Source organism: Symphodus melops (genome assembly GCF_947650265.1).
Source record: "Symphodus melops genome assembly, chromosome: 3".
NCBI lineage: Eukaryota > Metazoa > Chordata > Actinopteri > Labriformes > Labridae > Symphodus > Symphodus melops.
In genome coordinates, this window is record NC_136693.1 from 22,523,097 (window position 1) to 22,667,275 (window position 144,179).

The following is a 144,179-nucleotide window of genomic DNA, read 5'->3' on the forward strand; positions in this document are numbered from 1 at the left end:
TCTATAGAAAAGTTAAATTATTTCCTCTAGTCCATGTGAATGTCGCGGCCAAAGATGCTCGCCTGTGTGTGTGAAGAGCGAGCGAGAGAGAACAACATTATGCAGTTAGTTATAATGAGTTATAATACTCAGTAACTGAATTTGTGGTAAGTTAATAACTTTATTTGAAGTTTAATGTAAGTTGTAAATTAGATTGCTTGTAGTAAGCATTTGCTGAAGTCATGTTGTGTGCATGTTTTGTATCTGCCTTTACACATCAGTTATGCGTTTCTTAATTTCTAAATTATGTCATTTTAATAAAGCATTTCAGACTTTAAGTAGCCTGACTTTTAACACTTTATTAAAACAAAGTTTTAAATTATGATTCACCACAACTGGTGGCCCCCACCCCACTTTCAGGCCAGTGGTGATTGGGCCCTGCTACTGTATGTAGCGTCCTGCTGCTTTATTTTTCTGCTTGGAAGGTCGCAACTCTAAAAGTGATGGTTGGTGAGTTTGATTACAATTTTTCTAAATAGGGTTGCTTTCCCCGCCTCCCCCCTTTCTTTTTTTTCTTTTTTTTTACAGCAAAAACAAGTAGATGCAGGAGCCGAGTCAAATTGACTTAAATCGTCATTCAGAGTAATGATGAACACGATCCTGTCTGTGAGTTACAGGATATGTTTCTGTTCTGCTCTTTGTCTGGTGGCCTGCTGAGTGCTAGCTTACACGTTGCTGCATGGCTCTGGTGTTTCTGTCATTTCCAGCTGCTGTCTCTATCAGCTGTCACCACTTCCACAACCCACCACCACCAATTAATTTGTTGCATCGCCTTGCTACTATTCCAGAGCTGCAACGGCTCCATGTTTTTGTTTGTACTATTCTTGGGAGCTACATCAGCGGTGCTCAAGGCTGTGACGTCATCTAAGAGGCAGCTGTTTTTATTCTAATGTCCTCCTCACATCCACTCACAGGGGCTGGCAGAGTGCTGAGTAATAGCTGTGTTCAGGAAGTTGTCCTCCTAAAAGGCAAATTGTCTGATGAGACTTTATACCCTCCATTTTCCATTTTGACTTGTTTGAGATAGCTTAGACTTTTTATTTATTCATTTCACCTTTATTTAATCTCGAGGAAGACAAAACTCATTGAGGACATCATGTTCAATGAAAACAAGAGTAGATTAAAAACAGAATCAAAAATAAAGAATGGCAACAACACAGTTAAAACCATTAAATTCAAAGGCATATCAGTTTGTCATCAAAGTTTTAAAGTGAACCAGTGGAACAAGTGTGTGTTTTATTGTGTTGTAAAGAGCATCTTTTCAGTGCAGCAGAGAAGCTAAAAGCATGTTTTCCAAATATAGTGTTTGGGATTTCCAGCATCAGCCAATTAGGCTGGAATGTGTTGACCATTGAATATGAGAAATGAGAAATGTTACAGGCATCATTCTTTTGTGATTTAAAAAGTGAGTAAATTAGTTTAATATAGCAGTTCACTGATGTCTCTCGGCTACCACATTCAAACAATTCTGAAAAATATCAAGGCAGAACCTTGAACCTGTATGCAAGTAAGGAGATATAAGTTAGAGGTGTGTTTAGGTTTTTTTGTTTTTTTTTGCTGAAGTCACAGGGTGGGGGTGGGGGGTGTAATGAACCCTGGGGTAAGTAATGGCCCAGTTTTTTTTTATCATCCTACGACTTCCTGTTGCTTCCTCTCCTGGGAAGGCCTGCTGGAGCTCTGCTGGAATCCCTCTGATAAAAAAACCCTGGCTTATGTTCACATGCTACTGGGAACAAGAGAGAGAAAGAGAAAGACAGAGAAACAGGAAGGAAGAATTTGCCATGCTGTTGGTTAAACTTCTCAATATGGCCAAAATGATACAGTAACAGAAAGTGGTGTCTAGAGGGTCACACTGGTGAGACCTGCTCATGATTTGTCACGTGGGTAAAGAGTTGAGCATGACAGTGAAAAAGAGACCAGAGTGAACAGATGAGGGGAGGACAGATTGTTATTTTGGTGTTTTTTGGCCCCAGATGAGAGTGAGTCCAGTCAGAGGATAGGCATGCTGGTCACCAGGCATGTAAAAGCATGGGAGCAAGAGCGATGATGATAATCACACAGCCTTAGATCATCCCTGGGCACCACACGGCTTCCTGTGTTGGGAAACTGGCAGGGAAATGTAGAAATGGGTAAGAGGTGAAGGAAAGGTACAGTAATGTTGGAAAACTCTGCAGACACTAAAGTGCACAATGAAGAAAGTGGAAAAACACTGATAAAGAATCATGTTGGATATCCAGAACTTTCTATACTGTAATGTAATGTAATGTAATGTAAATATAATGTAAATGTGAGTTACAAGTGCCCTTACTAACAGAGGTTGAGAGAGTCACCAGCATGTCACAGCAACACAAATAAATCTCGAGGGACAATCTCAGTTTGTGATTGTGACATTTCTTCACGTCAGATAAGTGTCTGTTTTTCTTTAGGACGGACTGCTCTCATTATTTATCTTACAGTTTTACTTAAAGAACAATCAGTTACTCAGAACTCATTTTAGTTCACCCTTTTTGCCTTCTCTTATTATCTGAGCAGCTTAAGAAAAACATCGAGAGCATATGCTTCACATATATCAAATTATTATTTGCTACAGTGAAACAGCTAATGATTAGTAACCTAAACTTGCTGCCCTTCATTTTCTGTCTTGCTAACATTTTGTAATTTTGTAAATAAGACATATTTTACACAGTGCAAACTTTTAATGTTAGTTAGGAACTGGAACTCTGTGGATATTGTCTGATGAAGATATACCATCTGAGAGCAATGCACAACTTTTTGGGGCTTCCAGTGGTGTAGCCAGTGGTTACTAATAAAGTGCACAATGCTTTACCTGAGTACAATTTATCAAGAACAGCAGAAAAGTTAGTAAACAATACCACAATTAAGTGACACCAGAACATTTCAGATACACAAAACTGTGTCATGTGTCGACACATTCTGAAATCCAGTATCTGTTCGTGAGAAAAAAATCTCTCTAAAATAGAAACACAATAACATTAACTATGAGTACCATACCCACAAGAGTTTATAAAACTTACCGAAGATGGAGTTGATCCCAAATGGAAAAAACATATCTTATTTAACACTTTTAACTTTCAACACTTTTATCTTTATTTGAAGCTTTTTATCTTCTTCATAATGTGTAGAGAAGCTACAATGTTGCTGAGAACACATCAGTAAGAACAGTAAGACTGATGAAAGTAACAGTTCATTTGATAAAACATTTTCTTAAAGCTGTTAGTGAGGGGCTAAAGTGTGGTGAGGGCGATCTACGTTTCATCATGTAGAATGATACTGCATTTTATTTCATTACAGATAAAAGGCATTCTTGATGTCCGAGACAGGAAGGGCAGTCTGTCTGCACTGCGGACTGGGTGGGGCTGATGCACAATGTTGAATGAATTCCATTAGGGTCTAAATTACCTTTAATAATAAAACAACAGGTAATTACTGGGGCGCCATTAGCATGGCATTGAGGTGTTTGCTGGTGCGTGTGGCGCGGGCCGAACATATGGTTCGGCTCACAGCAGGCTCAGCGCTATAAAGCTAACATTGTCATGACTGATGTATGGCGGCGCAGTAGTGGGCTCTGAAAGATCCATTTGTCTTCTCAATTAAAGCTGAGAGGGAAGAGAGGAAAGGGATATGGGGGCAGGGAGGTTAGAGGGATACCCTGTGCGGTCCTCACTCAAGAACATGAGGTGGGGGCAAAGCTGTGTATGTTTGTGTGTTTGTAAGAGAGAACAAGTGTGTATCAGACAGTTGGATGCAGGCCAGACGAAGCCTGGGAGTTGTTTTGCCAGCTACTTTTCACCTAAATGCCCCCACCCTCCCACTTTACTCCCTTCTCCCATATCTCGCTGTTTCCCAACCCCTCTCTCCATTCTGCCGTGCAGTCAGGAATCTCTTCCCTGGGGCTGAAGCCACTTTAATGTGGGAAGCCCGGCAAAGGCAATCAGAGACCCAGACTCTTCTACGCCATACACACTCTCTTAGACACACACACAGATGTAAACTTGCACTTAAGCTAAGACACACACTCTGAGTAGCCCCTTATCTGACTTGACGACATGGCATGCATGTTCTCTATTTGCCTCTATGATCTAACACTGTCTAACCATCAAACACTACAACACAGATAAGACCAGCCAAGGGGGAGGGGACCATTAGATGTAGTTTAAAGCATTACAAATCAGTTTTAATCCATCGGGGTACAGTTTTCTAAAACTAGTTAAATAATCTGACTCTCTACAAAAACATTCTGTGATCCTCGTCTACCTGTCTGATGCCAGCATGAAAGTTGTCTTTTTTTTTTTATCAGAAAAATTAACTAAACACTGTTTAAAAAATGACTTTATACTTAAATTTTAGGTGCACAACCTAAGAGTTTCAAAGGACTTTATGCCAATCTTGTGAGTTTATTGCAGAACTGAGCTTCTCTGGCTCACGATGTCAGATATACTGGAAATGCAAAGTAAAAAAAATGATAATAAAGAGATACAATCATCAAACCTTGCTTCGACTACATTATTTGTTGAGCAATGGTCCATGTTTCTTACTGTAAGACACAAATGAGATTAATAATAAATACTAAGACAAACCATCATCAGACTAATTCAAATGACAATTTTGATTGCAACCACAGGGGACCATAACACGCAGAAGAAAACATTCACTTAAATCAGTTCTCTCTGTGTGTCTGTCATTTAGGGCCTGAGGTGGTCTACACTAAACAACCACTGAGACTAAACAACGCTCTGTAATGTCTCATTTGTTCTGTGAGGTAGCCTTTCATTTGCATTTCAGCTCGAAAAAGCTAAAAAGTCCCCGTACTTCTGTGTACCTTTGAATTGCCCCTCAGGGACAAATAAAGTTTTTTGAATTGAATTGAGTATAATTCCTGTGAATCTCTACTTCAAAATACACACAAAAAAAAAAAAACATATTAATGTTTACATGCCGGAAAAATCATTCACTTACCATAAAGTATGATCAAAGCACACTAACACTGTGTATGTATGTTTGTGTGTGGGTTTTATTGGGAGAGAGAGTGACTGAGACAAAGAGAACACTTACATGCCGTGCCTGTGTATATCTTATAGTGTATTTACTTATTTACTTACAAAGATTTATTTTTTACATTTGTGTATTCTTTCATAATGTTGTTGTTGATTTTGTTGTGTCCTCAACTAATCACAAACATGCTCAGGTGCTATGATAAAGAGATAAGAAAATCAGTATTAATCCCCAATTTTAAGTGTTACAACAGTAAATAATCCATTAAATAAAATGTACAAAAAATAGCAAAGGTATAAAGAGCAAAAAGTAACAGCATAGTTTTTTATGAGCAGCATTTTAATGGTGTACTGGTGATGGTGTATTTGAAAGTTTTATGCCAGAATACATCTCATCCGCTGAGTGTTCACACGTCATATCATTCATATAATATTTTAATCTGAAAGTATGTGACAACTATGGTTTTTGAAGTTCAGAATTTTCTTTGAACTGTGTAAAGAAAGTCAAAGGTATCACATCTAAACTTATTTTTAAAAACGAAGGTGGATGTGCAGAGGACACACCGCACTGTGCTCTACATGCTATGTTAGCACATACAACTTAACAACAGTTTATAGTATAGTATAGTGATAGTGCTATACTGTATACTGTTTATACAGACTTACATCTTTAAGTTACTGGCATTTCAACTGTTCCTTTCTGAGGCATGTTTTTTTAATAGCTCTTTAATTGATGCACATTTGTTTTTCATACTAGCTCTTGATTACTGTTTTTGATGCCTGTTTTTTTCTACACTTATATTTTATCTATTTTAATTTTTTTGCACTGTGTGATTTTCTTCTGCTATCCTGCTTTGCTGCTGTAACACTGTAAATTTCTCAGCTCGTGAGATGAATAAAGGATTATCTTATACTTGAAAAAAAACCTATAAAAATGGATCACCATTGATCTTGAATTATATTTCTTCTCCTTTTACTTCTGTTGACAAATACTACACCCAGAATGATTTTAGCTGTGACTCCATTTTTATAAAAAAAAAAAAAAAAGTCTGAGCTGATGCTGGTGAGAAATCACAATAAAGGCTGGCTGTTCGAAAGGTCTCATCCCTTCCAACAGTTCCTAATTGGTTCTAATCATTACCCGTCCTCAGTGGAGCTTTCTTGGTGGTATGCAGTGAAATGGAATAGCACTTCTAAGGGGCACAGGGGAAGTGCTCTACATGCTCTGTGTGTGATGCTTTTTAATTCAAGGTCTCATCCAATTCCCTGCTGCAGCCTGCACTTGAACATCTGGAGTAGGCGTTAGCTCTCTGTGTGTTGAGAACAACTGCTGGCAACTTAGAGAATGCAGCCAAAATGTATCCTACTGGCTGCACATGAGGTTGTACCCCTTCAAGCAGGTTGGTGATCTTGCACTTACCTGTTACAGTCAGCACAGACATTCACCTTATTTCAACTCACACAGCTGCCAAAGACCTGACACTGTTGATAGATGTACTAAAAGGGTGTTTTTTTTTCATCATAAAGTCGACACATGACATTTGAACACCGTGTTGGTCGATGTGGCTTTGCAGCTAACCTCCTCTAACGGGACGGCTGCCGCATTTCCCTTCTTATTTATTGTAAAAATTTATAATAACATAAAGCGAGTGGTTTTGGGCGGAAATGGTTTGAGCTGGGTCCTCTTGTGTGAAACTGTATCCTTTGCTGCATTATGGAAATGTGAGGCTGGGAGAGAGTGCAAAGCAAACTGAGGCAGCTCTAATAGTGTGGTGCACTCTAATGAAATCAGCAACCCCAGGCCTCAGAAATGAGATCCATGCAAGGCCTTTTTTGTTCCCTACATCTTCACCCAGGACGTCTTTTCAATTGGGCGTTCCAGTGCTGTTTTTTTTTAGGGAGAAGAGGCCGCTTGTCTCATCTGGCTAAAAGGATGGATGACTATCTTGGAATCAGCAGTTCTTGAGTGTTTTTTAGAACGTTCCCTGCCAGGGTCAGATTGAGAATAGAAAGAGAGAAGTTGTGTAATGCTACTGTATAATGTATAAACACACACAGACAAACACACAAAGACAAAGTCATAATTTGAACATTATATGGATTGTCTGAGTAGAAACAGGACAGAATGAAAAAATAAAGGACTGTGGTAGTTTGTATGGTCATCTCACCACAGTGACAACACTCTTTAAATATAGGGTTTTAAACTTTGAAGAAGCTACACATCTAAATGTCCTTTCCCTGCGGCGAGTTTAATAATTTCATATTTATATCAAAACTCAAAGTTTTTTCAAGCAATTTCCTGAGCTGGATTGTAGAGCCACAACACCTCTCAAGCCAATTTTAGATTGTCAGACGAATTTATAAAAATAAACTATAAAAGCGATCACATAGAAAGAAGAAATAATCAGTAGCTCACCTCAACTCAAGACTTGAGTAACTGTCTGATCCATCGAGGTTTGAGTGGCTTAAATGAGGAGTCAGACCCTTTTAGGGAGTCGAATTGGCGATGTAAGAGACACCAACGCAGCCCTGCAGACGGAGTAGCCCGGAGGAAGTTGTGGGTTAATTAAATTTGTCCTACAACGCAGTGCAGCCCCTTCCACTTCAAATATTTATAGATCACACGTCAGGAAAACAGACATTTAAAACTTCTCTGAGAGCTGACAAACATGAGTTCTCCTCATGCTGTACTGCTACCCCCAACCCACTGCACACACATACGCACGCATGCACACACACATACACACACACACACACACACACACACACACACACGCACACCCACCAACACAACCTCACATGCTATGGAGGTACAAAACACTCAGCAGACTAAAATGATAGCTCTTAAATACTAACTCACAAATGCATTGATCCCTTTTCAGTCCATCATGACTTCAAAGAAAGTCCAATGAAATGGGTAAGATTGATATTTGACTAACTCCTCAGCTTATGCAAAGTTGATGTGGAAACTCTGAAGTGTTAACTGTTTACTTTGATATTAAAGTTATGGGGCACACATTTATACCTTGATTTATGTTAATCTTGTTGATTGGATGTTGTCACTCCATAATTAATGATGTGTTTGTATGCATACCTATGCCTGTGTTTATATCTTATCAAAAGGGAAAAGTGGGTGTTTAACAAATAAAGTTTGGATTGCGTTTTTGTTCAACTGAAAATGCATGTGGTGCCAACAGCTGCTTACTGTATATAGACACTCAGGAGCAACATTTTGCTGTGTGTGTGTGTGTGTGTGTGTGTGTGTGTGTGTGTGTGTGTGTGTGTGTGTGTGTGAGAGAGAGAGAGAGAGAGAGAGAGAGAGAGAGAGAGAGAGAGAGAGAGAGAGAGAGAGAGAGAGAGAGAGAGAGAGAGAGAGAGAGAGAGAGAGAGAGAGAGAGAGCGAGAGATACGCCATTGATTTGTGAGTGACAGTGCTGTTTGATAAGAAGTCCCTGTCGACGGCTCCGGTCTGTGATGGGTCATAGAAGACCCCAGATTCTCTGTGACCCCTTCTGACACTTCAGGGACACTCTCTCTGGTTACTGTTTCCCAAGACTTCTCCCTTACCCCCCCCCCCCCCCCCCCCCCCCCCCCCAAGTACACACAAAAACACAATTACATGCAGGAATTCCCTTAAACAGGCATGTCAGGTCTTAAGCTAGAGGTTTTACATGACCACAAACAATAGGCAAAAAGAGACATGGAGAAGCAACACTGAAATAGATTTGGCTGAAAAAAAGAGAAACACCACAGACTACAGAAAAAGAAAGACAAAGTGAGAAAAAGAACCAGAACTCTGAGAATGAGATGGAGAGAGACAGAACTGTCTTGAAGGCAACCAGATGCCTGAGAACAGGCCTGTCCGACTATCTCTCTTTGTCCTTTAAAGCTCTACAAGGCCTGGGAGACGTTTTATAGTAGCAATCACTCAGATCCCTTCTGGCTTTTATTCCATCTCTGGATGCCTCAGGATCGTATTCCATTTCTGTTTCTATAAATAGATGAAGGAAAAACTTAGACACATGTGAAACAATGTTGATTAACAAATTGCAAAAAAATTTAACAGGGAAAAATAAAAATAGGAATCCTTTCTTTTTCATTCATTTTCAAAAATTCTAATTCAGCTATTAAAAGATTAATTGTACTATAAAACCTGAGTAAAATCCTTTATTTAGGAGGACGTGTTTAATTGGTGTTGACCTTGGAAACTGTCTCAATGCTCGTCTCTGTCTGATATTGAGTGACACAACACCTCTTTTGTGCTGTAGTGAGATCTGATGTCGGCAGGAGTGTTATGCTGCCATTTGATCCACAAGGATGAATGTTGTTTCTGTCCCAGAGGGGGGCTGCTTTTCACTGAGTCTGCTGTGTCTGTTCTGGACCACACAGCCGTGCAGCCCGGGACCCCAAATCATTAGGGGTCTGTTAGACTCTGCTGCATGCACCCCCCTCCTTACAGGACTGTTTTAGCCCAATCATGGCCGCCAGCTGACCGACAGATGCATCAATTATGAGCATTTAGTGCAGCAGATATGTGAAAATATGTGAAAGGGCAACAGGCACGCCGAAGTGTCTCTAAAGGATGACCCTGTTTTTTTTCATGTGTATGCCTGGAAGTGTGTGGGTATATGTCTTATGTGTGCAAGAGAGAATGTTCTTAGATGTTGTCAGTTATTTTTTTAAAAATCATTATAGATTGTTAACAGATGGAGGGTCAGTCATGTTTTATCTCACCTTTTACCTGCTTTACTTTTCTCCTGCTTTTTTTTTTTTCTTACTAAATTGCAATTGTGCACACTTTTGTCCACTTATCAGCTGCTATCTGAGCCAAATGCAAACCACGTTCTGTGCATATCACTGACATGAAGGAATGAAATTAAGATAATCGGATTCTCTAGAGAACTTTGATATGAAATGTTAATGTGATTTTCTTTTATTTTGGTGGAGTGTATGTTTCAAGATCACACAAGGCCCTGAAGCATGTTTTAACGCCATCTAGAGGGGTCACAGTAAAATATACACTTAGGCATGAATTTGTGTGTAGGTGTGTGTGTTTGTGAATTTGCATCACAAGCATCAGTTTAATTGTCTAATACTTTCTATCAAAGAGGTACAACTTGCTTTGCACAAAAGAATGAGTGAGATGTGTTGTGTGTAATTTAATGATAAAGGAAAAAACTGACCGAGAAATCCAACAGACTATTGAGGAAAAGGCCGTCAGAGTGCCAAAGCTATGAAAATGTGATCAATTTCAAAGAGAAGAGAACTGTCATTGTTTGTGTGCAGTGAAACAAATATGAGTGGGTTTTTTTCGTGTGCTAAATTAACTCAAAGTTCAATTCTAAATCTATTTTCATGCAGAATAAATTCAGGTATGATTTTCATTTTCTTTACATTTTACATGAAAAGAAATGAAAATATCAATGGTCTAAATGGCTTCAATGTTCAAATGTACATCATTTACATTAATAATCATGTTAATAGATAAATATTGCTTGAGACACAATGAAGGAGCTGAAATGAGTTGTTGGGCAGGTGTTATATAAGATCTGTCCTCCACTCAATGTTTCATGCGTAATGTGCTGGTTATAACCCGTGCAGAGCTCGTTCTATCTGGACATGTTAGACAGCAATAATAACGGAATAGAAGAAGAAAGCGATCATGTGGAAAGCAGTGAAAGCTGGACATGTTCCACATCTCAGTGCCAAACTCAGCTTTCACTTTGAGTCCAACTTTAACAGTGCAAACATGGACTTGACAACGAAGAATGATTTCAGTGTCACAGAGAAGGGCTGTCACCTTGCAAATAACATGTTCATGCATAATAAATTAATATGTTTCACATTAAAAACAATTACATAACAATAATAATGCTTTTTTGTCTTTAAATGTCTTTAACAATATATTTTCCAATTTGTAAGTTTTATAGTTGATTTATGCTCTTGAGATAAGAATAATAACAACAATGCTACTACTAGGCCTACTAAAAAGAATATCACTTTTACTACTTATAATAATGCTAATAGCCTAACAATAATAAATATTACTATTATAATTGCAATAATATAATTTTTTTCAAGCTCCGTAAGTCACCCCACCCCCCTTACTTGTCAAACAATGAATTGAGAAAACAAACAAAAACCCCTTTAATTTCTTGCAGCAAAATTTAAATAATTTGATCATAATTACGGTTTATTAAGACTTTTCCATTAAGTCAGTTTGGTCACTGTGTCACTGATACAGCCTGCACAGCTGACGCAGGAGAGGTTTTTTTTTACATTTAAACAGGGAAAAAAATGAGTTAGCTCTCTCTTTTTACTTCTCTCTCTCTCTTTCCATCCTGTGCTACAGCTCTAATCCCTCTGCTCCCTCTGGAAGGTTTCCTCGGTAGCTGATCCTCCTTTTCCGAGGAGGAACCTCGGACGGGCTCGGGGATGTCGGGGGTCAGAGGGAAGTGGCCTACGTGCACGTCTCATTAAGGACCAATTTAGAGCTGAGGACTTCAACTGTCAGATCAAACAATGGAGGAAACTGAGCCAAACTCTTTCAACTCTTTGTCAGACGGAGTCTCTATTTTATTAATGTCTAGTCCTTTGAAGTGTTTGGCACATGGCCTCTACAATTTTCAATTATAAAATGGTAAATAAATATAAATAATACATTGGTTAATTTCACTTTTTATATTGCTGAATACACAGGTGAAAATATTACCATTTGAATTTGATTTATTAAGGCCAGTTCAAAAATAGACTCAGCAGAGAAGATGATCCCTTAGTAATTAAATATGAAGGTTAATAATATACCATTATTAATAAAGATAATATTAATATCAAATAAAGACTTTAAAAATCATCAAACAGCAATTTTCTCTGAATTACATTTTACTACTTCTTGGCCTTTAGATTATAAAAAAACAACTTTTTATGCTTTTAATCCAATATATTTATTTATGTATTTATTGCCAGTGAACGTCCATCTTACATGTGTGTGTGAATTGTTCATCTCAGCCCTTGAACAGAGCGTGACCCTGCAGTGTCACCCGGTGGGGGCCGAGACCTTCTCAGCAGGGCAGGAAGGACAGGGTCTGTGTTACACTTCCCCTCTTTACCTGACAGAAAACAATCTCTCTCTGCTCCATGACCTTCACCATCTCCTTACCCAGCACACGTGTCCAGCTCCCTCTGAAACTCTCTGCCTCCACTCCTGAGAGTTAAAGACCCCCAGTCTCCCCTCATGACCCTGACCTCACCATCACAACGTCAAATCCTCTGCCATCACAGCTTTGTCTACCTTTAAAGACTGCTTTCAATCCTTTTCCTCGATGCATCCATGACCTCAAAGCAGCCTTTTCTTTCCCAAGTGACCCCAGAATCCTGTCCAGACACTGAACCTTACTGTGTCCTTGTCAAGCTTGACCTCTAGACACAAACTGTCGACTTAAACATCCAAAGACAAGCTAATGTCAGAACACACTTTATGTCAATCAGACTTCCTCCAGGAGCACTTCCTTTTCACTCACATAGACCTTGAATCTTTAGTGTGAAAGGGGTCCAGCAGTCAGTCAGTGGTGATGCTAACAGAAAGTCAGTGTTATGAATTGACATCACACTTGGCACACAATATTTTCAGTGTCTGCGTTCAAATTCTTACTCTAATCTGAAAACATTAACAGCGAATCAGACGGACGAGAAAATATTCAACACTCCAACAGATGACCAACTTGACCACATGTCGATGCAGCAAAAGCAAAACAACCCTGATGTCGGCGATGAACACAACACGTGTGGAGAAGCTCATCAGTTTATGATGAACGCAGTGAGAAAACTGTCCTGCTGATTCTTTGAGCCATCCCCTACACTCTGAATTGTGGGATCTTTAACTTCTGATGAAGCTTCATCGGACACTAAGCCTCCAGGAGTGAAAGTCACCTCTTCCTCCTCATAATTAGAGATGGCGGAGAACTGTGCAGCTGAGTCATGGCTTTCAAAGACGTCAAAGTCAAATATCTCCAGAATCAAACCATGTCAATGAGTTGTTTCTACATGGAGAGCAAAGCCAGAGTTCCTTGAATGCAAAACCAAAAAAAAAACTCATGTATGTACATAATTGTTTTTATTATATGAGGTTTTGGGGTTGCAACACCCTCATCACCCCAATCTTCTGTGCCTATGTTAGATCATGCATGATCAGTATGCATGGCCATGCATTCAGCCAAGTTGACATCCTATGTCAGTACAGTAATGCTACTGGCTATGCCTCCTTTATTCACTTGCACGTTCACACCTACCTTACTAACACTAAATGTAATTTGCAGCAAACCTCTTATTTCTCTTCTGCCTATTTTACAGCCAGAAACACTTTTAGTGAGAAGTAAGCCCACCATGTGATCAGGATTTATCAGGGCTAGCAGGGCTCTGTGTAACAGGGAAGAATGCAGCTCGTACCACTAGAGATAAAGGCTGAGCTACCTGTCGTGTGTTATCATAAATGTGGAATTAAATGTGCTGATAAGCGATGAAAGCAGAGGGAGGCAGGGTGTGGAGGATTACTGATACACTGCGGTGTGTGTTGTAAGCAGCCTTGCATGATCCCTCTGACAGCTGCACTTGCTCCGCAGTGAAGGTGATGCTGAAAATCCACCTGGACCTACTGCCCAACGCAGAGAACATCCAGTCTTTCATGTGGACATGCTGACCTAGTGATTCGTGTGTGTGTGTGTGTGTGTGTGTGTGTGTGTGTGTGTGTGTGAGGCATGCGGCATGACTGGTGGCAGTGGGGAGTAATTGTGATTGAGAGCATTACTCCTCTCCCCACCCTATGTCAGACAGATATACACACACACACACGCACACATACAGACACAAGCTCTCTCATGGGTCATTCTGACACTGTCCAGATAAAGAAAGAGACTGATGGTTGTGTGGTTTTGTGAAAAGAGAGATAGAGGGAGGGAGAGAGAGAGAGAGAGTGTGTGTGTGTGTTTATTTTTGTTTAGCAGTCACGTGATAATGACTTTGCCAAATTCCTGTGTGTGTGTGTGTGTGTGTGTGTGTGTGTGTGTGTGTGTGTGTGTGTGTGTGTGTGTGTGTGTGTGTGTGTGTGTGTGTGTGTGTGTGTGTGTGTGTGTGTGTTAGTTAGTTAAAGAGAGAGTTTAGTGGGTTGTGATAAAGTTTATTTTCTAGGTTGTTGTTGGTTATAAAAGTAGGAGGGGATGTAAAACAAAACTGTCTGGCTTTAATGTTAAATGACTGTATTGAATGTGTCCTTGTTCACATGTTTCTTAACATGAACAACATTTTCCATATTTGTATCCCGGATAGTAGGACAGATTTTCTTGAAACTCAATTTCAGTATAGCAAATATATCACATCATCAACGTTAGAAAATTACTATTAGATGTAATGATGCATTCAGAACCTTAATTCATATCTTATCTTCTAAGATTTTACAAGTCTGAAATTACTCCTATGATGTGAAACATTTTAATGTTAAATGTTTTTTCCAGTTTTATAACTTTTAAAGAAAAGAAGATTGTTTGTCTGCGCTTTCCATTACATTAAACACTGAACAAAAGCACACCTGACATTACTACATACCTGTACTACGAGGTACTTATTATGATTTAAAAATGTACTTCAAGGATCTAACTGTACGGATATTTGATCAACAACAAAAAAAATTATGGATAATGTCAAAACGTTGTTAGGTCTATTTTTACAAGTCACACAAAAACAAATCTGCATGGTGGAAAAAACTGGATAGAAACACTTTGTTTGGCAGAAGGACAGATGGGTATTTATGAATCTCTTCCTGTTTGTGTTTACTCTCTCACAGCTCTTATAAAAGAGCATAATGTCTCCGATCACATGGTCAGACCTGCCAGTTTCTCAATCTTGAGGTTCATCTGAGCACTCTGTGCCAGCCTGCGGTTCCTCCGTGCTCTTTTGTTGCTCCGCCCTGACCTGTAGCGTGCTTTCCCCCACAGGGGAGCCCAGCCGATGGGGCGTGTGCTTGCGTGCGTAGGCCCCTGAGCCCTGGCCCCTGTGTGGTCTGACTGCAAGTGTATGTGTGTGGTCTTCCCGGCCCCCTGCTCATCTGTCCTGAGCCTGCTAACGGCCTGCCCAGTGACCACGGCTGTTTACTTTACTTCTGTCTGCACCAACTGAACTCTGATCGCCCGCTTCCTCCAGCTGGGCCAAATCAGGCCCCAGCTCTCAGCGGTCCACAGAGAGGCCCCGAAGTCTGGGACAAGACAGGACATTTGTGTCCTGGTGGATTAAGACACCTTCAAGACCCACCCCTGTGTGCTGGCTCTGCTGTCCTCTTGTCTCCTGTTCCTGACTGCTGCTGGGTGACTGGTAGCCATACCTGGGTATATGGTTGCTGTAAGGCAGGGCTGTCTGTAATTATGCTGTCAGAGGCCTGTCCTCATTGGTTGGGATAATTGGTCCCCCTGTAAGAGTCACTATCAGACCCAGCTCAGTCTCTCAGTTCAGTACGAACAGACAGACTGGCAACTCACTCACATGCAGAAAGTTAGACTTTTTGCCTGCTTCCCTCAATCGTTTTCATACAATTCAATATGTTGGTCATTAAAATAATAAAATGGAGCTCAGGTTTACTTTAATAACAGCTATGCCTGCTGCTTTAACCTTTCTAAGTTTCTCTGATCCACCTCTATCCCCAGACATCCTACTTTTGTATTTATTAATTTACTTATTTACAGTGGAGGTCAAGGAGTTAAGCGCCCAAGTACGCCACTACACACAAGGCATATGATCCTACATAAATCCACTGAGTAATGAGGCGGAGAAGGCGGCATACCTGCTACCCCCTCCCCTTTCTCTTACCCCTTCCTGGGGTAATTCCACTTATTAAGGATGGATTGGTGTTGAGGTTGTGTGTGTGTTAGATTACAGGTTCTGGTTTTGGGACATGGGGAGTCAAGGGGAGACAGGGGAATCAGGGGGAGGCTGGTAGTGTTTAAGACCTGTGTTTTGGCCAGGGAAGCCGGCAGAGGCCCTCTGGGGTCACCCTGTGCTGCTTTACAAATTGAGGGCTGTGCCGGCAGGCGCCAGGAGAGAGCCCAATGAGCGAGCCTTCTGACCTGTGACCCCATCCCAGCCAGTGTGCAGGAGCCCCTGCAACCCAGGAGAGGGGGACCACTGACCTCTGGGGGTCACATTCCTATTCTTCCTCCTCCGAGGCTGCAGGGGATGCCTGAGTCTCCCAGCACCCATCCTGCACAGATTAAATTTAACGCAGACCTTTACAAAAATAAATAGCTGGCTTTTGCCTTAATTTACCCTGAAGGATAAAATAATGAACTTAAAAAGGAGAGTGAAATAGATTTATTGTAAGGGGAAATAATATAGCAAAAGGCTGCCTTCAAAATGATTAGGGAAAAAGTAACTCTCCTTTAAAAGGGTTACTTAAATTAAGCAAAATGATCTGCTCACAAAGAAAAAAACTCTAATTTTATATTAAACTAAGAATAATATATGGTGTCAAATGACCCACAAGAATATTAACACTGGTGTTGTCTGACTGCAATATTAATAATATTATCTTAATTAACAAATATTGTCTTTGTGAAATTAGGTTGGAATCAGCCCAGAAACGTTTCTTTGGTCTTCTCCGATGATTTTTTAGAATCTTCCTTTTTTAAGCTTGCTTACTACGTCATTGAATGAGGAAATCCCCACTATTCACTCACCATTACTTCTTCATCACTTTTTGTTTCCTTTATTTCTGTATACAGTGTGAAACCTGACCTCCATGTGGGTAACTCCTACGAGCCTGCAAAAAAACAATTGTAGGCCCCTTGGCCCCCCAACACCCCTCACAACTCATAAACTCTCTTTCTGCCAGCCTCTGGATGCTTCTGGTGTGTGTGTCACCAGACTCCTCGCTTTGCTCCCGCCTCTGTAGCACTCTGGACACCGCTGCTTAATAGTAATTGCTTCAGGAAGTGTGATCACCATGGTTCAAGAACTCACTAATTCTATCAGAGGACAAGAAAGAAGCATTCAGGGCCAGGGAGGAGAGTCAGCATGGGTTAAAAGAGAAGGCTGGGGAAATAAGCAACAGAGAAAGAGGAGAATAAATGGATGGGGAGATCTTGTGATTGAAAAAGTGTGGCCTTGTTAGACTTAGACTTAGACTGAACTTTATTGATCCTTTTGGGATGACTCCCTCAAGGAAATGTAGGTTCCAGCAGCATACACAATAAAATGTAGCAGGTAACAAAAAAGTAACAATATAAAGAATAAGATAGAATAAATAATAGAACACTCTTCCGTTGGAAAAAAACCCGTAAAAAATATACAAAAAATATGCATGGAGGAAGCAAAAAATAGATATATATACATAAAAGGCTATAGACAATGATTATCATTGCGATTATTGCACTTGGTTGAGATTATTCAAGGTTCAAGGTAGGCTTTATTGTCAAATATGCTCCATGTTAAGCATACAGCACAGATGAAATTGCAATCCCCTCAACCCGCAGTGCAAACCTGCAGTGCATAAAAAGAGCACTAAAGAGTAACAATAAACATGACAAATTTAAATAAAAAATAGCAATAAAAATAGCAATAAAAAAAGCAATACTATAAAACAAATTCTTAGCAGCAAAACTTAACTAAAGACATTTGGGACAACAAATCACGAACGACAGACAATCAACAGACAATCAACAGACAAGGGCACTTGTGAATATTGCACCATGGAAGCAGAATTAAAAGATTAACAATATAAACAGAATACAGATTAAGTTAAAAGTGAGGTAGTGCGTTGTAGTGTAGTGCAAATAGCAGAGACAATAAACGGCTGTGCAGTACCAGAGTTTTTTAGAGTGTGTGAATTAGTGGAGCACGCAGGGGGTGGAGGTGGAGGAGGGTGATGACAGATGCTGTAGGGCCAGACTGTGGCAGGAGGCAGAGGGGGGAAGGAGGGCAGAGGGGAGGAGTGGGGGGAGAGCAGGGAGGGAGTTGAGTCTCCTGACTGCCTGGTGGAATAGACCAGCAGGTTCTTGAGCCTGATGGTTCTAGCATGGAGACTCTGTAGTCTTCTCCCGGATGGCAGCAGGCTGAAGAGGCTGTGAGACGGGTGGGTGGGGTCACCTGCAATCCTGGTGGCTTTGCGGGTGAGACGTGAGTTGTTAATGTCCAGAAGGGGGGAAGAGAGACACCAATGATCTTCTCAGCTGCTCTCTAGGCGCTGTGTGGTACAGCGCCTACACCTTACGGAAGAACATGGTGCAGGCGCCGTACCACACAGTGATGCAGCTGGACAGGATGCTCTCAATGGTGCCTCTGTAGAATGAGTGCATGATGGAGGGTGGGGCTCTTGCTCTCCTCAGTTTGCGGAGGAAGTAAAGGCGCTGATGAGCTTTTTTGGCCAGTGATGCAGAGTTGTGGCTCCAGGACAGGTCTTCGGAGTGAAGGATAAAAGTTTGCTATTTAATCCTTTTCCTAAATATTGTTAATAGAAATCTGACTCCTCTAAATCCTCACCTCAAATCTCTGCGCGCATTCTTTTGATGGGATGAGAGGAATGAACTCTTTCAGGTTAACAGAGTTTATTAACCTGATAAATCAAGAATACAAGTTACAGAGTCTCTGGGTTCAACACTACGTGCCCCTGACGACAGACAGATACCTGGTCAGTTCGCGAAGTCTGAGCCCGACTATCTTTCCCTGAACCCTTTTATACACTAGACAGAGAATATCTAACCAAATTATGCATTTGAGAATGTGCGGTTTCCTTCCTCCAATTGGGACATCTTTCCAAATGTGTCTCTTGATATTTGGTTCCGCTTCTCTCATTGGTGTATCATACTCCCTCATCATCCTTTGTCCAATCTGTAGGGGAAGACACTTCCTACCTGGCCTGTTTCTTATCACAAGCTGACATCTAGTGTAGATTGTCTCGTCGTTGTTGTTGATGAGACCCACCACAGTCGTGTCGTCCGCAAACTTAACAAAGAGGTTGGAGCTGGAAGATGGGATGCAGTCATGGGTGAGCAGAGTGAAGAGGAGGGGGCTCAGTACACATCCTTGGGGGGCCCCCTGTGTTCATCGTGATGGTGCTGGAGGTGTTGCTGCCGACCCGAACTGCCTGTGGTCTCCCTGTCAGGAAGTCCAGCAGCCAGTTGCACAGGGAGGTGTCTAGGCCCAGGTTGTCCAGTTTGTGGATGAGCTGCTGCGGGATGATAGTGTTGAATACTGAGCTGAAGTCGAAGAACAGCATTCTGACGTGGGAGTCCTTGGTCTCCAGGTGGGTGAGGGCTAAGTGGAGGGCAGTGGAGATGGCGTCGTCGGTCGATTGGTTAGGCCGATATGCAAACTGGTAGGGGTCCAGGGTGGAGGGGAGGGCAGACTTGATGTGCTGCATGACTAGCCGCTTGAAGCACTTCATGAGGATGGGGGTTAGTGCGACCGGGCGGTAGTCATTGTAGCAGGATGGAGACGACTTCTTTGGGACCGGGATGATGGTGGTGGCTTTGAGGTATGTGGGGACAACAGCTTGGCTCAGTGAAGTGTTGAAGATGTCGGTGAGGACATCTGTGAGCTCCTCAGCACAGTCTCTCAGGACACGACCTGGGATGTTGTCAGGACCTGGCGCTTTCTGTGCATTTGTCCTCTTGAGAGATCGCTTCACGCTATCCCGGGAAAGCGTCAGCACCTGGTCGCCAGGAGAAGGTGGCGTCTTCTGTGCTGGGGTGTTGTTGTGTGCCTCAAAATGTGCAAAGAAGTTGTTGAGGTTGTTTAGCAGAGAGGTGGAGCTGTCACAGGTCTGCAGAGAGGGCTTGTAGTCTGTGATGGTCTGGATCCCCCGCCACAGGTTCCTGGTGTCTCTGCTGTCGGTGAAACGGTCTGCGATCCTCCTGGAGTATTGTCTCTTGGCCAATCTGATGCCTCGTGACAGGTTGGCCCTGGCAGTCCTTAGGCCCACCACATCCCCAGCTCTGAAGGCAGCATCCTGGCCCTCAGGAGCCTGTGGACTTCACCTGTCAGCCATGGCTTCTGATTGGCCCGAATGGTGATGGTCTTGGTGACCATGACATCGTCCATGCACTTTTCCATGTAGGACGTGACGGTCTCAGTGTAGTCCTGGAGGCTGGTGATGTTGTTGTTGGTGGCTGCTTGTTTAAACATACTCCAGTCAGTGGTGGAGAAGCAGTCCTGGAGTGCTTCTGTGAACCCCTCAGGCCACACCCGTACCTGCTTTGTAACTGGTTTGGTGACTTTAACCAGTGGGATGTATGCTTGCATTAGCATAACAGTGGTGTGGTGTGAGGCCCCGAGGTGGGGGAGGGGGAGGGCTTTATAGGCCCCTTTGTTTACAGTGTAAACATTGTCCAGAATATTGTTACCTCTAGTGGGAAACTTGATGTGACCATGAAGTTGTGGAAGCACGCTCTTGGGGTTTGCATGGTTGAAATCCCCAGCCAAGATGAGAAAGGCATCAGGGTGTGCTGTCTGCTGCTCATTGATGTGCTTGTGGAGTTCATACAGAGCCTCACTCCTGCTGTTGGTGGAGCCAGAGGGGATGTATATTGCTACCAGCAATATGGCACTAAATTTCCTCGGTAGGGTGAATGGCCGGCATTTAATAACCATAAACTCCACAAGTGGTGAGCAGTGCTTACACACCACAACAGCATCACGGCACCAGGCATCACTGATGTAAACACACAGTCCCCGCCGTGGGTCTTCCCCCCCCTTGACGAGCTCTCTGTCTGCCCGATAGTACGTTAGCCTGGCTAGCTGAATGGCATGGTCCGGGATGCTGTCATTAAGCCATGTCTCCACAAAAACAAAGACACAACACTCACTCACAGTCCTGGAAGTTGTGTGGAGTAAGCGAATATTGTCCAGTTTGTTGTCCAGCGAGCATATGTTGGTTAGAATGATGGTCGGGATAGCCGGCCGGTGAGGGCTAGCCGCTAGCCTAGCCCGGATACTTTCGTGCTTCCCCCTCTTCTGCTTCCTTGTATTCCGACAGTGGCGCTTCCACTGTGGGCTGTTTGCAGGAGTGGGAGTCGGTGATCGAGCAGGCCTCCGGAGCAGACCGCAGTCATGTATCTCTTCCGCTACCACTGGATTAATCTCTGTATTTATGGTTTTTCCGATGGTGAGCAGAACCTCACGGGTGAATGTGCGCCTTGGGATTAATGGATTCGACGGACAAATGCACAAAGATACACAACACAAAAATCATAAAAAGGCAGGTTTGCAGGGAGGAGCCGCTGCGTGCACCCGCGCCGCCATCTTGGATCAATCATGATTGCACATACACAGAAAGTGTCCATGTGTTATTGCACAGTGAGGGTAGAAGGAAAGATGCTCCTACTCCTACCCCTCTGTCCCATGTACTCTAGTCCTCCTCCCCCCAAGTGAGGAGTTGTAGAGTGTGATGGCATGATGGACAAAGGAATTCTTAAGTCTGTTGGTCCTACACTTGGGAAGGAGCAGTCTTTCACTGAACCGGCTCCTTTGGTTACTGATGACTGTGTGCAGAGGGTGGCTGGCATTGTCCATAATATCCAGCAGTTTGTCCAGTGTCCTCCTCTCTGCCACCGTCACCAGAGAGTCCAGTTTCATGCTGACCACAGAGCCGGCCTGCCTGATCAGTTTGTCCAGTCTGGATGTGTTCTGTTTGGATATGCTGCCCCCCAGCATACCACGGTGTAAAAAAGGACGCTGGAAACCACGGACTGGTAAAACATCCCCAGCAATTTGCTGCAGATGTTAAAGGACCACAGTCTCCTTAGGAAGTACATCCTGCTTTGTGTCTTCCCGTACAAGTGGTTGGTGTGTGTTGTCCAGTCCAGTTTATTGTCTAGCCACAGCCCGAGAAATTTGTAGGAGTCCACAGCCTCCACTTCAGCTCCCTCTAACAGAACAGGTTGCATCCTCTGTCTGGACCTCCCAAAGTCAATGACCAGCTCCTTGGTCTTAGAGGTGTTGAGCTGTAGCTGGTTCGTGTGGCACCATGCAGCATAGTCCCCCACCAGTGTCCGATTCTCCTCCTCCCTGCCATCCCTGATACACCCGACGATGGCTGTGTCATCGGCATACTTCTGTATGTGTGTGGTGTTGTAACAGTCTCTGAGGGCACTTTCCATCTCTGGGGACCACCTCCTGATGGATCGAGTTGTAACCGGCAGCTTTTGGACCAGGGGGGTGTAAGATGGCTGTAGGTGAACCAAATTGTGATCAGACTTCCCTAATGGGGGGAGGGGAGTCACTCTGTATGCATCCTTCACATTAACATACAGGAGATCTATTGTCCTGTTGTTTCGTGTAGGACAGTCCACAACTTGATTAAAAACAGCCAAACTTGAGTCCCGAGTTGCATGGTTAAAATTCCCAGAAATGATCATGAGTGCCTCAGGGTGCTGTGTCTGCAGCCGAGCAGTGACAGAGTGGATTTTCTCACAAGCAATGGCTGCATCCGCACTCGGAGGAATGTAAACATAAATGGCGATAGAGTTGTGAGACTCTAAAGGATTGTCACACTGCATTAAGCACAGAAACAGTTCATACTCTTGTCAGCATATGAACATAGTGTGAATGTGTGGTGCAACAGGAACAATTTAAATTCCACTTTGATTTTGAAGGGCAATGGCTGATGCTTTATCACTGGCTTGGTTGTAAGAAAGCATTGGGAAGCAGCATAACTTCCATTGTAACGCTGGGTGAATCACTCCAGAGAGTCTTATAAAGTCACCATATGCATATGGTCAGCAAGGGGCCTTGGACAACTCGTCAGGACTTTCAGAAAGTGTATTTAACCTTTAAAAAAAGTATCATATAGCATAGAGGATTCCAGGTGAACTATCCCTGTATACGGCTAGAACCGGAAATGAAATGACATACACAGTATAGCAGCAAAAGTTTTTTGTAGTGTGTGTGTAGGTGTGTGTGTGTGTGTGTGTGTGTGTGTGTGTGTGTGTGTGTGTGTGTGTGTGTGTATGTGTGGCCAGCTGGGGCACACCACACTCCAAACCCCCTAACACACACACACACACACACACACACACACACACACACACACACACACACACACGACAGAGAGGCCAAGGGGTGCTGAGAATTTCCTCCACAGGTCCCTGAGCAGGTCCACATGGATGGTTGAACCTCACCACTGGAAACACATCCTGCCCATCACGTCACCCTCTGGCTGGAGCTCTACTGGGCGGCTGCAGCGTTTCCCATCACTGACAGCGACTCAGACAGTGAGAGGTGTCGGACCACAACCTTCGACTGACATTCCCGACAGTTATACCCCCGGACCCCTCAGCAACATTCATGTACGTGTACATCCATTTCAGGCATTTGTGTGACTTGTGTATATGTGAGTATGTGCATGCCAAGTGTGTGTGAGTGTGAAAAGACAAATCTCTCGCCAGCACGGCTCCCATAAGAGCTGCGTTCCAAAAGGCCTTGTGACATATATAGAATAGCAGGAAGAGAGGACATCCCGAGTGTGGATGCTGGAATTTTGCCATAACATGCGACTCTGGATACTCCTGCTCTCCCACATGGTGAAAAAGGACGGCGAAAAGAAAGGCGATGGAAAACCATTTGATTGTTGTCATCAACTCACTCTGAAAACTGCTCGAAGTGAAGTAGAAAGATGGCAAAATGTGGTTTTGAAGAAACAGAAAACGATATGAGACAAGGAAAGTAACAGTAAAAAAATCCGAAAAATATTTTTTTAACTTCAGCACTTTCATCTTCAACTAGTCCTTGTAGCCCTTTATATTGACACATGTAACTGTACTTAATATGCTTTACATTTGACTTACAGACACCTCACTTTAGCTTTAATGCAATTGAGGGAACTCATTGAGTATTTTTATTATCGCAAGCACTTCCAATCAAGACAGATTTTAACTTAATGGGATGGATAAAAATGTGCAGATGATGATTCTGTAACATTTAATCATATAGACATCTCCTGGAATAGGTGAGTTGAGTTCCTGGTCTAGTTCGTCCTTGTACTTATTTTGCTTTCTTATACTTATGTAACATCCTTTTGTGTGACATAAGCTGATAACCAAGAAATACAGTAGTCAGGCAAGCCTTACAATACTGTTTCTCTAATAAACATTTATTGATGATCAATTAATGCCCGGATAATCATGAATTTATGTATGACTCATTAAAGCCTGGCACACACTGGAGGATATCGTTGCACTATACTTGTATATGTGTAATGACAATAAAGTTGAATCTCATCTCATCTCATCTCATATCGAGGTGTTGATTTGAGGTCCGATTCTTCCATCTCGAAAATCGTGAGGTCGCTCCTTACTCTCAGCTGGTCTGATACAATTATCTGCCCAGGTGATCTTGTCGTGCGAGTATTACAAAGATCCAATCTTAACGTCCCCGATCTGCGAGCGTTTGATGTTTGGGATTTCAAATCTCGTCCATGACGTCATGAAAGGGATCTGGCAGAAACGGGCACAAGTTGTGTATGACATCATGTTTAAAATGTGTTTAAGAGAAGCAAGAAAGAAAACAAAAGGTCAAGTTCATTATTTTTGGTGCATTTATTTTTTGTATTTGAAGTTTAAGTTTACAGTTTTCCAAATATTACATGATGTTCACTTACCTTTGCACGGAAACCACCTGAAGAATTGTCCATCAGAGGACAACTGCTTACATTGACCCTATGAGTACATTTCAAAAATGCTTCACTGAGTAAAGAAGCTGAATATGTACTTCATCTTTAAACCGTCTTTCAAGTTTTTTTTCACACAAGCCTTTGTACATTTTCTCCTCCAGCACATTACCTTCTCTCACATTAAGGAAGCTGACAGTGTGGCTAAAGATGACTGTGTGAGTGGCACATTAAGAGTCATGAAGAGAAAGAGCAGTCCGCTGTGTCATGTGTAGTGAACTGTGAGTGGCCTGCTGGTAGGTAGACCATAAGACCTGTTTTGCTCCATATCTATTTACAGCCCCCTAGGATCTCACCGAGGCTCCCAACATCATCGCTGCAACTATTTACACTCTGAAAAACCACACATATGCCCTCATACACATGTTCACTCATTTACAAACACTCACAACTAAATCCATATGCTGTGAGTTAAGCATAGCAGGACAACTCTCTATATTCTGATAGCTAAAGGAAAATCGAACATTTTGTTAATACAGAGTTCACTAGATGATGTGACAAAACAGATACTAGCGTCCCTCCCATGCTTCCACTTGTGCTCATGTTGTCCTCTAATACCCTGTTTTGGGTCCCAGGGTGCACATGTATTGGCACTGTGTTAGTGCTGATGGTGTTCATGGTGGTGAGATCCAGATGTGACATACTCTCTTTTGCTCATGTAGACTAAACCTGTGGAGAGGACAGCTCCAGACCTCCATAGGATCAGCCCTTTGCAAGGCTGCAGCCCACATGTGGACCATCCAGCCTGGGCGGCCACTCTGCGTTACACACTCCATTTCCAACTGAAATGTGTCAATACGGCTGATGTGCTGCATCACATATGGTGATCCAAAGTCTTGTAGAGGCAAGGCAATCTGGTTTAGTGAGTACCTCCATGTATGCATGAGTAGTATTGCCAAGTTCGAAGGTGTAGACTCCAGCTGTACAACAGTAAATCCTTTAGAGTACTGTATTCAAGCATAATTGACTTATCTCTGCTGATGTTAAATATTTAATTGTACAGTAATAAATCTATTCTCCCTTGAGTTTGGTGATATTGAGAGGAAGGAAGAAATGATAAGCGATGGGCCCTGGATTTTAGAGACACAGTAGTTACAGATGTTTCATTTTTCTGGAGACATCTTGGGGAGATTTAATGGATATCAGCATGGGGGAAAACTTACTAATTAATGATTAATACCATGAATTACACAAAGTCAAAGTAAGTTTCTTTCTTCTTTTATTATGTTGCATATCTACCTGAGTTAGGGCCTGATATACTACGATCTCAATTAAAGAGTACTAAATTGCGTGTTCATTGCAAACGTTTGCACGTTTGGCTTGTGGGCGTTTTGCGGGTGATTTAATAAGAACATTTACTAAGAACATGACGTCAGGTGCAAACCTTTTGGAGGCGGTAGTATTTCTGTCAGGCTTTTGCGTGTTCTACTGGTTTACGTCACAGAGAGTTTGGACAGAAAGCTGGCTGACTGCAAGCGCAAATAGGTATTAGTGAGAGGCAAATGAACGCTGGCACTCGTGCCATCGTTGCGCACCAGAAGCTGGTCAGCGCTGTGTCTGATCGGACATAAATCCCATGGCAACAGGTACTGAAGTTGGGGGTACAAGCATGATGAGCCCCCCATTCAAGCGTCCCACAGCGCAGCAGCAGGGGAGAGGGATAGAGTGAAGAGACGAGCGCGCTCTGGAGCGCACCAGAGACACGCAACCCGAGAAAAGGAAATGCCCAGTTTAAAATGTAATGTTGGCGAGAAGAGGGAAATAGGACGACAGTGTCAATGTTGAAATTCTTTAGAATGCAGACGCTGGGAATGTTCAGTTACAGTTCAATCATGGCATTTCTTTTAAACTATTATTGAAGCAAGATAAAAAATAAATGCATACTATTTATTTTTTTGTCATTTAAACATGTTATAAACATGTCTTTTATTGTGCCTATGTCTCCTCCTAAGTGCAACCTGCAGTGTGTAACACTGGGGCTCTTGGATTAGCACGTTCTTTTCAAAGGTGTTAAATTCAGACACCGTCACAATCACCGCAATTTTTGACTGGCTTGGTAAATCACATTGTGTATACTAACTTAACTTCTTTACATTTTCTCTAGTATTTTGCACGCTGAGGCAGAAATGCCTCGTTTTGCATATTCATTAAGGCAAACGTACTATTTGGACAATACGTGTTGTTTTGCTCATATGAAAGACGCAATCCTCACTGTAAGCTGTTCAGATAGCAAATTTTTTTGCTGGTGGTATCAAGTTTGCACACGTTTTAATATACGTAAACGTTTAGTAAATCAAGCCCTTAAAGTTTTTGTTGTTTTTGTGGATGACTGTATGTGTGCACTTTAAGGTGAAGCAAAGACACTCTATTCTATATATTTTGTGTGTTTGTCTGGGGGTACTGTTAGTTTGGAATCTATTCGTGACTCCACTGTAACGGTAGGGGTTTCCGTATCTGTGTTAAATGAATAATTAGGACATTATCAAACAGACTTGTGGATCATCTTAGATTTATTTATCCATGGTCAAAAAACATAATAACATAACAAACAATAGCTCAGACATGCTTCATGACCAGAACCTTGCAGTTATTGGCATGCTGCTCACAATCTCACATGCTATTGAACCAGGACTCTGCAGTCACTGGACCCGTGCTGACCAGGATCTCACGATCACTGGCATCGTGCTTGACCAGGATCTCATCAATCACTGGCAAAGTATCCTTCTTCACAGTGTTCCTTATATTCTACTAGAAAGACAGCCCATAAATACTCCACTCTGTATAAGGCATGAAGAACTCATCTCCTTGACTCAAATGTCAAACATCTATGTTAAGCTAAATCTCTCAGACAACAACAGACACTTGGCTCCAAACCAAATATAACTCTGCTACTACTGTAATATGATCTCTTACACATGTAGTACATCTTCACAAACATAAATGAATTACTCTCACATGGTTGACACAATTAAAAGATATATCCACAAATGTATCAAGATGAATGAATATATGAAAATACGTACTATCAGGTACCATAGACTGTAAATATTAATGGCCATCTGTTATGGCAGGGGGCTGTGGAGGTTCATCGTTGGCAGCCGCCATGATGAAAATCTTGTCTCAGCCTAACTTTCAGTCAACCTAACAGCAGGCTTAGAGCAGAAGCTGAGGCGCTGAGTATTCAGTATTGTACTAATGTTCTCATTAATGTTTTTGTCTTAGTTGCCAAACCTGAAAATAAGGCTTGACTTTTACATTTGCATAGAGCAGTATTGCACAGAATTAGGAGTCTGAAAGTGCAAGCAGATTTGTTGAAACAACATAGCTTTTCCCTATGTGTTACATCAATGCCTGCCTGATGTTCATTGTGGGTTTTTTTTCCACAATAGAAATGTGCACCATGCCATCTTTCTGAAGCCTTTTCTGTACCGGTTCATGAGGATATCCCAAATAATCCGAAACAATGCAGGTCAGATTCATTTCGCAGACATCTAGTTGATGTTTTTTGCCTTGAGTTTCTACAGTCCAATTAGTTTAGTTCAGACTACTTATTATATAATTGTTTCCGAGTAGTGGACATCATTTTGAATAACTTTAGTCACATGCAAAGTGATTGCTTCAGTAACTTATCTCAATAAGAAGTCATTGTTCCAAGCCTGCCTGCATTAAATACTCAAAGTCAGTGTAGATGACCAACTGATATTATTAGAAATCCTAAATGTAGAGGTATTAATAAAGATAACAGTGAAATGGATTAGTCTTTAAATATTCTTCATCCAGAAGACAAAAAAAAGCAAATCTGGTTCAGTTCTGAGTTTTAAAACGGTCCTGAGAGGTATGTTATCAGAATCAGCAGCTATCATCATCCACTGGACTTAAACATTTCCTTCCTCTTAACAATTTGTTCCTATCGCTAACTTCCTGCTCAGCCTCTGCCTTCATGCCAGCGATACATGATATCATATCTCAATTATGACTCCGCAATTTAGATTATTATGCTACAGGAGAAAAATACTGTCTCCAGAGGGGAAGCTGTATGTCAAATATTCAACTCGAGGTCACAGGCTCCTCTTATTAGATAGTTAAAAGAGAAGTCTGGTCAAAAGGGGTGATTTTCTACATTCCAGTCAGAAGTAGGATAAAGGCAGAACAATTGTGAAAATAGACCTCTCCACTCTTGTACCAATTGGGTGTGCTCATCACCCACGCAGTGTGGTAAAGTCCTTCCTGTTGCCTCCCCATTCTTCCATCGGACCTGCCATTGTACTGTAACTCTAAAGTCTCTCCCTCTTTCCTGTCTGTACCCTTCTGGGGGGGTTGGACACCACAAGCTATACAGGAAAACTTCATGTCTTTGGTTTGTGTTCAGAGTCAGGGGGCTCTGTCAGCACTGTGTGAAAGCCTCTGTTGTATTACTGCCCTTCTTCCTCTGGGGTTATTGGATTGCATTTGTGTGCTGCAGCGGCCTTCACAGCTGAAAGGCAGCCAGCGGAATTTCAGGGAGGTCTTTAGTGTAACAGGTAGAGAGCAGAATTCTCTTCTGATCTGCCTCCCACCAGAGAGAATCATGTTGCCTTAGCAGCCCCTGGACATTTGACGTTATAGAAAATATTTTCATAACTGATTGTGTGTGAGAAGTTGGGAGAAAGAAAGAACCAGGTGACATGTTCTCTGAATTGCCATGGAAAAAATGTAGCGGCCAGATAACCCCCACCCTGCATCTCTACTGTGCTTCTCTCCCTCATCTAATCTAAGAGTATTTGTATTTCATACCAGAGATATGGCGAGAAGGACTGGAATGCACCGCGCTGTAGTTCCTGAGTGAAAGGCGTTTTATTGCTTCTGACACTAATCATAGAGCTCACATATTGGTTTGATTTCTGCAGATCAGGCTCTAATGGCCAAACACTCTCAGGGTTAATCAATGTGTGACGAGACAAGGTAGAACAGGGCCTCAACCACATCCGTAGCAAATTGTGTGTGCGTGTATGAGTTTTCTAGAAAGGAACACACCCATATAACTTGTTGATCCTTCTTTACTACCTCTCTCTGACTTTGTGGTAGATCTTCATGTGAGCAGAAGAAAGGGCTGGCAATATGTTGTGCACAGAGACTCTGCTGGATGTGCAGAGGGCTAATGAGCTGAGACTGAAGAGACACCAGCTGGCTCCTCAGGAGAAGTAAAAGACATCAAAAAGGGGGGACATCATGCACAAATGAAGAAATGATGTGAACTGATTAGCTTAATGTTGCAAACAAAAGCAGTGCCACAGCTTAATAAAGCAGACCAAGCACACAAACTATGAAAATTTATCCCATAAATATACACAAGGAAATTCTGTTTTTTCCACAGCAATGCTGTAATATTTTTCCTAGACTATACAATGGATCCAGAAATGGAGATTTAAAGTCACAGTCTTTAAAAAATGTTAAGTATTGCAGATATGAGAGAGAGATTGTGTAAACTGGAATGAAAGAGGCAATGAGCCTGCTGTGTGGCCTGACTGCACCGAGAGTTTAAACAGATAATGTATTTTTCTTTTGACTGTCTCACACACACACACACACACACACACACACACACACACACACACACCTTGTGGCTTGCTGACTGTGTTTACCTCAGTCCAGGCTCTGTGTAATAAAGCATGCTTGTTTTCAGCACACAGGCCAGCCATGTACACGTTTGCCCGACAGACAGACAGACACACACACACACACACACACAACCTTTGTAGAGATGCTGGATCAAGGGCCCCCTCCTCTAGAGAGCCTGGAAAGCCTTTGCTGATGGTCTGATGTGTAACAGCTTTTGTTTACTTAGTGCAGAGATGACTCTATCCTATGTGACACTGAGGATGATCCATTATGGTTGAGTCCAAGTCCTGCAGAGATAAATACTCTGATGGCCAGGTTCCATAAGACCAATTTAAAGTGCCTCTTTTGAAAAAAAGAAAAGAAAGAAAAAGAGAGCATTCAGTAGTGACGTGTGCCCCTCTTTTTGTCAGTATGTGGTTGCAAGTCTGTGCAAGAGAGCTATGCCTAAAACAAACTGTGTGGCGCATTTTCACATTTTGTCTAGGACTAAAGTGCCCAATAAATCAATGAATACAGCTATGTGAAACAATCTGTTTTTTTCTTCTATTTTTATGAGAAATGTCTAAAATAACTTTACTTTGCTGATCATTTGTTGTCTTATTGTGTCAATGTATTTTTGGCATTGTCATCATGTACTTTTTATTTGTCTTGGAAAAGTATGTGGCTTGGTGTGAATTACTGCATTGTAAGTAATCACAATTATCAATCATACAGAGTTAATCAAGTTATGTATTATCCCCAGTAGTCTGCAGTGAGTAACCACGTTGCGTGCCCAGTGAGAATCAGCATGGTTTGTTACTTTCCTTTTACAATAATGCACAATGAAGCTGACTTGACTGGAGTATAAAAAACCCACATATAGCAGCACTTCGTAAGCAGACATTCATATGTTTAAAGTGTCCAGAACACAACTCAAACATGCTCTTTATGTCATGTTTTATAATAGGTTAGTTGAAGACGTACATGACCTGAACAATGAAGAGATAATAAAAGCATTTTAATTGTTTAAAAAGATAGTGGCTCTTAGCTGTTTTTTTTTTGTGATTAGATGTTTAAAGTATTATTTATAGGTGACCACCTGTTCTTCACTGCAAATGTGTCTATGCTGTGAAACACTGCCTTGTTGCCATCTTAAAGTCATGTTAGAATGGTGTTTTTATATCAGCCTCTTTTAACTTGCTCTGTCAGTATCGTGTCCTCCCCTTACTAACCAGGGGGTAAAGTCAGACTGAATAATGATGTGGGAATGAAATGGCCTTTTAAGATGTTCTGACCTGCATCTTATTTGGCTCTCTTTCAAAAAGGAATAGCATGGATGCTCTTCATAATTGCATTAAATCATCACGTGTGGCTCCCTGCTACAACATGTACAGAACATGTCCCCACACATCAAGATACAGTCTGTGAGGATTTGCACATGCTCGCATGAGGGTTTGAGTGCAACTGTGTTTATCTTGAGCTGTGATTAACACCATCCAGGTGCTCCTGTTGGCAGAGCTGCTGGTTTAGACACTCACACATTTTCCCTTCTGGCTTTGTCCAACTGTCCTTATTTACAGAGCTGGATGAGCCAACATGTTGAACTGCTGACCACCATTTATTCTGGGACTGTCTCATAAACGTCTCTCCATGAAGAGAGGGAGCGCATGCGTAAGAGCAAAACAGCCATGTGTGGGTGGGGGAGAAGGGATCCCACAGTGACAGAGAGTGTATGTTAGAGGTTGTGGATGGAGGAGGAGGAGGAGGCGGGATAAAAGTGTATGCTATGAGGTGTGATGGTCCACTTCAAGTTGAAAGATGGATGCCGAAGCAAATGTTCAGGAAGGTTTCAGACAGCGTTGAGTGTTTCAATAACCCCATCTCTACTGGTCTAGACAGGAAGGTTGGGCTCAGGCTGCACACAACCACAGCCCTATGAGTCTATCGGAGGCCTGGACCCTCTTTAACCGGCTTCCCATATAGGAGCAGGAGCCTGTTTATATAGCGCTGGTATGGCCGGTCTGTGTGTATCAACAGACTGTTCTGTGAAATGATCAGTGTGTTTTTTTTTTAGATGCACAGGACATCTCTCTGCTGCACTGGCTAAATTCAAAACCAAGAAAATGTCAGGAGATGAGGAGAAGCAGGGAGGCAGTAGGGGTTCAAGAGGGAGCCAGTGTACCATACACAGCAGAGCGAGGAAAGAAGGAGAAGACAGGCATTGTTGAAAGTTCATTTGTTAACTGGAAGGTGCAGCACAGAGATGTGGGGGGTGAAACTATCAGTGGTTATGTTTTTGAGAGAAAAAGGATGGAACAGATGAAGTAGCAGAGCCTGAAGGAATACGGCGAAAACATTGTGTAAGTGTTGGCTAAAGGACAGAGCACTGGTGTAATCACTGGCATTGAACATGATGACTTGCTCCTGCTCCGTATCAGCACTAACACGCACCTGTGTGTCAGACACCAAGTGGAAAACAAACTAGCTTAGCATACTTCATCTTTACTTTTTAAAAAAAAACATTTAATAATGATCATTTACATGAAGCAAAATCTGTATTTCAGTGGGTTTTGTTTTAAAAATACATCCATATACTTTCAAACATGCAGCTTTTGTAATAGATGCTCTTTTAACTTCTAATAATGCTCAGAAAATGTTACATGTAAATCATTAAGTAAATGGACCTGTGCTTGGTTATCGTTTTCTAGTCTTCTGACTACTCAAAGTGCTTTGGGTTAGGGTTAGGGTTAGGGTTAGACAGCAGCCACACACTGATGACAGAGGCTGAAAGTATCCATCTGTTACGTATCTATTGATGGACATTTACATTCTGACGATATAGCAGTGGGAGCCCCTTGGGGTAAATATCTTGGGGAAAAGTGTTTGCATTATTCAAATGTAATTCTTTTATAATATGATTATTCAGTACACACGGATGTTAAACAATGATAAATACTTTTATAAACAATTAAACATGTTTTTTTATCTGCAGATTTTTACTTAGTTCTAGTGTTATTTATTTAACAATCTGTGGTTGAAAAAATTACAAATAAGAAGCTCAACAAATCAACATTTGCAATAAGGTGCCTTATGCCTTATAAATATCATCAATATCATTCAGGACAATCCGATTGTGTGTGTCAGCAGATACAATTTTCCAGATCACTCTAATTCTGCGTGTTATATAATATATATATAGGGTTAGGGTTAGTGTGTGTCAATTTCAACTTCAAAACTGCGAGTTAATGTTGTTTTACTGGTGAAATAAATGTACCCTAAACAGAAAAGTCACAGATTGGTTCTTAATGCATTGGAGAGAAGAGGCCAAACAAGAGGTGGAGACTTTGTCGTTGTGAAATCATTGTGATGTCAGACAGATGCTGCTGGTCATTAGTGCTTTGTATTTGATTGCAGGGCAGGAGATATGTTTAAAGAATGACGAGCTGGGCTTTAATAAACATCTGCAATGATTAAACAATAACATGAATTGTTATGATTTATCTCAACTTTAACTTTTGATTCAATCTAAACCTCAGTAAAATACATTGTCTGTAGTTTTTACCATAGTTTTTTGGATTTGCCTATTTTAGGTCATGTTCCCTCGGTTGCAGAGTAAGCCCCCTGTCCTGAGTTCTCCACATTCCCACTTGATGTTCTAAAAAGCCTACAGTCAAACCTGTGTTCATCCCTCCCATAACCCCGCCGCTCTGACAAGTCAGAGGAGAGCATGCACTTTTGATTAAACTACCACAGGCCTGTGTTTACTTCTAGTTAAGTGGAGGTCACAAGCATTTTTTCTCTCATTCCCCCTCTCCCCAATAAATCTCTTTCTGGCCGAGGGAGACGAGTCTTAGAGCAGAAGGAGACGGAGACCCCACGCTCGGAGGTCCTCTGTTGCCAGCACTGGGGAGAGCAGGAGCTGAAAAAATAAACTATCCCTTCTGACACTGAGGGTGGGCGATGCCACTCGGCGACAGGGGACAGCAGGCTCTGGTGAGTGTTACTAACCTGTCACTGACCCCACCCCTCACCTCCCCCCATCCCAACCTGAACCCCAGGCAAGCACCCCCATCACTCCCCATTTGCGTCATTTGGCGTGGGTGTGGCAAGGAGGGCAAAGGGTGTGGTCTGAGTCAGAAGTGTTCCCAACCTGCAGTGATGCAGCAGTTACATGCACATACATAATTTTACACACAAATGCAAATACAGTCACAGACAGACAGACAGACAGACAGACAGACAGACAGACAGACACGAACACACAAATACAAGCAAACACTCACACTGCTGTTATAGTGCAGGCCACCGGGGCACACATCACTGTTGTCAGATTGAACACGACGCAGAGCTAATCCAAACCAGCTCCAAGCTTCACCTCAAACACTCACTCAAACGCACGCACGTACGCCTTCACAAATGTACACTCTGCAGCAAAAATACTTTTATGCATCCCAAATAACGACGAGGGAGCAGCTGCTTAATGTTTAGCAGGAGCAGCTCTTAGTGGACTTGGCGTGCCCTGACAAAATCCATTTTGAGATGGAGTAGTGATTACTCTGATAGTCCAGGAATTATGATTTTGGCTCCTGCAGGGCCCCGGTTTGTTCACAGCTGTAGAGAGTACAGACCCATATGCTCTCATCCTCTCTCATTTTAATCACTTTCTCTCTGCAACTAACTACGGTGTGAAGTCATTTGTTGTAACTGTTTATGAATCCCACACACTGACAAGGGTTGGATTTAAATAGTATTTGACTTTGTTTTCTAAAGAATGCTGTCGTACACGTGTCTACAGACTGTAATTAAGGGTTAGGGCAGGGTTAGAGGTGGCCCCTGCCACTGTGATGTATTGGTTTGTGAAGTCCAGTGAGAAGCATCAACTTCATTATTTTGGCAGTTGTCACCTTGTTTTCTGGGGGATAAGATGGATACATATCACTGCTTTTCTGTCCTGGTTTAAAGGTTGCTGTGGTAGCGACTTGTCAATCAGAGGTACCTTTAAAGTTAATCCAGATTTATCATTCCTCATACATAAACTGCATTAAATAGGACATGAAACTACAGTAGCCGGTGAAACAAGAAACTTACTTGGGAAATGTTTTCAGAGGTTATTGTTGTTATGTTGTTGTTGCAGCTTATTTTTCATTCTGGTTTTATTATAATCAGACTGAATACTGCAACCAGCAAAGTCTCCCCCTACTGGCCATTAAGAGATTGAATGTTTAAGATGCTTCGACATTGGCTTCAATTGTTTAACCTGAGGCTTTGTCCATTTATACTATGGTCAAGTACGGAAACAAAAAGCGCAAGCAAAAGTGCTATCATATTTCAAACTGATTCAGGCTGAGGCTTTAATTTATATAGCCCTTCACTCAAAAGACAAACGCTAAAATAACCATCTGGATTCGATTTCTAATGCTTGATGAAACCTCATCTTATTAGCAGTGATCAGTGAGATGAGGATGACCTCCTGAACTCCAAAAACAGAACACAAACCAAATGTGCATTTAGCACAAAGCTCCTCGAGCATGAATTCATTTGAGATACTTGGAGAAATCAAACCTCAGCGTGCGGAGATGCTGAGATAAGTTTTTCCATTCCCCTTTATTCATCCAATTCAGATCTAATCTCCTCTGACTTCTCTCACATTCACTTCAGAACGGTAAATACGTGAAGGCAGCACACGCTAACACTTAACTCTTAACACACACAAACACACTGAGTACTGGTTAGAAGTTGGTCCTGAAGAATTCTGCAGTTGATGCGGCTGTGGTTCACTTCGCCATGCTGCTACTATAAACACCCCTGTGTGGCAATCCTATTGTGACTGTATCAGTCCTTCTTGCACCCTTCACTTATAAGTGTACGTTTTGTAAAAGTTTGTGTGTCAGCATTGGAGTACAGAAGGAGGTTGCTGGATTAGCACATTTTCAGAACGGTAGAGTTGTTTTTCATGATGACACATGTACACAAAGCCAATACAGTCCTGTCCCCTACTGTCCCCTTGTACAAGACTCTGGACGTTCCACTGCACAACCCTCTCTCTCCTCCTGTCAGCCATCCCCTGCACATTAAATGTTTTCCTTTGGGCTCCTAATTGCCTGTAATTTGGTCAATGAAAGAATCCCCTGCTTGTCTGGACCAGTGACGCGTGGTAACCTGAGAAGCCCTGAGGGGGAGGCAGGGGAGGAAGAGTGGAGGAATGAGAGAGGACATAACCGGCAATGGGGAAGTGGGCAGATTAAGTGGGTGAGGACGAAGTGTTGAGGAGGGGATAGGAATTGAAAAATCTAGGTTTGACGGTCATCATCCACACAAAAGTTAACATCATGTAGAACATGAAAGTGTTCAAATGCTACTGATTAAGATTCTTAATAGCAGATTTTATTCCCTGTTTTTGCACAATAAAAAATGTTCAATGCTCTTTTTGCATTATTACAGGGCATGTTTCCTCAGATCAGCAAAATCAGACTTTATTCTTGTAGTTTCTAACCATGCCAAAAGCAGAATTTCCTAGTTGGTAAAAAAAACATTTCTGAAATGAGCCATTCTAAAAAGAAGTTTACACCATACAATGTGTATTTATCTGGACAAGGGGGACTAAAACATTACATTACTCTTCAATATTTTATTTTGAAGTAGTTCTAGTGAAAGTTCAGTCAGGAGGACTATATTCTACATCCTCGTTTTATTGTTTATTCTCATACTGTGTCGAATCGTGACTCCACTAATGCATATTTTCTCTTAATCATCAGTTGTTCACATCACCTGGTCACATCTATACAATAGCCCTGTTGAACTCCCTCACTGTTAGCCTATCACATTGATGCTGTCTTTTTAAAAAATGGCTCATCCACTAGTTCATTCATGCCATCGTGAGGTGCAACCCTCCACCTCACCAACACCACCAAGCTTTCCCAAGTTTATCACATTCTTTAAGGAAACATCCTCAGATCACGACATCAGCCGTCGTCCAGTCAATCCCAGTCTAAGCAGTTTGGTCAACCTGTTCATCCCTTCCTCTTCATCAGATATATTCAGCCTTTCCCGTCAACACAATTCTTCAGTTAGATTACATTTTAGTAATCTAGATTAGTTAGTTACATCTTCACACTTCAATCAGATTCTTCATCGCACACAAATATTCTCTGACAATTATTCAATATCACACAACGTTAAATAAACATTTATCTTTGAATCATTTACTTGTCTGTCCTGATTGAAAAAAATACATATTATAATGTTTCTGTCGTTTGAATTAATTTCATACCGAAAAATATTTTCACGACACATTGTACTGTGAAATTGCGACACATTGCGTATGTGAAAAATAAACATGACATTGAATGGAAAAACAACTTTCAAATATATATGTATATATATACATATTTTGTATGACATCATAAACCCAACCCTATAATTTCAGGATGCTTTCCATTGTGTTGAATCATATCAAGTTCTCTTCTGACTGCACAATGAAAGGAATTTATTAAATGTTATTCATAAAAAAGTAACTTTGAAAAATGTATTAAAGAACTAAATCTATTCTTGGATGTGCACCTGAAGCAAATGATAATGTTAATAAAAATATATATGATTACATAATCACTATGTATTTAAATAAACTCATTTACAACACCGAAATATGTCCAAAAGATGAAAATACAGAATGGATTTTCTTCTATTTTTTGTGTTCATTTGCTCCCCCACAGGACTCTTATCTAGAAATGACAGCAGGGCAGACAAACATATAGGTGAGCACGCACACACACACACACACACACACACACACACACACACACACACACACAAACTATTCACATCAGTCCCAAAGTTTTCTGATTGAAACACATTGTGATCTCATGGACAGGATGTGGGGTCTTGATTGTTTACTTTAATTTCCTGTGGCGAGCAATGATGTGGGCCTGCCTCTCCTAGTTTATTCAACATGTCCACTTCGGGCTGTACTACCGACCCCGGTCTGCCAGCTCCCCACACTTGCAGCGATGTGCTGCATGGACTGAGGGATAAGCTGGTGGCTCCGTTTAAATGTACAGTTGATTGCTTGAACATTACACTGCTCTCTTTTAGCTGGGGTCAACGTCCTCATGTTTGACAGTTGGAATCACAAGCAAATTGTGTAATTTCCTACTTGTTACAGCTCCCCTTACATGTGTGTATGTACTTGCATGCGTGTGTGTATTTTGTATAGCTACCTGATTTTTTTAGTCAGGCAAAAGTGTGCAAGGTAAATTATATATGGCCTGTGTACCTTTAGTTTACATGAATAGAAACGGTACTTTGACCTTTCCCAACTAGCCTCGCCTGACTCACGCATTTATAATATTTTTCTGCTTTTTTTGCTGCTTAGATATTTTTTCTATCATGGTCACTGTGTCTTTCCCTAAATCTCAGAGCAGAGGTTTCATGTTGCATCTGTGGCCGGTTCCAACAGCATTCTGGCCCAATGTAGAGCTGAGCTGGTTTACAGTTTACATCTGCCTGTTTGCCTGTCCTCTCTATTCTCCTCCTAACTGGGACCACCCAGGAGAAATCTCTCTCTCTCTCTCTCTCTCTCTCTCTCTCTCTCTCTCTCTCTCCACCTCTCTTTCGTGCTCACACCATTTTTCCGTATTTCTAACTTTTTTTCCTTTTATAGGATTTTATAAAACTTTCATTTCTGGAACAGTGAAGTGACCTAAGGCTCCTTTTCTCTTTTGTTCACTTGCTTTTGCTACTTCAACACCTAAGTTATATCACAAAATAAGACATTTCATGACAATATAAACTTGTGTGATTCCTAAACAATGCAACCCTATAGATTTATAGAACAACATAACAGTGTTTTTAGCACACTCTGCATGCAGGAGATCTCTCTCAGACTATTCAGCCTACCATCATTTGTGTGATGGGGATTTCTGGAAATATGATACCTGCTTGCTTTCTGAATTGTTTTCTTAATTTGGTGTAATTGGTGCTTTCAGTTAGACAGTGGAGCTCTGGAGCAGCAGTTAAACACAGTCATTTCTTTCTCTTGCTAAACAGTCTTTGTCTTTGCTCTGAGTCTGTATATCGTCAAAAAAAATTTGGACTGTTATAATACGCCATTGTCTGCCCGATTTGAGGAGACTTATGTGTACATTTTGCTCATATCAATACTGAGAGTATTTTATGGAGGTGACCATAAATTGAATCAAGAATGTTTTATCTGTTTTATCCCCCCCCCCCAACACTCACTATGACTGTAGGATATGAAATAGCAGATTCAGAGTGGCTGGTGGGAGAATTTTGGCTGGAGCGTGAGCCCTGTCCCGTTCTCTCCTCTTCTGTCTTAACACACAAGCCAAATGTTTACACTCTGGGGTCATGGACTCTGTAAGTGAAGATACCACTCATATCTCTCCGTGATGTCCTGTTCCCTCGAGATGTACCGCAATAGCCCGCCTTGACACTGCCATAGCGACTCCATACATGGCACGACAAGAACGACTCGTCACAGTCAGGAATTGGTGTCTGTTTTCCAATGAAGTTTGTTTTACTTTGAGTGTGGCATGTGAAATCCCCAGGGGTGACTTTCAGATTTGTTGGGACTCTAGGCAAAAACTCATTGGGGGCCGCTACAACTAGCGTTTATTATTATTTCCCAGACAGATAAATCCTCTTCATTTTCCTTCACTGGTATACTTTGGTTTTCACAGGAATAATGCTGCAACACTGACCAGGACATTAAGAGTGTGTACAGTCAGATGGGGTCGGATTAGGGAGGTTTCTTTCTGTCATTGCAAAATTTAAACATTTTGAGGCAATGCTTTGATTTGTCAGCCATTGGGGGGCCCCCTACTGGCCTGAGGCCCCAAGCCTTTTCCTGTCTTGCCTGTTGCCAAAAGCAGCGCCTCTGGAAATCCCTGAAAGACTTTAGATTTTACTTTAAGCAACAAGCTGATCAGAGGAATAAAACACATGTAGCTTCATGACTTTTTGAGGCTGAGTTTCTGATTTTGAACGAATTGGACGAAATGCCCACTCAATTTCATTCTACTTTAGCACAATTTGCCACCCGATTGCAAAATATTGCATCACAAGAGGTTGTATTCTCTTTGAATAAAAATACTGAATTGCCACAGTGACACACAGACAACTAAACACATTTACACTGTGTCAGATATAATGTTTACAGTATGGCCAAGTTTTACGAATCAGAGCTGATGCCAGGGATTAAAGAGACATTTTTTCAATGTCCAACTGCAATAAGGGCCAGATGGGTGAGAGGAAGTGCAGGTGGATACTAGATACAGATTGAAATGGCATCTGATTTGTCTGGAAAAAATAATAACATAATATTTAGTTTATAAAACCCTTTCTTGCCTAAACGACTCATTATCTTTTTACATTACAATAGGATGTACATTATAATAGCAAAACTCTTAAAGGGTCATTAAGCTAACATTTGTGAAATAACCAAATTACAGATATTACTTTTTTCAGCCCAAGTCTTTATAAAATAAATGCACAACCTGAGAAGAGGCAACAGAGGAAGATGGAAGACAGGCTTCCCTGAAAGCTCCCCTGAATGTAAGGATGTCACAGCCAATCTAATCAGCCTCCTCGGACAAAAAGAAGGGTACAGAGGAGCTGCCTAATTTCTACTTTGTTCTGTATCTCCCACCACTCAGCAGCGCTAACCGGCCCCTGTCTCAGCCCCAAGCTTCCTGAGCTCTGACTAAATGAAGGCACACACGCACATGCCCACACAGTAGATGTTTACTTGTAATCATGGCATTTAGTTACAATAATTTATTTCCTCGTGTACATGACATGGAAAATACAAATCACTGCCAACCAGGGAACTCTGAGCTGAGTGGAATGATGTTATTATAGAGTTACAAATATGAGGCGAGCTGACACTGCAAAAGTCAAGAGAGCATGAAGCGTATGTAGCCTGATTTTTTTTTTAAAAACAGCAAAAGCTAAGCTCCACACAAAGACCACTGTCGGAGTTGTTGAAGTCAAGAGCAGACTGAACTGGATCTGTTGAACGGCAGAACAGTAACAGAGCTTCAGCACGTAAGGAGAACTGATGCAGCCACCAGGCACAAAACACAATTGTCACACAACTGACATGTCAACAACCAATTTTTTTTATTTTTTTTATCTTGCTTTCTTATTTGCTGAATCATTGTGTTTACAGGTCAGGCACCAACTTTTTTATAGTTACTAAAATAAGCCATATAATGTTATGAGCATTGTAAAGTCGCATTAATGTATGCATGCATTTAGTACAGGTGAGTTGTACATAGCTGCAAGAAAAACTAAAAATGTAACATCTGATAAATAAAGAATGCATAACATTAGACAAGGTTTTATTAAAGGAAGTTACCTTTTCCCATATTATCACAGTACATAAAGTTGTTTCAATAAATACATATCAATACTGTCTACTCAAAAATCAGTGGAAACCTACTAAGAAAAAAATTGAATTAGCCACAAGGGAAAGAAGACAGAAGACAACAAAACCATGATGATATGACAACAGCATGACGATTGTTTGTTGACAAATAATTCAAAAGCTCATTAATATATTTCCTCAACTAAAGACATCTTACTCAAAAATGTTTTCCTGAATGTCACTAAATACAGATAAATTATTTTGCGCTTGTAAAAAAAAGTCTTCTGTTACACACATGCACACGCACACACACACACACACACACACACACACACAGGGCCTGCAGTCATTGGGTCACGGGGTTAACACAAGCCAATTACCAAAACAGTTAAGGAAGAGGCAGGAAACACAATATTTACCACACAAGTGCCACAGTGATGTACTACACACAAAACCACACTGCCTAACTCTATGTATTTGCCTTCTGGTTTCTATAGAAAATAAAATCTATGAAGGCTTATTACCTTGAAATCTTCTTGGAAGTGACACTGGACGAATTGATCCATACCACTACTGAAAGGTGAAATGAAATGATATAATAAATATTATAAGTGCAAAAATGATGTCTGTACAAGTAAAACACAAACATCTTCAGACTGAAGATTTATCTTCAAAATACGGGCTGCTTTTTAACTAAGAACGGTACATAAAATAAAACATTTTGTCATCCTGCTGTTGTGAGGAATTTTGCAGCTGTTCGTAATTCAGACTCATATCAAAATATCAATTTTTGTATGCACAAAGAAGGCGTTCATGCTTTTCTTTGAAGTTTTGACAAGTCCGATAACTATAAATGTCTGTGTATCAGACGTGTTTATATTGAGGATGTCTGGTTTGACCCTGGCGTGTGGCTGTTGGACACTGCGGGGGGTCTCACTGCTTCCTGTTTATCACATCTTCCACATGAATGTCAAACAGTTTACCTAACAAGGCACTCTCTCTATGTCTCATATCTGTCTCCTCTCTGCGTCACACTCCTGCGCACACACACACAGTCACACTCCTGCGCGCACACACACACACACACACACACACACACACACAAACACACACACACACACAAATACCAAGATTGCATTGTGGTACTCTCACTACTCTCCCAGTGAAAAGTAAAACATGTACACAGAGTGGAAACACCTTAGAGCTTAATAAAGCTCTCACAAATCTGTGTGTGTGGAGAAAAACCCATGCTCTGTGTTTCTATCCCCAGCACACACTCAGGCACACTTAGTCAGGGAGTTTAAGTGAGGCAGGAAGTGAATAGTTGAACATCATTTAACATAAGTGGAGTCATCAGGAGGCCAGGGCTTTTTTTTAAATTATTTTCACATATCTCAGTTTTGCTTTTTAACAATTTACACACATTAACTCTGCTGTCAAAAGGAATTTAAAAGGCAAACGGTAAATGGTCATGAAAATAACTGATGTAAGCAGTGGCTATAAAATTTGCATTCTTTTATTCAGATGTTGAAAGTGCAGCATCAGTTTTGAATTAATCTTCATTTATAATTGCATTGCAATAATATTCTGTGTAAGTAGTCGAGAATAATGTTGTCCTTATTAACAGACTTAGCTAGGAGCAGCCATCAATTACAACATTAATACGTTTGATTATTAGTACAAGTTCTATTATGTACAATTTAGATAGTCAACGGGGTGCATCTTTTTCAGAGGATCAAGAATGTGAATAAAGTTCCATGTTCAATCATGGTTTTTTTGTTCAGTCGCTCTGCTCCATCACGTTTTACAGAGTCTGAGATCAAGAAGACTGCACAATGTTTCTTAAAATAAATCTTCTTGGTTGAAAACATTCAACATTTCGGGTCGCTATTTCACAATAGAGTTGGTGGTGGGTCCTGAGGTTGAGAAGCACTGATATAGACGACGGATAGATGCATACATACGCAACAAATCAATAAGAAGAGTACACAAATCAATAAGAAGAGAAAAAAACAATATATACTTGATTGGAATACTTGATAAACATGTAGAAGAGGAAATACATGGGACAGGCTGTATCAGCAGAAGTTTAATCTACGAGTTTCTCAGAATGACTCTGGTCTTCCTGTTTCTATTACAGGGCTTTCTCCGACTTAACTGTCTTGTAAACCATGCTAAAGCTACACAGAGTAACCTGAGAGCGTGTGTGTGTGTGTGTGTGTGTGTGTGTGTGTGTGTGTGTGTGTGTGTGTGTGCTTGTGTGTCTATCTGTCTGTCTGAGGGGGAGAGAGAGAGAGGATAGAACTAAGTATAGGTAAGTATATGAAAGGCTGGAGGAGGTAGGGGTGATTTGCAAGCTCGGTTTTTAGAGCTTTAGAGGATTTGACATCAATCTGATGTGAAAGCCATGGTGGGTGGCTGAAGGTGTGTGCGCACGGTAATTCTCCTACAATAAAATCACATTTGAGTGTGTTATGTATAAAGAGCTAAGTAAATACTGAAAACATTATGACATTTTTTAATCTGAAATGTTTATCCTAACAAGCAATTTGCTGAAATAATAAGGGGTTTATAGGAACATTTCTTCTGTAGAAATACAAACCAAACTAATTAACTACCGCTGTAGGTGAGCTAAATAATGATTTTTGTCTGCTTGATATGGATGAATCGGGTGGTCTTCTTAGGACAGGCACCCCACAGCTTATGCTTCATTATATCCTGGCCCTCAATGATGCTTGTTCTGGCCTGACTTACTTAAGTTTGGGGACAGATATTTAAACAGGTAAGAGATTGAGTTCCCAAAATGGTCTTGTAAGATGGTCACACACAGACAGAAAACATATCTATTGTATAATTTGGGAAGAAAAGCCCACAAGCCAGTGTTGTCAACACACCTTTCCATTTCCCCCTTTTCATTTGTATTCCCATTGGTTTGTTTCTCTTTCATTATGTCATCATCATGTAAAAGAGACAGAGGAAAAGAGCGAATGAAATGGCAGATAAATGTGTGTGTGGGTGGTCTTGTGAAATGAGTTGGCACAGGAATGAAGGCTGTGCACTGTGAGTGGTAGTGAACTGTTAAATGTCGCTGGAGCAGCCTCAATGAAATCACAATATAGAAAAATGAAAAAAAATATGTATGAAAAAACAACAATGTCCCATTTAGACCCAGTGAGGAACTGTGGACAGGCCCGGCTTCTCTCCTCTACAAAGCTGCTCTTTCATGGAGGCCAACATACACGGGTCGGCTGCCTCGCCTAATAAAGTTTCCATAGATTTAAACAGTTGAACAACCAAAGGCAGGCCAGAGAGGAGAAAGGCAGAAGGTCTTAGTCACATGAGCCAGTCACTTTTAGCCACTCTCAATACAGCCTCCTCAAACCACACCCACATAAGCAACGCATCCAAAAAAAAAAGCAAATATTATTATGCTTGTACAAATCCCTGTTCTCTATATTGTTCTTTTATTTCAAGGATGACACATTACTCCGTCAGGAGAAAATGCCATGACACGTGAAATATCTTTATAGCCTGGTCCAAAAAACGCAGTTGGTCTGAAATCGACACACACTGATGGGGGATTTTATAACTTAATGTTTTAGATTTTATGAAGGATAAGAGTTACCATAATAAGGTGCATGGCTAACCGAACTGGCAGGCGGGTTGTCAGAAGGCTAACATTTTTTTAAAGGTTTGGCCTGACCCTGTCCCTCACAGCCTGCTGCCTCTCCCTGACAGGCTTCACTCTCTCAGTCTGTCTGTCTCTGTGGATTTCCTGTTGCCTCAGGGCTCCTATATGTCCACCTAGTTCTCTCTCTCTCTCACACACACACACACACACACACACACACACACACACACACACACACACACACACACACACACACACACACACACACACACACACACACATAGTGTCTCTAGAGCCATGATGATAGAGATCTGCAGTCTACCACTTCCCACTGGGGTCAGAATGGAAGAGATGCTGCCAATAACAGGGAAGTTAGCATGTGTTTTCATGTCTCTGTGTATGTCTGTCTGTGTGTCATGTCAGTCACTTTGTGTTTGCTTGCATGTGTCTTTCTAAAAGTTTGTCTATTTTAAAGAGAGACAAATAGAGACAGAAAAAACAAGGGAGATGGTGTGTGTGTGTGTGTGTGTGCATGTGAGTGTGTGTGTGCATGTATGTGTGTGTGTGTGTGTGTGTGTGGGGGGGGGGGGGGGGGGGGGGGGGGGGGCGTGAGGAGAGTTGAATATAAGGAGGGCAGAAGATCTAGCTTCAGGGCTTCAGCCTCTGCCAATGCTTTCCAGATGGGTCTCATTTGCCCTGCACTGCTGCAATATATGTACCACTGTCCTCCAGAAAGATGTACATCATACTCTTTAGAGACAAACACTACAAAAGAGACCTAATTCAAAAGGTTTACAGGAAAACAGATTACAAATTCCATAAAATATATTGGAACTCTGATGTTTAGCTGATATGCTGCAGGGAAATTTCAGGATAATAAAATTTTAAATAAGATTAACATTTAGCAGACACCTATAGGACAGGGTTGAATCCACTAAATATGAAATACGATTGTTTAAGTATATTTAATATAAAGAATGCAGTACTACTATGTTAAAAAGGTCTCTATTAATCGTTCACTCACTGCACCTAAAAGAAGGCAAAAAAAAGAAAGAGTTGAATCATTGATGTAGCAGAATGTTAAAAGCATTTCTTTTATTAAATTAATTTCTAATCAACCACAGAAGGTTGAGTCCCCTGCCTCTTTGGGAAAGATTGTGTGTCCTTAATTAAAAAAAAATGCTTTTGATGCTTTCACAATTGAAACAATTTTGACTCTCTCAAGTCTCAGTCTTTGGAAGTTATCTGGCCATTAAAATTTTTTTTTTAATGGCATTTAGTCTATCACATCAGACCCATTTGTACACTTCGGTAACCTGTACGATGAAACCAGTACACACATATGAGCACATGTTGTCTGTACACTTTATTAAGGAATATATAGCTTTATCTGTGAGGAATAAAGGGGCGTTTGTGGATTTATGGGTGATCTCAAAAAATGTGAAAAGAAAGAATTTTTTATTTTGTTGTAATCAGTTCCTTGATACAAATAGAAATGAGATTACATATTAAGGATTGGCTTTAAGTCATGTCAGATAAACGTATGGATGGTATAAAGAGGACATTAGGAGTTAATGTTAGTGTAAATGAGGTTAATATGCACCCCTGAAACATTCAAAGGTGATGACAGAGATGTACGTATACACAGATGAACATGGGAGGTGTGTCAAAGGTTCTTCCCACGCAAGGCTGTGGGTGCACAAAGAGTGAGTGTTCAGAGGCGTTGGGTGTGGCGATGCGTAACACTGCAGTGAGAAGCAGCCTGTAAAACCCACAGGTAAGGGTCACAGAAAACAGCATGCATGGAGGGTCAGTCAGCCTGTGCTGTTTCACTATGTCTTTACTGAGTGTTTGCCTGTGTGTGCATTCGTATAAATTGGAGAGGGGGGCGAGTGTCCATACTTCAGTATTTTTGGAAACCACGAAACAGCGTATTCATTTGCACACATGGCAGAGCAGTCGTGATGGGCTGTCAAGTTAGTGTTGGCGTCCACAATCCCCCCCCCCACTCCAACAACAACACACACACTCCACATGGCAAATATTTCTGTAACCACACACACGCACACATGTACACATAAAGTTTGTAGCACCACATATGGTTCTGGTTTTAACCCTCTCTTTCCAGGATCAAAAAGCAGGAGTTATCATCAACCAAAGATAGATGCATGTGTGAAACGAGGATATATCATTAGCAATAGTTAGCAGCTTCACGTTGTTTACATTATTGATACACAGCTCTCAAAGACTGTCAAACAAGCAGTGTGGATAAATATGTCTTCCAGGTGGAGCTATTGATCACCGGGAGGTCTGCCCCCTCCAGCAAGTGTCGCTGCATTAGCCAATTGGATTTGGCCTTAACCACAATGCAAGGCTGTGTTTGTAATTGTGAGAAAAAATGAGTCCAGTGGGAATAAAGCTGGCCATGTTGATAAAAAAGGACAGGAGCAATGGTGACAGATGGGAAAATAAAGAGAAGTAAGAGAGGTAAAGTGGTGTTGAAAGGAAGATCGTGAATACAACTAGAGAGGGTAAAGGAAAGATTAAGAGTTACATTTTATAAAAAATGAACAAAGATGACTTTATCACACTTATTCAGGCCGCATGTGAATGTACAGGTAGTGTGCTGCCCCAGTGTATACTACAAGGTGCCGGCAGGCTGGTGCAACATCTGGTTTCCATGAGGACCTGAACAGGCGAAGGGCAGCCAAGTACAGCACAGAAGGTATTAGAGGTAATTTACATATTAGAGAAAAAAAGAGTAAATCTCAGGAGCTGTAATTGTAAATGGAGATGGGGCTTATCTGAAGGACTATCAGTAACCCTGCAGGGAAAACACAAGCAGGCAAGCAAAGGCACTTTAACACACACACACACATACACACGTGCACGGTGTACGTCATAGTTACACACATTAAGGTCTGCAAACATAAGCACTCACACAACTCATGGTTTGGCATCATTCTATTAGTATTAGAGTGTTTCTGCTTTTGCTTATAAATAGCATTATCTGACATACTTTGTGTAAGCATAGATAGACAGACAGACAGACAGACAGACAGACAGACAGACAGACAGACAGACAGACAGACAGACAGACAGACAGACAGATAGATACTATATTGATCTCGAGGGAAATTCAAGGCATTCAGTAGCAGTACACAGACAGGCAGGACACAAGACATTAGTTACAATACACACCCGCTGTCCCCCTCCCCTCTGTATACAATAAGCCCCAAACAAGATTTAGCAGCCCCTATTGTTACAACTCGGTTAACAAATGAATTACCGCCCCTTTAAGAAGTCATTCTGCTGTGAAGGTTCACTGCAAGCTTAGATATGGGCACAAACATCAATCCCAAAATCTCTATCAATTTAAAAATGGTCCCTTTGTGTCTTTCTATATCTATATTTTTGTGTCATTGTAAATGTAAGTTAGTGTTGCATCACAATTAGTTCCAAGTAAACAGAGTTAAGTGGGAAGACATCAGATTTTAGTTTATCATTTTGATTTACTATCATCTCTAATATGATGCATTTATATGAATATTAAACAAAAAAAGTGCCATAATAAAGAAGACATCATGAAACAAGGAATTGTGAGGAAGACCAAACAAAACATGTTGACTGATGGATCGGTCCCTCAAGTAAAAGTTATGGGAATAAGGGAGGAAAAATCAGGGAATAGAAATAATTAAAGATTATAGCCTATTGGAAACATTGTAAAATAAACTATTTCAGAAATGCACACCTATACAGACTAATTTATATAGACTGAATAAAAACGTGTAAAATTTTAGCTGTGCTGTATATTAAATATGGGGGGGAAATCGATTTATTTAAAAACAAAACAAAAAAAAATTGATTCTTATGTTGTAAGATTTTAAATAGACTTTAAGTTGTGAATCCAGAATTGTTTTCAATAGAAAAAGATTCTCAATTGAATCCCAAAGATTCCCAGCCCTAACATATAGTCCAACAGGTATAAACAAACCAACAGGAGAAAATGCATTAAGGTTCATTTATATTGTTTATTAAAAATTACATTATTTTATCAAGCTACAAATGTAAGTTCACTTATTCGTGCTTTTTATGTCTTTAAAATGTTTGTGATATTCTCATTCACTAATTTTCCATTTTTCTCTTTTTATTTTCAAATCCCTTTATTATTCATATCCAACCTTCCTTTATAAACAATCATGTGACTTATCATTTTGATTCATAACGCTTTTTGTAACCCATTTCAATGCTTTCCGTAAAATGTATTTAAGATATATTGTGTAATCCTTTATCCTTCTTTATTGCATTGCAATGACTCAATTCCCCAAATGCCATTATCAGAAATACTTTTAAGACTGCTTTGGAGCTTCTGCTAAATGTTCACGAACACATTTTCAATGGAAATATGTATTTGAAAAAGGTTTAAATCTGAAATAAGGATATATATTAAAGCACTATTTCGGTATTTCACAAAAAAAAAGTGCACATTTGTTGTGTACATTTACAACAAAAACAAGAAAAATTGCAGCTACTGGATTTAAAAAAAAAGATTTTCCCAATCAAGACCATAGAAAGTTACTTTGATTAATGCAGATCTGTTGCTAAGAGATTAATGGGATTTTTTTAAATCTAAATCCTAAAATAAGAAATCTGTCACTGACTGCTGTCTCTCAGGCTTCACCACACAGACACACCAGAATAAAGACTTAACTCTCTGTGTGGTGTTAGCTTTGGTTTCATGGCCAAGTTGGTTCTGCTGTTGAACAGCATGTGTGGGTGCATCTTGGAGACCTAAATAGTAACTCAGGAAGGTTTCGTTAGAGTTGGAATGACACACTGCAATAAAAAACTGCAGTTATTTTCCTGGCCATTTCAAACGTGCGTCACACTTGACCCGAGCAGCAAATAAACCAGAAGCTGGGCCTGAAATCTGGAATGGTGACAAGAGGGAGGGAAGAATGTAGGCACATCTTGCCTTGATGTACCCCAGACAGTCTAATATACAGAACTGTATCTCCTCCTATAACGGCAGGAGGCTGTTTGTCAGCACATTTATCCCATAATCTTATCATCGTGAGTATTTACAGATTATCAAGACAGAGTTTTTTTTGTTTCATGCATTTTGCTGCTGAACGCTGTCAGACAGAAGTTATTTCTCTCGCAGGCAGAAGGATATGACATCACCATTTGACGATGCTATTACTGGTAACATCTCTACAAAGTGATTGGTGGTATTTGTTTGCAGATCTGATGACGTTGTTGTGGCTAGTTAGTAATCATTCCAATGTGTCAGCAGCTGGCTGAATACATTAACCAAGCTGTTTTTGATATGTGGTGGTAGGATTTTACGAGAAAGATTACACAAAAACACCTGAAATTCTCATGCTGCAGTATCATTGATACTCGGCTCCATCAACCCTTGATCTCACTGGGCCTCTGCTGAGGGGTTGACCTGCCCATAGTTGTCTCCATGTGATCTATGTCTCTGGTGAACTCCCCCGCAAAAGAAGCCCTCTCCTGGATTCTACCTCACACACACAGAGCAGACGACTGCCTGACTAGGTAGAAATAGGATAGTCCAAAAAACACTTTTAATATTAAATGCTGGACTGGGAGCAATCTGAATCTTAAAATCGGAATAATCATGTTCATACACTCACACACGTGCCCCAACAATGCACACACTATTTATACTTTATCTTCTAACTACCACTCACATAGCTGATAAAGAGAATAGCCAGGCTGTGTTGTTTCTCGTAGATATTACAGCACATGTGGTCATTAAGCAACATTTCTTGGCAAGTAGACTAAAAATTAAATTCCCCAGACTGGTGTATCACTTATTTCTCCAGAACACATTGGACTTAGCATGTTTCTGCGTGGTAACAGCAGCCAGTTATCGAAGTGTTTTTGGAAAAAAAAACATGTTTAATAAACAGACATCAAACTGGCTAAAACAGAAAATATGATGACCATTTCCTTTTTACAGGAAGTTTGTTTGCATTGCAGAATAACAGTAATATAATTTTCTAATCTGGCAGTTACTTCAAGTAATTAATTAAATAAGTAAATAACAGTGAGTTGGTGGTTTATATTGTTCCAAAGTGAAAGCAAAATGATGGATAAATTCAGTTTGGTCCTTTTTGGCGCCCAATGAAGGTTTCTGATGCAACCCAATGTTGTAAAAGATTGAACATCTTTTGACATAGAGCTTAAAAGTGACCATCATCTTTTTCCATGAAGTAAATTTCCCAATTTAAATCCTCCAATGATTTTTTATGAAACCCATCAACAGATTGGAACCATGCAATCAGCTACCCCAATACTTGTGTAAATATTATATTGAATTTGGCACTTCTTTGACTAATCTTGGACTTAAGACAGGCGAGTAATCGGTTGAAACACAGCTTTAGCAGGTAGAACCCTTACAATGGAGATGCAAATCTATTCCAGCAAAGCCTGTGCTATAGCCATGGTCTAGACAGAAATAGATGCAGTGCAATCAAGCAGACTCACTCACTGTTGTTATTTGCTGAAACTTACGCCAGACATACAAGTTCCCCTGATTGCTGCATGTGCCACAATTTAATTTCATTGAAAACCCTGACACTGGCTGGAGAAGACAATGTTCTTGGATCAGTGAACCTGACATTCTGGCTCTGCTCTGTTAGACAGGTGCAAAAGACCTTGGACTCAATCTGAATCTGACACTATACTTTTATGTGGCTGGGAAGCTGAGCAAAGGGTATTGAATTAAGAGTGCAATACAACCGCACGTGGGTAAACCAGTGATTTAAACCAGTGTTTATTGAAATCAGTTTACCTCCTACCCCCAAAAACCCACCTTCTCATGGAAAAACTGTGGTTCTCCTGTCATGGTGCTGAAAGAATTGGAACCGTGGTGCTCTGATGAGGGCTGGATTCACGACCATTCGCAAGCCTTTGGTCACAAGAACGTCCGTAACGTCACGGGAAACGTCGAGTGTACGTCTTACTTCATTTACTACTACCATGTTTCTAATGATACACAGCTTCATGTAAATGGGTGAAGTGTCCCTTTAAGTACAAGGCAGTTGTACACTTCTGAATGTAAAGTTTAACACGTGATCCACTGACAGGGCCTGCATAGACATTCATTACCTTTTACTTCACCCTCACATAGGCCTTTTGTATGATCAGACAAGCTGACAGTATAACCAATATTTCTGCGGACAGATTAACATGATTCTATTGCATATTGATCATGAGTAAAGCATAACAATAAGTAGCCTGCAATAAATCAGAATGTGTACATTTTCAAACCAAACGCATTAATTTAATGGGAAAACGCACCTACCCTTTGATGTCTTCTTAATGAAGCGATCCATTCGTGGTTATGGTTTGGAGGTATCTTAGGTTGTTTTGTTGTTCAGGGCCTTGTGGTTCTTGTGGTTATGATCACCAGCAGTTCCAGGTAAGGTACAGTCGATCCGCGCGGATGTCAGACGCAATCCTCAAAAAGAGACGCAGGTCCTTTTCCTCGTTGCCATCTTTTATTTTAGTAACTGGCCTTTCTACGTTTTCATTAGCCCCATAATAAAGCAGCTCGATGAGCCTTACTAAGTTCATCATCACTCTAGTTTGTCTCTTTTTTAATGTGAAACGATCAGAGATGCCAAAGGGCTTTAAAATTGCGCTCCGGCTACGTGGAAGTGTGTTAAGGTCAAAGTTCAATTCGTGTTGCACCATTGGCTGAATTTCATCACCTGATTTGGCTTATTATTCTAATCCTAAAAAAACTCTCACTTTTTTTTGCTTCCATTAAAACTAAAATGTATGTCACTCTCATGCTTAGAAGTAAGAAGAGAAAATATAATTAAATCAAAGACATTTTGTGGGGGAGGGGGGGTGCTTTGGCTCAAGCTCCTCACCTACATGGCTGCACTGACATTGTAAATTAATGAAAATAGGCTAATATTTCAGGTGCCACTGGTTTATAGTTTTTCGAGGTTGTTGGTGTTTTTGTACACATTTAATCACTTCATCCCTAATGTGCAACTACGTTTGCATTGTTCATTGATTCTATGCATGTTAATTCTATTCATTGGGTGAATTAATCTCATTTCTTTATATTATTTGTTATTTCTTGTGTCACATAAGAATCATTACAAATTCTTATAACATATTCAGCCCATAGACTGTAAAAATAATGGACGGGACAAGGTACCCTGTAGAGTGAAGCTTTTGTTTTTTGAGCTCCCCCTACTGACTGGCTGCAGTATAGGTCATAAACCCCGCCTCCTCAATGATAACAGACGGGATGTGGGTCAAACTGTTAAGTTAAAATACCTTCATCAAAATATCTTCACATAATTATTTTCCAGACCTAAACTCTGCTGTGATCATTAGATATTATCACCCTACATGGTGTTCAAGTGCTCATTTTTCTGTGAAGTTCGTTTTAAATAAGTTATTTGAGGTTAAAAAACGGGATTTTTCATACATGGCGATGATTGACAGCCGCGGATCTTGCGTAGCACTCTTGGTAAATAAGCAGTTACGTCGTGAAGTGAAGCCGAGACGCCATGGAGCTTTTCTGTTCAGTTTTTCGTCTTTTTTGAGCGGGTGAAAGCTGTTTTTTCTGCAGTAAATTAATGTCACGGACCTGTGGACTCTAACGCATCTTTGCAGTTTTTACGGTAAGTAATAAAGTTTGATTTATGTGTCATTGCTTTAATTTGTTATGAGCGAGCTAACATATTAGCAGTCTAAGCTAGGTTAGTTAGGCATGATTTATCTTTTTATTTTACTTTTTAATATGAGCAAACCTAAGAACTCACATGCTGTGTTTCTTGATATTGTTATATTATTTTTGTGAGTGGAATTCTTTTAAAATAAAAAGACATCGTAATTAAAATCAGCTCATAGATGCAGTTCATTGACTGTACAGTTATGTTTCAATAAATAATAAATAGGGCTGGTAAGGTTTTTAAAAAAGTATCAAGGACAAAAACAAAGCTAAATACTATAAGTCTGGCCTGTATCATTACTGATGAGTACATGTTTACAGTCTGTGTGAAGAGTGTGTTATACAGACGTTAACATGTCACCATGCAGGCTGATATTCATAGTACTGTATAATGAGGTAGAATATTTCTCTAGATATCAGGATAAAACTAAAGTAAGCTCTGATTTAATATAACTTCTGTCTAATTTAAGAGACTAACAGAAACGTGAACACAAACAACAATCATTAAATGACGCTTATTAATAAATTGTGTTATAACTTGACAAAACCTGACATAGACTACAAAAACAGGCTGCTTGTTATGGTGGTTAGGAGGAGACGGAAAGGCTCAATAAAACAAGGCATAAAGATCACGTTTCTCCCAAAATTATATATTAATGTTTTTTATTTTGCATCTAAAATCATTAATGAAGACTTTATGCCTTTTAATAGGTATTTCCCTGTTTTCACCAACATATTATACATTAAACTGAGGATTTCCTTTTTCTCATGTTGCCTCTCTCTCTCTCTCTCTCCCAGCTCGTCCTCTCTGGTGTGCTCCCCCCTCCAAAGCCTGCTGCTGCTGCTCTGTAAGACGGGACGGATTGGAGGACCTGACCACTGATTCTATTACCAGGGTGTTTGGTCTGATCTTACACAGCACTGGACAGCAGTCTGATGTGAAACAGTGGGCAGAGTGTCGCGCCTGAGCCACAGAGGACGCAGCTCGCATATCCTGAGCAATTTTTGACTATTCATTGAAAAGATGAACGGAAGAAAAGAGAGGCTGTTTAATACCGAGGTTTTTCTTATAAGCCACATTTTCTTTTTGTTATATTTAGTTTAATCTGCTATAACTTTAAAATACTGTGCATTCATTTGCCTCTGTCAAACCTGTATAACCCACAAAAACCTGAAATACTACCTCCATCTAACTGAACTATCAAGTGAAAGAAAGTAGCTTAAAATACCATGCTATGTTTTTAAGCACAATCTGTATTTGTTAAAGTTACAAGACTAGTGGTACATTTCATGTGATTGAATAAAATATAATAATGTAATTGCCTTCTCAGTCATGTCTGTATCACACCACTCTACTGTCTTTATGTGCATGCTGTCTTTAACACTAACCTGCATTAAATGTTAAGCACTCGAGTGTTGAAGTACTTTTAAAGCTATTTGTTTCCCATCTGTGACTTCTGTCGTTGCCCTACAAGAACATGAGACATTCTATGTTTTTACAGCTTAAAACAGGAGAGAAAAGGTTTAAATCAATGAATACTTTATTTTATGTATAACACATTGGCTGAACGGTGGTTTAGTTATAAAAGTGAGGAGGTTACTGGTTTGAATCCCTGTCTGACAGAAGTCTCTCTGTGAGGAGTTTGCATGCTCTCTTCCCTCCACAGTCCAAAGGTGTTCACAGAGAGGAGAAAAAGTAAGGGAGACCATCAGGTGAGCTGGCAGGGGTATCTGTATCAGCCATCTTTCTTCTTCCTTGTGTCTAAAATGAGGATAATAAAAAAACAATGAGATAAACATCTTAGACAAGGAAAAGAACCAGAGAAAAGGTCCATACAAGCAGAAACCTTAATGAAACAGATTCATTTACCAACTCCCCAGTAATGCACAGAAACACATATACTCAATTTTTGTGTAAATGTACATAGAACTGAAGTAACTCCTGACAGCAGATATGACTTTAGTACTATGTGCACCACTACTTTCTATCATATAACATATTTTCACCAGCATATGTTAGATCTGTACACAGCCTATGTTGCTAACTTAGCTTAAAATAGTTTTAGTTCGTTTTTCCCCAAAAAATAAAAGGTTTAATAACCCAGAGTTAAAGTAGATAGATAGATAGATAGATAGATAGATAGAGGGAAATTCAAGGCATCCAGTAGCAGTATAGTAGCAACGAAAAAATGTTTAAATTCAATAATTAATATCAAAAGTGTGATTTTCTTAATTTCTGAATGAACTACGTTTAGATATTTGACTTGAAATATATGGTGGTTTTGTACTCACCTATGGTCGGTAGATGAATTTCCCTCCGTAAAGATTATTAAGTTCTTGGCATAGCTGGGCTGCGTAAGTTATCAGAGCGGTACGCTAAATGGGCGGGGTGTGTTGCCAGGGCTCCTCCCGCCGGACCCTACTGCGCAGACTCTGGTTGCAAATGACGTCAAAATTCCAAGATGACAGCGCCCATGAGGGCCGTAAAAAAGCTTCACGAACGTTGAACGGAAACAGCTACAGTCCACACCCACTGATTCAGCCCCATTTGAACTCCCCTGACTAAAATGTTCTGGCCCTGCTATCCGATTTGTGTGTTTACCAACCAATGCACCCTAAATTCAACTTTGTTCTTTGGAGGAGAGCTACAGATGTGTAAGTGTCTGCAGTGATTTGTTTGAGAGTTTGGGATGGGAAGTTGTTAGGTTGTTGGATTGGGGAAGAGAATATTTGGCACCTTACCCACTGATTGATGTTGTAAATTGGGTGAGCCAGGACTCACTGAAAGGAGGAGTGTGTCAGTGATGTCTGCCCTAAACTGTCTGCCGCCTGATCGATCTTTACTCTGTGGTGGTCAGAGGAGTCCTACCACTGATAAAACAAGCTGACATACATAGATGCTCTCACAGATTATATTGTTTGTATTTATTGATTGTATTTTTACATGCTGTTCCCTCCAGTCCTCACTGTTCATGTTAAAATCTCTCAATGCGTTTCAGTTTGCTGAGGCCTCACTGCTGAGTTTACGATGGGGAGCTCCTTGTCTGTTCTATGTCACTGTGTCTTTACAATGCTGATCTGGCTCCTTTCTTTCTCTCTACCAGTTGAACAATGTTAATATCTTTCTTTATACAATGGACGTAGTATTTTTCTCTATCTACAATAGTCTTCTAAAATTTTAAAATATTGTGTATTTTTAACATTAAAATCTGCTCAAAAATGAAATGGTTTTGACTCCAATAAAAAAATATTGTCATTTAAGTTAAAACTAATGTCATCCTTGATGACATTAGTTTTTAAATGGGTGTGGCTGTGTTCAAATATTTATGAAATAATTAATGCAGTCTAATTATTCTAAAAGCCATACAGTAGCCATTTGACTGTTAATCACCAACATTATCATCAACTGATGAACAAATACTGATGGCTACTGATTTATTTATTTATTGCATGTTTATTTGTAGGAACAACGAAGCAAGTCAACCAATGACACATATTAATGCATTGCCTAAGTTACTGTAATTTGGAATGCCTTTTCCTGTACATGGGCCATTAATATACTTCAAATTTGTTGACTGCTGTTGTTTAGGAATAAAGTGTTGAAGGTAATTTGAAGCTGTGGATGAAACGTTCTCTATGACAGTTGTGAGCATCACATGAAGAGGTTTTCTTTAGAGTGATGTTAATATTTAGTATCAACCATTCAAAACTTTGACCCCAACTCAGCTAAGGCTGAATACTTTTTAGACGTACTGAAAATGATTGAATAAATTCAATAAGCAGAGTATCCCCTCAAACGATTGGGCACAGACGACTAAAACAAACTGCTAAGGGCAGCACAGTGAATCAGATTTTTGTTTCTGCTTTATGGAAAAAACTATCTTATATAAATAAATATCTTTATGCTATTTCAAGCCAAATATCTAGAGTCCTCAATTTCTTTCTTACCCTTTGTGTTGTTTATACACTTATTCATTGTGTTATTTGAATTGACTTGGCCTATGGTAGTGACGTTTGAGTAGATAAAGACCTATTTGTAACTTCAGGTATAGTCCCACCTGAGATTATGCTTTTGAATACAAATGTGCATGAGGAGTTGAGGACATGCACATATAAGCATTGCATTATGTATGTGATTTTAGACTTAGACTTTCTTTGTCAGTGTCATTCAAACTTGAACTCTACAGTGCAGATAAACGCAATTTCGCATTGTCTCATAGTGCAGGATATAAACAGCAGCACGTATTTACATAAGGTAAGTAGTATCTATAAAATGAGGTGCAGATATAAAAACCTATGTGTGACATTAATATCCAGATAAATATATATACTTTTTTAATGTGTTATATTGTCTTTGTATTTTTAGAACATTTATTGCACTTGGCTACAATTGTCTTTCATCGTTTTCGCCGTCTGTCCATGTCTTTGTCCAGAGAGATGCTCTGCCCCTCACTGTCTGTGTGGCCTCCTTTGTTGTGATGTGGGGCTGCTGCTCCCTTTCCAGAGAAACCACAATGTGTCACAGCCACAGAAATAGATCTGTGTTTAGATCCCCTTAAACCCAACCCAGTGCTTGTTATGAAAGATGTTCTGTGGTTAACTCTGTGGAAAAAAATTTATTTTTCTTTGGGTTGGAAAAGAGCTTACCAGGTGAACATATAATATCCACTAACATTGAATTAGCAGGAACCTCACATCATGAAGAGTCCTAATATCTTTACTTTTTTTTTTTTTTTTTTTACTGAATTAACCTACAATGTTTCTGTTTTTGATATCATGATCCAGTGTGCAGCTGAGGAGCATGATGTCCATGTGATGTTCCAAGTCTGCCCAGACTGATCACTTTGGTTTCATAACATTGTCCAGGACCCCCCCCTACAGGAAACAAGGTAAACTGCAACATAGAAAAACAACAGCATCGTCTCTAAAGGCAACATAATAAATCAGACAATTCCTTCCAGTGCACTATTTAACCTGGAGTTGGCACAGGCCAGAACATCATACATAAGTCGAACATTTTTACATCTCTTGTAATAATCTCTTTTTTCTGGATATTAATGGAAATTTAAAACACTAAAGAAGAACTCATCGCAGTATGCTGTATACAAATACATTCCCAATCAGGAAATGATCTTTCTCATTTAAAAAAAACCAAAAAAAAAACCTAGAACCAGTATCTCCTTGTATCATAGCTTATTTATCATCTCCTTTTCTACTTTAAGAAAATACATTTTAAGCATTTACTGTAGCACGAATAAAGCAACATTTCAAAACCAGTTGCTATAGTCTTAAAGGACAAACTTTATGGATCCCCCAATAGGGGACATTTGGTTGTTAAAGGGCTCTAAGATGGCACTCTCAGTCTTACCTAAAAGGATCTCCCCAATAATTCAGTTTCTATGAATATGTTCAGCGCTTTGAAATGAAATGTACTCGTGTCCTAAATCTGAAAATCTCTTTTACAATCATTTTCTTGTCATAGCTTTTTTGCAGGCAATTATCCTTGACATATATTTTCTAAAACCATTAGATTCCTTTTTTACATTGTCCCAAGGAGTACAGTAGTTACTTAGATGTAAGTTAAAATGACAACCCAATATTTCCACCATACATTTCTCCAGCAAGTTCTTTCAGCTCTCCAGCTTATCCAGTTTGCTACCTTAACACACCACAGACACACAAGGCTAACAGATATCAAATAAATCATGAAAACAAAAGAAAACACGAGACCAAAAAGATGGACTCTCTTTGCCTGAGTTATTATGTGATTAATGGCACTCATGTCAAAATGATGAAAACAGTATTGGTAATCTGGATCTGTACAGGTCTGATGTTAGATAAATAGATAAACACTCATCTATTATCGTTATACTGTACCTCAACTAACTACTATGACTAAATAGGCTTAGTTTTGCTTATATGAGTAAACTACATATAGGTCAGAGGTGTACCTCTTGATGAGTGGCTGATAAGACGTCAGGGGTCAAATCTGAGTAGTCATCTCCTCTCCACTGTCAGACCCACTAATATATCACATGACTATGTCTGGGTGCTGTCAGCCCCGGCTGCTGCCCACTGGGGTTAAACCAACAGAGACCTGAGAGGGAGGTGGACAGACAGAGGGGGGGAGAGAGAAACACTGCTTTGTCTTCTTCACTGACAGCAATACAACCATGTCAGGCTCTAAATAAACTCCTATTGTAGACACACTGGTGAAAATGTTGGCTATATAGAGAAGGTGTACTGCTGTATTCCTATCCTTGTCAGGTAGTACTAATTCCCAAGCTTGAAAAGTAGTTTAACTGTCTTCAATGTTACCTAATGTGGAAACAACATGGACACAATCAAAAGGTGTATTGTGTTATATTGTACATAACACAAGTTCAACTCGAGGGTACAGTCATGTACATTTATCCAGTGGAAGACAAAACTTTCTACTTCTGTTACCATGATATCGTTTTGCTCTGATCACTTTTTGTGGTGAAACAACACCCCCAGGTTATGACGTAGGTGATTCCCATGTCGTGACTTATTTTAACTCTCCATCTACTGCTGCTTCATCTCTCCCTTCCCTTCTTCAAGTGGAGGTCGGAGTAGTGGAGGCCTAAGTTGGAGCTAAAGATAGGGCTCCTTAGAGCCTTCATTTGTCATCTGTGACAGTATTGTAATCAGGCGCAGAAGATCCTGCCTACAGGCCGGACCTGACAAGAGGCTCGAGCAGTCCTGAGCCGCCTGAACATCTGCCAACCCATTGCAGGCGTGCAAGTAAACACAACGAAACCCCCATACTCAATCTAATGCCAGAACACAGAGGACACATTTATACAACGCTGCTAAGTGATTTTGAATAACATAGTTAATTAACTCTGACTTGGACTCTTCTGATGACACCAGCGAGAGGACGCTTGCAGTGTGTGTTTGGCAAAGTTTATATGAAAGGGGAATAGAAAATCATCAAATGTGCAATTTAACAACAGAAACCTTCTTTTTGTGACTTCTTTATGAATGTCATGTAGTTTATCTAAAACTAATCAAACTAATCAAATCAAAGTTTTGGAGGAATTGTATAAATGGCTCACAATTTATCAAGATTAATGGAACAGCTTAGCCAAGAAAAATAAAAACAACCCTACCACCATCATCTCTCTTTCTTGCTATCTCTCTATCCCACTCACAGCATGAACATCATAGAACTCAAATGTTGGATGGAACATCATATAACTGATAATGTATTGGCTTAAAGTTTAGCAAAATAAAACAAGATAAAAGTCAGGTGAAAACCATGGTTCATCTGGTTGACAAGTGAATTAAATGTGATATGTTAGCAAATATATACAATAGATTTTCGATTAATCCATCTTCTTCTGAGGGACAACTAAATTAGAGTAAGGTTTATAAATGCATTTCTTTCATGTTTAATGAATCAATGGTCTGCACATTCAAAGCTAAGAGTTCACATCATAACCAATGGCAGAATTTCCAAATAAGAACCAAGAGTCATCTGCTGCAGTGAGTAAGATCAGGGATGGATGGCGCTGGTTAATTCAGCAGAGTGGTGAATATTCTTTGTGATCAGTCAATAAAACACATTTTGTAGTGTAATTAGAAGCATATTGTCTTATTTCTTTGTGCTTTTCTCTTGTTCTGAGTTTTAATCAGCACATTTTCTCTCTTTCACAGGTTATGTACATTTATGCTATATAGGCATAATTCTAATGTTAATGTTAACTGCACAAGTTTTATTCTGTAATGATGTTTACTCTGAGTCACATAGGAGGGCTTCTAAATGTTGTTTGGGGATTGTTGTACACAGAGGGGTGGGGGACAGTTGGTGTGTATTGTAACTAATGTCTTGTGTCCTTCTTGTCTTGTATACTGCTACTGGATACTTGAATTTCCCTCAGGATCAAAAAAGTATCTATCTATCTATCTATCTATCTATCTATCTATCTATCTATCTATCTATCTATCTATCTATCTATCTATCTATCTATCTATCTATCTATCTATCTATCTATCTATCTATCTATCTATCTATCTATCTATCTATCTATCTATCTATGAGTGACATTAGACTATTTGTTTACACCAAAATACAATAAGTTGTTGTGTTTCCCATTTTAAAGGTACAATTAATTGTAAAGTATTTTATAGTTCAATTTTTGAAGAATAAAATGCTCATATGTCTGCCATGCAGAATTAAAAACATAACAGGAAGTCTGCCATATTTTTTGAATGCCAGAAAAAATGACTCAAATTAGAGTTTCACAGAATACCTATTTAAATGTTTCCCCAAGGCACCCTTTATCCGATCATTACAAACTGATTGTCAGTCTGTTCTTAACATGTTGAAGACCCACAGTTATGTGAAACCAAGACATTACATAAAAGGGAGTGTCCAGGGCATACTGTAAAACATTGATGTCTCGGTGCACCCTCATGAAATTGTTTCAAAAGGCCCCCTCAAGAGGTTTTCTCCCCGACATGCGTGACATTTTTCCTGCATTTTAACCTTGTCAGGTCTTATATAAAATGCCAGTGTCAAAACTCAACAGGAAGTCCACCATCACATTTTTAATGTATAAATAATGACCCAATTTTGCATGTTAAAACTTCTTATTTGAACATACATCCTGGAGACCCTGTTCATGCAATTATTAATGTTTAAGATCTCCTGTTACGCTTCACCAGATTCTGCACAAAAGGGCGTGGCCTTGGTGTACTGTCAAACTTTGACTTTTACACAAATCAAACCTGCTGTTTGGCCACATCTCGCTGTTGCACTCCCACTGTCACACTCCTGCGGTCGCAACACACCCATGCACGGGGTGCTTCAGGCCCTTCATCACCACTTCACATCACCACATCAGCAATTTCGCATTGCTTCTTCTCGTTTCTAGAAGATGAGGTTTTGGTCAGCAGCTGGGTCCTGAAGAAAATAAGTTCTGTTTGTGTTCATTTAGGATATACTGTCATTAGTTCATACTTTATGACATTAAAGTTCTATTTTACTACTATACAATATTATTTGTGTTTTGTGCTAATTACCAATTGTGGGCATGCCAAAAAACTAAATTGATAGTGAACATGGAAAAATATATAAATGCCAAGTATTGCCAATGTGAGCATGCATCAGCTACAAGCTAAAAGACCACAAAGATATCTCAAACCTGCCCAAAATAACAAAACATTTTGTTGCTGCATTGCCAAAAACCCTGGCAAAATATAGTTCTTTAACAGGAAAGACAACTGAACTCTTGGTTCTAAGTAAGGTCCTCTCTACCATAAAAATCAGACAAACTTGCTCTGAAAAAGAGGAATTATTAACCCAGAGAATTACCCCACCCCAGCTCAACCAATGGATGCGTTCACTGTGTAGCAGGGTTAGTGGTGTTACAGAAAGTGAAAAAAGAAAAACAAAAAAAAGAAGACTCCAGAGAGAGAAAATGGGAAGGGAGGAGGAGGATACTAAATAAGTGGCTTTCCAGTTTTCCCATAAAATCTGTGAATTTAAGGAGAAGGCAGGTTGGGTTAAAGGGTTTAGAGAGGTAAATTGATGATTTGAGTGTGTATGGGTACTTGATCACTGATCAGCAACTTTTTTTAACCAATAAAGAATTAACCAATACTCCCTGCTTACATAAAAACACAAACCCTCACACATGCATAAAATCTAATCCATATGTGCAGAATGAACTTTTAACTGAATTAAAAGGTTCAAATACCAGATGTAAAAAAACACAATAAAAACTAAACAGAAAGGTCAATGGACATGGCGTTTGACGTGGGCAAATTCCCTGGTGTTCAGGTATCACCAAATGGCATCAGCTTGTTCTATCTTAAACTGCTTTTATTACAGGAAACTGTGTGTGGAATGAGAAACAATCTGTCTCCTTACACAACACATCTGTACTTGGGGAACCCAATGACGCAGATGGGGATGAAAAATAAAGTAGGGAGTGAGTTTGTTAAGCTATGTGACGGTTAGACGTTCAAAGAAAGGACATTTTTCCCAGATGATGGTATAAACTTTTTTTTATACTCCTATACAGACTAATCAAGAGTTTTCCTTTTCCTTTGAAAAGTTATATGATATACAGTTTTGAAAGGGGGTTATGGTCACTTAAGATTATGACTTTATTGAACATTTAAAGATAACCAACTTTATTGAAGATTATGAGATAACCTTTACCATGAGATTCTGAGTTAGGGTTTGTTTATGTGTGTGTTTGTATTTGTGTGTGCGTGTGGTCCTGTTGTAATGATAGATGTGTGTAGAGGGAGGAGCATGAGTTGGGGGGCAGTAAACAGAGACATGCATGTAGGAGGTCTGGGTGCAGACTGAAGCCAGAGCTCTCAGGATCCCAGACAGAGATACAGACATATCCCATCCCTCCACATGCTGCCACTCAGTCTACGCAGCGCCATAAACTACACCACCCATCAGCCCAGCTTAAGGACCAATAGAGCAGCAAATCAGAAGTTCCCTGTGATACTAAAATTGAACCATTAACTAGATATTAAAACCAACTAATGGGTAGGTTTGCACAATTTATGATTTAGGATCACGTCATTGCAATCTTTACTCTCTGCTTGACAGAACTAGCTACCTCCTCTCAAATTGATTTCATAATGGATAAAACAGGAACACGCATGTGTGTGTGTGTGTGAGAGAGAGAGGGAGAGAGAGAGAGAGAGAGAGAATATGAATGACTATGAATGAATATGTTGAATATGTGTGTTTAGGTTTAGCATGAAGGTGGAAGCCATCGCTCTTCTGATCCTCTCTGGGCTCAGAAGGTCACACATTGTTCAGGAGGATGCAGACACCAGGACTGATGGATGATCGTTCAGACCGTTTCCCTGGGTTCACATTCAGTCGGGAAATCGTAATTTAGCCCGTGTGAGAGGTTGAAGGAGAAACAAATTCTCATTTCTTGTCCATTTTGCTTAGGTTCAGGAAGCTATCAAGAGGCTGAGAGCTCTGTCGCTTAGCTGGTCCTAAAGAGGAGGTGGAGTAAATCTTCAGCCAGCTGTCCCCTCTTTAAACTCAGTGCAGTGTTAGAGAGACCTGAGGACTGAGGCCGTTTAAGCTGAAACCAAAAACCCAGATTGTTCTTTCCCAGATGCCTCATCATATACAAACACTCTAGGACATGAACACAAGTTCTCGATCATTTGATAGCAGGATTACATGACTGTTTCTGTGTCTGAGTTTATGCATGGGCAAAAGATTTTGTAAACCTTAAGCGTTATAATTGGGGCAAAAAAATAACTGCTCGGTTAAAAAACAATGCCTCTGAAACCCCACTGAATCACCTATCATACACTTTCTTCAAGGATTGAAACCACATTACTGGGTTTATTGTTTTTGCCTTTTTGTGTGCTCTTCTACTCTCCCATGTTATGTAGGCTTGTATATGTTAGTTTAATGGTATTTGAATCAACCAAATTACTGAATTGAATATTGATGAAACTGGTTGATTTTCTACTCATTGTCTTGTACCTATCATAACAATTATAATAACAAAAACAAGGAACAAGAGAACGGGTCACAAATAAAGATTCCTGAATTTCCTCTAAGCAGGAAATAAGTTATGGTGCACAATAAAAAATGGGGTAAATGTACTTTAAATTAAATTTACCAATAAAAATAAACATTGAACTCAGTGTAGAAATGGCTTAAATACTTTGACAGCCTGAAAACATTGTAGTTATAAGATTGCATTGATTTTTTTCCTAGAATTGGAGAACATGACCTTTGCTCCCTCTAAAGGTTTAAGATCAAATAAGTTCCATCATCTCTATCTGCAACTTCACATTGAATTTTACAGTGTTTTGAAACATCATAATATAATTAAAAACCTTTGTAAACAAAACCAAAAAAGGTTGTGGTGGAAACACGCTTGGTAAAACCACAAAAGGTACTCTGACATCCCCAAACTTTGAATGGACTCTCTCAATGGCATGTCCACAATAACAGGACACAGCCACCTCATGTCATGAAGCTGACATGGGAAATACATGGGGGCCATTGTGAGGAGCAGCTACTTTGTTAGGGGCACATTGTCCAATAGTTTTTTAAACTTTCAATTCAATTCAAAAAACTTTATTTGTCCCTGAGGGGCAATTCAATCTACATTATGACATCATCACTTTAGCTACCTAATGGGGCTGATGAGCAAGACTAATGATTCCTTAGTTGTGTATACGCTTTCACCACCCGCACTTCCTGCCAAGTTTTCAATTATGGTCAATGAGTAAGTGAGGGAGGAAGATGTAGAGATCATCTTTAGGCCTGATGTGGAAAGTCTTAGTAATGTATGTATGCAGAGAGAAGGAGATAGACTTAAGTGGCTCTGTAATAAAAATTGTTTGTAAAACGGTCACATAAACACTCAGGCATACGTCTCTGGAGCTGTCCAGGGCTTCCCACCACCTTTGTGCTTGGCTATAACTAGTTCATGTGAAAAGGCATTAAAGCATTGTAACCAACACATTGTAAACATTTTATTAATTTCTGCCTCTTTAAAGGAAAAAGGACAAATATAACGACCAAGTATGAAAACATTGTGAGTTAGTCTCAGTGCAGTGTTTTCATGTGGTGACTGTTTAAGATAACATCAGACCTCAGTATCCTCTATATTTAATGTGTTCATCTCCCTGATGACTTTGACTTAATCACCTCCTCTGAGATTACAGTCTGCAACAATCTTTGGATTTATCTGTGTTGTTTTTCCTGTTTGTTCTTCCTTTTTGTTCAGCTGTTATAGTTTAAATAAACTCAGACAACAGTGACACATGTTGGGGTCCAGCCAGAATGACAAAGTTCAGGCTGTGTCGTTTGGAGAACTACAACAAAAGACTCTTTATCCCAGCATGCCTTGCAGGTACTCCCAGAATGCCTTGCCACACCTAACACATAGGTGTGAAGTCTGGGAGGTATAAAGCCGGCCATGCTTCATTGTTCTGCCTCTTTCAAACGTCGTCTGCCGACGTCCGAGGATACCCAACTCTGTTCCTGTTTCCAGCACGCTTCCCTTTGTTTAAAGGTTTGGGCGCGCAGCTGATCCAAGGGCCTTGAAGCACACCGACGTCCGAAATTCCGAGCTTAGATCATCCATTTGAACGCATCTCCAAAGAAGAGCGTCTATTTCTCCCGTATTGAAACGGTATTGAGAGAGATTGTAAGGATTACGTCTCGTTCCGTCCTTTAAAGAAAGGACACCCACGGAGATCACCTCGCTCGACGGAGGACACTACGGCCCTTTGCTCAACCCCCTTGGATGCACCGCCATCTCCAAACAACTGCAGGAAGATCGTTCCAGGACCCCCTTTGCTCCTTTCATCAACCGTGGACAAACGGTTACAAGTGAGGCTTAGCTAGGTCTGGGCAGTTAGATATAGAGAGTGTGTTTAATAACTGAGTTATTATTGGGAAACGGTGATAATATTTGCTTGGTGTTTGACCACTGTGTCTTAGATTTTACCAGAGTAAAATCTCTTTTGTTCTCCTTATTTGTGCCGCTGTGTCCCGTGTGTTTATCTGTGAACTCCCGCGTCATAACCGAGTAATAGACTCACTATCAGAAAGACTAGTGTGAACGGCGTCTGATACAAACCCGGCCGCTGGTTTCTGTTAGCGAAGTAAGCTATGCTCTGAGTTGTGGTGAGCTCCAGTCCGAGATTGAGCTGTTGAGGTGCGTTGTTTTCTCTCGCTCTCTCGCCTTTACACACACACCTTTCGGTAGACGCACACACATAGAGACCTGTGGCTTTCCAGACGCTGCAGAAACGTAGATCACGTTCTGTGTCCGCCATCACGTGACCACGCGTGGTCGTCACCATTTTGTCTGTCTCTGTCTGTCTGTTCCCCCCCCTTTCTCTCTCTCTCTCACTCTCACTCTCTCTCTCACACACACACACACACACACACACACACACACGTGCCACGCTTGTTTGTTTTGTTTGTTAATTGTAGTTTGGCTTATGATGGTGTTGTGGAATTTTTTCCATTACCAAAGAGTGAAAATAAAGAGTGAGAAGATCTATTTAAAAAGGAACCCCAAGATCGATCTGGTCTCAATGAACATTTATTCGAAGGCAAGATAAGCGTTCGAAGACCCCTCTCTCACACGGTGAGGAGAGAAAGAGGCCCCGAGAAAAGGCAAACATAAAAACTTATACTTTTCCATCACATTACACAGATCACTCCCCCATCACGCCACATAGAGCCACGGCCCACCTGGCAGGGCACCATCTATCCCCTAGTGTGAGAAAAGAGACTACATGACTATTTACCATCTCCCAAGGCTGAGAAGGAGATGGAGTCCAGTGAGAAAGAGCCTGGGTGACTCTTCCCACATGTACAGAGTGTGAGAAACAGAATAAAGGGAACAAACTGATGGGAAACAAAACACCCAATATGCTGTGCATGTAGTATTCTAAGACATTTCAGATACATTTCATATGACAGATTCTATGAGACCTTCGTAGTACACATGGAGTAAAATTTTCCATAACATTCCTCCCTTTTGATTACATGTTAATCACACCATATGATACTTGGGAAATTTTCTTAAATGTGTGTGCAGTCACAGTAAACCAAACATCCGTAATTCCAATGACAATGTGTAACCACTTCAAGTCAAAACTTCATAAAGGTACAGCATATCAATATTTACGGATTATAGTCTTCTTCATCATCACTGTCGCTGCTGGATTCTTACAATTCTTAATAACAGGGGAAGTCATTGAAAGGAGTTGATATTGAACAGTTTGATTCTCTAGGTAATGAACCCAAGCTCTGGTGCAGGAATAACATAGGGAAATTTGTCACGCTCGAGCAGGCAGGAAACAGGGAGGAGGACCCATGTGCAGAATATACTAATTTATTTAACAAAAAGGCAAACCAAAAACTAAATCCAAAACGTCTCAAAAAACCAAAAACCTAAATCCAAAAACCAGATCTACAAAATAAAACAGGAAACACTAAAGACTAGACTTGGAAACATTAAACACCAAACTAAGAAACTGAAAACACAAGTAACAGGAAAACAAGCCTACAGACAACGTAGAAGAACACAAGGACACAGGGAAACACACTAAGGACAGAATGAAACTAGACGAACCAGAAACAAAACCAAACCATGACAAAATTCATGCCTTGAATTTCCCTTGGGATCAATAAAATTTCTATCTATCTATCTATCTATCTATCTATCTATCTATCTATCTATCTATCTATCTATCTATCTATCTATCTATCTATCACAAGAAAAAAACAAAATCAGCAGCACAATTCCAATAAACAGCAAATTTATCATAGAAGAAAGAAAGAAAAAGCAGGAGTCATTAAGAGGGATATTACATCCCGCATTGGTACCCAAATATGTGCCTTTGGGGTCTTGACGAGTAATACAGACAGAAGGGTTAACAAAGAGGTTGAGACCATTTTTTTTTTTTTTTTTTTACATGTACACTGATCGAGATCGAACACAAAAAGCATTAGTCGGTGCAGTAAAGGTGTGAGGATCACGAAGAACATAATAACTTCCGTTACATTCTTCCTCCAGGGGGAAGATTCACAGTCTGAGTCTGATTTCTTTTCCAGTGAAAAGTTTGAGTCAGATTTCTTTTCCAGTGAAAAGGTGTGGAGTGTGGTTGCTTTTCCACAGTAGGAAAACGGAAGTGGAAACGTGTACTAAGGCGTGATAAGGAATCAGCAAGCAGTTAGAAGGAGTGGTTTGGGGCAATAATCCAAAAACTATGCGGTTGCTGAGTGTTTCGTGTTTCCACCTTTGGTGGGAGACGCATGGACAGGGTCTCTCCAAACGGACCCCCACAAGGGGAGGCACAAGATGGTAAAGGCAACAGCTCCAATGGTGGCCACACAGGAACGCTCTGAACACCTCAGAGTCATTATGGGGCTGGATTAGGGGCAGCTACTGGGCTCTCCAGTGAAGAGGCAGCAGTGGCTGGCGTGAATCCACGTGGCCATCTCTGCGACCTTCAAACGGTGTGGGTCAGCAGAACCTGGTTCGGACCTAACCGGCGCTTGGACTTTCAGTGGCGGTGCCTGTGGTTCTTCACAGCAACCCACTGTCCTGGCCAGAAGGTGTAGAGCGGTCCAGAGGCCGCTGGAACGGGTAGTGCAGCTTTCACCGCCTGGTGGAGACAGAAAGGGACCGTGACAGACTTTTGCAATACTTCAACATGCTACGTTCTAATAAAGCAGTAGATGTTAGTTAGTTTTGTGGAGTTAGTTTTGTGCTGGTTTCCCCTCCAGTGTTATCTAGATGTTCAAACAACATTTCATAAAAGTTAAGTGAGGTGCGTGCACGTGTGCGTGTACGCCTTTACATGAGAACAAGCGGAAGTGCTTTTGTCTAGGGTAACTTGGTGTCTTCACAACATTTAGCCAATCTGCTTTTTAAGTGCCATTTTCATGCTCACAGCGCCACCTGACTGTAGATGGGAGGCACAGAGTGTTTTTAGCTTGAACCCCTACAGAGCACTTACTTCTTGTTCGGGCTTTCTTAATAAAATGGATGCCATTATCACTGGAGTTAAGGTTTAGGTATGTATGTCCCACCTTGGAATAATCTCTGTCAAAAAGAGCTTTTGTGACGGCACTTCTGTCAACATGTTTAGTTAGAAATGCTTCGACACACATGGAAAAACATGCAAACCACAGTTTAAAATATGTTTACAGTCAGATTTCAGAGAAGAGCGATGTTTCCATAGTGCTTCAATGTCATGAACTACTCCGAAGGGATAAGGGAGTTAGTGTAGATCATGACCGCTTTAGATGCTAATTTGCAGGCCTCAGTTAAAGCCAAAAGTTCTGCTGTTTGTGCAGAGTAATAAGATGACAGTGAGCCAGACGCCCACACATTGTTTTTTAGAGCAGACAGCGTAATCTACCCAATTCAGTCCGATGTCAGAGCAGGAGGAGAAACCATCAATGAACGGTATTAGGTCAGGGTTAATCAGCGGTCGGTCAGAGAGGTCAGCACGAGGTGTGCAGACCTGACAGTGAAATTGGGGAGGCCAAGCAAGATGGTGGCATAGCGCAACCACCTGGCAGCAGACAAGTGTCATGCATTTTGATCAAGCAAAATAATAAACATTACGAGAAACAAGGACTGTAAGATCGAAGCCAAAAATGTCATGTGAAGCTTAAACAGCTTCTTCAGCTGCTAAAAAAACAAAACCAGGAATTTCCACAGTCACAGGGTCAAGTTTGGATGAAAAGTAGGTCACGGAGCGGAGTTTATCACCACGCATTTATAACAAGACAGAAGAGAGAAATCCTCCCTTTTTATCCACCGTTTGAACAACAGGCCAGGAGGGGTCAGAAGACCCGAGGCAGGTGACGACTGAGACAGGGCTTGTTTTAATCAAAATCAGAATCAATTTTTATTGGTCAGGTATGTTTAACACCCAGGGAATTTAATTCAGTAGACTGTGCTCTCTCTCTACAAAATAAACATCAAATAATAACAATTAGCTAAAATATAAACAATAGCTCGAAGGAGCGCTCAGCTTCAGGAAGAAACATGCAGAGAGAAACTCTAAACAATCCTTCCTGAGGCTCCATCAAGGACACACAGATAGCCGCCACGTGGGCGCTCCAAAACAACGTCAGAGTCCGTCTGTCAGAGGATTGTTTGTACCATCGTTTACCATAAACATGGTCGAAGTTGTTAGACGCATGAGAGGTACAGTGTAAATCAGTAAGTCGCTTGAAGTCTGAGTCAGGAGCAACTTTTCTTTTGTCATTTTAACAAGTTGCTGGGTCGATTGTCCTAACTGTAGTCTCAACTCATAGATATATTTCAGTTCAAATGGGGCCCATTGTACAGCTGTAACACGTGTCAGGATCATCATCATTAGGTCCATGATGAGAAACCAGAAATGAATGACGTATCTTTAGATTAGAAACCCTTTCTCTAATGGTTTCCCCAGAGGCAGATATAGAATAAATCTATCTGCCACTATATCTAATTGGGGTAGACAAAATAAATCTGTGATCTATGATCACAGAATGAGTAGCCTCAAAATCAACCATAAATTTAAATTTAACCAGTTTCCCCAAAATTTCTATCGTAAAAACACAGGTTCGTTTTGAAATGCGGGAATCAAATCAAAATAACATAAATACCCAAAATAAGTAAATAAACAAAAGTTCCTAAAACATAAGTGAATAAACACAAGTTTCTAAAAAATAAGTAAATAAACACATTTCTAAAAATAAGTAAATATGTTTCTAAAAAATAAGTAAATAAACACATTTCTGGCAGGGGTTGTGTTTGTAACTCTAAGTGTGTGTGTTAATGCCTCCTGTGTGTGTAACCTATGTGAATCAGTAGAAGCAGGCGCCGTTTCAACAGAGTGTAGCAGTGTGTGTGTGTGTGGTATCTCACGCCCCTGGGCAGGACCCTCAGCAACCGGGTTGACGTCTGCACCTGGAGTCCCAACCTCCCGTCCGTCCCCACCGGTGGCTCCTCCTTCAGCTCCTCCTCGCTGCGGGCAATCGTCCCTTCAACGGTCAGGTTGCCAGCAGTAATGGTACACGTCAGAATGTCAGTCAAGGGCTCGGCCCCCTTCGCATCCGTGTCTTTGGGACAGGCCCTGGAAACGGGCAGCTTATGCAACAGTGTCTCTCTTTTCTTTTCTGCTCCCTTCTCGCTCATTCACCACGTCCTGAGCGTGTAAAACGTGTCTTTGGAGCTCTCCATACCGTACACACCATGACGCCATGTCTGCCTTGCAACATCCATAATCCATAATGTGGTTGCAGAGGAGGCCTGAGTGACGGTTAAAGGCTTCCGTCAGGCAATCCAGGAAATCAGCAGCTTGCTTCTCTGGGCGCTGCATAACACTCCTGATAGCGCTGGTATCAGTGTTTCTGAAGAATTCGTCTCTCAGGTCTCGGGTCAGAGTAGCAACAGCAGCTTTGTATTCCAGTGTCTGTGTTATTCCCATCTGGATGCTTTGCTCTTTGGTCTGGAGCTGGCAATGTTAGGGCTGTCATAACGTTGCGATGTTGGAGAACCGTCAGCTGGGCCCTGTTGACCATGGGAGGAGGCTGGTCATCTGGTTCCGGCTGGTCTGGTTCCAGTGGTGGCAGGGACGGCGGCATGGGAGGGTAGGAGTCCAGGTCCGAGTCCGTCACCCTGAGGGCCTGCAATGGTGCCTGCAATGGGGCATATAAGGAGACAGGCGTGAGGTATCACTAGACCTATATGGAGGTGGGCTGAACTGGTTTTTTCTTCCAGTTACATCTCCACCTTAAACTCTTCCCTCTGCCATCTTTTACATGACCTTTTTTCCTCTCTCTCTTTTGCAGCGAGAGTCTCACTGCAGTTTTCCACATTGTCATGCATTTGCTATGACTCCCATATCTTTTCAAATCCTTAACTTTCACCTTTACCTTTTTCTTTTATTTATACTGTCTTTATTTATATTATTATTATTATTATTATTATTATTATTATTATTACTATTATTATAACTGATTTAAGTTCAACGAAACTCATTCTGGAAATCCATATTCAATCATCCACTCATTCAGACATTCGAAACATTTTTCACCGTATTTGTTTTTTTGTTGTTTGTTTGTTTTTTCCCTTTTTTCCTGTTTTCTCTTTTTCTTTTTTCTTTTATATCATAATATTACACAATGGACTGTCGGGGAAAGGCACTTGACACTTTGTGGATCCGGACCCCCCTGTTACAGTCAAGACGTCTCTTGCTGGCTTTCCTAACTTTATAGTGCCGAAATGCTAAGGGCACTGGCTTGCCACGAGGATATTCTCACCCTTTGAACATCCCTGGAAAGTCCCCTGATTCTTCACTTTTATAGTGCTCGAAATCATAAGAGCACTGAGTCCCCCGGAGAAAATCCAGAGCTCCTAGCTTCATAAAGTTTGAAATACTAAGAGCACCTTGAATTTCCCACTGGGAAGTCTGATTCCTTTTATATTTTTTAGTGCTCGAAATCATAAGAACACTGATGAGTCTCCAAGAAAAATCCCTGATTTCTATTCTTTATAGTGCATGTAAATCATAAGAACACTCAATTTTCCCCCTGGAAAATCTCCGGATTTCAGATTTTATTGTGCTTGAAATCATAAAAGCACTGATCTTTTCTTGGAAAGTCCCTGATTTTCTCTCTTTATAGTGCTTGAAATCATAAAAACACCCGTCTTCCCTTTCCCAGAAAGTCCATAATTATGATTTGGATAGTATCTCACCCAGTATTCTCTCGGATCAAGTCCGTTGGATCCAGGCGGCCGTAGACGCAGGAAACGAGATTCCGGCTCCCCTGTTCAAACAGGTGGACTGAGTTTTTTTTCCTCAGGCTGGCCAAGCACCGTTCTCCCGTTCCCCTCGTGTAGCAGCTCGCTGGATCCTGCCGACAACGCCAAATTGTTGTGGAATTTTTTCCATTACCAAAGAGTGAAAATAAAGAGTGAGAAGATCTATTTAAAAAGGAACCCCAAGATCGATCTGGTCTCAATGAACATTTATTCGAAGGCAAGATAAGCGTTCGAAGACCCCTCTCTCACACGGTGAGGAGAGAAAGAGGCCCCGAGAAAAGGCAAACATAAAAACTTATACTTTTCCATCACATTACACAGATCACTCCCCCATCACGCCACATAGAGCCACGGCCCACCTGGCAGGGCACCATCTATCCCCTAGTGTGAGAAAAGAGACTACATGACTATTTACCATCTCCCAAGGCTGAGAAGGAGCTGGAGTCCAGTGAGAAAGAGCCTGGGTGACTCTTCCCACATGTACAGAGTGTGAGAAACAGAATAAAGGGAACAAACTGATGGGAAACAAAACACCCAATATGCTGTGCATGTAGTATTCTAAGACATTTCAGATACATTTCATATGACAGATTCTATGAGACCTTCGTAGTACACATGGAGTAAAATTTTCCATAACAATGGTTATTTGTTTGATTGGGTTTCATTGATTTACTTGATGTTGCTTTGTTAAATAAATTCTATTATATCTTAAAAAGTCGTTGTTTGTGATCACTGTGAATTTGCTTTGTGACTTAGGCTGGGTGAAAGGGCTTTGTGTTCGGATTTCACACCTTCAATTAAATACAGATTATTAATTATTAATGATATTGGTATTTAATTAAATAATTTGAGACTGATATTGGTAATATTTTGGTTGTTCCCTGTTTACAGGGTGGTGCCCCGAGGTTTATTAAACGCAGTTTAATAACAATTATTGATTTAGATTAATAATTAAATAAACTTAATTATTAATTTATTTTGACAATCAAATTTTACGTCATAAAACCCAACATAACCGTTGGTCAGGTATTCGCTCCTGAAAATTCCCAACACACAGTAGATATCAAGCTGAAGGAACACAAAATTAGCTGCAATCATTTAAAACTGTAGATAATCGGGAAGACCACACCAAATATTATTCAAATATATAATATTGTGTCACAATCATTGCACAAAGTCTGTTGTATAATTTATAGCAGACTGATGACGATATCTGTAATTATAGAGGTGACGTGATTGACCTCTAGAGGTTTATAATGTAGCAGAAATAACAAACAATTTACTCTGAGAACACACACAGATATGATCTTCTTTTCCTGAAGGAGTTCCTTAGGTATTGGGGGGCTGGATTTGACAGCATCGACAGGAGAAACACTGCCCAGTAGACAATGAACTCATTTTGTTATCAGATGCAAAATCTAGCATTTGAAAAAAAGTGTAACATTTGTTTAGGCAAGACTCCAATTTAGTATGAAGAGAGATGCCAGGTATTTTAAATGTTTTTTTTTTTTGTTAAGTCAGTGAAAATGGAGCTATAACTGAAATTACAAAACTTGTAATCATCAAACGAAACAATCAAAATTAAAACCACAAGCGGTGATGAAGGGACCGAAGCATCCCGTGCATGTCGGCGTGTGTCGCGACCGCGAGAGTGCAACCGTGGGCGTGAAGCCGTGACACGTGGCCAAGCAGCAGGCCTTACAGTCATCAATGGTTAAGAAAATGGGGTGCGCCCATGATGTGATGGTACGCCATGGCCACGCCCTTTAACGAAATAACGTGCGGAGCACAATGACAGAACGTCAACATGTCTAGAACACACTAAGATTGAGTTTACAATGATCGGATAAACGCTTTTGGAGGAGTTCGTTCAAATAGCTAACCTGTCAAACACGAATTTGAACCATTCAAAAAAAAATATGGCGGACTTCTTGTTTGGTTATGACTATGGGTGTAAGAGGATTTTATGTAGCTCCTGACATGCCCAATGTGCATAAAAATTATCATGCATGCAGGACAAAGAAACCTCAATGGGGAGGCTCTTTGGAATGTTTCAAGGGGGCGCTACTGAGTCATTTAGCCACGCCCACTTATTACAACAACATGACAAGTTTAATTTTTCTACTGGGATCATGTGTGTTGTGTTTGATGACTCTACGCCTATATTAAGCACTGTAACAAACTACTTCGTGTTTGTGACGAACATCACGTCCATATGACCACGCCCTTTGACGAAATAACGTGCGGAGCACAACGAGAGATCTTCAACATGTCTAGAACACACAGAGATTGACTTTGTGTCAATCGGATAATTGCTTTTGTAGGAGTTCGTTCAAATAGCTAACCTGTGAAACGCAAATTTGAGCCATTAAAATAAAACATGGCGGACTTCCTGTTTGGTTTTGACTATGTGTGCAAGAGGATTTTTTGTAGGTCCTGCCATGGTTAACATACCAAAAAATTGTCATGCATGTCAGGGAAGAAAACTTCTATGGGGAGGCCTTTTTGGAAAGGTAAAGAAGGGGTGTGCCGAGACATCAAAGTTTGTTGGTGGCCACGCCCTTTAACGAAATAATGTGCAGAGCTCAACAAGAGATCTTCAACATGTCTAGAACACACTGACACAGAGTTTACAATGATCGGATAAACGCTGTTGGAGGAGTTCGTTCATATAGGTAACCTGTGAAAAAGGAATTTCTGCCGTTTTTCTTGCATTCAAAAAAATATGGCGGACTTCCTGTTTAGTTTTGACTATGGGTGCAATAGGATTTTATGTAGGTCCTGAAATACCCAATGAGCATAAAAAATGTCATGCATGTAGGACAAAGAAACCACCTTTTTGAAAATTTCAAGGGGGTGCCACTGAGTCATTTAGCCACGTCCACTTATTATACCAACATGTGTAGTTGAATTTTTCTACTGGGATCATGTGTGTGATGTTTAATGAATGTATGACTATCATCTTCTCCCAGTATTTTGCTCACAGCAGTATTTTGCCCCAAATTGCATATTCATCATGGCAAATGCGCCAAAAAGAAAACTGCAGCCATGGATCTTTTTGAAAAAGGTCTGCTGGGTTCTGAAATATACTCCAAATCAAAAAATGTACCCACATTTGGTTCTTAGCAGGTGATGTTCTTCAACCCTGCTTTTATTACCATCTTTGTAATTTGGAACCAATACAGATGAGCAACTTCAGCAGGGATGAATTTAGCAGGGGTACATTTTTGTCTGTGGGATTTCGATTTTTGTTTATCAATATCATCATTCAGCCATCGCCATATTTATGTTGAAATGCATAACAAATTAGGTAATTAAATACATTTAAATGTTTGTCCAGTTGTAGGCATTTCTATAAAATAGCGTAACACACAAACCAGGGTTTGTGAGCCCAGGTATGTAGCTGCATCAGGACGCGAGTCCCTCAAGCCTAGAGAAAACCTACTAAGCCCCCCTGTGCATCTACTTTCTGCGGTCACTCAAATAACGTTCTAAACTGCTCAAGACCTTCTACTGCTGCTCGAGTGTTAACATACCATTTGTTCTGTTTTACTGGGTCTCGACATCCTTTAGTTTTTTCAGGGGTTTTATTTGTTTAATTTAAAATATATTTTTAAATAAAATACTCAATTGGATGCTCCAGTGTTGACTACCTTTTTAAAATGTCACAGTCACTTATACTGAGCCATGCCAAAATCAAGGCAAGATTTTATTCATTTATACCTTTCATGTAAAGTGTATATCATATTATTAGAATTTAAAATGTGTTTAAATTATGTCTGATCATCCCTAATATAACTTTATTTTACTTTATATTGCACTTGAATCTGCCTTTATAATGCTGGCAACAGATAAAAGATTGCTGGTGGGAGATACCATTTGACTGCTGCCTCTAGTAAAAGCTAAATGTATGATAAACCATTTATTTTGAAAGGTTGAATTAAAATAACAAAATATCACTCAAACATGTTTTTTTCTTGTTCTTGAATAAATCGATCTGCTCTTTAGAAGAAAGAAAGGAATTCTCATCCTTTCCTTGTACCCCCTCCTCTTCCATCAATTTGGTACAGTCCTGTAAATTCAGGTGAGACTTTGACTATTGATTGAACACGCTTTGTCCTGTTGCCCATGCAGAGAAGAAGGTAAGACCCATACAAAACCCTTTATACATAGCATTTCTATAAACATTGTCATGTAATTAAGCAAACTGATATAGTCTACTTGATGACGTTCGGATACACTCCTGCATCTCATTTACGACAGTTTAGCTCGTTGTTATCATATATTTATGGTTGTAATTAGCAAGCATGCTAGTCAGTGTAGCAGAGGCACAAAGTTTTAACTCATTCCCCGCCATTGACGGAATTTTCCGTCATTTGGAACCCAACCGTTACCCGCCATTGACGGAATTTTCCGTCAATTGGTGTTTTCAGTGTAATATGATAGGGGGTGCTCTGACGGATGTTGTGAAAAAGTTACAGGACTGTGAGGTCAAAAACCAACAAACAAGACCACCCGCGGGAAAATAGAGAAAAAAAAAAAAACATCTTCGTCCTTATTTTCCAGTTCCAGGGAGTTCGATCAGTCTGTATGTGAGTTTGACGCGCGTTAAAAAGCTGTATAGATATGAGATAAAAGCTCTTGAACAGTACAAACATGTCGGCACCAGCAAGGAGATATTCAGCTGCGGAAGCTATAGAGTTAATTATCGATACAGACTCTGATAATTCATTTTTTGAGCTCCGTGAAACTGATCTGGATGAAGACAGCAGCGGCGACAGCGAATGGAGGGATTCAGGACCTACATTCAGACCTTCAGGATGTGTAAGAGGTAAGATGTGATCACGTTATTTTATGATTCACCGTGATAACATATGCATCTGCTAATTCATGAGATAACGTGACGTCGAAATAACATATCCCTCAGTTTTGTACATAAACAATGTACCAAACGAATTTTTATTCAGACTTTTTATTGTAATTTCCAGACACAGAGTCCAGGTCTCCAAGATCCAGGTCTACAAGGTCCAGACATACACGTACTGTAGGTGCAAGAGGTGAGTCATGATAACATATTTTATTTAGTTTGATAGTATGTTACTTGGATTATTAGATACTACAAGACAAGAGCATCTGCTAATTTGTGAGAGAAGATAAAAAATACATAATTTATCTTTCATTTTGTACACAAACTATTTACCAAATGAATATTTGTATGACATTTTACTGTCATTTTACACTCAGAGTCCAGGGATTCAAGGCCCAGGTGTCCTTTATCAAAGTACTAAATGATATCTATGTGAACAGTGATGCATCTAAAGTCTCAGTTTTAGTGCTACTGGATCTTAGTGCTGCATTTGATACGGTGGACCATAACATACTGTTGGACAGACTTGAAAACTGGCTTGGAGTTTCTGGAACTGCCTTAAATTGGTTTAAATCTTACTTGCAGGACAGGGTCTACACTGTGTCTGTTGGTAATTATGAATCTGAGCATGTGAAGATCACCTGTGGAGTTCCTCAAGGTTCCATCCTTGGGCCGCTTTTATTTAACATCTACATGCTCCCTCTTGTTCAGATCATGGAATATTACAACGTTTCCTATCATAATTATGCAGATGACACACAGCTTTATATATCAGTGTCAACAAATGACCATAGTGCCTTATACTCACTGAGTGGATGTGTCAGAACTTTTTACAACTGAACCCAGAAAAGACTGAGGTGATTGTTTTTGGCCCTAAAGAGGAAAGTTCAGAGGTCAGCACTTGTCTTGAATCCATGTCCTTAAGAACAACAAATCAAGCCAGAAATCTTGGTGTGATTATGGACTCAGACCTCAAATTCAACAACCACATTAAGATGGTAACAAAATCAGCTTATTACCATCTGAAAAATATTGCAAGAATCAAGGGTTTTCTGACCAAACAAGATTCAGAAAAACTTGTTCATGCTTTTATTTTCATCAGGCTGGATTATTGTAACAGTGTGTTTACAGGCCTTAGTAAAAAATCTGTCCGACAGCTGCAGCTGATCCAGAACGCAGCAGCCAGAGTCCTCACCAACACAAAGAGGGTGGAGCATATTACACCTGTGCTTCAATCACTGCACTGGCTGCCTGTGTGTCAGAGGATCGACTTTAAAATCTTACTACTGGTCTATAAAGCATTAAATGGTCTTGGCCCTAAGTACATGTCAGATCTACTTGTAGAATATGAAACATCCAGACCGCTCAGGTCCTCAGGAAGAGGTTTACTCAGTGTTCCCAGAGTCAGAACCAAACAAGGTGAAGCAGCGTTTAGTCAATACGCTCCTCAACTGTGGAACAAACTCCCTGAACAACTGAGGACTGCTGCCACACTCGACTCCTTTAAATCAGGCCTTAAAACTTTGTTATTCGCTCAGGCTTTCAATTAGAAATATACTGTCTGCCTTACTGCAACACATTCTTCCTTTGTATTTTCACTTTCATCCCCGTCTTTTAATGATGTATTTTGCATCCTTTCCTTAAGCTCTGTTTTAATGTTTTTCTGTTTTATGTCTGTAAAGCACTGGGAATTGCCTTGTGTCTGAACAGTGCTATATAAATAAACTTGCATTGCCTTGCCTTTATACAGACCTACCCAAGGTGAAAGAGGTACGATATGATATGAAGAGGCTGAAAAATAACGTTCCTCTCTTTGTGCACATCACACTGTTGAATAAAAAAGTTGTCATTCTAATTATTTACAGGTCGAACACAGCAAAGAGACAGAGGTCGGACCTGTGGATCTCATGGGCGTGGTGGAGGTCAAGTACCTGGTGACCAAGCAAGAGGCTCTGTAAACCAGCCAGGTGCAGGTCCTGGTCCAGGTAATCTGATGTGGAAAGAAATGAACTGGCAGCCAAAAGACTTTCTTTTCACTGAGAATCCTGGACCTCTAAATGATGCTGCTGCTCTTGATCATATCATTCGTAAGCCTGACCTTGAAATGTACTGGTCTACAGGTGACATTTTGGCCAGCCCCTACTTCAACAAGGTCACGTCCCGAACCGGTTTGAAATCATATGGAGATTTCTACACTCCAATGGTTATGAATCAAGGCCAGCAAATAGCACTGACAGGTTGTACAAAGTCCACCCTGTCTTATATTACCTTATATCTAAATTCAGTCAAATGTATCAACCTAACACCAACATTTGCATTGATGAGGATATGCTTCTGTGGTGTGGACGGCTAGCGTTCAGGGTGTACAATCCCCAAAAACCTGTCAAATATGGGTTCAAATCCTACATCCTTCTGACACAGGGTACTGTTACAACATGAAACCCTATTGTGGAGAAGGCGCTTCCCTGGAAGACACAGTTGTCTCTTTTCTTGATCAGGTTTTTGTTCAACTAATGTTTTATTATTGAAAATAATAATATTTAAGTGTTTGTAAAAACAAAGTATTTCTGAGTGTATAAGAGAAGAAAAATGTATAATATAGTTTGTAAATGTTGTAGTGCTACACTATTCACAGAAAATGTATAATTGTATGTAATCATTTTCCTTTATTTTAGTTATTTATCTTAAAATATAACTGTAGTTGTCAAATGAAAGTAAAAAGAATCCAAATGTAAACTCAAAATCACATTTTTTTCTTGAAAACAAGTGTGTTTTACAAAAGTGCTGTTTTCTCAGCTTTTTGTCCGGAATGTTGTTTTTTTGTGAGAATGGCCAATATTCAAGTGCTGATAAAAAAAGATTGAATGAAGTTTGAATAAAATAGTTTTTTTGAATATGAAAGCAGAGGCTCTGATCTTTCTTTTGATGTATTCAATATTTACATATTCAAAGAACAAAATATTCTGTGGGTCTTGAAAGATTGGTGAAAATGGTGAAAAAGGCTAGCGCAGGCTGGCAACCATTCTAGAATTCTCTGGCGGGGAAAGTGTTAAAGACCTGCCCGCTGCACATGCAATATGTCCGCGAAGGTACATCGCAGGAAAACTTTCAGGCATCAACGGTACACTTTGAATGCACTATTGTATTTGGTTTGTGTCGTCTGTTTTTTAGAACGGCATTTAAATGAATCGGAGGAACGATGTAACATAGGTGTTTAAGAGGCAGTGTCAATCAAGTTATCATTTCTTGCAGCAAGAAAGGCAGGGGATGAACAGGCAAAGAGGAGAGGAGAACTTTTTATTTTGAACTTGATTTTTTTAGAAAGAGGATTGGGTGTAGTGTTCCTTCATTTTGAGACATTGTCACCATTTAGTGTCTGTGTTTGGGTGTTTGGTTTTTGTTTCTGTAACTGATGCTGAAGTTTAGGCAATTGGTTCTGTGAGCTGAAAGATCTCTAATAATCGTTCTGATTTATCGCATGCGTGCAGGTGCCTATGTGGCAGCCGCTTGAGCCGGGAAAGCACTTTGGATGTAGTGGGCTACTGTTAAAGCACTATATAATGCACACCATGTGGGTTGGGCATGCCAAATTTTTTTTCAGTCAAAACTTTTTTTTACTTTAATCCCTGCATTCACGCCACGTGAGCGCCATCTTGGGCGATGCAAACATGCCCAAGTAATGCAAAGTTTGTATGCCAAACTTTTTGCTGCTTAAAAATCCTCCGTTTTTTTATTGGTTTAAACGTTTAGTGACACAGGACATGGGAAGTTACTTAACTGATACAGCATATAGACATAAAATAACATTAGGTTATCAATGAAATAACTATCAGTGTCACGATCCGAGGTAGGAAACAGGAGAGGAGGACCCAATTGCAGAAAATAACTAAAGATTTATTTAACAAAAAGATAAAACAAAAACTTACTTAGCAAAACCAAAATCCAAAAACCAAGAACATCCAAAATCCAAAACCACGACGGAGAAAACACAGGGAGCAGGGAGATGAAAGACACCTCAGGAACAGACCACGAGACATTGACAATACAATGAACCGACAAGAGACTGAGGAAAAACACAGAGACTAAATAGACAGGGGTAATTGGACACAGGTGAGACTAACGAGACAGGTGAGGAACATCAGGGTAATTACTAAGGCGGGAAACACAAGGAACAAAGAACACTGAGGACAAGTACAAAGTACAACCTGACACCACAACCAAAACCAGATATACAAAATAAAACAGGAAACACTAATGACTAGACTTAAAACACAAGACCGGAAATAAACTAACATGCTACATAGGAGGACACAAGGATACAGGAAAACACACTACGGACTAAAGAAAAACAGACCATGAAACATTAAAGCGCAAGGGAAATAATGAACTAAAACAAGATTAAATACAGAACAAAAAACCAAACCATGACAATCAGAATAGATATACATAGATAGACAAATGAATAGTCACATTTGAAATTCTTTTTTTTTTTCCTCTACCCAATATATAATGTGTGTATGTGTTTTATCTGTCTCTCACATTGTTTACAGCAATGTGTTGTTGTCACTAACACCTGATCTTTGCAGGAGATGGCAGCAGCCAGGCCAAGAAGAGCAACAAGAAGTCCAAAACAAGATGCTGCTTATTATTGTTCCTTTGGTGAAGATAAGGAAGGATTTGAATATAACATATTAAGTTTTGACAATGTAATTCAATATACAAATCTAAGAACCGTTTTCAAAATTGTTAACAATACTGCTCCACCCTCAATGAAAGAATTCATAAAACTTTATTCTGAACAAACGACCCGAACATCCCGCTCCACCACTCGCAGAAACTGTGCCGTGCCAAAGAGGTCCTCTGCATTTGCACAGACAGCCTTTTCATTTAAATCTATTCAACAATGGAATCAACTTCCTGATAGTCTGAAGTTGTCTGTGGATCTTAATAACTTCTCTAGAAACCTAAAGAAACACCTTCTCAATAATCAGCTGTGTCAGCATCAGCGCACTTAAATTTTACGCGTGTAATTTCGTTGCAAAAGTTTTTTACTCTGTTAATATTAATTAACATAGTAAAAAACGTAAAACTTAAAATATTAATTAATTAACAGTTTTTAGGCTGTGATGGTTTTCGGGAAAAGAAACCATCTGATTAGTTTTAAATGACTACTGTTTTTAAATGACTACTGCATGTATTTGTTTTGTGCTACTGACAGTTATTTGTAATGTCATGTTTTAATCCTGTGTGCACCTGCCCGGGGACAGCAGATGGAAACTAGCATCCGCTAAATCTGGTACAAAGCATATTTTCGTAAGATTAATGTATTTTGTACATTGTCCCTGACAAATAAACTAATAAAATAAAAAAATAAATTAAAAAAATCAAATATATTGATGCATTTAGAGGTGATTATATTACATGTTTCTTTTTATTTAATCTGCACTTTAGGAAAATAGATTATGTTCTATGATCATTATCATAGAACATATCATTGATCCCAAAGCAGCTACCGGTACTCAAAATAGAAGCTGTTAAGAAGGACATTTAATTGTATATCTAGCTAGATACATTATTTAATAGAAAACGTTGTGGCTTAATCCAGAAAAATAATTTGGAAGAGAAGAAAAACTTCCATCAATCATTTGACAAAAAAACACAGAAATAACGAGAAATAACCACAAATACATCATATTAAATTAATTGATTAAAAAAAGTTAATTTCAATTGCCACTATTTGACAGCTCTACGTTGTTTAAAGTTTATTACTCCCCTTTGCTTATCATGTGTGTCTTTAGGTCGGGGTGTGTTTAGCTGCCAGTCCTTTGAAAGAAGAGATTTCCTTGTCGAGTACAGAGGGGAAGTCATTACCAAAAAAGAACAAGAAAACAGAGTAAAAGTCTACCATGACGCACTGAAGGTTTTCATGTTTGATTTCAAGTTCAACGGACAGAAGTTATGGTATGTATCTGTCTTCAAGTGTATTTTCTAAATGTGTATGAACACAGAGATGCAAACTTTGCCTGCCTTGTCAGTTAAAGTAGTTTAAATCATGAAATACGGTGCCAAGTATTGACATTTTTACTGTTTGATGAATATTTTGAATTGTTGGAGGGATATTTTCCGACATGCTGACATTAATATGTTCAATGCTTCCCTTACAGTACAAGGTATAAATGTTATGTTAAACTTGATATTTTAGTGTAGATGCTGCCAGAGAGGACGGATCATTAGGGAGGCTGGTCAATGATGAGGAAAAGAAGCCAAACAGCAAAATGAAAGTTACAACAGTGGATGGAAGACCCCATCTGTGTTTATTTGCACTTAGAGATATTGCTCCAGGGGAAGAAATCACTTACAATTACGGTGATTTCAAGTGGCCATGGAGAAGACAGGTATTCAGAAATAGCAGAGTGCTAATGAGAGCAGATTTGTTTTTGTTCAATCCTATTCAAAATGTTAGAAACTATGACAATAGATTTCTGTGGACATTATATTTATGAATATAAAGTAGGATGAAAGTTACATTTAGAACCATACAGACATACAGGTCCTGTGTAATCCTCACCATGTCAGGTTCAGACTTTAGGAGGTCTTTTAGTTTAGCACATTGGAAGATTAAAGTTACATTTAGAATCATACAGACACACAGGTCCTGTGTAATCCTCACCATGTCAGGTTCAAACTCTAGGAGGTCTGTTAGTTTAGTACATTGGAAGATTAAAGTTACATTTAGAATCATACATACACACAGGTCCTGTGTAATCCTCACCTGTCAGGTTCAGACTATAGGAGGTCTGTTAGTTTAGTACATTGGAAGATTAAAGTTACATTTAGAATAATAGATACACAGGTCCTGTGTAATCCTCAGCATGTCAGGTTCAGAGTTTAGTAGGTCGGTTAGTTTTGTACATTAGAAACAAACTCATATTCAGTGATTATTCTTTCCATTTCAGATTTCCAAAGAGGTGTCGTGTCAGGCTGCTGACATGGAAGCCAGCGGTTCCTTAGCAGTCATCATGCCAGAGGTAATTTTGATCTCCAATATCTTTACAGTAGAAGTCTGAACTCATGAAAATGATGTTAAGTAACATGGTTAAATGATGCGTAATATGCTGTTGTACAGCCATCAGGCTAGTCTACATTTATATATATTCTCTTTGTATACAGTATATAGTATACAATATTATTATTACAATGTTATTGTGTTACCTTTATTATATTATATCTATACTATACATTACTTTATTACATTATACTCCTATATTCTCATAACTATATTCTCTTGTCAAACTGCACTATATTTATTATACTTATCACTGTATATACTTTTACTTAACCTTTTGATCAATGTCACTTTAAATTATTCACTTTAACATGCTATTCACTACACAGAATTGACCTGTTGAATCCACCACACTATAGTCCTCTGTATATACCGGACTGTATAAATTACCTTTATATTAGTCCCTTTTGAGTGTAGCTTTGTGGGTTTTTTGTTTGTTTTTTAACATTTGTCATCATTTGTACTGTTGAAGAACAGGCTGTGGTTTTCTATACACGTATATTTTTTCCTCTGAATTATAAATTGTAGAAAGTCTGAAATCTAGATTTAAGAGTTTCAAAACAGGAATAATGTATTTTTCATGTCTTACTCATTAACAAAGATGAACAGAATACAAACAATTCATTGGTTTTGATATTCTACACCACACAAATGTCAGTTATGATCAAATTCTTATCTTTTGATTTCACCTTTGGTCTACAGGACTGTGATCCTGAACTAATGCCTGAAGAAATGTCAAGTTTAGAAAAATGTCTTGTATGTGGAGGACCCTTTGCACCTCTGAAATGGTCAGGTGTGAGGTGTCAAGGTAATTTTTTGAAACAACATATCTTTTAAACATGATGCCACAGGAACACTTTCTAAAAACAGTTCCATGTGTAACTTTGCTATATGTTCGAGATGAGCCATTTGCAGCTGCACTTAGTTTTTAAGTACCGTAAATTCCGGACTATAAGCCGCTACTTTTTTGTCACATTATGAACACTGCGGCTTTTACAAGGATGCAGCTTATTTATGGATTTTTTATGGGGGACAATGAGCTTCTGCCGCAAAAACATTTGACCTCGTCACGTTAGATCTTAATATCAGTCATTTTGCACTTCATGCATGCACCCTCATCATGGAAAACACATGGAGAAATGCATATGATGCAGCTTTCAAGTTAAAGGTGATCGACCTGGCTGTCAAAGAAGCTAATACAGCTGCTGCACGTGAAGTTGACACTGACAGCGACAACGAAAAAAGAGATGAGGAAGTGAGTAATGAAGTCATACTGAGGCAGTGAATGGATGGACTTTTTCTTGTGAAATATATTACGGTAATCTTTTTCATCAGCCGTGTTACAGACACTGTTCGATAAAGGATTTCCAGTAGGCTTTGTATTTGTGGATGTTACCAGTAGCCTACGTATTTAATTAAATGTTAAAAAAAAGAAGTTTTTGTGTCACGTCTTTCTGTGTAAATAGCTTTGTTACAACGTGGACACCTGCGGCTTATAATCAAGTGCGGCTTATATATGTACAAATGCATTTATTTACTTATTTTTAGCCGGCGCGGCTTATATCCAGGTGCGCTCAATAGTCCGGAATTTACAGTACTTACCATGACATTATTAACTCTCTGCCTTTATTAATTCTTAATTTTCTCTGTCTAGTTTGCTACGGGTCCTGGCACAACAGTTATGTAAAGCACAATGTGATCACTGAACCTCTGAAAGAGGTAAGTGTTTAAGTAGAATTATTCTCAGTGAAATGCTGTCCAAGTACACAAAATATAATTGTATTTCTTTGATCATTATTAGGTCTGTAAAGAACAAAGTTCAAGTGAGGTGGCATCCTCAGAAGAGGAGTATGTGCCTGATTCCGCAGCTGATTCAAACAGTTCATGGGACAGCATAGAGGAGCCTTTAAAATCCATCGCAGACATTCAGAATTACAGAACTATGAGGTGTCCACCAGCAAGTCTGCTTCACATAAGAGAAGACACCACAAAGAAAGATTTGTAGAGGAAGAGAGAGAGAGACTGTTTCTGAAGCTGCAGAACCATTATCAGAAGATGTGATCAGCGCAAGTCAGCTTGAAGTTTCAGGAGTCACTGCCGAAACAGGAGATGCTGATGCTGAAGGCGTAATAGTTGATAGCACTGATGCTGGTGCTGAAAAGGTCACAACCACTCCCACCTTTCTTAGAAATAGAACCTACTGCGTCATTTGTGGAAAACTACAGACAAAGTTTACACGTCACCTAAAAATTCACGAGAAAACACATGCAGATGTTGCTCAAGTTTTTCTTCCCAGAAAGTCCAAACAGCGTGAGAAAATGCTTATAAAGCTACGCAACAAGGGAAACCACAAGCATAATTCAGAGGTCTTAGCCAGTGGAGTTGGAACCCTAAAAATAAGACGCACCGCAAAGACAAAATACAATGCAAAAGACCATATTCACGGCATGTACTGCCAGGCACTATATATTAAAAGAGATCTGTTGCGACATGTTAGGAAGTGTTCTTCTAAAGCAGTTTCAGAGATTGGAAGAACAAGAGTCTTGTCTTTGGCCTCTATGAATGAGTTGCTCTATGTCAGCAAATATCCCCAGGTGTTTGGAAGATTTTAGCCACCATGAGAGATGATTACTGCTACTGTGCGAAGTGACTTCTCTATTCTTCAGCTGGCCCGGTCATTTTTTAATAAACATGGACAGCATCCCACTAAATTTGACTATATTCGCCAGACACTCAGAGAAAGTGGAAGACTACTGCTTACACTTCGCAAGGAATTCTCAATACTTACTCTTGAGGATGCTGTGAGACCTGTAAATTTTGATGTGGTGATCAAAGCTGTGAAGAAAGTGTCTGGTTACAATGATGAAAAGCACTGCTACCGCACTCCAAGTCTTGCATTAAAGTTGGGTCACTCACTGCAGAAAGTCAGTGACATTTTACATTGCAGAGCACTAATGGCACAAGACAGCAACCTGATTAAGTCAACACAGTGTTTCAAAACCCTCTATTCTACAAAGTGGTCTGAACTCATCTCCCACACCGCTTAAACTACACTGAATGAGCGCCACTTCAACAAGCCTTCCACTCTTCCTTTCACGGAGGATGTTCAGCGTCTTCATAGATATTTGGAGAAGACTACCGAACAAGCATCGAAGAACTTGGAAGACCACAGTTCAACAAAATCATATAGTGAACTTAGTAAAGCCACCATGGCAAATGTAATTCTTTTTAACAGGAGAAGAAGTGGAGAAATTTCAAAGATGACGCTGAATGTGCCCTGCACAAGGATGTCGCAGTTGGACTGACACCATTTGAACTGCACCTTTGTGAACACTTCAGCCGTGTTGAGTTGAGGGGTAAAAGGGGCCGTAAAGTGGCAGTGTTACTGCCACCAGACATGGTGAAAGCCATAACAGTCTTAATAGAGAAACGAAAAGACTGTGGTGTTCTGGCAGAAAACCAGTTTCTGTTTGCCAGACCTCATTGTCTGACTCCCTACAGAGGATAGGACTGTTTAAGGCTCTATGCAAGTGAATGTGGGGCTGAAAACCCTGAGTTCCTGAGGTCAACACAGCTACGCAAAATTTTGTCTCAGATCTTGAACCTGAAGGATCATGAGTTAGACCAGGTTGCGGACTTCCTTGGCCACAATATACGCGTTCATCGGGAGTATTACAGACTGCCAGAGGCAACTACCCAGCTGGCGAAAATTTCTAAACTCCTGATTGCAATGGAGAAAGGCTCTCTCAAAAACCTTCAAGGCAAAACACTAGAGGAGATTGAAATTGAAGGTAATGCCATTATTGGCATATATGCCACTGTTCCTAAAATGGAGCAGACATATGTAGGCAATCTATAGCATTTGAATCTCATTATTCATCAAGGTAATGCCATTTCTTTTCTTAGATAACCTACAGTTGACCGATTCAAGTGAAGACAGTGAGGTTGATGCTGAGATGGGCGTCGATACTGAGAGAGGGGTCGATGCTGAGAGAGGGGTCGATGCTGAGACGGGATTTGATGTTGAGAGAGGGGTCGATGAAGGAAATCTCATATATTCACAGACTGGTAAGTAAAGGGTGATTTTGAAAAAAAAAATCATTCAATATTGTTTCATGAAATCACACGATTAATTTTATTACAAATTCCACAGAAATGAAAAGAATGACGAAACCTGTTGAGGAAGCACCAGGCATGTATTTGTCACCAGATGGTTAGACTTTTAACTTCTTAAGTAATCTTAAGTACTTGCTATGATGTATCCCTAACCAATTGTAATTTCACTTGCAAGTAAGTAACTGAGTAATCTCTTACTGTTTTCTTGTATTTCAGACACAAATTGAGGAAATGTTAATGAGCATATTGCAGGTTGAAGACAAAAGTTAACTAATCATAGGAAAATACATTAACAAGACTATTTTGAAAGACATTCAGAAATTAATAACCCACAGGGTCTCCTGGAGACGTTTTAGTCTTTGCTCTTTACTTCCACATTCGGCTGTGAATATAACATAAGGGAGTCCCGCTGAATCCCCAACTGTTTAACATGGAAAATCATGGATCCGAGTGTCACTCCCGTCAATAAAGAGGACGAAAACATGTATTCCTTTACATATAATGGTCCGCTGGCTTATTATTCTGAACCTGTTAGATGTGATAGAGAGCAGAAACAGGCAGGATTAGAGGAATAACGGCCTCAGGAGAGAAGCTGTGGTGTGAGGAGAGACCCGGAGCAGGCGTCCTGCTGAGTGACAGGTGTCAGCTCGCCATATATGGGCTAGTGCTGTGTTCACATCAGCATATGTAAAGTTTGTAATCATATTCGTAAAAGTGTACATAAAAAGTGTAAAAGTTTTAATGGGATAGAGGACTGACAGATGTAAAGCATGTTTCTTTCACCAAACTGCACGTTTCATTTTTTCCCCATTGCATACACTCAGCTCGCTTGCAAGAGAGTTAGATTTATAATAAATCGTATGACTACATATATTAATACAGACTGTTTGGTGTCCATTACGTGCAAACTAGAGAATATAACAGGATTCCAGCAGATCAAATCATTACGGTAAATGCTTGTCTGTGTATAGCCTGTTTTATGTTGAACACCCAGAGATTTAAATCATTAATAAGGAGACTCTTTTGGGCCTGATGCCGAAATATTCAACGTGTCTGTTTGATCGTTTCTGAGGTTGTGGGAATAATTCATCCAAAACACACGTACACTATGTGCCCGAATGTGTGCCGCTCAAATTCCAAACTATAATCGAACATGCCTGAATGTTTGTTTGTATAGTATTTTTTGCTCTCGGTGCAAGACAAATCCCCCCCCCCAGGGGCAACAAAATCTTCATTCATTCATTCATTCATTCATGCACGTACACATAAAGCTGATCAAAACAGAGTGACAGAGTGCGACTCCCTTATGTAACGTCATATGACGCGTTGTTGAAAGAAGAAAAAAAAGTTTGCTCTAAACATCTATGCTAAAGATAGCTACTTTCTCCTCTTAGATTAGAGCCCTTTAGTGTTGACGAACATAATGTGATAAAAATAATGTACTTTTTCTGTAACCATTATCAGACAATGTGAAGTGTTAATTTACAAAAAAATTTAACCTGCAATATGCTCTTTAATGTTATCTAAAATACAAGAAAACAGTAAGGGCCTGCTAGACTTAGATCTCACTACGAAGCAGTATTTGAGCTTAGCGAGGTAACTTCAGGGTTAACCCTGGGTTTTCAATCCTACGAGGGTCGATTACTTTTTACCTGGGTATATCACCACGGTAACTGATGCTGAACACCTGACCTGCTCCGGAGCAGGTTATGTTGGAGATAAGAGATCAAACTGTGAGAAGCTCCGCCCACTGACCAATTAGATCTTTAGATCATTGAGCTCCCGGAGCTGATGGAGAGGAGGGAGGACACTTCATGTGTCCCGCATGATTTTACATTAGACTATCGTCCGTTTAGTTAATGATTATGTTTCACTGATATGCTTTAACAGAGACTGAAAATATTTGAGTTGAAGATGAACAATTACAAATATTTTCTTGTGGCTTTGTGTTTTCATTAAAGTTTAATTTCTCCATGCTGCTCTGTTTGTGATGGTCAGAGCTGCAGTTTAAATATAACTTTTAAAACCTTTTCTCCTCTCCACTTTAAAGAGTAGTGTTTCAGAGCAGAAACAGGAATTATTATACCGTATTTTCCGCACTATAGGGCGCACTGGATTATAAGGGGCACTGTAAATGAATGGTCTATTTTCAAACTTTTTTTATCTATAAAGCGCACCGGACTATAAGGCGCATTAAGCAAAACAAATAAATCAGTCAAACTTTATTAAACACATTCACAATAAACATTGTTCAAATGTTAATGAGCGTACCGTATTCACATTGACTCCCAGCCTTGTTCTGTTGTAACACTTAAAAAAACACAATCTGATGTCATGACTGATAGCTTTGAGTTTGAAGTCCGCGTCGTAAGCGCGTTTCTTGGTGCCATTTTAGGGTCTTTATAAACACACACTGTAATGTTATGGTGAATCACGTGTGTGTTACTCCACGACGCTCCTTACTACGGTAGTCATTACAACCAGAATTACCGTAATCCATATAAAAGGTGCTCCGGATTATAAAGCGCACTGTTTTTTTTTGAGAAAATTAAAGGCTTTTATAGTGCGGAAAATACGGTAGTCAGTTCTAAGGTGAACTAACAATGGGTGTGTTTTTATTTCCCTTTTTTTTTGTCCTTCCTGCATTTGTTCCTGCAGCTGTGTCTCTTGGGAGGCTGTTTGTCTTAACGTATTTATATTGTTAATATAGGTGGCAGTTTTTGTAAATATGTTTGTAGATATGATCTGCTGACAACAGACGCGGTGATGATTGTGATAGGTTAAATGACGCTAACTCCGCCCCTTTTACGTGAACACGCTCTTGGCAACCCTGGGTTGACGGATCAGGTTGATAACTGGCATCGTAGGACTCATGATCACGATCTCTGATGTCAGAGTTAGTGAAGCCAGATAACCCAAAGAGACCCTGGATATGTTGAACTCGCTTCTTAGTACAGGCCCCTGATCTGCAATTGACTGTTTGTGCAAACCTGTGGGTGTGGACTGTAGCTGTTTCCGTTCTACGTTCGTGAAGCTTTTTTACGGCCCTCATGGGCGCTGTCATCTTGGAATTTTGCAACCAGAGTCTGCGCAGTAGGGTCCGGCGGGAGGAGCCCTGGCAACACGCCCCGCCCACTTTGCGTATCGCTCTGATAGCTTACGCAGCCCAGCTACGCCAAGAACTTAAGAATCTTTATGGAGAGAAATTCATCTGCCGATCATAGAGGTGAGTACAAAACCGCCATATATTTCAAGTCAAATATCTAAACGTAGTTCATTCAGAAATTAAGAAAATCACACTTTTTATATTAATTATTGAATTTAAACGTTTTTTCGTGTCCTGTATGTCTTGTATACTGCTACTGGATGCCTTGAATTTCCCTCAGGATCTACAGTATCTATCTATCTATCTATCTATCTATCTATCTATCTATCTATCTACTTTAACTCTGTGGGTTATTAAACCTTTTATTTTTGGCAAAAAACGAACTATTTTAAGCTAAGTTAGCAACATAAGCTGTGTGCAGATCTAACATATGCTGGTGAAAATATGTTATATGATAGAAAGTAGTGGTGCACATAGTACTAAAGTTATATCTGCTGTCAGTAGTTACTTCAGTGCTATGTACATTTACACAAATTGAGTATATGTGAGAGTAAATGTGTTTCTGTGCATTACTGTGGAGTTGGTAAATGAATCTGTTTCATTAAGGTTTCTGTTTGTATGGACCTTTTCTCTGGTTCTTTTCCTTGTCTAAGATGTTTATGTCATTGTTTTTTAATATCCTCATTTTAAACACAAGGAAGAAGAAAGGAGGCTGATACAGATACCCCTGCCAGCTCACCTGATGGTCTCCCTTACTTTGTTCTCCTCTCGGTGAACACCTTTGGACTGTGGAAGGAAGAGAGCATGCAAACTCCTCACAGAGAGACTCCTGTCAGACAGGGATTCAAACCAGTAACCTCCTCACTTTTATAACTGAACCACCGTTCAGACTATGTGTTATGAATCAAATAAAGTATTCATTGATTTAAACCTTTTCTCTCCTGTTTGAAGCTGTAAAAACATAGAATGTCTCATGTTCTTGTAGGGCAATGACAGAAGTCACAGCTGGGAAACAAATAGCTTTAAAAGTACTTGAACACTCGAGTGCTGAACATTTAATGCAGGTTAGTGTTAAAGACAGCATGCACATAAAGACAGTAGAGTGGTATGATAAAGACACGGACTGAGAAGGCAATTACATTATTATATTTTATTCAATCACATGAAATGTAACACAAGTCTTGTAACTTTAACAAATACAGATTGTGCTTAAAAACATAGTGTGGTATTTTAAGCTACTTTCTTTCACTTGATTGTTCAGTTAGATGGAGGTAGTATTTTTTTGTGGGTTATACAGGTTTGACAGAGGCAAATGAATGCACAGTATTTTAAAGTTAAAGTAGATTAATCTAAAAATAACAAAAAGCAAATGTGGCTTATAAGAAAAACCTCAGTATTAAACAGCCTCTGTTTTCTTCCGTTCATCTTTTGAATGAATAGTCAAACATTGCTCAGGACGTGCGAGCTGCGTCCTCTGTGGCTCAGGCGCGACACTCGGGCCACTGTTTCACATCAGACCGCCGTCCAGTGTAAGATCAGACAAACGCCCTGGTAAGAGAAGCAGTGGTCAGGTCCTGCAATCCTCCGAGGACGAGCTGGAAGAGAGAGAGAGAGGGGAAATCCTCAGTTTAATGTATAATATGTTGGTGAAAACAGGGAAATACCTATTAAAAGACATAAAATCTTCATTAATGATTATAGAAGCACAATAAAAAACATTAATATATAATTTTGGGAGAAACGTGATCTTTATGCCTTCTTTTATTGAGCCTGTATGTTTCCTAACCACTATAACAAGCAGCCGGTTTTTGTAGTCTGTGTCAGGTTTTGTCAAGTTATAACACAATTTATTAATAAGCGTTATTAAATGTACAACATGATCAACTTGTGATTATTGGATTGGTAATGTGTGTGTGTAAGCTCATGCTGAATATTTGGCAGATTTAAGCAGCATGATGCTCGGTTAATATTATATTACACCACCGCTGATTGTTGTTTGTGTTCACGTTTCTGTTAGTCTCTTAAATCAGACAGGAGTTTTATTAGATCAGAGCTTACTTTAGTTTTATCCTGATATCTAGAGAAATATTCTACCTCATTATACAGTATTATAAATATCAGGCTGCATGGTGACATGTTAATGTCTGTACAACACACTCTTTACACAGACTGTAAACATGTACACATCAGTAATTATACAGATTTATAGTATTTAACTTTGTTTTTGTCCTTGATACTTTTTTAAAAACCTTACCAGACCTATTTATTATTTACTGAAACATAACTGTACAGTCAATGAACGGCATCTATGAGCTGATTTTAATTACAATGTTTTGGTTTTAAATACAATTTCACTCACAAAAACGATATAACAATATCAAGAAACATATCATGTCAGTTATTAGGTTTGCTCATATTAAAAAGTAAAATAAAAAGATAAATCATACCTGATAAGTAAACTAGCTTAGACTGCTAATATATAAGCTCGCTCATAGCACTTTAAGCTATGACAGATAAATCACACTTTATTACTTACCGAAAAAACTGCAAAGATGCCTTAGAGTCCACAGGTCCGTGACATTAGTTTACTGCAGAAAAAACAGCTTTCACCAGCTCAAAAAAGACGAAAAGACTGAACAGAAAAGCTCTGTGGTGTCTCTGATCCATTTCACGACGTAACTGCTTATTTACCAAGAGCTCTACGCAAGATCCGCGGCTGTCAATCATCGCCATGTATGACGTCAAATCCCGTTTTTTAACCTCAAATAACTTATTTAAAACAAACTTCACAGAAAAATGAGCACTTGAACACCATGTAGGGTGATAATATCTAATTAAAACCGCAAGCGGTGATGAAGGGACCGAAGCACCCCACGCATGTCGGCGTGTGTCGCGCGACAGTGCGACCGCGGGAGTGCAGCCGCGGCAAGTGGCCAAGCAGCAGGCCTTACAGTCATCAAAGGTTAAAAAATTGGAGTGTGCCGAGACATCAAAGTTTGATGGTACGCCGTGGCCACGCCTTTGATGAAATAACGTGCGGAGCACAACGAGAGATCTTCAACATGTCCAGAACACACTGACACTGAGTTCGCGATGATCGGATAAACGCTGTTGTAGGAGTTCGTTCAAATAGCTAACCTGTGAAAAAGGAATTTCAGCCATTTTTCTTGCATTAAAAAAAATATGGCGGACTTCCTGTTTGGTTATGACTATGGGCGCAAGAGGCTTTTATGTAGCTCCTGATATGACTAATGAGCATAAAAAATTTCATGCACGTAGGCCAAAAAAACTTCTAAAGGGAGGCCTTTTTGAAAATTTCAAGGGGGCGCACTGAGTCATTTAGCCACGCCCACTTTTTATGCCAAAAAGTCTAGTTTTATTTTTCCCCTGGGATCATGTGTGTGATGTTTGATGAATGTATGACTATATTAAGGCCTCTTACAAACTACTTCCTGTTTGTGACGAACAACGCGTCCGTATGACCACGCCCTTTGAGGAAATAACGTGCAGAGCACAACGAGAGATCTTCAACATGTCTAGAACACACTGACACTGAGTTCGCGATGATCGGATAAACGCTGTTGTAGGAGTTCGTTCAAATAGCTAACCTGTGAAAAAGGAATTTCAGCCATTTTTCTTGCATTAAAAAAAATATGGCGGACTTCCTGTTTGGTTATGACTATGGGCACAAGAGGCTTTTATGTAGCTCCTGATATGACTAATGAGCATAAAAAATTTCATGCACGTAGGCCAAAAAAACCTCTAAAGGGAGGCCTTTTTGAAAATTTCAAGGGGGCGCCACTGAGTCATTTAGCCACGCCCACTTTTTATGCCAAAAAGTCTAGTTTTATTTTTCCCCTGGGATCATGTGTGTGATGTTTGATGAATGTATGACTATATTACGGCCCGTTACAAACTACTTCCTGTTTGTGACGAACAACGCGTCCGTATGACCACGCCCTTTGAGGAAATAACGTGCAGAGCACAACGAGAGATCTTCAACATGTCGAGAACACACTGACATTCTCATTGTGTCAATCGGATAATTGCTTTTGGAGGAGTTCGTTCAAATAGCTAACCTGTGGAACGCGAATTTTCGCCATTGAAAAGAAATATGGTGGACTTCCTGTTTGGTTTTGACTATAGTTGTAAGAGGATTTTATGTAAGATCTTGCATGCTGAATGTGCCTAGAAATTTTCGTGCACGTACGATGAAAAAACCTCAATGCGGAGGCCCTTTTGAAAATTTGAAGGGGGCGCCACTGAGTCATTTTGCGATTTTTTTTTACGAAACAACAAAAATATCACATTTTTCGCCATACCCGATGACATTGGAGATTTTGATGAGTTTTCATTCACGTTCAAGCCGTCAAAAGTGGCGTCAAACTGACGGACCGAAAAAGAAAAGAAAAAAAATTAAAACCGCAAGCGGTGATGAAGGGACCGAAGCACCCCGCGCATGTCGGCGCGTGTCGCGACCGCGAGAGTGCTACCGCGGGAGTGCAGCCGCGACACGAGGCCGAGCAGCAGGCCTTACAGTTATCGAAGGTTAAAAAACTGGAGTGCGCGGAGACATCAAAGTTTGATGGTACGCCGTGGCCACGCCCTTTGACGAAATAACGTGCAGAGCACAACGAGAGATCTTGAACATGTCTAGAATACACTGACACTGAGTTTACGATGATCGGATAAACGCTGTTTTAGGAGTTCGTTCAAATAGCTAACCTGTGACAAAGGAATTTTAGCCATTTTTATTGCATTGAAAAGAATATGGCGGACTTCCTGTTGGGTTTTGACTATTGGTGTGAGAGGATTTTATGTAGCTCCTGACATACCCAATGTGCACAAAAAATATCATGCATGTAGGACAAAAAAACGTCAAAGGGGAGGCATTTTGGAATATTTCAAGGGGGCGCTACTGAGTCATGTAGCCACGCCCAGTTCTTATACCAACATGTCTAGTTTTGTGTTTCTACTGGGATCATGTGTGTGATGTTTGATGAATGTATGACTATATTAAGGCCTGTAACAAACTACTTCCTGTTTGTGACGAACAATGCGTCCGTATGACCATGCCCTTTGAGGAAATAACGTGCAGAGCACAACGAGAGATCTTCAACATGTCTAGAACACACTAAGATTGAGTTTGCGATGATCGGATAAACGCTTTTGGAGGAGTTCGTTCAGATAGCTAACCTGTAAACCGCGAATTTCAGCCATTCAAAAAAAAGATGGCGGACTTCCTGTTGGGTTTTGACCATGGGTGTAAGAGGATTTTATGTAGCTTCTGACATGCCCAATGAGCATAAAAAAATCTCATGTATGTAGGACAAAGAAACCTCTATAGGGAGGCCATTTTTAAGATTTCATGGGGGCGCCACTGAGTCATTTAGCCACGCCCACTTATCATAACAACATGACAAGTTTAATTTTTCTACAGGGATCGTGTGTCTGATGTTTGGTGACTCTACGCCTATATTAAGGCCCAAAACAAACTACTTCCTGTTTGTGACGAACAACGCATCCGTATGACCACGACCTTTGAGGAAATAACGTGCAGAGCACAACGAGAGATCTTCAACATGTCTAGAACACACAGACCATGACGTTTTGTCAATCGGATAAACACTTTTATAGGAGTTCTTTCAAATAGGTAACCTGTGAAACGCGAATTTTCGCCATTAAAAAAAATATGGCGGACTTCCGGTTTAGTTTTGACTGTGTGCAAGAGGATTTATTGTAGTTCCTTACAATATTAACATACAAAAAAATTGTCATGCATGTCAGAGAAGAAAACCTCTATGGGGAGGTCTTTCAGAAAGGTAAAATAGGGGTGAGCCGAGACATCAATGTTTGATGGTACGCCATGGCCACGCCCTTAAACGAAATAACGTGCGGAGCACAACGAGAGATCTTCAACATGTCTAGAATACACTGACACTGAGTTTACGATGATCGGATAAACGCTGTTGTAGGAGTTCGTTCAAATAGCTAACCTGTGAAACGTGAATTTCGGCCATTTTTGTTGCATTCAAAAAAATATGGCGGACTTCCTGATTGGTTATGACTATGGGTGTAAGAGGATTTTATGTAGGTCCTGACATGCCAAATGAGTATAAAAAAGTTCATGCATGTACACCATAAAAACCTCAATGGGGAGGGCTTTTTGAAAATTTCAAGGGGGTGCCACTGAGTCATTTAGCCACGCCCACTTATTATACCAACTGTCTAAGTTTTATTTTTCCACTAGGATCATTTGTGTGATGTTTGGTGAATGTATGACTATATTAAGGCCCGAAACAAACTACTTCCTGTTTGTGACGAACAACGCGTCCGTATGACCACGCCTTTTGAGGAAATAACGTGCAGAGCACAACGAGAGATCTTCAACATGTCGAGAACACACTGACATTCTCATTGTGGCAATCGGATAATTGCTTTTGGAGGAGTTCGTTCAAATAGCTAACCTGTGAAAAGCGAATTTTCGCCATTGAAAAAAAATATGGCGGACTTCCTGTTTGGTTTTGACTATGGGTGTAAGAGGACTTTATGTGAGATCTCGCATGCTTAATGTGCATAAAAATTTTCGTGCACGTACGATGAAAAAACCTCAATGGGGAGGCCCTTTTGAAAATTTGAAGGGGGCGCCACTGAGTCATCTTGCGAAAAATGTTTATGAAATGACGAGAATATCAAATTTTTCGCCAGACCCGATGATGTTGGAGATTTTGATGAGTTTTCATTCACGTTCAGGCAGTGAAAAGGGCGTCAAAGAGACGGACCGGAGAAAAAAAAAAAAATAATAATAATAATAATCATTTGAAGAACAATAGGGTCCTTCGCACTGGTCAGTGCTTCGGTCCCTAATAATCATATGAAAAACAAGAGGGTCCTTCGCACTGGTCAGTGCTTCGGTCCCTAATAATCATTTGGGTTTCAATAGGGTCCTTCGCACTGGTCAGTGCTTCGGTCCCTAATGATCACAGCAGAGTTTAGGTCTGGAAAAAAATTATGTGACGAGTATTTTAACTTAACAGTTTGACCCAAGTCCCGTCTGTTATCATTGAGGAGGCGGGGTTTATGACCTATACTGCAGCCAGTCAGTAGGGGGAGCTCTAAAAATAAAAGCTTCACTCCACAAGGGACCTTGTCCCGTCCATTATTTTTACAGTCTATGGTGCAAACAGACTGCACACACAGTTGGTTTGCATTTTACAGGTGGGTTAATATGAGGTCACATGCAAAGATGGCGATGGGTTTAGTATGCCAATTTGATTCTTGAATTTCCTGGTTTATTCTGCAAAAAGTTTGAAAGAAAGCAGACTGACTGCACTTGCTAAATGAAATTCAGTCCCATGGAATTAAACGTTTCAGTGGACGAGGCAAAGAAACATTAGATATCTCATTATTTGCACATGGCAAGTTAACCAAAGTCCTTCTGTAATATTTCTACTCATCTTGTATTTGTGTGTATGTATTTAATGGAGTATATTACATTTGAATAAAGGTTCTGCAAGACTGCTGATGGATAGGCAACCTGTCGAGGAACCTCCAGGCACATCTGCACCATTATCACAAGGTTTGCTCTCATCCTGTCTAATGTTTTTAGGTTGTGAAATAATGCAGTGCATTCAGACCTCCTTCACTTATTTCAATTTAGTTGTCACAGCAACAATTGAGATTATTGGGAGGCACGTGAGCTTCATTTCAAGTGATGTGGATGTAGAGTACAGTAGTAATTTTAGTAGTAAATTTAAATATTTTAACTTAAACCATATTTTAACTTTACTTTTCAGCTTATTTAAAGCACACAAAAATCTTGAACTGTTGTTTATCCACATCACCCCCTGATAAACAACAGCTTTTTAAATGTCAAGATGCCCTTGTCAGTGAAGAACTCTTTAAGCTCTGGTCCTTTGAGTGACCTCCTCAGCTCTTTCAGATCTTGGTCTGCTCTTTCAAATTTCTCAGCATTACCTGAATTACACAGTCCTTGCCTGGTTACAAATCTCTCTAAGGCTAAGAGAACGTTTTCAGTTATCTTATTTGACACTAACTCAGAATACAATGCCAGAGCGTCAGCTCGTAAAGTACGCTGAATGACCACTGGATTTGACATACAAGGGCTCTTCATGTCTATCCATGTCACTTCAAAGGGAGGGGAACAGGGTGTGGTGATCTACTACAGAATTTATTATTTGGTAAATTGTCTCCTGGTTTGCTCTGTGGTGGTGCTCTATCTCTCTGCTCTTAACCTCGTTTTGCAGAAACTGAATTAGCTGGTCAACTTTCCACTCACCACTGGAGTCTTATTTAAGTGCATAATTCAGCTCCATGTATTTTGCTAGAAGCTGTAGTTGCGCTGGACATAGCATGCATCCATATGTGTCACTGTGAACTATAAGTCCAGGTCGTTAATGTGGATTTCACCTAACAAAGACTAAATGTATAATTTAAATGGTCCATTAGTTGCTTGACCCCATAGAGGATCATCTTCTACTTCACAGTATTTAAGAAACCTTCTGACAACAAATAAGTCCTTATTGTTGACAATGGTTTTTTTTTGTATCTTTTTCTCTCCTTTTTAGTGCAATCTGAAAGTGCAGCTGGGAACCACAAAGAACCCTGCAAAAAAAAGAAAACAAATGAACAATCTGGTAAATGCTGCTACACACACAAAAGTCACTAAACACCAAGTTATTTTATGCAATGACTCCAGATCATTCTTATGGCAGTTGGATCATAGTCAAATTATGCTGATGCTGCACCTGTAGAGAAACATCTTATGGTTGAGTCAGTGTGAAGGTGCTGAGCAGGATCTCATTCACTGGAAAAACGAGGGTAGGGACCAGCATGAGGTGGAAGGTTTTTTAAATGAATACATTTTTAATTTGCCAAAATGTCTTTTCTTCAGAATTCAGTCATCTAGTCAACCAACCTTACCAAGCAAGAGACAAATTAAAGCTCTTTAGCTTTGGCAGAAATTAACCATCTCTGCAAACCACATACTCAATTCTTCTACACTGCATACCACTAATTCTTGTTCTTTATGAATGCACATTTTAAAAGGGGAATAAACAGATGTTCCATCAAATACATGATTTATAGCCAAGAAACATTGTTACAATAAGTATTTAAATTACGTAACACAAATTTCCTCACTTTAAAAACGTTTTTATTCGAGTTTGTTTTCATTGATGATTTGTTTTGTCTTTTTTCTAGTTTCATTGGAAAGCGCTAGAAGAGCAAAAAAAAGACCATGGTCTCCCATGGAGGTTGCCGCAGTAATGAAGCATTTTGCCGAACACATCAAAACGGCAAAACTGGCAACTGTGATTGAATGCCAGCAATGTAAGGAGGCAGAGGATCCTGCCCTGGCCGGTCGCTCAATTCTGAATATCAGAGACTTTGTGAGGAATCGAGGCGTGACCTTTAAAAGAAAAGAAAATCCCAGATAAAATGTTCAGGAAATTTTGCTGTTTGTCAGTTGTGACATTACGTTTAAGAAGTTAAGCTTTGTTTTTCTGACATGACCCTGTCCATTTTAATTGCATTTGAATTTCAAAGATGCTGGATCCAGGATCCTGGGATTGTTGGATTTTTTTAAATTATTATTTTCAGCTCTTTGTATTAGTTTTCTTACTTGACCAGGATTAAAGTTCTTTGAGAATGCATGTTTGTTTTACTCTTTTCTCAAGTCAGACACGTGTAAACATACATAATTTCATTTTGCCATTTATTTACATTTTCGTCACAAATAGTATAGATTCTGTTGCTCTAAAACTTGAGAGAAGGCACTTTTTCACATAGTCCACCTGTGTCTGTTTAATCTGTGTCTGTGTCCAGATAGATAGATAGATGGATAGATACATTATTGATCCCGAGGGAAATTCAAGGCATCCAGTAGCAGTATACAGACAGGCATGACAAAAGACATTAGTTACAATACACACCCACTGTCCCCCCTCCCCTCTCTATACAACAATCCCCCAAACAAGATTTAGCAGCCCCTATGTGACTGAGGCAAGGTAAGTTTATTTATATTGCACATTACAACAAGGCAATTCAAAGTGCTTTACACAAGAGTAAAGATAATTCCAGATTAAACCTGTGCACTAAATATTAACATGAGACATATGCTTATATAGAATAAATGTACATAAGACAAAAAGCTAAAATAAGGACAAAGAACCCAGCAGAAAACTAAAAGGACAAAGAACCCAGCATATAGCTAAAAGAAGGACAAAGAACCCAGCAGAAAACTCTAGACTAGACTCTGTTGCTCTAATACTGGAGTGAAGGCATTGTCTCATACAGTCCACGTGTGTGTGTTTAATGTTCCATTTATCCATGTTTGAGCCTTTAATACACAGGACTTACATGTTTGTGTATGTATATGGCTATGGTCCTGTTAATACATTTGGGCATGCTAATTACAGTGGGTGGAGCTAAGTACCTCATTATCGTTGTCCTCTTAATACACCATGGTGTCAGGTTCTTATATTTTGAGTTCTAATGTGTTTTCTTATATTTTGAAGTGAGATTCTTGTTGTATAGCTCAAACAAGATTTTTAAAGACTTACTACATCTTTCTAGCACAAGTGGAAAGGAGGTACTGTCTAATGTGGCAGAAAACTGGATTGAAAAAATAGTCCTCCTAAATCACCTTTACCTGTGTGTGTGTGTGTGTGTGTGTGTGTGTGTGTGTGTGTGTGTGTGTGTGTGTGTGTCCTACGGATTAAGCAAAGCTCAACAATACTCCTTTGTATATGTTATTGATGGGTTGAATAAAATAAATGTCCCTAAAACTGAAGCTATCAACAGACTGGATAATATTTACGCAGCATATCATGGCCGTGGTTCTAATCTTACAGACAACACTGAGACTCCGTGCAAGCTGAAAGATAGACAATTTAATGTTCAGTGTGGAGCCATTATATCCCGTTCAACAGATGTCATAAATTCCTTCCCACTTTGGATATTTCATGGTCTAGAGAATCACATCACCTTTACTCTTTCAATGTCAAACCTCTATTTGAAGAACAATTCCTCATTCCACTGTCAACTGAAGCCATACATTTACACTTTTGGAATTCCTCTAATGACATTCTTCTCTTCAAATATGGTCATAGCTTCTCAGAATAGAACATAGTCTGCTAACAGTAAAGTCACCTCTACAAAGTGTAACCAAACTGAACGTATTCCCAGAAATTTGTACTATCAGTTATATAGTCTCTCAATGGTTCTTCTCTGTTTTTCTTGGGTCCCCCCCCACAGTCAACCGGAGCTGTCTTGTCAGCCTCTCTGTCGCAGCTGTCCTGGGAGATGTGACCGTAAGTCTTGATATATAATTTTAGTGAAGAGAATGTGAATGCCTCAGGTTTGAATGTGTAAGTTTGGGAAGTTTTAACAGCTCAACTGTGTGTGTGTGTGTGTGTGTGTGTGTGTGTGTGTGTGCGTCTGTGTGTGTGTGTGTGTGTGTGCGTCTGTGTGTGTGTGTGTGTGTACATACTACGGATTAAGCAAAGCTTGACAATACTCCTTTGTATATGTTGTTGATGGGTTGAATAATAAAAATGTCCCTAAAACTGAATCTCTCAACAGACTGGATAATATTAACTCAGCATATCACGGCCGTGGTTCTAATCTAACAGACAACACTGAGACTCTGTGCAGGCTGAAAGATAGACAATTTAATGTTCAGTGTGGAGCCATTATATCCCGTTCAACAGATGTCATAAATTCCTTCCCACTTTGGATATTTCATGGTCTAGAGAATCACATCACCTTTACTCTTTCAATGTCAAACCTCTATTTGAAGAACAATTCCTCATTCCACTGTCAACTGAGGCCATACATTTACACTTTTGGAATTGTTATGATTTGGTTCTGTACAGTGCCCTCCCACTTGTGTGTTGTCTGTCTTGCTCCTCCTGGTTCTCACCCCATGTGTCTGGTTGCAATCAGCGGTGGCAGCCCAGCTGTATGTCATCTTCTCATCAACCTCCTGTGTGTATATATACCTGGTCTCGTCAACCACTCCCTGCCGGATTATTGACTACTCAAAGCGGTAACTAGTATCTTGGCTCCCATACGTTGTCAGACTGAACATATTTTTGATGGTTCCTGTTTGTAACCCTTCGTGTTTTATTTGTCTTCCCCTGCGTCATCAGTGCGACAACTGGAACCACCTGCTGCCTGCCTGCCTGCTCTTCATCGAACCTACACTCCCTTCACGCGTGTTTTTTCACCACAAGAGATTCACCTCCACTGTTACTCACTGAACATTAAAGAACACTGTTTGTTTGTGGAAACCTGTCTCTGAGTCGTGCGTCTGGGTCCAAATCCTCACCTTTGTACAACCGTAACAGGAATCCCTCTAATGACATTCTTCTCTTCAAATATGGTCATAGCTTCTCAGAATAGAACATAGTCTGCTAACAGTAAAGTCACCTCTACAAAGTGTAACCAAACTGATCATATTCACAGAAATTCGTACTATCAGTTATACAGTCTCTCAAAGGTTCTTCTCTGTTTTTCTTGGGTTCTCCCCACCCCCCACAGTCAACCGGAGCTGTCTTGTCAGCCTCTCTGTCGCAGCTGTCCTGAGAGATGTGACCGTAAGTCTTGATATCAAATTTTAGTGAAGAGAATGTGAATGCCTCAGGTTTGAATTTGTAAGTTTGGGAAGTTTTAACAGCTCAACTGTGTGTGTGTGTGTGTGTGTGTGTGTGTGTGTGTGTGTGTGTGTGTGTGTGTGTACATACTACGGATTAAGCAAAGCATGACAATACTCCTTTGTATATGTTGTTGATGGGTTGAATAAGATAAATGTCCCTAAAACTGAATCTCTCAACAGACTGGATAATATTAACGCAGCATATCACGGCCGTGGTTCTAATCTAACAGACAACACTGAGACTCTGTGCAGGCTGAAAGATAGACAATTTAATGTTCAGTGTGGAGCCATTATATCCCGTTCAACAGATGTCATAAATTCCTTCCCACTTTGGATATTTCATGGTCTAGAGAATCACATCACCTTCACTCATTCAATGTCAAACCTCTATTTTAAGAACAATTCCTCATTCCACTGTCAACTGAGGCCATACATTTACACTTTTGGAATCCCTCTAATGACATTCTTCTCTTTAAATATGGTCATAGCTTCTCAGAATAGAACATAGTCTGCTAACAGTAAAGTCACCTCTACAAAGTGTAACCAAACTGAACGTATTCCCAGAAATTTGTACTATCAGTTATACAGTCTCTCAAAGGTTCTTCTCTGTTTTTCTTGGGTTCCCCCCCACCCCACAGTCAACCGGAGCTGTCTGTTCAGCCTCTTTGTCGCAGCTGTCCTGGGAGATGTGACCGTAAGTCTTGATATATAATTTTAGTGAAGAGAATGTGAATGCCTCAGGTTTGAATGTGTAAGTTTGGGAAGTTTTAACAGCTCAACTGTGTGTGTGTGTGTGTGTGTGTGTGTGTGCGTCTGTGTGTGTGTGTGTGTGTGTGCGTCTGTGTGTGTGTGTGTGTACATACTACGGATTAAGCAAAGCTTGACAATACTCCTTTGTATATGTTGTTGATGGGTTGAATAATATAAATGTCCCTAAAACTGAATCTCTCAACAGACTGGATAATATTAACGCAGCATATCACGGCCGTGGTTCTAATCTAACAGACAACACTGAGACTCTGTGCAGGCTGAAAGATAGACAATTTAATGTTCAGTGTGGAGCCATTATATCCCGTTCAACAGATGTCATAAATTCCTTCCCACTTTGGATATTTCATGGTCTAGAGAATCACATCACCTTTACTCTTTCAATGTCAAACCTCTATTTGAAGAACAATTCCTCATTCCACTGTCAACTGAGGCCATACATTTACACTTTTGGAATTGTTATGATTTGGTTCTGTACAGTGCCCTCCCACTTGTGTGTTGTCTGTCTTGCTCCTCCTGGTTCTCACCCCATGTGTCTGGTTGCAATCAGCGGTGGCAGCCCAGCTGTATGTCATCTTCTCATCAACCTCCTGTGTGTATATATACCTGGTCTCGTCAACCACTCCCTGCCGGATTATTGACTACTCAAAGCGGTAACTAGTATCTTGGCTCCCATACGTTGTCAGACTGAACATATTTTTGATGGTTCCTGTTTGTAACCCTTCGTGTTTTATTTGTCTTCCCCTGCGTCATCAGTGCGACAACTGGAACCACCTGCTGCCTGCCTGCCTGCTCTTCATCGAACCTACACTCCCTTCACGCGTGTTTTTTCACCACAAGAGATTCACCTCCACTGTTACTCACTGAACATTAAAGAACACTGTTTGTTTGTGGAAACCTGTCTCTGAGTCGTGCGTCTGGGTCCAAATCCTCACCTTTGTACAACCGTAACAGGAATCCCTCTAATGACATTCTTCTCTTCAAATATGGTCATAGCTTCTCAGAATAGAACATAGTCTGCTAACAGTAAAGTCACCTCTACAAAGTGTAACCAAACTGATCATATTCACAGAAATTCGTACTATCAGTTATACAGTCTCTCAAAGGTTCTTCTCTGTTTTTCTTGGGTTCTCCCCACCCCCCACAGTCAACCGGAGCTGTCTTGTCAGCCTCTCTGTCGCAGCTGTCCTGAGAGATGTGACCGTAAGTCTTGATATCAAATTTTAGTGAAGAGAATGTGAATGCCTCAGGTTTGAATTTGTAAGTTTGGGAAGTTTTAACAGCTCAACTGTGTGTGTGTGTGTGTGTGTGTGTGTGTGTGTGTGTGTGTGTGTGTGTGTGTGTGTGTGTGTGCATCTGTGTGTGTGTGTGTGTGTGTGTGTGCGTACTACGGATTAAGCAAAGCTTGAAAATTCTCCTTTGTATATGTTATTGATGGGATGAATAATATAAATGTCCCTAAAACTGAATCTCTCCACAGACTGGATAATATTAACGCAGCATATCACGGCCGTGGTTCTAATATAACAGACAACACTGAGACTCTGTGCAGACTGAAAGATAGACAATTTAATGTTCAGTGTGGAGCCATTATATCCCGTTCAACAGATGTCATAAATTCCTTCCCACTTTGGATATTTCATGGTCTAGAGAATCACATCACCTTTACTCATTCAATGTCAAACCTCTATTTGAAGAACAATTCCTCATTCCACTGTCAACTGAGGCCATACATTTACATTTTTGGAATCCCTCTAATGATATTCTTCTCTTCAAATATGGTCATAGCTTCTCAGAATAGAACATAGTCTGCTAACAGTAAAGTCACCTCTACAAAGTGTAACCAAACTGAACGTTTTCACAGAAATTTGTATTATCAGTTATATAGTCTCTCAACGGTTCTTCTCTGTTTTTCTTGGGTGCCCCCCCCCACCCCATAGTAAATCGGAGTTGTCTGTTCAGCCTCTTTGTCGCAGCTGTCCTGGGAGATGTGACCGTAAGTCTTGATATATAATTTTAGTGAAGAGAATGTGAATGCCTCAGGTTTGAATGTGTAAGTTTGGGAAGTTTTAACAGCTCAACTGTGTGTGTGTGTGTGTGTGTGTGTGTGTGTGTGTGTGTCTGTGTGTGTGTGTACATACTACGGATTAAGCAAAGCTTGACAATACTCCTTTGTATATGTTGTTGATGGGTTGAATAATATAACAAGAACAACCGGACATTTAGAGAGTGCAGTTTAATGTGCCTCACAGAAACCTGGCTGACTCAAAACACCCCAGACGCTAACGTGGATCTACCGGGCTTTACTACAGTGAGAGTGGACAGAGACACGAAACGCAGCGGCAAACGGAAAGGAGGAGGACTCGCGCTGTTTATTAACAACAGATGGTGCCACCATGGACATGTTACTGTGAAGGAGGCAACGTGCAGCAAAGACATCGAGCTGCTGGCGGTGGGTCTCCGTCCTTACTACATGTCGAGGGAATTTTCTCACGCGATCGTGGTCTGTGTTTACATTCCTCCCCGGGCACACGCCGAAATTGCATGTGACGTCATCCACGCGACCACCTCAAGATTACAAACGCTGCACCCGGATGCTTTCATCGCCATCTCAGGGGACTTTAACCATGTTACTCTGAACTCCACACTACCGGACTTTCACCAGTTTGTAAGCTGTCCCACCAGGAAGAACAGGACAATAGACCTCCTGTATGCAAACGTGAAGGACGCCTACACTGCCACCCCGTTACCACCTCTGGGTAAGTCCGACCACAACCTGGTCCTACTAAAGCCACAGTACAAAACTATGATCCAGAGACAACCGATAACTACACGCACCTTCAGAAAGTGGTCTCCTGAGGCAGAGGAGGCGCTCAGAGACTGCTTTGAGACCACTGACTGGAGTGCCCTACAAGAGACCCATGGTGATGACATTGAGGGGGTCACACACTGCACAACTGACTACATGAACTTCTGTATGGACGTTGTGGTTCCCACTAAAACTGTGCGCTGCTTCCCGAATAACAAGCCCTGGATCACCAGCAATGTCAAGGAGATCCTTAACAGGAAGAAAAGGGCATTCAAGGAGGGAGACCAGGCAGAGCTGAAGCGGGTGCAGGGGGAACTCAAGGTCAGACTCCGAGAGGCAAAGGAGGAGTACAGAAGGAAGGTAGAACAGAAGCTGCAGCAGAACAACATGAGAGAGGTCTGGGAGGGCATGAAGACCATCACAGGCTGCAAAAAGAAAAACAACAACGCAGAAGACGGGGACCCTGAGAGAGCAAACCAGCTCAACTTGTTTTTCAACAGGTTCGACAGCCCCGTCGCTGCAGCGAGTGCCTGTCCCCCCAGCACCCCTCCACACACCCCCTCCCCCCCTCTCACTCCCCCCAACACCTCCACCAGAACAGATACAACCTCCAGTGACAATCCATCCCCCCTCCCCCCCACCATCACCAGAGACCAGGTGAGCAAGGAGCTGAAGAGACTCCGCCCCAGGAAGGCAGCAGGCCCAGACAAGGTGTGTCCCAGGATGCTAAAGGCCTGCTCTGCTGAGCTGGGGGAGCCACTTCAGCACATCTTCAACATGAGCCTGCGGCTCGGGAAGGTTCCTGTGCTCTGGAAGACCTCGTGCCTCACCCCTGTCCCCAAGAAGAAGAACCCCAGTGAGCCAGGCGACTTCAGACCAATCGCTCTGACATCCCACGTTATGAAGACCTTTGAACGGCTGCTGCTCCAACACCTCAGACCCCAGGTACAACACGCACAGGATCCACTGCAGTTTGCATACCAGGCAAAGGTGGGCGTGGACGATGCCATCCTCTATCTTCTACACAGGGCTTACTCTCATCTGGACAAAGGGAGCAGCGTGATGAGAATCATGTTCTTTGATTTCTCAAGCGCTTTCGACACCATCCATCCCCTCCTTCTGAGAGACAAGCTGACCGAGATGAGGGTGGACTCGCACCTGGTGAGGTGGATCACTGACTACCTCACAGAGAGACCACAGTACGTCAGACTGAAGGACTGCACATCTGACACTGTGGTCAGCAGCACCGGTGCACCACAGGGGACTGTGCTCTCCCCCGTCCTGTTCACCCTGTACACCTCGGACTTCCAGTATAACTCTGAGCTCTGCCACATGCAGAAATACTCGGATGACACTGCGATAGTTGCTTGTGTCAGGGATGGACAGGAGGAGGAGTACAGGAGCCTAATCGAGGACTTTGTGACGTGGTGCAGTGACAACCATCTGCAGCTAAACACCTCCAAGACCAAGGAGATGGTGGTGGACTTCCGAAGGAAGAAACCACATCTAGAACCGGTTTCCATCGGCGGGGTTGACGTGGAGGTGGTCAGGACCTACGGGTACCTGGGGCTGCAGCTGGATGACAAGCTGGACTGGTCGCCTAACATGGACACTACCTGCAGGAAGGGACAGAGCCGTCTGTACTTCCTGAGAAGGCTGGGGTCCTTCAACATCTGCAAAAAGCTGCTGCAGATGTTCTACCAGTCTGTGGTGTCCAGCGCCCTCTTCTACGCCGTGGTGTGCTGGGGAGGAAGCTGCAAGAAGAGGGACGCAGCACACCTGGACAGACTGGTGAGGAGGGCCGGCTCTGTGGTGGGCATCACTGGTGACAGTGGTAGAGAGGAGGTCTCTGGACAAAATGCTCTCCATCATGGACAACACACACCACCCTCTGCACAGCACCTTCACCAGGCAGAGGAGCATGTTCAGCGAAAGACTGCTGTCACAGTCGTGCTCCACGGACAGACTCAAGAACTCTTTTGTCCCCCTGGCCATCAGATTGTACAACACTTCACTGTCACGGCAGGGAAGAAGCGCACGGTGATCCCTGGACTCTTTTTTCACTTTTTTCTCATTCCTCATCTGCACTGCTGACCTCAGAGTCAGCCCCCAATTTGGACACTGTAATGCATATTGATAGTCACTTTACTGAGCACTGGTCACTTTAAAGATAATCACCCTAATCATGTCTGGTTTCATCCTACTGTTGTGGTATGCTACATCTGTAATGGTTGACATGATCACCCTAATTAGGTCAAGTTTCACTCTATTGTCTTCAACACTTAATGCTAATCTGCTCCCCAATAGTTGGGTACTAAATAATAATCACCCTAAGCACTCCTGGTTTCAGGTTATTGTCTAGGACACTTAATGCAAATCACTGCTCCTTTAAGTTGGTGAGCCAATTTACATTCCTGCATTGACTGTTTAACGACTGTACTCACACCTCTGGCACTACCTCCAACACCTCTGTACATGCACATGTAACTAGTTTCTAGAAGGTCAGCACTTTGTTTCTAAGGTCCCTTAACTGTTTACAGGTCTCTTTTAACCAGCACATGTTTTTCTCTCCTCACAGGTTATGTACATTATGCTATATAAGTTTTAAGTCTAATTGCTAATGCTAACTGCACAGGTTTAACATATAATTATGTTTATGCTTAGTGACATAGGAGCTGCTAAATCTTATTTGGGGGATTATTGTATACAGAGGGGGGGGGGGGCAGCGGGTGTGTATTGTAACTAATGTCTTGTGTCCTGCCTGTCTGTATACTGCTACTGGATGCCTTGAATTTCCCTCGGGATCAATAAAGTATCTATCTATCTATCTATCTATCTATCTATCTATCTATCTATCTATCTATCTATCTATCTATCTATCTATCTATCTATCTATCTATCTATCTATCTATCTATCTATCTATCTATCTATCTATCTATCTATCTATCTATCTATCTATCTATCTATCTATGTCCCTAAAACTGAATCTCTCAACAGACTGGATAATATTAACGCAGCATATCACGGCCGTGGTTCTAATATAACAGACAACACTGAGACTCTGTGCACACTGAAAGATAGACAATTTAATGTTCAGTGTGGAGCCATTATATCCCGTTCAACAGATGTCATAAATTCCTTCCCACTTTGGATATTTCATGGTCTACAGAATCACATCACCTTTACCCTTTCAATGTCAAACCTCTATTTGAAGAACAATTCCTCATTCCACTGTCAACTGAGGCCATACATTTACACTTTTGGAATCCCTCTAATGACATTCTTCTCTTCAAATATGGTCATAGCTTCTCAGAATAGAACATAGTCTGCTAACAGTAAAGTCACCTCTACAAAGTGTAACCAAACTGAACGTTTTCACAGAAATTTGTATTATCAGATATACAGTCTCTCAATGGTTCTTCTCTGTTTTTCTTGGGTGCCCCCCCACCCCATACTCAACCGGAGTTGTCTGTTCAGCCTCTTTGTCGCAGCTGTTCTGGGAGATGTGACCGTAAGTCTTGATATAAAATTTTAGTGAAGAGAATGTGAATGCCTCAGGTTTGAATGTGTAAGTTTTAACAGCTCAACTCTGTGTGTGTGTGTGTGTGTGTGTGTGTGCTTCTCAGAATAGAACATAGTCTGCTAACAGTAAAGTCACCTCTACAAAGTGTAACCAAACTGAACGTATTCACAGAAATTTATACTAACAGTTATACAGTCTTTCAATGGTTCTTCTCTTTTTTTCTTGGGTCCCCCCCTCAGTCAACCGGAGCTGTCTTGTCAGCCTCTCTGTCGCAGCTGTCCTGGGAGATGTGACCGTAAGTCTTGATATATAATTTTAGTGAAGAAAATGTGAATGCCTCAGGTTTGAATGTGTAAGTTTGGGAAGTTTTAACAGCTCAACTGTGTGTGTGTGTGTGTGTGTGTGTGTGTTAAATCCAACCCAGCTGGAGGACACCGCCACCCAACGCTCCGCCAGGCGAAGGCTCTGTCATCAAGGACTGCATAGACTTGAAGAGGAGTGAGTGGAACGACGGACACCAAAGGAGACATGACGCCCGTACCGCACCTAGCCTCCCTTGGACTTACCTGCTCTGACTGTGGTGGACAGCTCACTATTCCTCACCAAGTGAGGAATAGTCACAAGTCACAATGTCACAAGTGAGGAAACTTCAATTCCCAGAGACGACATTGCACAAAGGGGGTTGGGCTTCGGATTAAATAGCATATTGCTGGTTAAATCTTTTTTTTGGGTCGATGAACACTTCACCTTGTCCGATAAGGGCTGTAGAATAAGCACATTAATTTTCTGTATGTTCCTCACCACTAAAGGGCTCTAATTTAGAGAATAAAGTAGCTGTTTTTAGTGTAGCTGTGTTTAGGACAGCGTGCATGGACATGCGCTGTGAACTCGCATCAGGAGCATACTCCACTATAGACTTTATTTTTCACAACAACTTGACCACTGGGCTGCATCAGGAATAAAAAAAAAATTAAAACTGAAGGGGACCGAAGCACCCCGTGCATGTCGGCGTGTGTCGTGACCGCGGGAGTGCAGCCGCGACAAGTGGCCAAGTAGCAGGCCTTACAGTCATCGAAGGTTGAAAAATTGTAGTGAGCCGAGACATCAAAGTTTGATGGTACGTCGCAGCCTACAAAGAAACCCCTACATGGAGACAAATGTGTAGAACAAAGAAACCCCTATGTGGAGGCCCCCATTTCATGGGGGCGCCACTGAGTCATTTAGCCACGCCCACTTAATATAACAACATTCCAAGTTTAAATGTTCTACTGGTTTCATGTGTGTTATGTTTGATGACTCTACGCCTATACTAAGCACTGTAACAAACTACTTCCTGTTTGTGACAAACATCACGTCTGTATGACCACACCCTTTGACGAAATCACGTGCGGAGCACAACGAGAGATCTTCAACATGTCACGATCACACAGACACTGACTTTTTGTCAATCGGATAAATGCTTTTATAGGAGTTTGTTCAAATAGCTAACCTGTGAAACGTGGATTTGACCCACTCAAAAAAAATATGGAGGACTTCGTGTTTTGTATTGACTATGGGTGTAAGAGGATTTTTTGTAGGTCTTGACATTATGAATGTAAAAAAAAATTGTCATGCATGTAAAAGAAAAAAAGCTCAATGGGGAGGCCTTTCAGAAAGGTAAAATAGGGGTGCGCCGAGACATCAATGTTTGATGGTACGCCATGGCCACGCCCTTAAACGAAATAACGTGCGGAGCACAACGAGAGATCTTCAACATGTGTAGAATCCAATGATAATGAGTTTGAAATGATCGGATAAACGCTGTTGGAGGAGTTCGTTCAAATAGCTAACCTGTGAAAAAGGAATTTTAACCATTTTTGTTGCATTCAAAAAAATATGGCGGACGTCCTGTTTGGTTATGACTATGGGTGTAAGAGGATTTTATGTAGCTCCTGACATGCCCAATGAGTATCAGAAATTTCGTGTATGTAGGACAAAAAAACCTCAAAAGGTAGGCCCTTTTGAAAATTTGAAGGGGGCGCCACTGAGTCATTTTGCGAATTTTTAATGCGAAATGGTGAAAATATCAAATTTTTCGCCAGACCTGATGACGTGGGAGATTTTGATGAGTTTTCATTCACGTTCAAGCCGTCAAAAATGGCGTCAAAGAGACGGACCAGAGAAAAAAAATAAAAATTAAAACCGCAAGCAGTGATGAAGGAGCCGAAGCACCCCGTGCATGTCGGCGTGTGTTGAGACCGTGAGAGTGCGACCGCGGGAGTGCAGCTGCGACACGAGGCCAAGCAGCAGGACTTACAGTCATCGAAGGTAAAAAAAATGGGGTGTGCCGAGACATCAAAGTTTGATGGTACGCCGTGGCCACGCCCTTTGACGAAATAACGTGCGGAGCACAACGAGAGATCTTCAACATGTCTAGAATACACTAAGATTGAGTTTACGATGATCAGATAAACGCTTTTGGAGGAGTTCGTTCAGATAGCTAACCTGTGAAACGCGAATTTCAGCCATTCAAAAAAAATATGGCGGACTTCCTGTTTGGTTATGACAATGGGTGTAAGAGGATTTTATGTAGCTCCTAACATGCCCAATGAGCACAAAAAAATTTGTGTATGTAGGACAAAAAAACCTCAATAGGGAGGCCTTTTTGAAAATTTCAAGGGGGCGCCACTGAGTCATTTAGCCACGCCCACTTTTTGTGCCAAGATGTCTAGTTTCATTTTTCCACTGGGATCATGTGTGTGATGTTTGATGAATGTATGACTATATTAAGGCCCGAAACAAACTACTTCCTGTTTGTGACGAACAACGCATCCGTAAGACCACGCCTTTTGAGGAAATAACGTGCGGAGCACAACGAGAGATCTTCAACATGTCGAGAACACACTGACATTCTCATTGTGTCCATCGGATAATTGCTTTTGGAGGAGTTCGTTCAAATAGCTAACCTGTAAACCTCGAATTTCAGCCATTCAAAAAAAATATGGCGGACTTCCTGTTTGGTTTTGACCATGGGTGTAAGAGGATTTTATGTATGTCCTGACATGCCCAATGAACATAAAAAAATTCGTGTATGTAGGATAAAAAAACCTCAATGGGGAGGCCTTTTTGAAAATTTCAAGGGGGCGCCACTGAGTCATTTAGCCACGCCCACTTTTTATGCCAACATGTCTAGTGTTATTTTTCTACTGGGATCATGTGTATGATGTTTGATGAATGTATGACTATATTGAGGCCCGTAACAAACTACTTCCTGTTTGTGACGAACAACGCGTACGTATGACCACGCCCTTTGAGGAAATAACATGCAGAGCACAACGAGAGATCTTCAACATGTCGAGAACACACTGACATTCTCATTGTGTCCATCGGATAATTGCTTTTGGAGGAGTTCGTTCAAATAGCTAACCTGTAAATCTCGAATTTTCGCCATTGAAAAATAATATGGCGGACTTCCTGTTTAGTATTGACCATGGGTGTAAGAGGATTTTATGTATGTCCTGACATGCCCAATGAGCATAAAAAAATTCGTGTATATAGGACAAAAAAACCTCAATGGGGAGGCCTTTTTGAAAATTTCAAGGGGGCGCCACTGAGTAAATTATTCACGCCCACTTTTTATGCCAACATGTCTAGTTTTATTTTTCCACTGGGATCATGTGTATGATGTTTGATGAATGTATGACTATATTGAGGCCCGTAACAAACTACTTCCTGTTTGTGACGAACAACGCGTACGTATGACCACGCCCTTTGAGGAAATAACATGCAGAGCACAACGAGAGATCTTCAACATGTCGAGAACACACTGACATTCTCATTGTGTCAATGGGATAAACGCTTTTGGAGAAGTTCGTTCAAATAGCTAACCTGTGAAACGCGAATTTTCGCCATTGAAAGAAAATATGGCGGACTTCCTGTTTAGTATTGACTATGGGTGTAAGAGGATTTATTGTAGGTCCTGACATTATGGATGTACAAAAAAATTGTCATGCATGTAAAAGAAAAAACCTCTATGGGGAGGCCTTTCAGAAAGGTAAAATAGGGGTGCGCCGAGGCATCAATGTTTGATGGTACGCCATGGCCACGCCCTTAAACGAAATAACGTGCGGAGCACAACGAGAGATCTTCAACATGTCTAGAATACACTGACACTGAGTTTACGATGATCGGATAAACGCTGTTGTAGGAGTTCGTTCAAATAGCTAGCCTGTGAACCGCGAATTTCAGCCATTCAAAAAAAATATGGCGGACTTCCTGTTTGGTGATGACAATGGGTGTAAGAGGATTTTATGTATCTACTGACATGCCCAATGAGCATAAACAATTTCATGCACGTAGGCCAAATAAACCTCTATAGAGAGGCCTTTTTGAAAATTTCAAGGGGGCGCCACTGAGTCATTTAGCCACGCCCACTTTTTATGCCAACATGTCTAGTTTTATTTTTCCACTGGGATCATTTGTGTGATGTTTGATGAATGTGTGACTATATTAAGTCTCGTAACAAACTACTTCCTGTTTGTGACGAACAACGCGTCCGTATGACCACGCCCTTTGAGGAAATAACGTGCAGAGCACAACGAGAGATCTTCAACATGTCGAGAACACACTGACATTCTCATTGTGTCAATCGGGTAATTGCTTTTGGAAGAGTTGGTTCAAATAGCTAACCTGTGAAACGCGAATTTTCGCCATTGAAAAAAAATATGGCGGACTTCCTGTTTGGCTTTGACTATGGGCGTAAGAGGATTTTATGTAGGTCCTGACATTATGAACGTACAAAAAAATTGTCATGCACGTAAAACAAAAAAACCTCTATGGGGAGGCCTTTCAGAAAGGTAAAATATGGGTGTGCCAAGACATCAATGTTTGATGGTACGCCATGGCCACGCCCTTAAACGAAATAACGTGCGGAGCACAACGAGAGATCTTCAACATGTCTAGAATACACTGACACTGAGTTTACGATGATCAGATAAACGCTGTTGGAGGAGTTCGTTCAAATAGCTAACCTGTAAAAGAGGCGTTTCGGCCATTTTTGTTGCTTTCAACAAACTATGGTGGACTTCCTGTTTGGTTATGACGATGGGTGTGAGAAGATTTTATGTTGCTCCTGACATGCTTAATGAGTATAAAAAAATTCATGCAAGTAGGACAAAGAAACCTCTATGGGAAGGCCATTTTCAAGATTTCCTGGTGGCGCCACTGAGTCATTTAGCCACGCCCACTTCTTATAACAACATGACAAGTTTAATTTTTCTACAGGGATCATGTGTCTGATGTGTGGTGACTCTACACCTATATTAAGACCCATAACAAACTACTTCCTGTTTGTGGCGAACAACGCGTCCGTATGACCACGCCCTTTGAGGAAATAACATGCAGAGCACAACGAGAGATCTTCAACATGTCGAGAACACACTGACATTCTCATTGTGTCCATCGGATAATTGCTTTTGGAGGAGTTCGTTCAAATAGCTAACCTGTAAATCTCGAATTTTCGCCATTGAAAAATAATATGGCGGACTTCCTGTTTAGTATTGACCATGGGTGTAAGAGGATTTTATGTATGTCCTGACATGCCCAATGAGCATAAAAAAATTCGTGTATATAGGACAAAAAAACCTCAATGGGGAGGCCTTTTTGAAAATTTCAAGGGGGCGCCACTGAGTAAATTATTCACGCCCACTTTTTATGCCAACATGTCTAGTTTTATTTTTCCACTGGGATCATGTGTATGATGTTTGATGAATGTATGACTATATTGAGGCCCGTAACAAACTACTTCCTGTTTGTGACGAACAACGCGTACGTATGACCACGCCCTTTGAGGAAATAACATGCAGAGCACAACGAGAGATCTTCAACATGTCGAGAACACACTGACATTCTCATTGTGTCAATGGGATAAACGCTTTTGGAGAAGTTCGTTCAAATAGCTAACCTGTGAAACGCGAATTTTCGCCATTGACAGAAAATATGGCGGACTTCCTGTTTAGTATTGACTATGGGTGTAAGAGGATTTATTGTAGGTCCTGACATTATGGATGTACAAAAAAATTGTCATGCATGTAAAAGAAAAAACCTCTATGGGGAGGCCTTTCAGAAAGGTAAAATAGGGGTGCGCCGAGGCATCAATGTTTGATGGTACGCCATGGCCACGCCCTTAAACGAAATAACGTGCGGAGCACAACGAGAGATCTTCAACATGTCTAGAATACACTGACACTGAGTTTACGATGATCGGATAAACGCTGTTGTAGGAGTTCGTTCAAATAGCTAGCCTGTGAACCGCGAATTTCAGCCATTCAAAAAAAATATGGCGGACTTCCTGTTTGGTGATGACAATGGGTGTAAGAGGATTTTATGTATCTACTGACATGCCCAATGAGCATAAACAATTTCATGCACGTAGGCCAAATAAACCTCTATAGAGAGGCCTTTTTGAAAATTTCAAGGGGGCGCCACTGAGTCATTTAGCCACGCCCACTTTTTATGCCAACATGTCTAGTTTTATTTTTCCACTGGGATCATTTGTGTGATGTTTGATGAATGTGTGACTATATTAAGTCTCGTAACAAACTACTTCCTGTTTGTGACGAACAACGCGTCCGTATGACCACGCCCTTTGAGGAAATAACGTGCAGAGCACAACGAGAGATCTTCAACATGTCGAGAACACACTGACATTCTCATTGTGTCAATCGGGTAATTGCTTTTGGAAGAGTTGGTTCAAATAGCTAACCTGTGAAACGCGAATTTTCGCCATTGAAAAAAAATATGGCGGACTTCCTGTTTGGCTTTGACTATGGGCGTAAGAGGATTTTATGTAGGTCCTGACATTATGAACGTACAAAAAAATTGTCATGCACGTAAAACAAAAAAACCTCTATGGGGAGGCCTTTCAGAAAGGTAAAATATGGGTGTGCCAAGACATCAATGTTTGATGGTACGCCATGGCCACGCCCTTAAACGAAATAACGTGCGGAGCACAACGAGAGATCTTCAACATGTCTAGAATACACTGACACTGAGTTTACGATGATCAGATAAACGCTGTTGGAGGAGTTCGTTCAAATAGCTAACCTGTAAAAGAGGCGTTTCGGCCATTTTTGTTGCTTTCAACAAACTATGGTGGACTTCCTGTTTGGTTATGACGATGGGTGTGAGAAGATTTTATGTTGCTCCTGACATGCTTAATGAGTATAAAAAAATTCATGCAAGTAGGACAAAGAAACCTCTATGGGAAGGCCATTTTCAAGATTTCCTGGTGGCGCCACTGAGTCATTTAGCCACGCCCACTTCTTATAACAACATGACAAGTTTAATTTTTCTACAGGGATCATGTGTCTGATGTGTGGTGACTCTACACCTATATTAAGACCCATAACAAACTACTTCCTGTTTGTGGCGAACAACGCGTCCGTATGACCACGCCCTTTGAGGAAATAACGTGCAGAGCACAACGAGAGATCTTCAACATGTCGAGAACACACTGACATTCTCATTGTGTCAATCGGGTAATTGCTTTTGGAGGAGTTCGTTCAAATAGCTAACCTGTGAAAAAGTAATTTCAGCCATTTTTCTTGCATTCAAAAAAATATGTCGGACTTCCTGTTTGGTTATGACTATGGGTGTAAGAGGATTTTATGTAGCTCCTGACATGCCAAATGAGTATAAAAAAGTTCATGCATGTAGGCCAAAAAAACCTCAATGGGGAGGCCTTTTTGAAAATTTCAAGGGGGCGCCACTGAGTCATGTAGCCACGCCCACTTATTATACCAACATGTGTAGTTTTATTTTTCCACTGGGATCATGTGTATGATGTTTGGTGACTCTACACCTATATTAAGCACTGTAACAAACTACTTCCTGTTTGTGACAACGCGTATGTAAGACCATGCCCTTTAACGAAATAACGTGCAGATCACAACGAGAGATCTTCAACATGTCAAGATCACACTGACATTCTCATTGTGTCAATGGGATAATTGCTTTTGGAGGAGTTCGTTCAAATAGCTAACCTGTGAAATGCGAATTTTCACCATTGAAAATAAATATGGCGGACTTCCTGTTTGGTTTTGACTATGGGTGTAAGAGGATTTTATGTGAGATCTCGCATGCTTAATGTGCCTAAAAATTGTCTTGCACGTACGATGAAAAAACCTCAATGGGGAGGCCCTTTTGAAAATTTGAAGGGGGCGCCACTGAGTCATTTTGCGATTTTTATTTTATGAAATGGCGAAAAATTTGATATTTTCGCCAGACCCGATGACGTTGGAGATTTTGATGAGTATTCATTCACGTTCAAGCCGTCAAAAATGGCTCCAAAGAGACGGAAGAAAAAGAAACGAAAATTAAAACCGCAAGCGGTGATGAAGGGACCGAAGCACCCCACGCATGTCGGCGTGTGTCGCGACCACAAGAGTGCAACCACGGGAGTGCAGCCGCGACACGTGGCCAAGCAGCAGGCCTTACAGTAATCGAAGGTTAAAAAATAGGAGTGTGCCGAGACATCAAAGTTTCATGGTACGCCGTGGCCACGCCCTTTGACGAAATAACGTGCGGAGCACAACGAGAGATCTTCAACATGGCTAGAACACACTGACACAGAGTTTACAATGATTGGATAAACGCTTTTGGAGGAGTTCGTTCAGATAGCTAACCTGTGAACCGCGATTTTCAGCCATTCAAAAAAAATATGGCGGACTTCCTGTTTGGTTATGACAATGGGTGTATGAGGATTTTATGTAGCTCCTGACATGCCCAATGAGCATAAAAAAAATTGTGTATGTAGGACAAAAAAACCTTAATGGGGAGGCCTTTTTGAAAATTTCAAGGGGGCGCCACTGAGTTATTTAGCCACGCCCACTTTTTATGCCAACATGTCTAGTTTTATTTTTCCACTGGGATCGTGTGTGTGATGTTTGATGAATGTATGACTATATTAAGGCCCGTAACAAACTACTTCCTGTTTGTGACGAACAACGCGTCCGTAAGACCACGCCCTTTGACGAAATAACGTGCGGAGCACAACGAGAGATCTTCAACATGTCAAGATCACACAAACACTGACTTTTTGTCAATCAGATAAACGCTTTTATAGGAGTTCGTTCAAATAGGTAACCTGTGAAACGTGGATTTGACCCACTCAAAAAAAATATGGCGGACTTCGTGTTTAGTTTTGACTATGTGTGCAAGAGGATTTATTGTAGTTCCTGACACTATTAACATACAAGAAAATTGTCATGCATGTCAGAGAAAAAAACCTCTATGGGGAGGTCTTTCAGAAAGGGAAAATATGGGTGCGCCGAGACATCAATGTTTGATGGTACGCCATCGCCACGCCCTTAAACGAAATAACGTGCAGAGCACAACGAGAGATCTTCAACATGTTTAGAATACACTGACACTGAGTTTACGATGATCGGATAAACGCTGTTGGAGGAGTTCGTTCAAATAGCTAACCTGTGAAAAAGGAATTTCAGCCATTTTTGTTGCATTCAAAAAAATATGGCGGACTTCCTGTTTGGTTATGACGATGGGTGTGAGAGGATTTTATGTAGCTCCTGACATGCTTAAGAAGCATAAAAAAATTCATGCACGTAGGACAAAAAAACCTCTATGGGGAGGCCTTTTTGAAAATTTCAAGGTGGCACCACTGAGTCATTTAGCCACGCCCACTTTTTATGCCAACATGTCTAGTTTTATTGTTCCACTGGGATCATGTGTGTGATGTTTGATGAATCTATGACTATATTAAGGCCCGTAACAAACTACTTCCTGTTTGTGACGAACAACGCGTCCGTATGACCACGCCTTTTGAGGAAATAACGTGCAGAGCACAACGAGAGATCTTCAACATGTCTAGAACACACTAAGATTGAGTTTGCAATGATCGGATAAACGCTTTTGGAGGAGTTCGTTCAAATAGCTAACCTGTGAAAAAGGAATTTCAGCCATTTTTCTTGCCTTCAAAAAAATATGGCGGACTTCCTGTTTGGTTATGACGATGAGTGTAAGAGGATTTTATGTAGCTCCTGAAATGCCCAATGAGCATAAAAAATGTCATGCATGTAGGACAAAGAAACCTCTATGGGGAGGCCATTTTTAAAATGTCATGGGGGCGCCACTGAGTCATTTAGCCACGCCCACTTAGTATACCAACAGGTGTAGTTTAATTTTTCTACTGGGATCATGTGTGTAATGTTTGATGCCTCTACGCCTATATTAAGCACTGTAACAAACTACTTCCTGTTTGTGACGAACATCACGTCCGTATGACCACACCCTTTGAGGAAATAACGTGCAGAGCACAACGAGAGATCTTCAACATGTCGAGAACACACTGACATTCTCATTGTGTCAATCACATAATTGCTTTTGGAGGAGTTCGTTCAAATAGCTAACCTGTGAAACGCGAATTTTCGGCATTAAAAAAAGATATGGCGGACTTCCTGTTTAGTATTGACTATGGGTGTAAGAGGATTTATTGTAGGTCCTGACACTATGAATGTACCAAAAAATTGTCATGCATGTAAAAGAAAAAAGCTCTATGGGGAGGCCTTTCAGAAAGGTAAAATAGGGGTGCGCCGAGGCATCAATGTTTGATGGTACGCCATGGCCACGCCCTTAAACGAAATAACGTGCGGAGCACAACGAGAGATCTTCAACATGTCTATAATACACTGACACTGAGTTTACGATGATCGGACAAACGCTGTTGTAGGAGTTCGTTCAAATAGCTAGCCTGTGAAACGTGAATTTCGGCCATTTTTGTTGCATTCAAAAAAATATGGCGGACTTCCTGTTTGGTTATGACGATAGGTGTAAGAGGATTTTATGTAGGTCCTGACATGCCCAATGAGCATAAAAAAAATCGTGTATGTAGGATAAAAAAACCTCAATGGGGAGGCCTTTTTGAAGTTTTCAAGGGGGCGCCACTGAGTAAATTAGCCACGCCCACTTTTTATGCCAACATGTCTAGTTTTATTTTTCCACTGGGATCATGTGTGTGATGTTTGATGAATGTATGACTATATTAACGCCCGTAACAAACTACTTCCTGTTTGTGACGAACAACGCGTCCGTATGACCACGCCCTTTGAGGAAATAACGTGCAGAGCACAACGAGAGATCTTCAACATGTCGAGAACACACTGACATTCTCATTGTATCAATGGGATAAACGCTTTTGGAGGAGTTCGTTCAAATAGCTAACCTGTGAATCGCGAATTTTCGCCATTGGAAAAAAATATGGCGGACTTCCTGTTTGGTTTTGACTATGGGTGTAAGAGGATTTTATGTGAGATCTCGCATGCTTAATGTGCGTAAAAATTGTCGTGCACGTACGATGAAAAAACCTCAATGGGGAGGCCCTTTTGAAAATTTGAAGAGGGCGCCATTGACTCATTTTGCAAATTATTTTTACGAAATGACGAGAATATCAAATTCTTCGCCAGACCCGGTGACATTGGAGATTTTGATGAGTTTTCATTCACGTTCAAGCCATCAAAAGTGGCTCCAAAGAGACGGACCGAAAAAAAATAAAATAAAATTAAAACCGCAAGCGGTGATGAAGGGACCGAAGCACCCCGCGCATGTCGGCGCGTGTCGCAATTGCGAGAGTGCGACCGCGGGAGTGCAGCCGCGACACTTGGCCAAGCAGCAGGCCTTACAGTCATCGAAGGTTAAAAAATTGGAGTGTGCCGAGACATCAAAGTTTGATGGTATGCCGTGGCCACGCCCTTTGACGAAATAACGTGCGGAGCCCAACGAGAGATCTTCAACATGTCCAGAACGCACTGACACTGAGTTCATGATGATCGGATAATCGCTGTTGTAGGAGTTCGTTCAAATAACTAACCTGTGAAACGCGAATTTTTGCCATTAAAAAAAAATATGGCGGACTTCCTGTTTTGTATTGACTATGGGTGTAAGAGGATTTTATGTGAGATCTTGCATGCTTAATGGGCATTAAAATTTTTCATGTACGTACAACGAAAAAACCTCAATGGGGAGGCCCTTTTGAAAATTGGAAGGGGGCGCCACTGAGTCATCTTGCGAAAAGTTTCTACGAAATGACCAGAATATCAAATTTTTCGCCAGACCCGATGATGTTGGAGATTTTGATGAGTTTTCATTCACGTTCAAGCCGTCAAAAATGGCGTCAAAGAGACGGACCGGAGAAAAAAAAAAAAAAAAAACATTTGAAGAACAATAGGGGCCTTCGCACTGGTCAGTGCTTCGGTCCCTAATAAATAATCATTAGGGTTACAATAGGGTCCTTCGCACTGGTCAGCGCTTCGGTCCCTAAATAATCATTTGAAGAACAATAGGGTCCTTCGCACTGGTCAGTGCTTCGGTCCCTAATTAAAACCGCAAGCAGTGATGAAGGGACCGAAGCACCCCGCGCTTGTCGGCGCGTGTCACGACCGCGAGAGTGCGACCGCGGGAGTGCAGCCGCGACACGTGGCCAAGCAGCAGGCCTTACAGTCATCGAAGGTTAAAAAATTGGAGTGTGCCGAGACATCAAAGTTTGATGGTACGCCGTGGCCACGCCCTTTGACGAAATATTGTGCAGAGCACAACGAGAGATCTTCAACATGTCCAGAACACACTGACACTGAGTTCACGATGATCGGATAAACGCTGTTGTAGGAGTTCGTTTAAATAGCTAACCTGTGAAAAAGGAATTTCAGCCATTTTTCTTGCATTAAAAAAAATATGGCGGACTTCCTGTTTGGTTATGACCATGGGTGTATGAGGCTTTTATGTATCTCCTGACATGCCCAATGAGCATAAAAGATTTCATGCACGTAGGCCAAAAAAACCTCTATAGGGAGGCCTTTTTGAAAATTTCAAGGGGGCGCCACTGAGTCATTTCGCCACGCCCACTTTTTATGCCAACATGTCTAGTTTTATTTTTCCACTGGAATCATGTTTGTGATGTTTGATGAATGTATGACTATATTACGGCCCGTTACAAACTACTTCCTGTTTGTGACGAACAACGCGTCCGTATGACCACGCCCTTTGAGGAAATAACGTGCAGAGCACAACGAGAGATCTTCAACATGTCAAGATCACACAAACACTGACTTTTTGTCAATCAGATAAACGCTTTTATAGGAGTTCGTTCAAATAGGTAACCTGTGAAACGTGGATTTGACCCACTCAAAAAAAATATGGCGGACTTCGTGTTTAGTTTTGACTATGTGTGCAAGAGGATTTATTGTAGTTCCTGACACTATTAACATACAAGAAAATTGTCATGCATGTCAGAGAAAAAAACCTCTATGGGGAGGTCTTTCAGAAAGGGAAAATATGGGTGCGCCGAGACATCAATGTTTGATGGTACGCCATCGCCACGCCCTTAAACGAAATAACGTGCAGAGCACAACGAGAGATCTTCAACATGTTTAGAATACACTGACACTGAGTTTACGATGATCGGATAAACGCTGTTGGAGGAGTTCGTTCAAATAGCTAACCTGTGAAAAAGGAATTTCAGCCATTTTTGTTGCATTCAAAAAAATATGGCGGACTTCCTGTTTGGTTATGACGATGGGTGTGAGAGGATTTTATGTAGCTCCTGACATGCTTAAGAAGAATAAAAAAATTCATGCACGTAGGACAAAAAAACCTCTATGGGGAGGACTTTTTGAAAATTTCAAGGTGGCGCCACTGAGTCATTTAGCCACGCCCACTTTTTATGCCAACATGTCTAGTTTTATTGTTCCACTGGGATCATGTGTGTGATGTTTGATGAATCTATGACTATATTAAGGCCCGTAACAAACTACTTCCTGTTTGTGACGAACAACGCGTCCGTATGACCACACCCTTTGAGGAAATAATGTGCAGAGCACAACGAGAGATCTTCAACATGTCGAGAACACACTGACATTCTCATTGTGTCAATCAGATAATTGCTTTTGGAGGAGTTCGTTCAAATAGCTAACCTGTAAAACGCGAATTTTCGCCCTTGAAAAGAAATATGGCGGACTTCCTGTTTGGTTTTGACTATGGGCGTAAGAGGATTTTATGTGAGATCTTGCATGCTTAATGTGCATAAAAATTCTCGTGCACATACGATGAAAAAGCCTCAATGGGGAGGCCCTTTTGAAAATTTGAAGGGGGCGCCACTGAGTCATTTTGCGAAGTTGTTTTACGAAATGACGAGAATATCAAATTTTTCGCCAGACCCGATGACATTGGAGATTTTGATGAGTTTTCATTCACGTTCAAGCCGTCAAAAGTGACGTCAAACTGACGGACCGAAAAAGAAAAGAAAAAAATTTAAAACCGCAAGCGGTGATGAAGGGACCGAAGCACCCCGCGCATGTCGGCGCATGTCGCGACTGCGAGAGTGCAACCACGGGTGTGAAGGCGCGACACGAGGCCAAGCAGCAGGCCTTACAGTCATCGAAGGTTAAAAAGTTGGAGTGAGCCGAGACATCAAAGTTTGATGGTACGCCGTGGCCACGCCCTTTGACGAAATAACGTGCGGAGCACAACAAGAGATCTTCAACATGTCTAGAACACACTAAGATTGAGTTTACGATGATCGGATAAACTCTTTTGGAGGAGTTCGCTCAGATAGCTAACCTGTGAATCGCGAATTTCAGCCATTCAAAAAAAATATGGCGGACTTCCTGTTGGGTTTTGACCATGGGTGTAAGAGGATTTTATGTAGCTCCTGACATGCCTAATGAGCATACAAAATTTCATGCATGTAGGACAAAGAAACCTCTATGGGCGGGCCATTTTTAAAATTTCATGGGGGCGCCACTGAGTCATTTAGCCACGCCCACTTATTAAAACAACATGACAAGTTTAATTTTTCTACTGGGATCATGTGTGTTGTGTTTGATGACTCTAAGCCTATAGTAAGCAGTGTCACAAACTACTTCCTGTTGGTGACGAACAACGCGTCCGTATGACCACGCCCTTTAAGGAAATAAGGTGCAGAGCACAACGAGAGATCTTCAACATGTCGAGAACACACTGACATTCTCATTGTGTCAATCGGATAAACGCTTTTGGAGGAGTTCGTTCAAATAGCTAACCTGTGAAACGCGAATTTTTGCCATTAAAAAAAAATATGGCGGACTTCCTGTTTAGTATTGACTATGGGTGTGAGAGGATTTATTGTAGGTCCTGACATTATGAATGTACAAAAAAATTGTCATGCATGTAAAAGAAAAAAACCTCTATGGGGAGGCCTTTCAGAAAGGTAAAATAGGGGTGCGCCGAGACATCAATGTTTGATGGTACGCCATGGCCACGCCCTTAAACGAAATAACGTGCGGAGCACAACGAGAGATCTTCAACATGTCTAGAATACACTGACACTGATTTTACGATGATCGGATAAACGCTGTTGTAGGAGTTCGTTCAAATAGCTAACCTGTGAAACGTGAATTTCGGCCATTTTTGTTGCATTCAAAAAAATATGGCGGGCTTCCTGTTTGGTTTTGACTATGTGTGCAAGAGGATTTATTGTCGTTCCTGACACTATTAACATACAAAAAAATTGTCATGGATGTCAGAGAAGAAAACCTCAAAGGGGAGGTCTTTCAGAAAGGTATATTAGGGGTGAGCCGAGACATCAATGTTTGATGGTACGCCATGGCCACGCCCTTAAACGAAATAACGTGCGGAGCACAACGAGAGATCTTCAACATGTCTAGAATACACTGACACTGAGTTTACGATGATCGGATAAACGCTGTTGTAGTAGTTCGTTCAAATAGCTAACCTATGAAACGCGAATTTTCGCCATTGAAAAGAAATATGGCGGACTTCCTGTTGGGTTTTGACCATGGGTGTAAGAGGATTTTATGTAGCTCCTGTCATGCCCAATGAGCATAAAACATTTCATGCATGTAGGACAAAGAAAGCTCTATGGGGAGGCCATTTTTAAGATTTCATGGGGGCGCCACTGAGTCATTTAGCCACGCCCACTTATTATAACAACATGACAAGTTTTATTTTTCTACAGGGATTATATGTCTGATGTTTGGTGACTCTACACCTATATTAAGACCCATAACAAACTACTTCCTGTTTGTGACGAACAACTCGTCCGTATGACCACGACCTTTGAGGAAATAACGTGCAGAGCACAACGAGAGATCTTCAACATGTCAAGATCACACAAACACTGACTTTTTGTCAATCAGGTAAACGCTTTTATAGGAGTTCGTTCAAATAGGTAACCTTTAAAACGAGAATTTTCGCCATTAAAAAAAAATATGGCGGATTTCCTGTTTAGTTTTGACTATGGGTGTAAGAGGATTTATTGTAGGTCCTGACATTATGAATGTACAAAAAAATTGTCATGCATGTAAAAGAAAAAAACCTCTATGGGGAGGCCTTTCAGAAAGGTAAAATAGGGGTGCGCCGAGACATCAATGTTTGATGGTACGCCATGGCCACGCCCTTAAACGAAATAACGTGCGGAGCACAACGAGAGATCTTCAACATGCCTAGAATACACTGACACTGAGTTTACGATGATCGGATAAACGCTGTTGTAGGAGTTCGTTCAAATAGCTAACCTGTGAAACGTGAATTTCGGCCATTTTTGTTGCATTCAAAAAAATATGGCGGACTTCCTGTTTGGTTATGACTATAGGTGTAAGAGGATTTTATGTAGGTCCTGACATGCCCAATGAGCATAAAAAAATGTGTGTATGTAGGACAAAAAAACCTAAATGGGGAGGCCTTTTTGAAAATTTCAAGGGGGCGCCACTGAGTAAATTAGCCACGCCCACTTTTTATGCCAACATCTCTAGTTTTATTTTTCCACTGGGATCATTTGTATGATGTTTGATGAATGTATGACTATATTGAGGCCCGTTACAAACTACTTCCTGTTTGTGACGAACAACGCGTCCGTATGACCACGCCCTTTGAGGAAATAATGTGCAGAGAACAACGAGAGATCTTCAACATGTCGAGAACACACTGACATTCTCATTGTGTCAATGGGATAAACGCTTTTGGAGGAGTTCGTTCAAATAGCTAACCTGTGAAATGCGAATTTTCGCCATTGAAAAAAAATATGGCGGACTTCCTGTTTGGTTTTGACTATGGGTGTAAGAGGATTTTATGTGAGATCTCGCATGCTGAATGTGCCTAAAAATTGTCGTGCACATACGATGAAAAAACCTCAATGCGGAGGCCCTTTTGAAAATTTGAAGGGGGCGCCACTGAGTCATTTTGCTAATTTTTTTTACGAAATGACGAGAATATAAAATTTTTCGCCAGACCCGATGACATTGGAGATTTTGGTGAGTTTTCATTCACGTTCAAGCCGTCAAAAATGGCTCCGAAGTGGCGGAAGGAAAAAAAAAATAATAATCGTAAGGAAAACAATAGGGTCCTTCGCACTGGTCAGTGCTTCGGTCCCTAATAATCATATGAAAAACAAGAGGGTCCTTCGCACTGGTCAGTGCTTCGGTCCCTAATAATCATTAGGGTTACAATAGGGTCCTTCGCACTGGTCAGTGCTTCGGTCCCTAATAATCATATGAAAAACAAGAGGGTCCTTCGCACTGGTCAGTGCTTCGGTCCCTAATTAAAACCGCAAGCGGTGATGAAGGGACCGAAGCACCCCACGCATGTCGGCGCGTGTCGCGACCGCGAGAGTGCGACCGCGGGAGTGCAGCCGCGACACGTGGCCAAGCAGCAGGCCTTACAGTCATCGAAGGTTAAGAAATTGGAGTGCGCCGAGACATCAATGTTTGATGGTACGCCATGGCCACGCCCTTAAACGAAATAACGTGCGGAGCACAACGAGAGATCTTCAACATGCCTAGAATACACTGACACTGAGTTTACGATGATCGGATAAACGCTGTTGTAGGAGTTCGTTCAAATAGCTAACCTGTGAAACGTGAATTTCGGCCATTTTTGTTGCATTCAAAAAAATATGGCGGACTTCCTGTTTGGTTATGACTATAGGTGTAAGAGGATTTTATGTAGGTCCTGACATGCCCAATGAGCATAAAAATTTTTGTGTATGTAGGACAAAAAAACCTAAATGGGGAGGCCTTTTTGAAAATTTCAAGGGGGCGCCACTGAGTAAATTAGCCACGCCCACTTTTTATGCCAACATCTCTAGTTTTATTTTTCCACTGGGATCATTTGTATGATGTTTGATGAATGTATGACTATATTGAGGCCCGTTACAAACTACTTCCTGTTTGTGACGAACAACGCGTCCGTATGACCACGCCCTTTGAGGAAATAATGTGCAGAGAACAACGAGAGATCTTCAACATGTCGAGAACACACTGACATTCTCATTGTGTCAATGGGATAAACGCTTTTGGAGGAGTTCGTTCAAATAGCTAACCTGTGAAATGCAAATTTTCGCCATTGAAAAAAAATATGGCGGACTTCCTGTTTGGTTTTGACTATGGGTGTAAGAGGATTTTATGTGAGATCTCGCATGCTGAATGTGCCTAAAAATTGTCGTGCACATACGATGAAAAAACCTCAATGCGGAGGCCCTTTTGAAAATTTGAAGGGGGCGCCACTGAGTCATTTTGCTAATTTCTTTTACGAAATGACGAGAATATAAAATTTTTCGCCAGACCCGATGACATTGGAGATTTTGGTGAGTTTTCATTCACGTTCAAGCCGTCAAAAATGGCTCCGAAGTGGCGGAAGGAAAAAAAAAAAAATAATCGTAAGGAAAACAATAGGGTCCTTCGCACTGGTCAGTGCTTCGGTCCCTAATAATCATATGAAAAACAAGAGGGTCCTTCGCACTGGTCAGTGCTTCGGTCCCTAATAATCATTAGGGTTACAATAGGGTCCTTCGCACTGGTCAGTGCTTCGGTCCCTAATAATCATATGAAAAACAAGAGGGTCCTTCGCACTGGTCAGTGCTTCGGTCCCTAATTAAAACCGCAAGCGGTGATGAAGGGACCGAAGCACCCCACGCATGTCGGCGCGTGTCGCGACCGCGAGAGTGCGACCGCGGGAGTGCAGCCGCGACACGTGGCCAAGCAGCAGGCCTTACAGTCATCGAAGGTTAAGAAATTGGAGTGTGCCGAGACATCAAAGTTTGATGGTACGCCGTGGCCACACCCTTAAACGAAATAACGTGCGGAGCACAACGAGAGATCTTCAACATGTCCAAAACACACTGACACTGAGTTTACGATGATCGGATAAACGCTTTTGGAGGAGTTTGTTCAAATAGCTATCCTGTGAACCGCGAATTTCAGCCATTCAAAAAAAATATGGCGGACTTCCTGTTGGGTTATGACAATGTGTGTAAGAGGATTTTATGTAGCTCCTGACATGCCCAATGAGCATAAAAAAATTTGTGTATGTAGGACAAAAAAACCTCAATGGGGAGGCCTTTTTGAAAATTTCAAGGGGGCGCCACTGAGTCATTTAACCACGCCCACTTTTTGTGCCAAGATTTCTAGTTTCATTGTTCCACTGGGATCATGTGTGTGATGTTTAATGAATGTATGACTATATTAAGGCCCGAAACAAACTACTTCCTGTTTGTGACGAACAACGCATCCGTAAGACCACGCCTTTTGAGGAAATAACGTGCGGAGCACAACGAGAGATCTTCAACATGTCGAGAACACACTGACATTCTCATTGTGTCCATTGGATAATTGCTTTTGGAGGAGTTCGTTCAAATAGCTAACCTGTAAACTGCAAATTTCAGCCATTCAAAAGAAATATGGCGGACTTCCTGTTGGGTTTTGACCATGGGTTGAAGAGGATTTTATGTAGCTTCTGACATGCCCAATGAGCATAAAGAATCTCATGCATGTAGGAAAAAGAAACCTCTATGGGGAGGCCATTTTTAAGATTTCATGGGGGCGCCACTGAGTCATTTAGCCACGCCCACTTATTATAACAACATGACAAGTTTAACTTTTCCCCAAGGATCATGTGTCTGATGTTTGGTGACTCTACACCTATATTAAGCACTGTAACAAACTACTTCCTGTTTGTGACAAACAACGCGTATGTACGACCACGCCCTTTAACGAAATAACGTGCAGAGCAAAACGAGAGATCTTCAACATGTCAAGATCACACTGACATTCTCATTGTGTCAATCGGATAATCGCTTTTGGAGGAGTTCGTTCAAATAGCTAACCTGTGAAACGCGAATTTTCGCCATTAAAAAAAAATATGGCGGACTTCCTGTTTAGTATTGACTATGGGTGTAAGAGGATTTTTTGTAGGTCCTGACATTATGAATGTACAAAAAAATTGTCATGCATGTAAAAGAAGAAAACCTCTATGGGGAGGCCTTTCAGAAAGGTAAAATAGGGGTGCGCCGAGACATCAATGTTTGATGGTACGCCATCGCCACGCCCTTGAACGAAATAACGTGCAGAGCACAACGAGAGATCTTCAACATGTGTAGAACACACTAAGATTGAGTTTGCGATGATCGGATAAACGCTTTTGGAGGAGTTCGTTCAGATAGCTAACCTGTAAACCGCGAATTTCAGCCATTAAAAAAAAATTTGGTGGACTTCCTGTTGGGTTTTGACTATGGGTGTAAGAGGCTTTTATGTATCTCCTGACATGCCCAATGAGCATAAACAATTTCATGCACGTAAGCCAAAAAAACCTCTATAAGGAGGTCTTTTTGAAAATTTCAAGGGGGCGCCACTGAGACATTTAGCCACGCCCACTTTTTGTGCCAATATGTCTAGTTTTATTTTCCCACTGGGATCATTTGTGTGATGTTTGATGAATGTGTGACTATATTAAGTACTTCCTGTTTGTGACAAACAACGCGTCCGTATGACCACGCCCTTTGAGGAAATAATGTGCAGAGCACAACGAGAGATCTTCAACATGTCAAGATCACACTGACATTCTCATTGTGTCAATCGGGTAATTGCTTTTGGAGGAGTTCGTTCAAATAGCTAACCTGTGAAACGCGAATTTTCGCAATTGAAAAAAAATATGGCGGACTTCCTGTTTGGCTTTGACTATGGGCGTAAGAGGATTTTATGTAGGTCCTGACATTATGAACGTACAAAAAAATTGTCATGCATGTAAAAGAAAAAAACCTCTATGGGGAGGCCTTTCAGAAAGGTAAAATAGGGGTGCGCCGAGACATCAATGTTTGATGGTACGCCATGGCCACGCCCTTAACCGAAATAACGTGCGGAGCACAACGAGAGATCTTCAACATGTCTAGAATACACTGACACTGAGTTCACGATGATCGAATAAACGCTGTTGTAGGAGTTCGTTCAAATAGCTAACCTGTGAAATGTGAATTTCGGCCATTTTTGGTGCATTCAAAAAAATATGGCGGACTTCCTATTTGGTAATGACTATAGGTGTAAGAGGATTTTATGTAGGTCCTGACATGCCCAATAAGCATAAAAAAATTCGTGTATATAGGACAAAAAAACCTCAATGGGGAGGCCTTTTTGAAAATTTCAAGGGGGCGCCACTGAGTAAATTATTCACGCCCACTTTTTATGCCAACATGTCTAGTTTTATTTTTCCACTGGGATCATGTGTATGATGATTGATGAATGTATGACTATATTGAGGCCCGTAACAAACTACTTCCTGTTTGTGACGAACAACGCGTCCGTATGACCACGCCCTTTGAGGAAATAACGTGCAGAGCACAACGGGAGATCTTCAACATGTCGAGAACACACTGACATTCTCATTGTGTCAATGGGATAAACGCTTTTGGAGGAGTTCGTTCAAATAGCTAACCTGTGAAACGCGAATTTTTGCCATTGAAAAAAAATATGGCGGACTTCCTGTTTGGTTTTGAATATAGGTGTAAGAGGACTTTATGTGAGATCTCGCATGCTTAATGTGTATAAAAATTTTCGTGCACGTACGATGAAAAAACCTCAATGGGGAGGCCCTTTTGAAAATTTGAAGGTGGCGCCATTGAGTCATTTTGCACATTTTTTTTACAAAATGACAAGAATATCAAATTTTTCGCCAGACCCGATGACGTTGGAGATTGTGATGAGTTTTCATTCACGTTCAAGCCGTCAAAAGTGGCTCCAAAGAGGCGGAACAAAAAACATAAAAATAATAATAATCATTAGGGTTACAATAGGGTCCTTCGCACTGGTCAGTGCTTCGGTCCCTAAAAATAATAATCATTAGGGTTACAATAGGGTCCTTCGCACTGGTCAGTGCTTCGGTCCCTAATTAAAACCGCAAGCGGTGATGAAGGGACCGAAGCACCCCGTGCATGTCGGCGTGTGTCGCGACCGCTAGAGTGCGACTGCAGGAGTGCAGCCGCGAGAAGTTGGCAAGCAGCAGGCCTTACAGTCATCAAAGGTTAAAGAAATTGGAGTGCGCCGATACATCAAACTTTGATGCCACGCCGTGGCCACGCCCTTTGACGAAATAACGTGCGGAGCACAACGAGAGATCTTCAACATGTCCAGAACACACTGACACTGAGTTCACGATGATCGGATAAACGCTGTTGTAGGAGTTCGTTCAAATAGCTAACCTGTCAAAAAGGAATTTCAGCCATTTTTCTTGCATTAAAAAAAAAATATGGCGGACTTCCTGTTTGGTTATGATGATGGGCGCAAGAGGCTTTTATGTATCTCCTGACATGCCCAATGAGCATTAAAAACTTCATGCATGGACGGCTTCCGGTATGGCACATGGTTGAGCCAGACGTGCAGGGAGTAGCTCCGAGCATTTCCTAAACTTATATAGTCTGAACGACCAAAACTTGTAAAACTTTATTGGATTTGTGGTTCGAAGTTGACTGGCTCTCTCTCCACCATGTCGGGCAAAAACAAAACGACCTCAGTGAGGGGAAAAAACGTGGCGTCTGCGGACCCCACAACGCCAACCGACCACACGGCTAACATGGCGGCGGACTCCGGGGGACCTTTGACTATATCCGAGCTTAAAGCCGAGCTGGAGAAAAACCGGGCAGCCATTTCCAGCGAAATCCAAGACTCACTTTCGCCCATCCAGCTCACCCTTGACGCTGTTCTCAAAAAAATTGAGGACTACGACCCACGCCTGGCAGATATGGAGGTCTCCCTGTCCGATCACAGCGACAGGCTAACTAGCTTGGAGAGGCTAGTGGCTACACTTCAAGCCGAGAACACGGAGCTGACAGAGAAGGCGGAGGACCTTGAGAATAGATCCCGTCGCAACAACCTTCGTGTGATAGGACTTCCAGAGGGCAGTGAGGGAAAGGCTGCTACCGCATTTATGTCCAAGTTCCTAGTCGACCTCCTCCAGGATGACAACTTTACCACCCCACCGGAGCTGGACAGAGCCCACCGAGCCTGGAGGGCGATGCCCGCTCAGGGAGCGTGACCCAGGCCAATTATTATGCGCTTTCTGCGTTATCAAGAGAGGGAGCAAGTGCTTTCAATTGCCCGTAAAAGGGGCCAGCTAATCTACAAAGGTAACAAGATTTTCATTTTTCCTGATTTAAGCACGGCCCTCGCCAAGAAGCGTGCCACTTTTAACCTCATCAAATCCAAGCTGTACCAGAGGGGAATCAAGTTTTCACTGCGCTACCCGGCCGTCCTGTGCCTAACACACCAACAGGTGGAGCGCAAGTTCCACACCCCAGAAGAGGCTGAACAATTTTTTACCAAGCACATGAGCTCCGACTGAGTTCAGCATTTCACCACGGGACATCGCTGAAAAACGACGGGACTTCAGTTTTGGGTGGCCGACCTCTGGACGCGCGACAGGCTTTGACTGTATTCCGTGGACTGAGACCTCCAGTGCAGCGATCGGATCGGTGACGGGCTGCGGCGAGCCGAACGACTATCTCCAGCCTGCTCTCTGCGATCGGTCCGGTACCGATCGGAACTTTAATCGAAATTCCAGCAATCAACGGAGAATTAACTCACCTTTTCACAGCGGACCTAACCCCGGTGGGGTTCTTTCTTTTGGACTTATTTGGACTCTGAACAGTCACCCTGATCCGACGACTGCTAAGGTAATTTCCACATTGTTACTCGCTGTAGGGGATACATCTTCCTGAAACAACTCCCTGTATTATGCTGTGATCTCTATCTGAAATACTGTTCTGTGGCTAAGGGTAAAACAATTAAATGCTTTGCCATTGTTCGTAGCTCCCAATTCCTCTACTAATACTGTTGCGCGCCCGGATGTTGTACTGCCTTCCGTTACATTATTTTGCCATTAACTTCGCCCTGTCATCTTGTTTTATTTCAGTGATTTCAGTGTGAATGCGCGTGTATATGTGTATACATATGGGGGTATGTGTGTGTACATAATTATGCATACACATTACTGTGGCTTGATTCCCACATGCCCTTAGTACCCAAGTTATTGTTACCTATACATGGTCAGTATTGTAAGTTCAGGGGCTCTCCCCCCACGAGTTAGGCGGGATGGAGCTCTTAGCCAGGCTCTCCCGGAAGTTAGAGACATCCATTCATCTCCTGTCGGCTCCTGTTCCTGGAGCAGAATTGGAGAGCGGGGCCTGGGCTTTCGGGTCCCCTTCTGGGGGTCCGGTGCGCCCGCGGCTCCGTGGGCGGGGTAAGTGTTTTGGCTACAGTGTTTGGGATTGTAGCCCCTTCTCTGTTTGTTTATGTATTTTTCCTTTGTTCGAGTTTATGTCACTAAAGTTTATTTTTGCATCAGCTGTCTTTGCCAAAACATGCGACAATGTCACACCCAGTTGAGGGGCAAGCGCATGTGGGGGGCTACAATATCTTAAGCTGGAATGTGAGAGGATTGGGTCATGTTAATAAGAGAGCCAAAGTGTTCTCACACCTTAAGTCACTATCCGCAGATATTGTGTTTTTACAAGAAACACACATTAAACAGAATGCTAAAGGCAGACTTAGAGTCAGCTGGATAGACCAAATATATCAAGCCAATTTTAATACCAAAGCTAGAGGGGTTGCAATACTATTCAGAAAAAACATCCCATTCACACACTCTTCTACCATTTGTGACCCCAACGGCAGGTTTCTGATAGTTTCCGGCAAATTACATTCTTTACCTGTTACTTTTGTAAATATTTATGCACCTAATTTCGATGACCCCCAGTTCTTCCAGAAGGTCTTTAATGCTATCCCGAATCTCACAGACACTAATGTGATCATTGGCGGGGACTTCAACTGCACACTCGACCCACTCCTAGATAAACAACAATCAAAATCTCTCCAGAAGTCAAACTCAAGTATCCTCCTGAACACGCTAATGAATAATCTAAATTTTGTTGACATATGGCGACTCACTCACCCTAAAGACAGAGACTATTCCTTCTTCTCCCCAGTCCATAAATCTTATTCCCGTATTGACTATTTTCTGTTAGATTCCAAATTGTTATCTTATGTGGAAAAAGTAACATATCAGCCCGCTTTAATTTCAGACCACTCAGTTCTAGCATTAGTATTAAAAGTCGAAGGGCAGAAAACGCAGTGTCGGCAATGGCGTCTCGATCCCACACTGCTATTTGATAGGGAGTTTACTGAATACTTAAAAATACACATTTCCTACTTCCTCGCAGAAAACGATACTGGTGAGGTAAACGACTCTGCTTTGTGGGAATCCTTAAAAGTTGTCATGAGGGACCATATTATATCCTACGAAGTCAATAAGAAGAGAAAAGAAAACAATCGACTTAAAGAAATAGAGCGCAAAATATTTACTTTAGAAAATTTGTATAAATCCAATCAGAGTGATGCCACACTCGAGTCAATTACTAAATTAAGATTTGAATATAACACCATCCTATCCCATCGAGTTGGCGTAATGCTTTTCAAAACTCAACAGCAATATTTCGAACTGGGAGACAAACCTCACAGATTATTAGCGAGACAGCTGCGTCAGTCTCAAGCAAGCCGAGCCATCCATAAGATCAAAAACAAGAATGGCAAACTTACAACAGATCCGGCTGAAATTAACAAGTGCTTTGCACAATTTTATGAAGATTTGTACCAGTCCAAAAGCAAACCCACTGACACCCAAACCATGAATCAATTTCTAGAAAACAGCCACCTTCCCACATTAAACGAAGAAGCAGTTAAGATGTTGGATGATGAGATTACCTTAAATGAAGTTAAAACTGCCATATCCCAATTTCCAAATAACAAAGCTGCCGGCCCTGACGGATTTGTCATTGAGTTCTATAAGACCTGCTTATCTACTGTTGCTCCACTACTTCTGCGCATGTTCAATCACTCAAAAGAAACATCTCAACTACCTCCCTCATTATACAATGCCAATATTACACTTATTTTAAAAAAAGACAGAGACTCACTGGAAATGTCCTCATACCGCCCAATCTCCTTGCTACAAATGGAGATGAAGATACATAAGGTGCTTGCAAACCGGCTTTCCAGACACATGGCCTCAATTATACATCCGGACCAAACAGGATTTACTCCTGGTCGACACATATACTCCAACCTGCGCCGCCTCTTTAACATTATGTACCATAAACACAAAGAGGAATCAGTAGTAATTGCCCTGGACACAGAAAAGGCTTTCGACCACATAGAATGGAAGTATATGCTCTCCACCCTACAACACTTTGGCTTCGGTAAAAAATTTATCCATTGGATAAGTATTATTTATGCCCATCCTCAAGCTTCCATAATTACAAATGGAGAGTTGTCAAAACCATTCCAGCTCCAGAGAGGTGTCCGTCAGGGCTGCTCTTGCTCCCCATACCTCTTCAATATGTCAATTGAAGCACTAGCCTGTCAAATCAGAGCCAGTCGTGATATTGCTCCAATTCAGGTTCATAACACATCGCATTCCTTATCTCTTTTTGCAGATGACGTAATTTTATTTTTGTCTCACCCAAAATCTTCAATTCCTCCGTTATTACAATTAATTGAAACGTTCGGAACATTTTCAGGATACAAAATAAACTTCAGAAAGAGTGAACTGATGCCAATATCTGAAAAAGTAGACCTTGACTTCCTGCGCTCCACGCCTTTTAAATTAGAAAGTGAACAGCTTAAATACCTCGGCATAATAGCCACACGAGACCACGGGAAACTCTTGAAGACCAATTGGGAATGTAAGATTACACAATTGAAACGTAACATCGAATTTTGGAATACACTCCCTATCTCTATGGTTGGCCGTATTAATGCCATAAAGATGGTATTTCTCCCAAGACTCTTATATGTCTTTCAGTGCATCCCAGTATGTATCCCCCTCTCTTATTTCAAAATGCTGGACTCTATTGTCACACCCTTCTTGTGGAATAACAAAATAGCCAGAATTTCCAAAAACCACCTGTGTAAATATAAACGAGAAAGAGGCTTCAGCCTACCTCAGTTTAAATTTTATTATTGGGCAGCCAACTTGAATGTGCTATCCTTTTGGCGCAACTGTTTGTCTGCAAACGACCCACAAGCGAGTAGACCCTCATGGCTCCAAATGGAACTAGCTTCATGTGGTAGAACCTCTCTTCCAGCACTTTTGAATAACCCTGATAAGATCAAAATACCAGTACATATAAAAAACCCAGTTGTTCTCCATTCTCTTAAAATTTGGAAACATGTGCAGGCATTTCTCAACCTACCCAAGGTATACACAGATAGCCCAATTTACCATAATCATGCCTTCTCTCCAGCCCTGACAGACCCAACCTTTCTTAAGTGGAAGGACAAAAACATTGTTACTATTAAAGATTTATACCATGGTGGCAAATGTATGTCTTTTCAACAACTTCAAGAGCTGCACGGCGTATCAGCAACACATTTCTACAGATACCTGCAAATCAGAAATTTTTTGAGAACCCATTGCACAAATTATAAGCACAAACCTGCACATGCCATGCTGGACAGCATTCTCAAACATGAACCCGGGGCAAAAGGATCAGTTTCCTTTTTTTATCATGTTCTACAATCCCATGTAAAATTGCCTGATAACAAACTGAAAACTCAATGGGAACTTGAACTGAATGCTGCAATCTCAGCAGAGTTATGGGAGAGGACCCTTTCAAACATACACCTCAGCTCCGTTAACGCTAGACACACCTTGATACAATTCAAAGTGGTACACAGACTACACTACCCCAAAGCAAGACTCCATGCCATATACCCTAACACTTCCCCGCTATGCGACAAATGCAAACAATACACCGGAACACTTGCCCACCAGTTTTGGTCCTGTCCTAAATTAGCCTCCTTCTGGACCCTTGTGTTTGACTACATATCAAAGGCATTTAACAAAATTATTACCCCAGACCCATTTCTTGCTATCTTCGGTTCAGTAGACTCAAACCCATGCGTTGATAAATATTTAGGCCAAGCAATCTCCCGATGCACATTGTTGGCTAAACGCCTTATCTTACAAATGTGGAAATCGGAAGCAGGTCCTTCATTCCAACAATGGCTCAGAGAATTGGGGAATATTTTGCACCTGGAGAGATTACGCTACAAACTGGCTAACAGAGAAAATGCTTTTATGAAAACATGGAAGCCTCTCTTGGATAAATGGCAGACCACCTCCAATAGATCCCCCCCTCACGCCACCTCGCATTGCGCTTGAACCCTCCAGAACGGCATCTTAGACGACATTTATGTTATAGAGCTGTCTCAAACTTACTTTGTAACATGCTGATGCTTGTTTGTTTGTTTTTTCTTGTTTGTTTTCTATTTGTTGTTTATTTTATTTTTATTATTCTTAAAATTTACTTTCCGATTGTTAGTTTTTCCATTTGTATAATTGTCAACGCTATAGTAGCCTTTAATCACTCTTATTTACTTTACATTTTTGCAAACCCATTATATATGTCTTGTATTTTATGTTCTGCACTTATAAAAAACCAATAAAAAAAGTTAAAAAAAAAAAAAAAAAAAAAACTTCATGCACGTAGGCCAAAAAAACCTCTATACGGAGGCCTTTTTGAAAATGTCAAGGGGAAGCCACTGAGTCATTTAGCCACGCCCACTTTTTATGCCGGCATGTCTAGCTTTATTGTTCCACTAGGGTCATGTGTCTGATGGTTGGTGAGTGTATGACTATATTAAGGCCCATAACAAACTACTTCCTGTTTGTGACGAACAACGCGTCGGTATGACCACGCCCTTTGAGGAAATAACGTGCGGAGCACAACGAGAGATCTTCAACATGTCAAGAACAAGCAGATACTTAATTTGTGTCCATCGGATAAACACTTTTGGAGGAGTTCGTTCAAATAGCTAACCTGTGATACGCGAGTTTTCGCAATTGAAAAAAAATATGGCGGACTTCCTGTTTGGTTTTGACTATGGGCGTGAGAGGATTTTATGTGAGATCTCGCATGCTTAATGTGTATAAAATTTGTCATGCACGTACGACGAAAAAACGTGAATGGGGAGGCCCTTTTGAAAATTTGAAGGGGTCGCCACTGAGTCATCTTGCGAAAAGAATTTACGAAATGACAAGAATATCAAATTTTTTCGCCAGACCCGATGATGTTGGAGATTTTGATGAGTTTTCATTCACGTTCAAGCCGTCAAAAAAGGCTCCAAAGAAGAGGAAGAAAAAAGAAAACGACAAAAATAATCATTAGAAAAACAATAGGGTCCTTCGCACTGGTCAGTGCTTCGGTCCCTAATTAAAACCGCAAGCGGTGATGAAGGGACCGAAGCACCCCACGCATGTCGGCGCGTGTCGCGACCGCGAGAGTGCGACCGCGGGAGTGCAGCCACGACACGTGGCCAAGCAGCAGGCCTTACAGTCATCGAAGGTTAAAAAATTGGAGTGTGCCGAGACATCAAAGTTTGATGGTACGCCGTGGCCACGCCCTTTGACGAAATAACATGCGGAGCACAACGAGAGATCTTCAACATGTCTAGAATACACTGACACTGAGTTCACGATGATCGGATAAACGCTGTTTTAGGAGTTTGTTTAAATAGCTAACCTGTGAAAAAGGAATTTTAGCCATTTTTCTTGCATTAAAAAAAATATGGCAGACTTCCTGTTTGGTTATGACTATGGGTGTAAGAGGATTTTATGTAGCTCCTGAAATGCCCAATGAGCATAAAAAATTTCATGCACATAGGCCAAAAAAACCTCTAAAGGGAGGCCTTTTTGAAAATTTCCAGGGGGCGCCACTGAGTCATTTAGCCACACCCACTTTTTATGCCAATATGTCCAGTTTTATTTTTCCACTGGGATCATGTGTATGATGTTTGATGATTGTATGACTATATTAAGGCCCGTTACAAACTACTTCCTGTTTGTGACGAACAACGCGTCCGTATGACCACGCCCTTTGAGGAAATAATGTGCAGAGCACAACGAGAGATCTTCAACATGTCAAGATCACACTGACATTCTCATTGTGTCAATCGGGTAATTGCTTTTGGAGGAGTTCGTTCAAATAGCTAACCTGTGAAACGCGAATTTTCGCAATTGAAAAAAAATATGGCGGACTTCCTGTTTGGCTTTGACTATGGGCGTAAGAGGATTTTATGTAGGTCCTGACATTATGAACGTACAAAAAAATTGTCATGCATGTAAAAGAAAAAAACCTCAATGCGGAGGCCTTTCAGAAAGGTAAAATAGGGGTGCGCCGAGACATCAATGTTTGATGGTACGCCATGGCCACGCCCTTAACCGAAATAACGTGCGGAGCACAACGAGAGATCTTCAACATGTCTAGAATACACTGACACTGAGTTCACGATGATCGAATAAACGCTGTTGTAGGAGTTCGTTCAAATAGCTAACCTGTGAAATGTGAATTTCGGCCATTTTTGGTGCATTCAAAAAAATATGGCGGACTTCCTATTTGGTAATGACTATAGGTGTAAAAGGATTTTATGTAGGTCCTGACATGCCCAATAAGCATAAAAAAATTTGTGTATATAGGA

The 144,179-nt window shown here is 40.9% G+C and overlaps 1 protein-coding gene and 2 long non-coding RNA genes across 3 annotated transcripts; 2 read left to right on the forward strand and 1 right to left on the reverse strand.

The window, feature by feature from the left end:
• Nucleotides 1–68,950: 68,950 nt before the first annotated feature.
• LOC306821216 lies at nt 68,951–75,041 on the reverse strand. Its single transcript, XR_013778759.1, has 2 exons — nt 74,337–75,041; nt 68,951–70,242 (listed from the first exon to the last, which is right to left on the reverse strand). It is a non-coding gene; the product is annotated as an uncharacterized lncRNA (long non-coding RNA).
• Nucleotides 75,042–84,653: 9,612 nt separating this feature from the next.
• On the forward strand, nt 84,654–87,147 carry LOC306821562. Its single transcript, XR_013778812.1, has 5 exons — nt 84,654–84,677; nt 85,068–85,230; nt 85,472–85,664; nt 86,226–86,297; nt 87,038–87,147. It is a non-coding gene; the product is annotated as an uncharacterized lncRNA (long non-coding RNA).
• A 2,466-nt stretch (nt 87,148–89,613) lies between these two features.
• LOC306820791 (uncharacterized protein) lies at nt 89,614–103,313 on the forward strand. Its single transcript, XM_079338748.1, has 5 exons — nt 89,614–90,126; nt 90,242–90,403; nt 101,065–101,136; nt 102,146–102,214; nt 102,780–103,313. Exons 1-5 carry the CDS (start codon nt 90,066–90,068, stop codon nt 103,013–103,015), a joined length of 600 nt encoding a protein of 199 aa, XP_079194874.1. The 5' UTR covers nt 89,614–90,065; the 3' UTR covers nt 103,016–103,313.
• Nucleotides 103,314–144,179: the final 40,866 nt, after the last annotated feature.

What these genes read in the sequence shown, in the direction of transcription:
- LOC306820791 (XM_079338748.1), top strand. Translation starts at nt 90,066, where the DNA reads ATGGAGAAAGGCTCTCTCAAAAACCTTCAAGGCAAAACACTAGAGGAG. An exon ending in TCTCATATATTCACAGACTG is followed by an intron (nt 90,404 to 101,064) that starts GTAAGTAAAGGG and finishes ATTTGAATAAAG; the next exon opens with GTTCTGCAAGACTGCTGATG. An exon ending in ATCTGCACCATTATCACAAG is followed by an intron (nt 101,137 to 102,145) that starts GTTTGCTCTCAT and finishes TCTCCTTTTTAG; the next exon opens with TGCAATCTGAAAGTGCAGCT.